The sequence below is a fragment of the Chelmon rostratus genome, chromosome 1, assembly GCF_017976325.1.
Source record: "Chelmon rostratus isolate fCheRos1 chromosome 1, fCheRos1.pri, whole genome shotgun sequence".
NCBI classification, from domain to species: domain Eukaryota; kingdom Metazoa; phylum Chordata; class Actinopteri; order Chaetodontiformes; family Chaetodontidae; genus Chelmon; species Chelmon rostratus.
The window spans coordinates 14,877,355-15,019,718 of record NC_055658.1 but is presented as its reverse complement, the minus strand read 5'-3'; the positions used below and the strand labels follow the sequence as shown (position 1 = coordinate 15,019,718).

Here is a 142,364-nt window from a genome sequence, read left to right as displayed (position 1 = left end):
TTCCTTCCTGTCCGTCCAAATCTCACTCGGTGCCTCTCCGTTCAATCTATCTCTCGTTATCTCTTGTGCAGCATCACCTACAGCAGCATTGAGTGCGAAGCCTTAAGCAAAAGAGGTTATAGAGATTCCCCTTTGTCTTGCCTCTTTGATGTTCCCCCTATGCTATCTCTGCACAGTACCACCCCCCTCTCCATGCACACTCTCTCTCTCTTTCTGACACACTCTCTGTGTCTTTCTTGCCTGTGTTGCATGAGGCATGTAAAGCAGGGACTCAGATGTGTTTTCTGGACCATAATTTATTTATTCTCTCAGAGTAAAAGGCATTAGCATATGACTGTGCAGACTAGTGTTAACAGCCTTTAATTCAACACTCTCTACAGCCAGACAAAGGCACCCTGTGATAGTGCCACAGCTCTGGACCTCTCTCACACACATCTGCTTCCGCCCTCCGTCTGCCGCCCCTCACTGTCACCACACAAACACACATCACTCACTGTGCTCCCAGGGTTATTCAGGAGTCCATCTATACACCGCTAAACCAAGCAGCCTCCTTCCAACAAAACTTCTTTACAAGGAGCCGATTCATGTCAACTCCATCAACACGCAAACGTCCCCAGTTTTAAGTGTGTGATCCATGCTGATTTTACGAGAGTGAAATCATCTGAAACAATCCTGAGAATGATTTGGGAGGAGAATCTATTGCTTGTGGGTACAGATGAAAGCGTCTTGCCATCTACTGACTCAAACAGCCTCTGGCAAAATTGTATTTGCTGTATTTCATCATCCGCGTGTCGCAACAATTCCTATTATATATTCACATGGATTTAGGACAGTCAATGCACCAAACCTTTCCAAAATACACAGATGCGTTCCAGTGCATGTGCGCACGTCCGCACGCACACACACACACTCACACACACACACATTTATTATTGCTGGGGCATCTGTGATGTGTTGAAGCTTGCATTAGACTTGCATTTTCCCAAGGTCAAAACTCATATCATTTGCAGATCAGATTAGACACACTGGGTTGCATGGGAAAGCTGTAAAATAGAATTCAGGGTTGTGCACAGTGTTATTTAAGCAAAGACAAGTCAAACAGTGGAGTCACTATTAAGTTCATTCAAGCATCTTCCCTCAATTATTTATTGCATGCCTAAAGAAAAGCATCACTGATAGTTTAGTGCAGGCTGCCAAAGTAAACCAGGAAGAAAATGAAAAGGCAGTGAAAGCCAAAAGAGAAACAGGACATTTCTGTTTCAGTTATATGAAGTCAAAGCCTAAAACATGTTTTAAATTAAAGCCTGACGTGTTAAAGAAACTAAGCCAAAGATAACACAATTTACTGCACGATAAATAACAACTAATGACTTAATATCCTTGTTACTAAAATATAAATTCTGATTACACACTTGTTAAACACTATTTTTTAAGATTTTTCTATATCTTATCTCAAGTTCTTAGTTTATTACCAAAAATATAAAATAGTAGCAAAATCCCAAGTTAACAAGTCGAAGAAGACAAAATACTTAGATTTCACTTATTCATTTGACTTCACATCACATCACAATAGAAAAACACTGCGGCACACAGCCCTTATCACAGCACTCAGTACAGCTTTCTTACTTTATAACACTCTGTAGTCCTGCTGCGGTGTTGCACCATACAAAGCAAAAAGGTCTTGTGTGCTGAACTCTAGAGATTTTCATTTATTTTAATCTATAGCTTTTCAATATGAGACTTTTAAATTGCTTTCCACAAACATTGACAGTATATGCTGTAAGCACACTGACGATTAGCCTGAAATGGAAATAACCAAACAATCACAAACCTTTTCCTCAGGTGAACTGGACAATGCACTAGTGAGCCCACCAAAAAACACATATAGAAACAAGAAATACGGCCCAGAACTTGATTTCATTCTCCTCTAGAACCAACGGCCATCTGCAACTGCTTCGCTGAAAATATAATGAAACATTGATTGCATTCTCCAATGGCATGGCCTTTCAAAAATGTCAAGTCACAAAGGTGCTTCATTTTGACTCAAACAGTAAGAAAGTGTGGACAGAACGGACAACAATAAAATAAATCTGCTTTCATAAAATCCCAAACAGATCGATCCCTCCCGCGGTGTTTCTTTCACCATAATGCAGACCACCAGTGATGTTTAAAAAAAAAGTGGGGCTGGGGAGTCAAGTGGGTCACATTTTGTTTACAATATATTCCTTATATATTCATTTCTGTAGTGAATCTGGGTCCTGCACTGGTAATCTATGTAATAAAGAAGCTTATTGTTCTCTGCAAAAAGGGTCAAATATTAAGTTACCCAGAAGCATGCTGATAGCAGTTTGTATTTCACTGAAGTGGGCAGTAAATTCAGATGTCCCTCCTACACAGCTCTGCTGCCGTTTCTTCTGTAAATTACAAAATCGTAATTCCACGACACCAGAAAAACCCTGGTCTTCTCCCACCAAACTCAGAGGCACTAAAAGAGAGAAATTATTTGTGTCGCAACCCAGGAGACCCATGTTCTTCTTGGGTTTTATAATTTATCCTATAATGCAATTATTGTGATGAGTAGCATTAAAAGTTTGGTGAGGAAAAACAACGTGCATCATCAATCCTCATAGGTGCAATTATCGTCGTATTCGAGAGGCAGGAAGGCACAGTAATTAGGCAGACATCTTGTCTAACTGAGGTTGGGGCTTAAAGCCCCAATGTCAACAAGCATCGGTTCTGCCCGTGCCCTCGAGCAAGGCTCTCATTCCCTCCTCCCTCTTACCACCATATGAACCCGGGGGGCAAAAGAGAACATATTTCCATCCAGAGATTCATTAAGTATGACTATTACAAACGAAGTTACTGAGAACTGGTAGTGAGATGAATGTAGATGACTGTCAATAAACGTAACCGACTGTCAAAGAGCCCCTGTGGTTAATGGTGTGTACCCTGTATATCAGCGGGTGTGATGAAAGTGGAAGTAAATGGAACAAGCCACTCCACTGAGGAACAGGTGTAAGCACAGCATCCTGCTTAATATTTGATGCTGAAGGGAGGACTTTGAAGTTCAGCTTTGGTCATGAGAGAGTTGGAAATGGGAGGGAGGCAGAGTTTCATACAATTTCAGGATAACAAATGGATATCCTCCTTCCTTCTAGACTTAGTGAACAGAGTGCTTTGTTTCTCTTCTCTCCCTCTGGCCTAACAGCCATTATAGCATTAAACAACATATGATAAGATCCCCTCCACAAATTTGATTTTTCAAGTCCAGAATTTGTACAGAGTTTTCCCAGAGGCATTTTATTGTTGGTAACAGGAGGCCAGCAGTATCAGTAATTATAATAATGGTCCTGGCACAGAAGGCACACACTGATGTGAAAATGGATCTCTGGCTTGTGTCCGCATGTCTTAGTCAGACTGGCTGAAACACAGCTGCAGAGCACACAGCCTTAATAATACAGCAGCCTGATCAGGCATGCAGGACATGTGTCTACTGATGAGGGACATCTACTGTGCTGTATTTTTTCTCACAAACAAATCAACAAAAAAAAAAAAAAAACACATTGTTGCACAGAAGCCACAACTCCAGAAACCTTTCCTAAAAATCCTGATTGAGCCGGAAAAACCAAACTCTCTGTCTGTGTTTTCCTAATGTTCCAGCACAAGCATACGGTATATTACTTGTGTTTTATAGCAGGCACGACATAAGAGCGGCTTAATCTTTTTCCAGCTGATGTTCCCCCACTTCAGCGATTCCCCCACCTCTGATTCACTGGTTTCGCAGCAACTATGTGCTGCCATGCATCCCAATTCAGGGGCTCTGCCTTCGAAGGAATAGGCCTGTGAAGTTGGAGACTTTGGCGAATTGAAGGGTTGCTCCTCCTCCTCAAGTGCCTCCTTCTAAATTGCCATTTCCCAGCCCTGGATAACACCCTCACACAGTAAAACTAATGGTACTTGGGCAGTTCTCCTCAACATGTAAAGCTGGCGTTTACCCCGAAGAAGCTGCACAACATGAGAACAAATAAGATGGTAAATTGTCGTGGTAAAGTTTCAGGAAATCTCAGTTTATTATAAAAGTTGTCACAGTGCACATAATGGACATTTGGAAAACACACACTGATGGCAAATGTATGCATGTTTCACTGGTCACAGCGTGGGAAGGAATATTACACTCTGTAGAGTAACATTATCTATGTAGTGAGCAACAGAAAACCAAGGATGCTAACAAGAACAGGGGAGTTTATACCTGGCTTTCATTATTTCCACCTCGCAGTGGCTGTTTCTTCGTCCACTTAGTGTGATGTGTTATTTATCTGGTGTTTATGATTCATCACAAAAACCGAAACTAGAACAGAAATACAATGTGACCAGGTGACATTTCCCAAGAACTGCCGGAACACACCGGTAACAACGACCACCGTGCATCTGAGCTGCGACGAACAAACCGGCTGTGTTCTCCACATTCAAGAGAAAGCTGCATTTGGAGAAGCCTTGTAACAGGACTGCCTCATCTAACGCATATGACATGTTCAGCCTTGAAATGCAGGATGTCGTAGGAGGCAATTAGGACAAAAGGAGTGAGTCACTGACTGGATCCACATTACGTCACATCAGGGTGCTGCACTTCAGAGATGCTGGCGACGAGCCAAGGGATCCTGTCGACAGTAAGTTGGTGTAAGCCAAAAAAGCCCTGTCTGCATCAGGATTAAGAGGCTGATGGTGTTTAACAATGCTCACCTGTTAAATTATGCATATCAGAGGAATGAATGGGCAAGGGTTGGTGATGCTCAGATGGTGCAACATGATGTTGGACAGAAATAAAGGATTTCTCAAGATCAAACGTGCATGCACCTCTTAATTACTGAAAAACCCTTCTTTGAGAACAATAGGAAACTGATGCATTTACATACGAGGGCCTGATCATGATGGGAAAACAGCACTAAACTAAAAATGCACTTGAAAAGGCAAGCAAGCTACTGTTCCCTTCTCTCGTGGCCAGAAACACACACTGAACTGCACATCGCTGTTAAAAATGCCTTCAAGCCTTTTCAAAACTGTGATTACATTGCATATTCAAACTTCTTCTGACAGCCTACTTGAGAGACCGTGTTCAAATCTCACTCATAATCAGATAACATTTGATTGTTCAGTTCATAATGAAGTGCCAGGCTGCAGCACTGCTTCAGAATTTGACAAAAAAAAAGCCACAGAATTAACACTGTAAGATATAATGTAATATAGGCAAAGCTGATTACACATATGGACTGACTGATTAAAAGCCAGACGCAGCCCGCTGATGCCCTCTATGAATCAGCAGCAGTCTGACGTTCCAGCCATAATTCAGCGGATGATATCATCATTCATAGTTGGGGACCTCGAAAAATGCCTTTGTGCAAATGCTCAAAGACAGCCATTCAACAGCGATGGTAGGTGGCTTAAACCAAAAAGCCGGCCTTTGAAGGTTGCTGTGAGGCATAAACAGTGGCATCTTTATTTTAAGGGGAGTTGTAAATCTTAGAATGAGAGAGCGAGAGAAACAGAGAGACTGTGTTTGTGAGCGTGAGTGAAAAGTAAATCTCACAGCCTCAGAGACAGAGAGCGAGAGACTGTGTGTGAGCTTATGCATGAAAAGAATGAAAAGTGAACAAGCATATTGGCTTGTGGCGTCTATTGATTCCCCTTTAATGTCAGCAACGTGGTCTTTGCTGGGAACAACAAATTGTGGAACATTTTGATTCATAATTCCGCTACATTAGCAGGCACCGCTGCTTTTGTAATAGCATCACATCAGACCAGGTGCACCTGAGACTGCGCACATGTGGGAAACTATGCTAAAGAATCAGCAGGTGGGTGACTGACACACATACACAGTCCTTGTATCAACAAAAATCCCTGTATCTCATCTCTCTGTGCCCCAACAGAGGCCATGCATAAAACATGATTTGGATTAGAAAATGTCACGCTGGATGAAACAGTGTCCCAGTGTCCCAGTGAGGCAACCAGATGGACTGCTTCGATACACCGAAGTTCCTTTGCATCCTCCTTTCCATAGCACAGCTTTATCTGTGTGTGTGTGTGTGTGTGTGTGTGTGTGTGTGTGTGTGTGTGTGTGTGTGTGTGTGTGTGTACAGTACAGCCTACATTGCTGCCACCTGTAAACAACTCGGGAGCAACAACACATTTGCATTTGTTCTGATGGAATTTTAGTTATCTTATACAGTAGCATAATCTGATCTAAGGTCTAAAGATAACACTGAAATCTGCAGAACTAATTCATCGTCCCTTACACAGTTTCAAAGATGTGTTGGAGTACTGACTGATTACTGTATGTAAATCATCTGCAGCTTGGAATACACAACCATAAATCTAGACTGGATGATACAGATTCTACTAATGTTTCATTAAACAAGCAAAAATGCCTTGAAATCTGTGACTAATACCAAAAACTGCAGTGACAAATAAAAGACAGCTACAAACTGAAGCTCTCTAACAGGAACAGCCTCACATGTAATCAGATATTTGCTAAACATTACAAACACACGGCTGTAATAACACACAGGGATCTGAATCAATCCCTCAACGTGACAACCTGAGTGACGGCTATACATCCTGAGCTTTGCTAAATTGGTCTTCATGTCCGAGTTTCCATTTGGAAAGCAGTTGTATCCACGGGCAACAGACAAAGATGCGCAGCTTAGTATAATAAGAGGCACAATCCCGAAGCGGACTGGTGAGTCATCTACCGCATTTCCCTCTGTATATACAGATGTGTTTACATTTCTAGACAGGCAAACAATGCCCTAAATTTGCAATGTAATTTCCCAGCTGTTAAAAGTGCACTGCCTGGTCTTGTTATAGAGTCACAACATCCTCAAGCCTTCCTCAGCTGTGGACTGTGAAATGTAGAATTCTGCTACATTAAAATCAGAAAGTGAATCTTTTCAGTCATCAAATCAGCCAACAACAGGCAGGACTGAGGCTTCTCTAGGTCTAGGTCTATTTTAGGTCTTGATCTAACATGCCATCTTATATTATGTATATTTTTTCAGATTAAAGGATGTACTACATTCATGAGACTGTATTTCAAACTCAATTTTACACCTTGACTCACAATACACGCTGATAAATTTATATCATATTGCAAAACTCCTTATTCATGCAATTCATGTCCACCACATTGTGTGGACATTAACATACCAAGAACAATAAAAGAATCAAAAGCATAATTCATCCTTTTCAGATGTCAGTGACCCGTGTTTGGTTCAAAGAGGGGATAAGAACTATCATCCCACACAGACTGACGCACACTCGTTGTACCTCACACCCTGCTGACAGAAAGACAGCAGAGAGGCAGAGATGCTAAATGAGAGTGTCATCTTGTCAGGTGCTGTACAGTGTGTGAGTCCTGTATCTATCTTTGGAGGTTTATATGCACTTGTTTCTAAGCTGTCTCTGCAACACTTATCTTTCTTTTTTATGTGTTATCTATAGCTCTCAGATGGGTTTCTCCCAGTGCCACACACCCATGGCCATCGTGTCTGGTTTGGAAACCTCCCAGTAGTTACACACAATGAATCAGATGAGCAAATTACTGTAGATAAAAGCAGGTATTTGTGAACACAGGGTGCCGAAAATCTAATGAAAAAGGAGTGTAGCCTTCACTGTTGCACAGTGTGACAAGGCACATCTGCAGTTCATCAGCTTGTTCACTATCGAGTTAAGTGAAACACCTTTTGGTGAAAAATGAAGCTTCCCATGTCATTCTGACTCTCAGATCATTTCATGGATGGGAGAGCAGTGCTAATGAATGTTTTTAATTCCAGGGATATACGCAGAGAGATGGTGGGGAGTGCTGTGGCGCAAACATGTGCAACCCTTGCATCCTAACTCAGCATCTTTGCGAGGAGGCGGTGGTCACGCCGCCTCCTCTGACATGCTCTCCTCTGCCCGTGACCATGGCAACAGCAGAGACTAATTATCATTTAAAAGCTCACCGGTAGGCTATTTAACAGTGATATCTGTTTCAAGGAAAGACACACATGTACAAACACAAGCACATTCCCACCTTGCCAGTTGCCATAGCTGTGATTAATTAGCATCGTGCAGTTACCTGCAGTGTACAGTAACATCACTGTGTTGCTGCAGTAAGTGGCAGTGTTTATTCTTCTTGCCCGACAGGGGGACTCACTGAACAGCGACAGAGATGTGTAGTGATCACTCACGGACACATGGAGGTGCTGTGCAATAGCACAAGCTTTGCATTCCAGGCTTCACAATCCCAACAGTGACTGCTTCACACTTCCTGTGAGGATGGCGAATTCGCAGTCACTGCAAATGCACATATTCTACAAGAGCTTAGAGAGCCAGCTTGTATTGAAAATTAGCTGCTGAACACTGCCTGCCAGCCTGCTAGTGTTGTAAATGATGTGTATCTTTAAGTGATAATTTATTCACACTTAAAATACACACAATACAATTCATGAGGTACTATCATGTCCGTCACCTTAACAATTATTGGATCTTCCCTACTCTTGGCCATTCACAGCACAAACAAAGAGGACATTATCACAGCCATAAAAAACACTTTTTTTTTTTTACTTTATTGCCTGAATGCAAAAAACAGGCAATAAACATCATGAAAACAAAATTTATTGGGCTTCATTTGTCATATAAAAATAACAATACAGAAAGAGCACACATTTAGTTATTTCAATACATATCTACAGAGACAACAGTTACATTACAAAAATGGTACAAAAAAATAAAATAAATAAATGACAAAAAAACAAATATTGGTATGGGTGTCCTATAACCAAGATAGTCAAAGACTGGTGTTCATCTTCGTAAAAAAGTAGGCATTTTTAACTGTAACTGGGCAGTCATAGACTCCATCATGTAGACATGCCTTACTTTTTGTAGCCATTGTGAAATCATGGCAGGGCTTGCTTTCATCCAATTGATAGTAATCATTTTTCTTGCAATCATCAACAAAATATGCAATATGTAACATTGTTCGATAGTGAAAAAGTGGTTAGAAAATACATCCAATAAAAATATAAGTGGGTCCAGGAGGAAATCCATTTCCAGAATCTTCTTCAGTTCTCCTTTGATGTTTTTCCAAAATGTCTGTATTTTTGGGCAGTCCCAAAATATATGAGTGTGGTTGCCAACCATACCACAGTTCCTCCAGCATTTATTGCTGGTATTGGTTTTGGAGACAAAAGTTTTTAATGGTGTCCTGAAGAATCTTGTTTTGACCTTCCAGTCAAATTTTTTCCAAAGTTGACTTCCAATCCCCTTGTGACATCTCGAGCATATGTTTTCCCAAGATTCATCATCTAATGCTGTATTTAGTTCCAATTCCCATTGCTGTTTAATATGCAGTGTGTTATCTGACATATCTGACATTAACATTTTGTACATATGACATATTTGTTTCTTTGTTGATACAAGGTGCTCAAATAAATGTATAAAATGGGTTTCTATATTTATAGGTTCTCTTTTGATATTTTACAAATCTGTATTTTTTTTTATAATATAATGTCAAATTTGTAAATACCTATATAGGTCACTTGAAGGTAAAGCAAAGTTTTAAACACCTGCCCATCAAGTAATTGATCTATCATGATCAAACCACTCTCCGCCCATCTTTTGAAAGCCCTGTCAGACATGGATGGGAGAAATTCGATGTTCCCTACTATGGGCATAGCCCGTGATAACGCTATAACTCCTTTTAGTTGCTTTTGTACTGAAGTCTAAACCTTCAATGTGTGTTTGATCCATAAATTGTTAATTTTAATTTTTTTCTGAGACTGCTGACTAAAAAATGGAAGAGTGCACAGTTGAAGCCCTGGTAGGGAGTACTGTTCAATAGAGACCCATTGAGTGTCCAGGTCCCTGACAATCCAACTCACCACTGCTCGCAGTTGGGCTAAAAAACACTTCCGATAGACTGAAGAGTAAGAAACGTGTTGTAGATATATAGTAGAATATTTCCAGGCGTACATGTTTTTGTTTTTGCTACCCTAGTCCAGCTGTGACCAAAATCTTTCATTTACTGAATCATTACCAAACAGTGTGTTCAGTATTTTTGGACTTTGTATTATCAATTCATACAGCGAGAAACTCATTAAATGTTCAGAAAGCAGAGCCAGCAGAGGACATACTGAAAGAGAAACAGAGACAGACGAGAAACACTCTGCACCCTGGCTCTGCACCACACACTGTGTTTATCTGCATTTTGTTTCTTTAAATGTGTTTGTTTTGAAGACATAATTTTAATCATTAAAATGTGTTTTAGTTGCACAGCTGGGATATCAGTGAGCAGGTCACTAGAACCAAATTACCGGATGCTAAATTATATAACTGACTATCACACCTGAAGTACAGATCGGTCATCTGGTCAAATGCTGCTAAAAAAAACATCTACAAAACAGAGCAGCCAGATTAGCTCTTCATTGTTCTTTCCCTGCTAGTGTGTGAGATGCATAAATGACTATCCTGGCAAACTGTGGAGTCTTAATTAAAAACTAGACTTCTGTTATTCATGCAAACTGTAATCTGGAATAAACTATACTTCTTTAGTGAAAAACTAGAATATATACACTGGTAGTCCTTCTGCCTGGAAGATGCTGCCCTCCATCAGACAAATCAATCCACAGATATTCTTTCAAAAGTCAATAACACAAAAAGTGATCAGTCTCACACAGATGTTATTTTGTTATTGCTGTTTTGGAACCATTTCGGTGCTTTGTGTTTGTGAGCGTTATTTTTATTTCACGTATTTTCTGATCTTAATATTTGCTTATATTGTATTTTCCTTATTTATTGCCACCATATGATTAGACTCTATTGTCTTTTTTATTTTTGTTGTTTTTTTGTGGACCCCAGGAAGACAAGTGACCACTGTGTGGAAGCTAATGGGGATGCAAATAAAGAATAAAGTCCAGGAGGGGCAAACATCTGGGATCTGCACACTGTAGTTTTTCTAAGAAAGAGGGGCCATGTTTCAATCTCATATCCATCTTCACAAGGCCTTGGCAGGATCTCGATAAACAGCGGACACAGTGGGTGCATTCAAATGAATATATATATTTAATAATCTTGTTGCAGGGCTACGTAAACTATTTCTAATAAGCCATATGGTTCATGCTCCCACCAGGTCATCAGTACAAACTGGGAGGCAGCCCAGTGTGAATTAACACACCAGTCAAATCACATGCAAACTCAGGGTTAGGTATTTACAGTTTGTGAATATTTCCAGTTATAGAAGTGATAATATTATTATACTTTAAGCAAGACTGACTGCTTAAAGTATAATAATCTCTGACAGTTTTCAGAAATGATAATCACATGTGTGGTGTATGGAGACAAAGTGTTAGAGTTTTAAATAATCTAATAGAAGCTAAATAATCAGAAGAGATCAAACAGAGCCAGTTATCTAATTGGCTGTTGCACTGGTCTATCTCAACAAACAGCCAATCACATAACTGGCTCTCGCCTGTTTGTCTTGAACTTAATTTAAAAGTGTAATAAAATAAAAACTGTGTTGTGAAACAGAAATTGTAAAAAGGATGTTTTGAAATCCTGCTGAATGGAAAATTACATTACAAAAAATAACATTTTGTAATATGTAATATCAATCAATCAATGTGTTCAATATAGAGCAGCATAAACCACTAGAATCCTGCAGCACCATCTCTCAAACCCAGCAGGACAGCAGCATGACACTCATTTTCCTCCGTGTGATGAAGGCACGGAGGGAGATAAGACAGTCGCTCATGGGAGATACATAATTACATACGCCACACACATGCATGCACACGTACATGCACACACACTTATTTCTCAAAAACTTAATGCCACTTCTCAGTTTTACACCATGATATTTCACCATAGCAACCAGCTCTAGAGGCATATCCCACACACATCCACCAGGGGCACAGAGCTATGGAGGAGAGAATAGAGAGGGACAAAAGAATAGCAAAATGGAACATAATTAACATGTTTAATATATTTTAGATGTATCTTTTGAAAACAGTACGCACAAAATCCAATAACAAATATAAAATCCATAAATTAAAAAAGGGTAAAATCCACAGAAAAAAAGATGAAATGCACTTTATGTGAGCCAATAAAAACTAATCTCAGTGACTTGAAATAAGATCCAAATCTCCTGCCAGCCCTGTGAGCAGCCGTACGTTTCAGCTGAGATTTCACCTGACAGACTGAGGCTATTTGCTCACAGGAGGTCAAATAATTATCTGTCATGTATAATGTATAGTCCAGGGTCACAGGAATATCCTGTGCTGGCTGAAGGCTAGAGAAAAAAAATCATGTAATAAAGGACAATGAAAGGGAAGTGAAAAGAAGAGTTCAAGAGAGAGTAAGATGTGTTCATTAACTGCGTGTGGAATAAATGAGGAAAGAAGAATGGTCTCTTTATAATTATTATTATAATTTCATCACATTTCTTGGTAGAAGGACTTCACAGTGTCACACCTGGTGTTCTCCTGCAGTGCTTTCTCCTCATACTGACCAATATTTAGATCACATTTCAAAATCTACTCATTTACTGTGAAGTCTTTGTTTACACAGTGAAGAATCTCGACTATAATTACAGTAATAATCTTGAATGCAGTTAGTTAATTGGCCAAATACAGAGATCAGTTAGGAGCATAAATGCTGGCCAGCATCAAATTCAGTTGAATTAAATGTAGATTGTAAAATGATAATGTATATATTTTTAGGTTCTAAAACAGCTTTACAAGAAATTAAAAAAGATGACACAATGCAGAAAATAAGATCCCTAAATTTTGGGGCACTTTTAAGCAGCTGAACAAGCTGTGATGTTACAGCCTATTATCAGCTTATAAAGTTGTTATGGTAAACATATTATCGAACATATAGTAGACATGGAGAAACATTAGCATTCATTTGAAGTCACGTTTCTGAACTTAAGTCCAATATTCACTCTCCTTTTAGCTCTGTTTTGGTCTCCACCAGCTCCTGAGAGAAATATTGCTCTGTGGCTGCAAAGTTCACCACAACACTCACCAATTAGTCACAGACTTAATCCGTCTGCCTTTAGCCACAGACATTACTGAGCTTATCAGAGCTTTTTCAATGAGAACGGGTGTGCTGACAGCAGGCTGATGAGAGCAGTGAGAATGAGTCAAAACAGTAAAGCTGTGGGATGCAAAACCAAAACAAAGATAAAACGCTTAGCAGAGCAACGAGCAACCCCTTTTACATTACCGTTCGACCCATTGGTAGCACAAAAAAAAATCACTGCAATGCTTTGCTTTTGTGTTTGCAAGTATGTGTGTTCATGTATGCCCCTTGGCAGACAAATGTGTATATGCACAAGGACATACACATGTATGTATCAGCATCAAAATGACTCTGTGCTTACATGTGTATGTCAGCACCTGCATAAATGTGTGACTTTCACTTTTGCAGATATGTCCATGACACAACAGATCGCTACATGTAGCCTCAGCACAGACTGCAGGAGGCTGCCGTTCATACCCAGCATACAGCTTTTTACGTAGGAGACAAATGATCTCACAAAGGAGCGTAAGGATGAATTGTTCCTGGTAAAAACATGTTGAGAATGAACTGCCAATAAATCGCAAATGTCTGAATAAGGAAATAATAGAATTGCTGATGGAGCGCTATGCATACACACAGAAAATGAACATTCACTTGCCCAATGATTGCTCTCCTATCACACAATGGATTCATAATATGGAATTAAATCTGGCCAGCTATGTTCATCTTGCTAAATGCCGGGGAGAGGAAAAGGGTTCTCATTTACTCAAGGTCATATAAAGAGGAAGAACTCTGCTGTACAGTATTTGTCATCACTTCTTAATGTTTTTCTTTCTTGGAGTAGTCATCTGTAAGGAACAAGGGCACAGCTGGGTTGCCACGCTGCTCCAGACTCTGGAGCAGGCACACCTGCTGCTGAAAGGGTAATTCAACTCAAATCCACTTTGATGTGAAGGAGAATAAACAACATGCAACAAAGCGAGGAGGCTACAAGCAACGTCACGCAACTCGTACTTGCAGTGATTATGATTTATGAATGGGGGTGATGCAGGTCCTCTCAGGGAACTGCCTTCACAAGTCTGAAAGTAGAGGATTTGATCAGAAATGCCAAGCTGACAAGAAAATCACCGTTAGTGATGGCATTCTGTGGTATTCAAAGAAAAACCTGATGCAGGGGTCCCCACTGACTGACATTTAATGTATTTAATGATTTTCATCAGCAGGCTTTTTTCTTTCTATACACATCACAGCACTTTGAGGCATGCGTGTGGGGCTATTGTGTGCAGACGTTTCTGCTTCTCTTCAAAAGACATGAACTTTGTCTCTACAAAGCCCATTCAAAACTCAAGGCTGCTTGTAAGTCGAGGCTGCCAACGAGCTGGGAACACATTCAATGCTAAGAAATTGGGAATAAGGCACTATTATCCATTTCTTGTCACACTTGATATGCAATACTGAGAAACTCTTGGAAGATTGTCCCACACTAACACCTCCACACCTCTAAACTGCATCTCTCAGCACTTCAACGTCATCTCATAATCATCCAGTGTCACTGGAAGACATTAAGAGGCTCTGTCCTCGACTGCGGGGCTGATTGTCCTGATTCACATTTGCATCTAAAATGTAAAGAGAACGACAAAACCAAAAAGTCTTTATTGCAATTATAACAACGCTTTTGTGTCACCTTCAGTCAATGGCATCAATAACCAACTAAGTGCAATTAAATAAGACGGTAAGTTGGAAAATCTGCCAGGCAGTCTGCTGGGTTTGAAGCTATAAAAGTGAATCCATTAAACGTCAATTTGGTTAACAGATATTTTAATAATATATAAACAGAATGGATACATATGTTGGACTGTCATATTTTGCCCTTGTTAAAAATCAATCATGAATTTCAACAGGACCATTCATTTCTGCACAAGGGAAGGATTGCTTCAAGAGCATTAAAGCTAAGGGCTGTTCTCTGGTCAGAGCTTGCTAACTGTTCCTTTCCCAAAGACATCTTTATTTTAGAACAATTACAGGGGCTTTGTCAGCAAAACACCTATAAAACACACAAGCATTAATCATATGAGTTATTTTAAGGAATATATAAGTAACAATGTTTTATAATGATGTTTTGTTCGAATAAAAATGGTCACATTACCACCTTTGCCGTTGATGGCCGGCACAACTCTAGCAGACTCAGAACTGACAGAACTGTCTGTGTGTGTATGAGTGCTAGCACATGGAATGAGCATCTCTTCTAGAAATCACCTTAACTCCGAAACCGTCAGCTTTCCTCCGTTTCACATCAGATGTCTTTGTTTTCGAAGCTCGTAGCCTGACAGCATCGCCGCCACAGCAGACAGCGATGGCTCCCTCGCAGAGGGAGATGTCAGAGAGGAAGCTTCTCTACCTCTCCACCTGATGTCAGCTCCTGCTTGTCAGCAACATTAGAAGAGGTGTAGCTTCAAACCACAGAGGCAGGTCAGCAGGCTGACCGGGGGCTGCCTTTCCGCCATGACACCCTCACAAGCTCCCTCTGATCTCCACCTGAAAAATCTTTGCGCTTCGCCTCAGTGCATCCTGAAGCACCCACACCCTTTCCCTCCTTACCTCACATCTGCTCACTAAACTCACCTCTATCAGTTCACTACTGCATTGTCTGGTTTTATTGTTAACTGATGTCCCCAATACAAGCGACATCTTCAAAACAGCTATGTGTCCAAAATGTAGACACATGCTAAGAGGCTGTGCAATGATTTGATAAAATAAAGCATTATTATATAAAAATAACTATATTATATCAGATATAAACATGTTATTGTGTGCTATGATAAAAATATATGCATATGTTATTCATTCATTATCTAAAAATAAATATAAAATCTGGCATTGGGTATAAACCATTATTCACATCATGTTTTCTGCTCTCTTCTATACAACACTGCTTTACTACAAAATCTGCATTCAGTTGCAGGTTAGTTGTCATCTCTGTTGCTCATGTTTTAGATAAAGAGGCAGATTTGTCCAGTTTGCAGGCTAGCCTGATAATGCTAAAGGAGCTTAGCATTATCAGGCTAGCCTGCAAACTGGACAAATCTGTGAGCTCATGTTTTATTTGTGAATTGGTCTGGCGATGCCAAGCTATTATCAGGCAGAGCATTTAAAAACTGTGTTTTTGATTGTTTTGCATTAAATACATTTTTGTTACAGATGTATGTGTATCTGACAGATGAAACCATGTCTATGGGTCATTTCCACTTGGTTTTTGCATTTACTTTACCTAATAGCCTGATGGAAGACACACAGAGAGGTGTAAGGCAATTGAAATATAGCAACCTGACAAAGGTTGCTGCAGCTACAAATCATCTCAGGCATTTGCTAACTGCTGCAAGCAAAAACAAGAGGTGTAGCAGCAAAGACAAAAGCCTGAAGGCTTTGTTTGGTACAATGCTTTTTCCATCTATGGTTACTACAGAAACAGGTAGACAGGGACTAAGATATGAAATGCATAATAACAGCAGTGCAGGAGGAAGGTTGTTGAGAGCTAGGGTTGTCACCAGAAACACTTGAGGCTGGTCACTTGAGGCCTGCTCCAAAAGCAAGTCAGTCCCATAAACCTCCATATTACTATTTACATCCTTGTGCAAAAAAAGGGGGGGGCTCTATAGTAATATCGTATAGGAAAATAATTTCCCCGTTCATGACAACTGTATGGGGGGTGAAGTTTTATATAACTCACTTGTTTAATATATATTAGGCTTAAACTTGTGCATAACTGTGGGCATGGCCGCAACCAGGCTTTATTGGGCCCACCTCAGCTGCACCCATGCTCCACCTCTGTGCCCACTGTTGGATTGGCCTGGAGTTTGGCAGACTGAGGCACTGCCAAGAGCAGCCGGATCCACTGTCACTGAGCTTCACAACGGTGAAATCACAAAGACTATGGGGTGTATTTTTGGCTGCACAAACACTACTAAAAGACCACAGAAATAATGGGAATATTACAGTAATACTACAGGTGGCACTGTGTCTGTATGATCCTCTCGCTGTTCCGCAACTACATGATGCTAGTTCTCACTTTGATCATGAAGGGGACAGTCCTCCATAGAGTATAGTGAGCAGGTTCGCGTCAGGCTTCTATGTCATCCTTCCATTTTAATTCTCCCTAGGAATGACATAAAAGCCTGACGCGAAGCAGAGCGGAGGGCTTCTATTCATCCTGAAGCAATTTATTTCTCCATAGGAACCTGCTCACTATACATTATCCTGCTTAGAACATGGCTCACTACATTCAATAATGTGACACATATGGTGATTAAAACATATTTTATTGATTTAAAATGAGCCTACTCTCGTCTGTCACTGCTCTCACTGCACAGCGGCTCTGAAAGTAAACACGTACGTTGCCTAGCAACCGCCTCTAACTGTGCACAGGCCAGCAGGCTTATTTCTTTACAGTAAATCAGCGAAATCATGTCAAATTTGGAGAAGTGACAGGATATCCCAGACCTGAGAGAGACATAGCTGACGACAGTTTGGTTAAGCGCTATTATTTTGTACTGATGGATAAAAGTCCCACAACAGCTGATTTCGGCGTTCAGCATCATACATTAAAAAATCTGTCTCCAGTTTTGTCTCCACTAAGCAGTATTTTAGCATGTTGATCGCCCATGCTGTGTTTTCCTTGGTGTTTTTTTTTGTCTGTCCGTTTCATTCTGGTCAATCTCTGTGTCCTCAAGTCGCTTGTGCATTAATATTGCTGCTCCTGTCGGTCCAGCGTGGTTCTTTACTTTTCCTTTCTTTTTTTGCTGGGGACATGTCATTCTCAGCCACACGTCAAGTGTTTTGTCCTCTCCAAACAAATTAAAAGTAATGTCCGGAAAATGCTCCATATTTTGCCACTCAAATCAGCTGGCGATTTGTTATTGAGCTTGGTACATTAAGGGATTGCCCCTTTAGTCTGTGACTGTTAGGAATTCCTGAGCAGGTGGTCGTTTGTCGAGAAATAAACACCACTGAATTTTGGCAACTGGCCAATCAGAATTGAGGATTTAAAAGTGCCGTTTTGTAAAATATGATACAGAATTGAGTATTTATAGGATATAGTCTGTCCAATACAAAAGTGACAGAAGGGTCAGACTGAGAGATTGAAATGCAATTATCTGTCTGCTACTTCACTGCCATGGATTAATCAATACACAGACAGCTTAATACACACTGATTATGAATAATTGACAAAGGTTTATGGAAGTACCTTGTCAGATAGTGAAGGGCAAAGGCTCTGTTTACTAAAACTGTTTGGAAGAGAAATCGTAACCTTAATCTTAATAATTTGCCAATTATAACTTTTGAGACATTGGCTGAAGAATAGCAAACTTTGGTTGGAAAACATACATTTATACACAGCAATTTCTGTTGCTGAGTCAATCCATCAGTTTATCTACTTTCTACTTTAATTCAGAGCAAAATATCTCTACAAACTTGGATCAGTTCAGACTGTCATGACAACCACATTCAGCTTTTTCTTTCCACTCTACATCTGGCCCACTCTCATCTCTGATGTTTGTATTTTTTTGACCAGGAAAATTTAGTTTCTTATATACTGGAAGTAAACAGTTTCCTTGGATGGAGACTGATGAATCAGACTCAGACCTTTTGGTTGGTTTTGTGCAATCTCCAGCTAAGGTACATGTTTTTTTTGTTACTCATTTTAATGCCACCCACAATGGCCCCAGACACACAATGGATTCCCACTTCAGGAGTTTGTTATGTAGCTGACGACCAGTGTTAGAAATACAGCTGTCTCATAAATCTGCTGCTTGGGACTGGGTTTAAATCTTTTGCATTATTCTACATGTACTACAAATTAATGACAACATACTCTCTAGCAGGTTACATCTTAGGTAAGGCAATAGAGTGTATACACATACACACACTGTCAGCTTGCTGTGGCCAATTCACACCTGCATCACAAGCTGAACAGACATAAGCACACCTCAGATGAACCCAATGATCCGAAACCAGAGTCACACATAGTTGGTATCTAGACGTGTAAAACAATATTCTATGAAAGCGCCTCACGGCCACAATCTGTTGAAGCTTCTTGCTGCATGTCTAAATCTGCTGTTAAAAGTATTATTGTGATAATTCAAGTGTCCTCAGAAAGCTGCACAGATTCCAGACGAGCACAGCTAAGATTCAAAGACAATAATACAGGCGACATGGCCACTGAGCAAACAATGCAAAGACCAACAAACACAGACTGAGACTACTTCCACACCAAGCCAGAAAAATCTAGAAGCGCTGTTTACATGTGAATGCATCGCAACATCGCAACAGTAGGAAAACTGTAAAATCTCTTTGTTGTCTCCTTTGCAAAAAAAAAAAAAAAAAAAAAAAAGGAGAGGGGCAGTCACAGGAGAGGACAGCGTATCACTGAAAAGTACAGGTGTGAATGAAGGTGCAGTGCTAACAGGAGGTGATAATGATGAGGACTTTCACACAGGAGGCCAGGATTCGATTCCCACGTGAAACCTGACCAAGTGTGACTGCCACCTAAACTGTTTCTCAGCCAGCTTTATTCTGAAAGTCTAACCAGGCGTTGCATTTTTACTATTGCTAACTTGAGAAGATGAGAACGTGTTCTTTTCACACCTCGGCGACGTGGGTCACCTGCTTGCTTTGGCGTGTTAGCGGTTTGGTCACAGCCCCATTATTCTGCTGAATCTCAGCAGGTTAAACCTCCTGAGCCTCATATTCACCTACACTGCTTTAATACAGCTGAAATCACAGTTTTGCACTTCCAATTGTTGTCTCATTGTTCTGTTGTGAAACAACTGAACCGGTATAAAACAGTGCTTTGGTTGCTGCTCATAAAGCACACCTGTTAACCACACTTTCCTACACTGAGACGTGGATCGCTGATTTCTGACTATGAATGTCACTTGTGCGGTATGATCAGCGTTTTCAGATGAGTGTTCGCAGACGGAAAGTTTAACTTTACTGCTGCACAGCCCTCCATGGTGTCTTAGGTCATAGTTTTTCGGAAGCTCAGTTTTTTCCATCCTTCCTAAAATGCCAGATCAGTGTTTTCAGTTTCATCCACTTAAGAGAGTGGAAAGCTAAGGTTTTTGGGCATGAAAAATGCCAGCGTAATGAAAATAGATGGCCAAAGCTGAGTGACACAGATACTCTGAGAGGAGACGTTCTCTTACATTTATGCAGATAAAATAGGCCACCCTGTCTGCGCCCAGCTGTCTGTCACATAAATCACTGGCCAGAGTGGCATCAATACAAGCCTGCAGCTTTTGTGTGAAACCAAAACTAGAGAGAAGATTTTTGCTCTTTTCTTCTCCATTTGAAACTCATTCACAAGCTCCAACCAACTCCAACTAAAGAGTAACTCCACATCCTGATGGAGACATGGCGGGAAGGAAAGAAACTAGACTCAGTAGAGAGGAGTTTGATTTGATTTCCATGCAGTCGAGCAGAGATGTTTTTAATTAATGGATGGTTTGTGACTCATCACTTTTTATAATATCCACAGTTAGTCTTCAGGTGTCTTTTTAAATAAGCATCAGGTCCCATGAGAAAACATGAGAAATTAAGAAGAAACTTGCTATGCACAAGTTCCACAGCTTCCTCTCTTTTTACCCGTTTATGCTGTGCAGTTTGATGAGGGGAACACGATGTACACAAGGAAATTAAAGCTAACATTTGTCTTTGATTAGAAACAGAGAATCTGGCCCGAGCTCCACAGGCTCTCAATTGTATCTTGTCAGCCCACCTTGGCCCTCCATCTCTAGGATACAGTGTTTACTGAGTGGGTGCCAGGAGGACACAGTGTGATGGTACATATATTGCAGGTGCAAGTACAAACAGGCTGTACCATGAATTACAATGCCTACAAAGACACTCACTCAGACATTGCTATACTCGAAACTGTCGGAGAGCCTTTGAGTGTGAACAGGCTTATTCACGTTAGGTCATTTTCTGCAGATCATCCAGCATCAAAAGAAAGCAAGATTTTCCTTTTGCTACATGGGCTCGAGTAGCGCCAGGACAAATCACTCACTCATTAAAAATTCAAGCTTTACTTTGAAACGAATTTCACTATGACCTACAGCTTTGTTCTCCCTATGGTCAACATTTGTTTATGAAAGTTCAACATGGGGGTTGTTTTTCCCACTTAGCTGGCGACTATCAGCAGAAATAACACACTTTACTGGCAGCCTTCATCAGCTGTCGTTAATTCCATGAGCTGGCCAAACTGATAAATAAAACTAAAAAATAAACTCACTGTGTTTGGCAGTGCTCGTAACGCTATGCTCAGTTAGCAGATAGCTCCTGTTCTGGGGCTGTCTCATCTACTGTGTGACATCTCAAACAGGCCGTGGTTGAAATCCACTAATTTGGCCTTTATCAATTTAATATCTCTGACACATTCAGGGCTGAGCAGCAGACGTGTACACTGACAGTTATAAACATCAGCAGCCTTCAGACATCTTCAACTTTATTACTGTCAGACATGACTCAGTTATAAGTCTTTCCCATTGCTGTCATAAGAGAACAACCACTTTTGAATATCAGGACAACCATTAAGTACACCACTACTGTAGTACCTGATTTCAAGGCCCTGAACACCCACAGGCGTTCTCACTTATTCTAGCTAATCTGCTCAGGTGGATGTCAGGTGAAGATGTGCTGGAATTACAGCATGTGAGGCCACCAATGTTCAAGCAATAACAAACATAAAGCTAACTGGTGCTATGAAACCAGAGAGAGGGTCAGACAAGCGCAGCCTGTACACCCACACAGTCCTTAGATGGAGTTTAATCAGGCAAAACAAGTGAAGACAGCTGTGTGGGTGGACCATAGGTGTGCAAAGCCCTTCATGTGGCAGGGGTACGAGTAATCGTGGATATTGCTTTGGGGCCCTGTAGGGACAAATACAGTGTGTGTGTGTGTGTGTGTGTGTGTGTGTGTGTGTGTGTGTGTGTGTGTGTGTGTTTGCATTTCAGCATGTATGTACTCACCCTCCAATATAAGTTCACTCCTGCTCCTTAGAGAGTCTGCGCACGTCATTGGACACCTAAATGCTCTTTGTCAAGAATCGACATCTGCACATCTCTCTTTTATGTTCCTGCAGACTGGCTGCAAAAGGCTGGAGACAAGTAAAAATGGCTGATCCTCTAGCCTGACTTGAAATTAGACTGGTTTTCTCGTGTCACATTGTATTTTGTGTGTGTGAGTTCATAGTAGAGGCCTAAATTTGACCGCTGAAGCTAATTCCATGTGCTTACAACAAAGTGTCACATTAACATCACAGTTTAGTCTTGGTTGGATTGATTTTGGCCATGAGAAAGAGTTATCTCTTTGACTGGTCAGTTCTAACTTAATCTCCTGTACGACTGTCAGTGTGTTGAAGCGGGACATTAGCAGAGAGGACGCTTGTGTCACCCCCAAAACAACGCACTCACTTGTAAGGGGAAAGAACTGGGAAGTGAATCCTTAAAACTGAAGTTAATGGTTTTCTGGAGGAAAAATATTATATGATATTGCTGTAAAAGCAAACAGCACTTCTCATTTAATGCACAGACCCTGGAAACTCTTAATGGTCTTTAAGTGGTTGCACACAATAAACATTATTTAGCACTGTGAGAAATCTTAGGAGTCTAAGAGACCACTGGCTCTGGCGGCAGTCTCTAGGGAAGTCCAAGCACAGATTCAGAATACCAATTATTCTGTGTGAGCCAACATATACAGTGTTGTCAGGGTAAAACCTCCTCTCCTGATACAGCAACAGCATCTCCAACCATCCATTGTATTCCAAATTGTTGGCTGAGTATGACTAAGGAGGAACTGGTTGGCTAATGAAAAAACGTGTAGTTTGACATGTGTTAGATATACAGAATTCTTCATTTTTTGGCTGTATTTGTTCTATTAATATGATTTTACCTGCTTGAACATACTTACAATACAGTTCCTCCATGTTGGAGTCATTTTCTTTAATCATGGCCATTCAAACACACTGACTCATTCACACTTATGTCTGACATTGTGTGGATGACATCACACACACTCGCGAAATGGACATTTTGTTCATTGACGTTGCTTATTCATGAAATGCAAATGTGCCACAAATCACGCCTCGCAAAACAATCCTCCGCTTGCTCATGTTTTAAAGCCTTTTCCAAAAAAAAAAAGAGAAAATTTGCATTCAGAGCGACAGCTGCTGTCAAGCTGAGGACCACCATGGCAGGGCCGGTTTTATCATCCATGCTCTGTGTGTGTTCATGCCCGTTTCAATTTGTACCAAAATGTGAGGTTTTGATCACAGCCAGCACTGCCAGGACAACTTCCTGGCTAATGAGTCCGGCTCTGTGATTGAAGCAGCGTTCAGGGTGTACACAGATATTCTCACCACTGTGCTGATGACTTTAAGCCTATACAAATAAATGCTGTCACTTCTCCAGCACGCAAAACTTTTAGTCATCAACAGATAAGGCGGATTAACCTATTGAGTTTGATGGTACCGACTGAAAACAATACCAGGAGTAACATAAACACTCAAACTGTTATTATGGGAATGTTTTGGTGATGGTGGGCTGTCTAGAAGGAGATCTTTGAACGCACCATGGACATAGACACATAGTGAAACCCATACATCTGCCAGCAGACACAATATGATGCTTAAGCTTCTTAATACACTCTCTCATTTCCAAATCCGCTGCACCTGTCAACTAATTGCGCAGGGGAGGGGGGCTCCCACCAAGCTGCCGCCTCAAGCTCTACAACATCGGCCTAGCATGACAACACAAGCGAAGACTGAGAAGAAAACAAGCGCTTCACGCGCACACTTGCCGTTATGGCAAATCCGGCTTACCTGTCATAACTCCATCTACTGTAAGACATGCTCCTGTTGCTGCTGACTCCCTCCATGTCTCCGGCGGACTGGGAGGACTGGACTGGGGGGGGCGGTGGGTGATGGCGAGACGGCAGAAATCAAGTCGTAAACGCGCCTCTGCCCGTCTCCTCTTCCTCACTAACGCAAACGCGAACTAAAGGAATCGCCGTGAAGTGAGTGAGCGGAGGGGCTGCGCGGAGCCAGACGCTCTCCTGTGGGCTATACCACCACAGAGAGGGGAGCGCGAGCCCTCAGCCCGCGGTGCGCGGTGCGCGCGCGGATGCTGATTTATTGCAATCGCGCGGACACGCAACGCAATTAATTTTGCTGACCAAGTCCTCACTGTCACTGTGTCAATAAGCTCGGACAGGCTGATTAAACAGGCCGAATCGATGGATGAAACTGTCATTTGTTTATTTTCATTATTGGCATGTGCCTCAGAGCCAATAGCAAACAGCGAACCCTCTCAATCATTTGCTGATCAATGCATGAAGGTAGATAGTAGCTGTACTATAGCTCACGCACACAGTTCAGTTCTTCGATTTTTGAACCGCTGAATGAAATTGAATGAGGATGTGTGCACTCTAAGGAAGTCATTTGCCATGGATGTCATTTAATGCAAATTACAGTTGGCCACATTTTCTTGTTTTTCACTGGATCAGGCTCACACACAGCTCATGCATGCAAGTTAAGACTGCTGCTTCTTTAAGGTCACGAATTGGATGTCTGCACAGCTGTAATTTTGTGCAAACATGGAGATGCTTTAGTACAAGCTATCATCAGGCGAACCAATCCAGAGGGAAAAGGTGGAAATGAGGGGAAAGGGCATACAGTAAATCCCTTTGTGCTGCCATTTCAATGCTGGGAACCCCACATCTGCAATCTAATGTCTTTCACTGAAGCCACTAAGTGAACATAAAGGATGCTGGAGCTGTGGAGGTGCTTTAACCTTACCGCACCTACCTCATTTTCTCTTCTATATTGTGTTATGTCTTTAACACAGTCACAGCTTTTGAAAATCTTGAAATGAAGTCCAATTATGATACATCACCACAAGATCTGTATGCTTGTGAAATACACTAACAGTTGCATATATACCATTGATAAAACGCTATAAATCTTATTGGTTGACATGCTGATAATGATGAGTGCGCAGGGATTGTTGATATTTCCTAAACACTTACTCATCATCACCTTTTAACACTACAGGCCAGATGATTTCATCATACCCGCAAGATCAAACTCACAAAAACAGGAGTCTGATGCATATACAGCAGGATTAAGAAAATTCTGTAACTGTCTGCAACCTTTGCAGTGCAGGTGATGTTTAAATATAAAAAAAATGCAAATGCAACTTTTCTAAATGCGAAATCAGTCACGTATGATTGGATGCATAGCACAGCTGTAGAGAGGACTGAACTGCTCTGTCAGAAAAAGACAGGTGAATCAGTGAAGCCATGCTGAAGGAGAATGGCTGTCAAAATTGCACACATTGTAAGGGATAACTGGGACATTACTCAGCACGATGTTGGCCTTTGTGATTATTACTTGTGTTTACTGAACCATCTGAGTGAGTTTTAGGCATTCACCACAATAAAAGATAAAGTAGTCAGGGTTTGCTATTAATGGTTTGATTAAAAGTATGTGAACTTTATACTACAGATTCCATAATCACCAGATCTCAAACTCTTTACTCTCTGAATTTACAGGAAGTGCTGGACTGACGTGTTCAACACTGCTCTCCACCACCACTGTGAAAACTTTCCCTTCAGTAGAGGCTTGCAGAAACACCTTATGTATGTTACATTCTCTTCTTTTCATTTGTCAACCATGTGTATGTGGCCATGTTATGTGTTCTGTCTTTCAGCCCCTAGTGGTTCCAGCATTGAATGATGGTTCCTTAGTCAAAACATCCCCCTTGTGGTCAAATGTGTGCATGCATGTATTGGCTTCAGCTTTATGCAGGTATGTATGTGTGAATTAGACGGCTTATTGGTTTGGGTTCATTGTAAGTCACTTGAGAGCGTGAAATTTGTTTATTTTTTCTCTGTATGAACACTCATAGTAATATTGGGCTGATGTAATGCAACAAAAACATTTTTTAAAGCATTTTGATATCATTTTTTATCAAACTCTGTAGAGTCTGTTAATCAGACTGCATATGTATTTTCAGCTTGTACGGAGGCTGTAACTTGGGAGAAGACTGAAGGTAGGTACTGTAGCATATATATATATATATTCTTGCCTGCTCAAAAGTCTACTTTTCCTGTACGGTAGACCAATGTTGTGGCAGCAATATTCAACAATAAAGTCAAAAGTCTTCCAGATTCAGTCCAATTCAGAAATTTCAATAAACGTGGTCCCAAAATAACAATAAAATAGAACTCAGAGAAACATGCAGTTTATGTGCAATTTAAATCAATGCAGATCCGGACTAAACAACAAGACTATAGAGAGATGTTTCAAAAATCTGATCAAATCCAGTATTTCAAAAAAGTCCTGATTAGATCCAGTTGGAGTCATGCTGTGAACAACGATGGGATCCTGCATCACAGACAGACTTCAAGGCTCAGTATGTCTTACTCAGGTCTGTGCAGCTTTTTGAAGCTAAAAGAAAGATTCTCTACCCCATCTGGCTCAATGACAGATTTTATTTTAGCACCAAAAGCTACACACAGGGCAAAAGACACGGATATGGAAGAAAAAGAAACAAAAACAGGATGATTTGGATGTACACTAGGATTTGCAAGAAGATGGGAAGTGGGTATTTCAAATCTCAATGATTATAATATTCATTTGTGTGGTTTAAAGCTCCCAGAATCATCTCTAAGACTCTCTCCCACCTGACCTGGCACGTCACACTCTGAGCTGGGTGGTGGACACCTCAAGATAAATATTTTCTCGGTTACTAAGCCACAATAAGAAAAAAAAAACATTCTTGGTCACATCTGGGTGAAGAGTCCAATTTTGAAAATTTGGGCCAACAGTCATCTTAAGTTTTTAAGATCATCAAGAGAATTAAATACTCCTCTTTACATGTACACACAGCCGTGCTGTGAATGTGTATTCACTTATAAACATATAAAAATACTTGTCAACTAGTTTGATAAGAAAATAATGTATAAAAGTAGAGTAGAAACATTTAATCAAGTCCATTACTTCCATCATCTGATTTTCTTGTTGCTTATATTACAAGATGATGATATGAAAAGCAAACTGCGGTACTTCATTTGTATGCCTGAACAGAAGTACAGAAGTGGAGAGGGAAGGCAGAAGAGTATTCTGTATGTGTGGTGATGATAGCTCCACAGGTGGCAGGTCCGCTGAGTTCATGTCCCATTGGAGAACGGCTGTTTTACGCTGTGCACCTCAACGCTTCCACTTGTCCTAGTTTTCCAGCTGACAGATCATTGGGGGGGGGGGGTATTTTTGAACAGAATAATTCAAGGACACGAAACAAATACATTGCCACTGTGTTACTGGAATGGTATAACAGTTATTTGATCTATATTGCAGACGAGGTGTTTGACAGAGAAGATGCTTTACACTGGAATGATCTGAACTGAACGGAGCTCTGAAAGCTTCTGGATTTGCAACAAGCGCATTAGTTAACATCACTTATGGAAAGCTGAATAGAAAGGATACAGTGTTCAGTGTTCTGAGCTGAAATTCTTTAAGTCGTCAAAGATACACAATGCGCTACCGATAAATTTATCTACCGCCTTAGAAATCTGAAACAATCCAATTTTGACTGAATCGCCACCTTTGAGGAAAGAAATTCAGACAATGCTGCTACTTTCGGTACACTGAGGAGATGGCGCAGGATAAGAATCCTTCGATCTATAAGACTTTTAAAACATCTATTACAGCAGACTCTTCATATTTGGCAATTGAGATGAAAGCAGAAACCACAGACAAAGTAAAGAATCCACTGCAGAATGGCAAAGAGTTCTATCATTGTAGCTTTAAGGGCTGTCTAGGCATTATATTTATATACATACTTATATATTCACTTTCATATATGTAAAACCAAACTCAACCTCACACACTGTACTGTGGTGATTTAATGGGTCATTAGAAATACACTTTGAAAATCACAACAAATGTCACATATGTACAGCAGATTAGCACATGGGAGTAAAGGTGGATATGGCACAACATACACAAAGCTTCATAAGATAATCTCTGCTCTGGTCAGACACTGGAAACTATAGAAACTCATTAACATTCTGGATATATAGTTTTCATTCAATCTCGGTAGCAAGTACAAATGTCACTACAAGGCAAGAGAAGTCCTTCAGAGTACAAAACATTAATTTGTCAGGCTGATTTAGAAGGCAATGTTTAGTGTTGGGACTCTCTCGTGTGAATTAGATTACGGCTGAAGGTAGAGTGGTGTTAAAATTTGGCATTGTCAGTTGTCCATAGTGATGTCCTGGGGACAGCAGTTCCTGGTCAAAGTATCTCAGAAAAGGCTGTCTGAAGTCATGCACGTGGAGAAGGCAGCGGTCAGTCATCCACTTAGGATGTGATGTCAGGCAGAGTGGGTGGGGTGGTCGAGAGTAGCTGCATGAGTTACAGTGATAAGGCCGACTCAGACGATCACACAATGGCAGCCGCTCTTGTCTTTCTCTTTTCTTGTAGGTTCTGGCGACGGTGGACATTCCTGTTCTTGGAATTTCCTGGGAGTCGGGAGAAACTATCATGAGACACTGGGCAGTGGACTGCGTCTTATTCTTTTCCAAAAACAGACCCCAAATTTTAGAATAGTTTTGGTTATTTCTCTGAGACTTCTCTGAGTCTGTGCTGAGTGGGCGGGGCACAGGTGGAAAACAATGATGTCACATGCTTCCATGCACCAATCACAATTTAGCGATGATTTAATCAAACTGTGATGACAGTTGTGGGTCTGTCTGCTCGTACTGCCGAGCGACTGTCAATCAAATCTGATCAAAACACGCCCACACAGTTTTTGAGTGTTAACCTCTTAATAAATAATTCTTAATGATGTCCTTTATTCCAAATATCAAGTTTTAATGTTGTTTAATGAGTCAGAGAGAAACGGGGACTGACATAAAACAAAGGTCCTTGGCTGCATGCGAGAGTTACAGTTCATGGTCAATGACTTAATCCTTATGTACAAAACTCCACTGTAATAAGTCTGTATTTTACCTGCATTATGTACAGCTATTATAGGAGTGCCTGAATGTTAATGTTTTTAGCCACTGTAAGATCCAATGAGGACAATATGTAAAAGATGCCTTTATAAATCACCTACCTGATTACTCTAACCAGCTCATGGAAAGCCTGGTCTACGTTCATACGGATTTTGGCCGAAGCCTCCATATATGTGACCTTCAGTTGTCTGGCCAGCTGTTGGCCCTCTTCCTGGGTTACCTGAGGCAAAAGGAAGAGGAGAATAATGACGGGCTGACACTTGAATGTAAATTGAGGTCCAGCACTTGTAGAAACATTTTCCACAATCCCTCTAAACAAAGCGTGTGTTTATGAAGTGCTGATATCATCTCCTGACAGGAAGAGATGAAGCAGTTAAGTGGAAACAGATGCCATATTTATGTAAAATGTGAGGTTGTGAGGTGACGTACGCTGTTTGTGCGTGTACTCGTCTTTAACGTAGGATACAAACAGTGGCTGAACTGCGTCTGGACTAAAATGTTCCGGGGAGAGTCAAAGTGGCCCTGTGACTAACTGAGGGTCCATGCATTAACCCCTTGACGCCTGAATTTATTTAGAAATATAATAAAAAATTTAATCTTTGTGTTTTTGCTTTCAAATTGATCCTAAAGTAAGTTAATTTTTCTGTAGCACATACAATAGGTATAAATTTAGGTAGGTTCACCAACTTGAATAGGGTTCAAACAAACAGTATATGTCCACTTTTTTCAATGCTTAAATGCAGTAAAAATTCATTTATTTCATCAAAACAGCCACAAAATTGGCTTACAACCATTATATTGTAACAACAATTAGAACAGGGGTTCTTTCACTTTGACCGGTCCGACGAAAAACCAGTGCATGCAAAAGACTCCTAGGTGTGTGTTGAATATGCACAAACCGGCATTAGAGGAATGCATGCATTCGGCTGCAATTTGGATGAAAGTGGTATGATGCGAATTCGCGACAATCGGCGTTAAGGGGTTAAGTCTGATCATTGAAGGCTTCCTGCTGCAACTTAAGTGACAATAAAAAGAAAAAAGCTGAGTTCACAAAGCTTTAGTAGCTCCTGTCACACTGGTGTAGTACTAAATGATTTCAACACCATTAGTGCACTGCACACCACACATGTTCACACTTCACAGTATCAAATATGAGGATTTACTCTAATTTTCCTTCAATTGTTCAGAAAATGTCCTCTGACCATACTCTCCCCTGAGCCTCCATTTTTTTCAACCCTGTGAGGCTTCTTCCTTTCCATTACACAGCGCACTGCAGGCAAAAAAATGTTCATCAACGCCAACAATGGAGCATTTTTTGTACGCTTGCTCTGTTTTCAATGGTATTTCATTTTGTAATGTCTCAAGTGTACAACTTACTACACACTTAAATTAGTCTGTGTGCATCTGGGACACAGCTGGAATCTGCCTCCACACTCTTTTTGAATCAGCTGTGCAAAATATCTGGACCCGAAAAATTCAATCCAAAGCTAAACTATATTCCTCTTATAGCAATAGACCAGCTAACAATAAAATGTGAAATAGTGAGCAACTTTTGAAGAAGTTAGTCTACTGTGTTTGATGGCTATTATTGATATGAGGAAGATGTACTAATGTGTCTGTTAAAAAGATTAAAGTTAAAAAAAAGTTGAAACTTGAAAGTCTATTCAGGGTTAATAAACCATTACTTTCACTTAAAGTGTTATTATGTTATTAGGCTTCTGTCACAGAGCTACCATCAAGATAAGCAGGTCACATGTATTAGGTTATTATCTATAATGCTGTCTCTAGCATCTACATGTCTCATATCAAGAGAATAAATAAGAAGTAATAGAGCAACACAGGCTCATATCACGAGGCCTTATATGCTGGTTTCAGTGAATAAAGCCCATTGATTGGCTACATGTGCCTGTAAGGCTCCTTCTCACCACAAGGGGGCAGTGTGGCTTCACTGCAGGAAGTGACGACTGCCACTGCAAACCAACAGCCAGAAAATTCATCACTTCATCACACTCCCTTTTCTCTCCATCCATCCTCCCCTCCTGACACCACCATCTCTGCAGCCGCTCTTTTATTCTTTCGCTCACATCCTGTTGTATCTTAGCAGCTAGCTGCAGCTGCAACGCTTGCTTCCACTTTCAAATATGCAAATGTGACTCCTCCAGATCGGGGTTGATTTTATGTCTTCAGATGATCAGACAGGGTGCGTGTTTGTCTGCAGGTTCAGATCTCTGCCATCGGTTGGACTTACTTGTCTCTGTAGTTCCAGGTCTGCTTTATTTCCTACAAGGATCATCGGGAATTCATCTCTGTCTTTCACTCGGAGAATTTGTCTTTGGAATTTGTAGATTTCTTCAAAGCTGAAAAACATATCACACTGTGTTATGTGGTGTTTTCTGCGCAGACAGGTTATGTCATGTTTTTACCATACGTTCATCTAAAATTACTCATGCACCCGACACAGCAAACGACCCCCACCCACGCAAGCAAACCCATCACCCAGAAGCCGGGGTCATCAGCGCTGTGTATGAGACTGAAGGGTTGAACATGTCAGCAGATGGAAGAGAAAGTCAGCCACAATTATTACAAAAGCATAAAAATGTGTTTGGTGTTTTTGAGACTACAAATGCCATGTGCACTTTTTCAACCAAACAGTAAATAGAAATGTCAATCTTGGGGGGGGGCTGGTGGAGGCGTAATGCAACCACAAACCCAGGACAGCATTCGAGCCACGGGCCCACAGACAGCTCGGTGAGCACATAGTAAATCTGGAAAGACTTGACTAATATAAATGGAGGAAGGAAAGACTGTTTACAATATAAACATTGGGAGGGGGCTGTGGGTGGGGGCAGGGGAATGCAGCTGACTGCACTGCTGGGCAGGGACACAAAGACAGGGAGGATGGGGTGTGACAGGCTGACTACATGAAGAATACTATACAGTGTAATGTGAAACATACTTAAAAGGTGACATAAGTTATGATAAATCAGACAGAAGAAAATTTTAACCCCTTATAATCAAGCTTTTCACCATTTTAGTGAACCTAATTTTTGGTACTATTTATGGTTGGCATTTGCACTGCAGAAACCTTTTGCTGTATTTAGAGTCAGTAAATATCTCTCTCTAATGGTTACTGGTTGTGGCATCGTTCCTGTGCTGCCTACCTACGCACAAGAGATCATAAGAAAATGCATGCATGTAATCCAGCGCTATTTGATCTCATTGATAACAGCCTCACTGCTTTCTGTCCACTCTCTTTACTTAATTAAAACAACCTGAGTTTGTTTGGTCATGCCGTAAACAGACACACCAGTTGCTTTTCTGTTGTATCTCTGACAAAGTAGCCGCTGGAGGAGCTTAGCAGCTTAAGGATCCACACTGTTTGACAGGAGCATATACTGTACTGCATATTCTGCATTGCTTTTTCCACCTTTTCATGGAAGCAAGTTGATGTTTGTCCTGAGTGAAATACTCAAACACAAGTTTTATGTGATTGCTCCATCACATCGAGTGGAAACATTCTAGATATCGGCTTTAAATAGAAACAAAGGTGCACAAAGAAGTGAATTCAAGAGAACAGGATGAGAGAGGAAGCGTTGAGAACAAAAGAAAATGACAAGAACAACAGCGAGGGTCCGGAAGTAGCCTACGAGCGGCAACAAGTGAGAGTATCGCTGCAAGATTTATGGTTTTAGCAGAGCGAGAAGCAGAGGAGGGGAGGAAGAGCGTGTGTAATTGTGAACAGTAAACAGAGGCGTGCAAACAGAAAGAAAGACGCGAGGAGAAGCAAGCGTGTGAGTTTGCACATGACGAGAACTGTCACTCACCTTCCTCTGTCAGTGACTGAGAAGACGAGCAGGAAGCCCTCCCCTGTCCTCATGTATTGTTCTCTCATGGCTCCAAACTCTTCCTGCCCAGCCGTGTCGAGGACTGGAGAGAGTGCGCACACACACACACAAATCACACACACACAATAACTGGCAAAACAGACCTTTGCAATCAATTCCTCGAGTACAATGCAACGCGACAGAAACACGCCAACAGCATTCATGTGTGTGTCTTTGTGCGTGTGCATTTACGGTTTGTTCAGCAGAGCGCACTTACTGTCGAGCCTGGCCGCCCTTTCGTCAATCACACACTGCTTGGTATAGGAGTCTTCAATTGTGGGGTCATAGTCGGTGACAAAGTACGACTGCAGGACAAAAGAGAGGGGAGAAACTGTGAATACGTCTGGAGTCTACACATGATGTCAGGTTACTGTTTTGTACTAACAGGAAGCGATGCTTGCAAAGGCAATTTAGCTGTGAGTCTTTGTGTGGAGTGACAATGCCGATGACACTTAAAAAAAGAGAGACGGCAATATGTTTTTCCAAAAGTTTATTCGTTTTTCTTTCCTGAGGTGTTCCTGGAGCTGTTTCACCACCATCCATTATTAATTTTTTTGCAGCTGTGTGCAGCTCTTCCATTTCCTTTGTGCATTGCATGCTGTGTGAATGGTGTCCATCCACAGCTGACTCAAAAAAGTTTTTAGTCTGCTATACCATACACTAACCTATACATTCAACATAGCATTCTTTATTTTTCAATGCACTACTGTACGTCCTGGACTCTTGCTTAGAGTGAGCGTGCACTGTGAGAACAAACAGCCACTCTGTCCTTGTGTTTTTGGTTGAAACAGCCTTGCCGACCTCTGCCTTTACTACCATACTGCAGACAGGAGGTAAACACGCCGTCTGCAGACACAAAAATGCCCTCACACAACAGCCACTGCTTGGGTTTAGGCAGCAGGCTGCGCTTTCATGCTAATAACACATTTACAAGAAGTTACAGACACACCACTCACTCCTGAAGGCTTTGATTCTTTCACTCCGGGCCTAATATCTGGTCTCCTAGTAACCCAAACTGGAAGGGTGGGGCCGGGGGGCAGGGAGCCAGGAGGAGGAGGAGTCATGCATTTTTTACATTTTTCCCATGTTTTGTAGTTCTCGCTCTCCTCGGGGACTAGTTAAGTGGTGACAGCTGAGGGGAGTGCTCCGGGGCTGTCAAACCAACACCCTAAAACACAGAGCGATCACGAGAACTCAAATCCAGACAAGACTCCCTGTCGCTCTAACAACAAGCTAAATTAAACTTTTACATTTACGGCCGTGTTGTTGGTGCATGGGGCTGTGTTGTTTCACGCTGTAACGCAGGCCTTACGCCGCTCATTCGCTGCTCTTTGCCTGCCAGGGACACAATAGAGCGCTTGCATTATGTGTAATGACTGTCAGATCTCATCTGACTGAGTCAAATACAAACAGCAGATGCAGCTCAGAAAAAAAAAAGGAACAAGCCAATTGCTTCCTTAATTCAAACTCTGGCCTGACTGATAGATCTGCATGATCAATATTATCCACCGATTTTAGCTTATGACGAAGATATCAGTTTGGATTTACGTGTTGGCTGATAAGTGACAAGTAATTGAGTTAATTTAGAAACTGTGTCACCATTCCTGGCTGCAAGTAACAATTCATTATCTTCATTATTGATTCATTTTCTCGATTAGTTGTTTTCTTGATAAAATGTCAGAAAAAAATAGATAAATAGAAAAGCTATATATAAACGTTTGTTAAATGTGAATCTGTGGTTTTGGGTGTTTTATTTGCTCTCTACTCTGTTGTGAAATTGCTTTCATGATCGGCTTGTTATGACGTTGTTGGTGTGAAGCACTTTGTAACGTGGGTTTGGAAAAGTGCTCCATAAATAAAGATTATTATTATTATAATTTTCACACAGCCCGAGGTGATGGATTTAAATTGCTTCCATTATTTAACTTACAGTGCAAAATCCAGAACTATTTACTATCATATATTACAAAGAGAGGCATCAATTTCCAGAGGCATCAGATTTGAGAGCGTTTACCATATTTGGTTGAAAAGTGAATAAACTGATAAAACGTTTTCAAAATACTTCTCTGATTGACTCATCATCTAATTGTAGCAGCTATAATCCACAAAAATATTTGTGTCAAGTGTGAATATATGTGAATACATGTGAAAATATATCCTTTATCCTCTGCTTCTGTCTTCTCACCTGCAGCTCTCCGTTGCTGCAGGTAGTCCCTCCCTTTCGCTCTCCTGTCGTTCTGCAGCATGCAAGTATGCCGGCCTGTGTCACATCCACTCGCCACTGTTCAATAATTCATCAGTATTACTGTGTATCCTAGAACGTGCTTCACTGCACTGCACTGCCAGTGTGCCTTCAGACGACCAGACAGAGACAGAAAGAGAGGGGGGAAAAAAGCTGCTTGCGTTTCTTGTCCCTCCCACCACCACCACCACTCTCCCAGCCATAGCTTCAGCACGTGACCCCGGCTTCCCGTCAACCTCTTATTCCTATTCTGTCAACCTCGGGCAGCCGCATTGAGCGCCGCACTCCTCCGGCTATTCCTCCCCTCCCTCCACATGCATGGGCAGCGTAGCTGCTGAGCTCCGTTCTGCCTGAGCTGATTCTCTCAGAGCCGTTCCCCGTGATAGATGAGGCTGTTTTGCAGTGCCAGCAGCGCCAGAGCCAGCACTAACAGGGCTGCAGCTCGGCCCGGCTTCAGCCGGGCGGCGACAGAGCGATGGGCTAGGTGAGGGAGTGCAACATGACTCAGGAGAACCACCAATCACTGTGTGACATAAGCCAGTCTGAGTCATGTCCAGTAATATGACCTATAAATCCTTACATTAGTCCATGACTTCATCAGATGTAACAGGCTCATCAAGTAGAATGAATCAGGCTGTTTGAGTCAAGAAGAGTTGCCTCTGACCCACAAGGTACTACTACATCCAACTAGGGTTTCACCCACCAGTATGTGTCAAGTATCAAAAACAGCTCTTACATAAAATTTCATCAGGTATTTCCTGATTGAAGTCAAAACGTTGCCCTTCTATCACTTCTATCAGAAGTAGCCAGTATTTATATCAAATAGAATTTAAGAAAACTGACAAACAATTAATGAATTTGGTCTTGAACTGAAGGTTGCTACAGAGTTCTTGGCAGTGATCGTAATGCTTCACATACTCACATAAGCAGGGCCTTCATAAATCAAAGGTTTGTTACTACTAACTACAAACTCAATAACTACTAACGACACACAACTAATAACCACTAAACATACAAATAAATGAATGAATGAGTTGTGGCGATCAATAGAATAAATGCAAACAAGTAGTGAATAAATGATTGAATAACTGAAGTCATGAATGCAGCTACGTGGAAAAGAGGACCAATTCATACAATTAACTGATTAATTGCTAGGTTTACAGGAAGTCAGCCCACAGTGACATCTTCAGTGGTCTTGTTCTGTGTGACCAGAAGTCCAAAACCCAAAGATGTATTAAGTTTATAATGATGAGAAAGCTTTGAGAAGCTGGAACCAGAGAGTTGCTGAATTACTCATCACATAGCCATAAGTTAGGGAAAACTTTTGAATGATATCCATCATGTTTTCACGATGAGCTGTGACGTCAGCGCTCTTACTGTTATCTGTACACAGGTATGTACGGAGGGGGCAGACGGATTCCAGGACAGATTTCCATGAAAACACTGGACAGCTGTCACAAGGAGACAGCTGACACTCACAGTGGGTGAGTGCAGTTTGGACTGTACACACAAACACACACACACGCCACAACACACACACAGATGGTCCACAGTGGGCCCGTGCGCACGAGATCTTTAAACATTCACTGCTAAGTGTCCTCCTCTCAGATAAATTATCTAAATGCAACACAAGCTACTGAGGTCTGCAACAGCTTTGAAAAGCTGAGGTAAATTACTATTTAAACAGAGCCAACTTGCTGTATAACACTTTGTACTTTGCATGGAGCATGGAATGATGCTAAAAAAAAAAACCTGAGACCAAACTCAAGCTCCACTTAGGCAATCATTAGGCCAGTGATGGCATGACCACCATCGAGGGCGTGTGTATTTGTGAGCTGTAAAACTAGGATTATTAACGTCCTTGGATTTTCTGCTCGGCAGCAAAGTCAAGCTGATTTAAAGTGGACTATCAAAGCAAGATGTCCCAACTTCACAGTGCGCAAAGGAAATCAGCACACCGGACAAAGAAGCAAAACTGATCGATCATTAGACACGAAGAAAACACAACAAAACAAGAGCCTGCAGAACCGAGCTGAGTCTGGATGTTGGTGGCAAGGTGGGTCAGGCGGCGCTCAGCCCCGGTCAGCTCAGCAGGAAGGAAACTCCACCTCTGCAGCAGGCAGCTGGCCGGGGCCGAGCCTTCGGGCGGTGGTGATGTCACAGACGACATGTTCCCCGCCCGCCTGACCTGAGTCCAATCCTGTCACTCAGCTCCCCTCCAGCATTCTAGCCATACATCCCGGCCGTCCAGCCACACACAACACACGCACGCTCGTACCAGGAAGATGTTACAGGCCTGTGGAGGAGTCTCAGCTGCAGCTTTTTGTGCCCGGCTGGTCTGATTCTGGAAGCTTTGTGAAACACCGATGGATGAAAAAGCACAAACTAGAGTATTTTCATTATCGATTACTATCCTGACTATTATTTTAGATTAATCTGCTACCCATTTAGTCAATAAAATGCCTTTAAAAAGCATAAAATGCAAATACATTCCCAAAGTCTTCAAATGGATGATTTCGTCCAAGCAACAGTCAGTAGCCAAAACTATTTAAGTATTTAGCATCTCTGCTTGAGAGATGACTTAAATGAGTAAACGATGGTCAAATTTGTTGTCACAAACGCCCCATGGAAGAGAAGAACACTTTCAGGAAGATCAGCCATGCCTTGTACAATAAAATAACAATCATCAGTGATGAAGAATTGGGCAAATTGTGATTGTTTCAAATCACTGTGGAGGTGTATTTGTATTCTAAACAATATACAAATGCTGTATGTAGTCCATCTTGTCCTGTTTCATCATTTGAATATATAAATCCATTTATTTCGAGCACCTGGTCAGGCTCCTTTTTAGCCGACTGCTCCTCAGTCGAGACATAAAGCAATAAATCCTGTCTCTTGCCTCAAGGAAAGCAAGAATGGCTGATATGTGTAGGCGTGTAATGAACATCATGCTTGCACTATGCACCCACTTCCTCTCCACACAAACAGCTTTACTAACACTAAATATAGATCGTGTTCCATCTCCTGTCAGTTATCCTACTTGTTTGGTTCGAGCCACCTCTTTACCTGTTAACCAGTACAGCGTCATTAACTGCACAGAGCGCAAAAACCTCAGGCGATTAATTAACAAAAACACGCTGCACCTACACAGATGAGGGGAAATGGTGCCGGCCTGCTAGACTGTCATAATGAGAGGGAATGCTGAGCTAAAACAAATAGTCATCAACACGGTTAGGAGTTAATTACCTTCTGCATATGGCCCAGTGCCCTATGAGAATTCACAGACCTTGACTTGAAAATCATCAGCCGTAGTTACTCTTTAATTAAAGGAAAATGTAGATTGGACGCCATTAAATTGTGTTATTCTAGGAAAAATTCTGTATGCATGTGCAGATTTATAATATTCCCCGACCTCCTCGTTCCCCGCACCAACACACCACAGCCTACCACTTCATGAACCATTCACTTACACTCGCTTGTTTTGTGCACCGTGTGGACTAACACAAATAAGCTGTAAGAACAGCTCTGGATGGAGGAGTGGGTGTGAAAATGAGATGAGCGTGGTTTCGTGCATTCTGCAAAAAGGAAGCGATGGTAAGCAACAATATTCTCAGGACTTGTGCTGTTGTTTGGGCAAGTTTAATCCATAAGATTTGTTCATGAAGAACTGAGGAGGGGTCTATGTTGTTGTATAATTGTGTCATTGCAGTGCAGTAGCGGACTCCGCTCTCATTCTCAACACATGATTCGTCAAGTAAAGTGTCGTATGTACATCTTAAAATGTGTCTAGATCTTTAAGCGTCACCGAACGGGTCCTGGTGTTGAGTTCTGCTGACAGAGTAACACAAAACTGCTATGTAGACTGAGACATCAGCACCAGGAGGCTGGACTGGATTGGCCAAAACACAGGGTTGGGGACGGGTAGGGGGAGGTCCAGCTGACAGGTGAAACATGCCATTTGTAAGACTTGTTCAGTTGGCCAGAGCCAAGTGCAGCAATTTCAATTAAGGACACAAACTTCATGCCAGACAGCCTGGAGCCTGCCAAGTTGCACACTCAGCTACAGACAGCAGCAGCAGAATGTGACAGCTTGTGATGATCCACTTCTGATAACACACCATCACACGACGAAACAAACTCACACTGTGCATGCTTCTAAAACTGTTTAATGGTAATACTTATCCTGCCTGATTTGAAGGTTCGCTCATGTAACCATTGCACCCTCATACTTGGAACCTTTCGAGATAAATCTCCTTGATTACCTAAACGCCACCCACCAAAGCAGAGCAGCATGGGGCGCTGATCTCAGAAAAAAGAAATTTGACTGGGGGCATCTGTGTATCACTTCCTGTCCCCACACAAGCGCACGTTTAACCTCTGCCGAACCTCTGGGGCTGGACTCTGAGCAGCTGTCGGTAATCAAATAGCCACCATAAGGATTTAATGTTAAACAGATGGAAGTGAGGACCGATTCCTTTGCATTTTTGCACTGTCCGCCCTCCAACATCATCGCCTTTCTTCTCATGCTTCACAGGGTTTCACACAAGTGACACAGGAATGTGTGCGAGGAGCACTGTTTTGTTGAGTGCTTAAGAGTGCTTGAAGTGAGAAATAGTGGAAAAAATAAGGCAGAATGAAAGGTTTGAGGGGGAGGGAGACTGTATGCTACATGGAGAGGGAGAGCGAGAGAAAAAGAGGGGGAGGGAAAGGCATTAACTTCCTGTGGAAACACCCACTTTTCCCATGAGCTCATACAAACCAGAAAGGTCACTTATTCAATACCTAATACACAAGGAGAGAAAGAGAGCACACAATGTGTCCGCTGCCTTAAAGGGCCACTGGGGAGCATTGTGTTAAAGCTTTAAGATGCAACATATCGCTGCGGAGAATTACTTGAAAATAACACAAAGTTTTGATTGACAACTCTTTGAAAACTCTTAAAGCACCGCTGCAAAGCCAAATCCACAGTAATAACACTTTCATCGAATGTTTACAGTTAGAGAACGCTGGCTGGAGGGTAGCACTGAACCTTGGCTCCGCGCCGAATTAAATGAACCCATGCACATCACTCCGACAAGCTCTCTTCCTCCTAATGCGCAGCAGATCAATAGCCTGTCCCTTTAATCATTGCCTTGTCCTTAAATGCCGGCACACCAGTGAAACTCTGCCCCGCAAGATAAACCCTTGGCACAACGCTCACATCCATTCTGGACCGTGATCTCACTGGAAATGCAGATCCTGCCCCTCTAAAGTTTAAGAATTATTCTGTTTTTATTGTAAGCAACAAACATGATGGCCAGAACTATGAAAATAACGAACAATCCTTTCAATGGATTCTATACAGTCTTGTTAATCAGTGAAGGAGAATTCTGTAATCTTTGGACTTTTTGAGCAGTCAGGAGGCTCACCAATAATCCATACACTTTTTGCAGGTGTTGGGTAACAACAAGCTGCACGATCAAAACACTACAAGTACCTTCACGCTGCTGTCTTGTTCCCAGCTTTGCTTTAATTCTGCATGGACACAAAAGGTCTTCCACACGTCTCAGCTTTGTCCATCATTTTATTTGGTTATGACAATATTTTATTCAGTCCCTTCATTGTGGGGGTATGGGGGCGCAGCCACATCACTCCAACGATAAGTCCAGTAGGACTCCAGTGATCTGGTGATCAAACAGGCTGTGAGCAATCCCCAGCTTTGACATTTATTTAAAAGTGCAAACAAAGGTTAAAGTTAAGGCTATTGCCTAAACTGTCCATTGTAAATGTTAGAGCTGAAATAATGATTATATTCATTATCCATATCAATCTGACGATTTTATCTATAAAATGCCACAAAATGTCAAGAAATAGTGATGCATGCCCATTATTATAATTTCTCATGTGGGGTCTTAAGATTCCTTGTTTTAGCAGATATTCAGCTTCGTGTCATATGTCACAAAGATAACCAGCAAATCTTTACATTTGAGAACCTAAAAAAAAGAGTGTTGACAGTTTTGCTTGAAATGTTGAAAATGACTGATCAATAATCAAAATCATTACAGATTACTGTTAGGGCAATAGGCTAATTGATTGATCGACTAATTGCTTTAGCTGTAGTAGATGTCATTATAAATTAGATTTGCCATGTTGCTCCCTGGTTTAGCTGACTGTACTCGTAGTGACATTGCATGTATGCAGTTTTTCAGTACAATCAAAAATTGAAATGAACATTTCTGCTGTGTTCACCATCAATTTTCACTCCCAAATATTTAATGTTCATGATTTGGGTTAAACTGGTTGTATTGTAGCTATTTACATTTATATACCTATATTTATAGTCTATTTTCATTCAAATTGCCATGATTTGTATAACACTATTCTGGACTGGTGTTTTACCAGTTACATAGAGTACGTGCTGAACGATGCAGCCAGCACTCGAGGCTGCAGAGTCGGGGATAGCACTCATGCAGAGAATAAAGCAGAGGATAAATGTCCCACCAAGTAGGCCAGCTCCTGGCACAGTCAACCCCCTGCTCTCCTCTAACCTCTCTGGCATTAAGACTTCAATCGGCGTGCTAAATATCAATGTGTGGTGGACTCTGAACACTTTTGAACCCGCTCAAAGACGCAGAATCAAAGAGGTGCCATTTAAAGGCATTTTTCCACCCGATCACTGGGCTGAAAGCCGCCTCTTTGCTCTGTAGTGGTCACACTATAAACTATTTCTTTGTGTCCATTTCATAACTACATTTTGTTGAATTCTAAGTGGAGACCTGTGTAAATACTTCAGAAGCCCACAAACTGATTAAACAGAACAACACAAAGACGGAGAACTGTGTGAACCGCCCTTATTGTTCTAGCTGATCATGTGACATCACTAATGTTCCCCTTCCCTGCATTAAGCCTCCCCTAAGCCGAGCCATTGATGGGTTATCGATGCAGTTTTCTCTACGGCCCTTCCTTGTTTTTCTTGGAGGGACAGAAAATACAGACTTATTGTGACGAGAGTTAGCTCTCTAAAACGACACAATGAGTTTTGCTCTGGTGAATCTTCATCAATGCCTGCTTTTGTGGAAGTGGGAAAACCTTGGGCCATGAGACCTCTTATCAAAATCTACAATCTAAGTGGAACAGATGTAGCAAGGCGTTGACAGAACAGTGAGTAATGTAGCTGTGAAGTGAGGGAGGGTTACAAGATAAACAGATACAATGAAAGACAAAAAGCAATACCTGCAGCCTCTGAAGTCGACCCAGAAACCTCATTGTCTCGCTAACTCTTAAAACATGGGGTGATATACTGAGTCTCTCTCCATTGTCTCAGACATGCAGTGCCTGCATATGCTTTTGTGTCATTCCAGGCCTTAATTCTGCTTCCTCTGCTTGTCTTAGTGCAGAAGTGGTACCGCACACACTGACGTCAACAGAGCATTACTGTGACGGCTCAGTGAGAGGACACCAGCTACTGCAGTGGCTGCGTGGACAGAGAAACTACTGTGTGACTTTCAAAAACCCATACAAAGTCACTCAATGGAGTGTAGCTCACTGTGTATAGTCTGTGGTTTTCGGGAAAACCGTATGACCGACCAAGTAATGAGAAACTGACAATAAACAACAGTCAGATGATCCAAAGAGCTGGTTCACCAGTTAGGATGAGAGAGGACTTATCATTTATAATTAAACAAATTTAACTGTTAATGGCCTTAACTGACTGACTAAAATGATCAGTTCTCTCCGAAAACACAGACTTAACTGTGCAGCACCTGCAGGGATGTCATCTTCTTCACCATCTCCCCTCTCTCCTCTGGTACAACTGCTGAGTGTGTACTTCTGCACCAGTGTACTTTTGCTGCTGCAGACTATAATTCTTAGCATGGGGTGATATGTCAAAGGAAATGGGGCCACTTCACCGGCATCATGTCAGATACACAGTGTCGTTACCGTTGTGTGCTTCTAGGCCAGCAGTCCTAGGACACAGGCAGCAGAAATGCTATTACTTGAGTAGGCAACTCCTCATAAATAAGACCTAATGGACACATGTTCTGCTCTATCTCTGATGGTTCCTCCCTGCCTGCCCAGTCGCCACATTAAGTCCTTTTACTCGGGTAGAGAAAATTTTTGCAAGAAGGCAAACACAGATGGTTGAAAAATCAGAAGAAATGATTGGAGAAACTTGCAGAAGCAAGGCACGATGGGTCACCAGTCAGTTTGATGAGTATAAATATGACATAATTCATATGCTTGGCCTTCAAAGTCACCAGATCTGGACCCTGTCGAAGTGGACTGACGTGTGAAGGCCAGTAAAATCAAACAGCAAAATCAATTTATCCCAAATCACGTGGTGAAAGCTGACGTGCAAATTTGTGCTCCTGACCAGTAGTGAGCTGCTATCTGACGGTTAGCAAGCTTGTAAACTCGGACAGCTTTTTTTTTTAAGTAAATTTCTCCATTGTGAGATTAATAAAGTCTTATCTATTTTCTCCGAACTCAATAACTCTTTGAATTACATGATGCATAATCAGCCAGCAGTCGCTATGTCACCAAGTTCCTGGGAACAAACACTATGCAAAACACAAGGGTGAACTTTGCGACGCCACTTTTCTGGTGTGACTGTGGCTATAGAGGCAAAGATGATGTTAACTCCTCCAGCAGAGATTTGTAAAACCTGTACATCTGTACATTGAAGCTGTTCTGGAGGCTTCCTACTAGCTTGTCAGCAAGCTTAATGTCTTTTGTGTGTGCGGGGGCCTGAGCTCCACGTGCTTTAAGTAGCATCTAGAGAGGCCTCGCTGTGAGAGGACGCTGGTTTGGTTTGACAAATGCACTTTTAAGGCAGCTGTTGACTTGGCGTGCACTGGCGAGTGCCAATTTCAAATTCTGCATTGGGTTTGCCGACACCAACTGGTGCCGAAGACACAGTCACATTTGCTGTGTGTGTATTAGATCACTATAGCAGCCACACGACAGCTGTGCCAGTGACTCAACCAGACTCAAATATCTGTAAATGTTGCTCCATATGTACCTGACGCTGACAGAACAGTCTTTCCGATTATGATCTGGTGTCTTATCAGTGGGAGAGAGACTCAGAAGCTCATTTGTTGAAGTCACATTTGGCCATTGTTGTCAGCACATTTGGACACCGAGTCGTGCTGCACTGTCACCTGTTGAGGGGTTGTCTCATTCCATGCCTCACCTCCCCCTGATGGACAGCAGGTGCCCCGCAGGCCTCTGGACAGTGTCTGCATGAGACATGCCAAATGTCCACCAGCTGCCTGGCAGGCAGCTCGGGCCCCAGCATCAGCGACAAGCACAGACGTGTAAAAAGCACTTTCAACTAAGTTGCATGAAAACTTTAATTAAGAGCGTACATGACATGCTCGGTGTTGGTGAGAAGGTGGTGGGAATGGGTTACTAAAATAAGCAGCATGTCAGTTTCCCATAGCCAGAGTTGTTGTTACATGACTCTGAGATGCGAGACCTGATACTGTGGCCAGTTATTCTGAAACAGACAGATGTGTGAATACAGAACAATAGCGAAAAAACAACAAAGAGGAACCCGCTGCCCCCTCCGTCTGTCTGACTATCTGAGAGGCAGTGACCGGAAAACAAGGGGGGATATCGCAGGTGAATATAGGTTTGTTTGGGTTTTTTTTTTGCATCTTCTGTCTTTGCACAGGTATGTAATATTACATATAAAATTGAAAAGCAGCATGTGAAAATCTGTTGAGATCAGCTTCTAAGCTAGAAGGTTATTTCTGGAAAACAGCAACAGAATCATTTACTTATCATCAGAATTCTGTTTCCTATTAACATAAACAAAAAGATGCACATGACAACAAGTATAGACTTTTTTGTATATTAGAAGGATAAAACAAATCTTCATTTTCTTCATTATCTTCAATAATGAAACTAAGAACTAAAAACAGTACCACCAACTCACTACAGACAAACACTAACTTCATTGAACAGCAGAAAAGGTTCAGTTGGTCTTGACAGCGATGGTACTTCCCCTTACAAACCTCTGGCAACGAACCAAAACCTCTGTAACGTATAGTCCACCTGTTCTACAGAATGACAATACTCTCCATCTCCATCCTCTCTACTACGTGGGCCCCCCATCAAATCTCTCAGCTCCCAGGAGGACATTCCCTGGAGCCGACAGCAGCACACTGACTACTGGTTCTGGAGTCGTCGAAGAGTCTCTAAGCTTGTCTAGTAGACGAAAGAGGTTTGGGTTTATTTTCGTTGCCCAACTGTTGTATTGAGTCCCAAACTGAGAATTGTCCTGTGCTTCCCGGGCCTGAAGAGGAGTTTTCTGTTGGGATAAGGACTCATTCACTGGTCGCTGAACTCTGGATTTGCTGGCATTTTCCTTATCTTATAATCTTTTTATAGATCTTATTATCTTTATAGATTTTCCATGTTTCATGGGAGACTGGTCACGATGATGTAGGCGCATAACAATGACATTAGTTTTGTAAGGAAGTGAGGTGTAAATTTTCTGTTGATAAGTAAATTGTTAATGACATTAAACATTCAGTGTAGCTGGAGATCATTCACAGCGATCTTGTCTCCAGATGAATGTCATGTGAATGTAGTATCGTTGACATCGTTGTCATGGCAACTGCTGGAGAGAGTCTTGTGTGTTTTTGCTGCCGACTTCACGCATTAACGTTACGCTGGAGAATTTGCCATCAGCTCACAAAATCGCAGATTTTTCTCTAGTATGCGATTTCTACAACTCGTGCAAATGTAGTTGTAAGAATATATCTGAGTCATGAATAAATATGGACAAACTGTCTGAGCCTCAGTTTAGTTCTGGCCCAATAATAAAAGGTGTGATGTTAATCCATTGATTAATTATTATTTTGTTATTGCCAGTTGTTCCAGCCTCTGTCTTTGAATAAAAACAAGATGTGGACCTTTGACTAATAAGCTTGAGAACCCCTGCTGTATATGAATGATTAAGCAGAAATGCTCAACACACACACACTCACACACACACACACACACAAACACACACACACACACACACACACACACACACACACACACACACACACACACACACACACACACAGATGCTCTGTTGCTGTCCCTGCTGCAGGTGGAGACTTGCTGGACCTCTTCGGACAGATCCTCCCATGTTTTCTATGTAAACAACATACATGTATATAGAGGAAACGTAGCTTTGAGGGGAAATTTTAGACAAAACACATAAACAGCATCTATCAAACAGTTAAACAACAAACAAGTGTGGCTCTATTGAAACATGACACTGTCTTACTTTCTCATTATTTTCAGGTGGACGTGGCTGCCAACGCGCCAATATCCACTGGTTTCATTCGGCTTTCGCGTTGAGAATTCATGTTATTCCTGCTGGTGATGTTTGAATGATAAATTAATGATTGTAAATGTGATGCATATTGCATCGCCATCATGTTCTAGTTTGATAATTAGGTTTAAAAAAAAAGCTCAGGTCACTGGCCCGACCTGCAGGTTGTGATGACATGACAATACTAAGGTATAAGTAGTAAAAGAAACCATAGTTCTCAAGATGTTGTCTAAACACATTGACCTCTCGTCAACAACAGTTCAGTTGTGGAACTATCAGGTCAACGAATAAGCGAACAAGATCATAAACACGACGAGACATTAGAGGCCAGCTTTCAGTGCAGTTTTCGGTGCCATCTTCAAAATTCAAAGACACATTCTGCAGATTATTGTGCTAATCTCTGTGGCATCAACAGCAGTTTTGGAGTCATTTTTGTACACAGGAAGTACTTCATCAATCTAACCATGAGTAATAATATGCATGAAGGATGTACCTGTAGTCCTGATTCAACTTGTTCATATCCTGCTGCAGATTTTTGAGCAGACTTTAGTTTCTTTAGAATCTGCATATTACTGCAATGTGTCATTCTGGGCAGCCTCTACAGCCTGTTACATAGTAATCTGTCAGATAGTTGCTGCCTCCCTCCTGTTATTAGTCATAAGAAGTTAAGTTGAGTCCTAACTTCCTTGTAATTTATGAAGATTATGGTATAAGACAAGTTAGGCCAATTCAATAGGCTACAAATGGAAATGTTGCAAAACAAATGAATGAAAACATTTTAAAGCATATTAAGTAAAATATGCATGAATTAACTGAACCAAGTTAATCCTTTACTGAGATGCAATACCTTTTAAACAATTGATTACTTACTGTAATGTATGCATATAGGCCTAAAGAAACTGCATGGTTTTATAACCCACTAAAACACAATTAGTCAACTCTACCATGAGTACACACCAGAATTTTTTAGTCTATGATTATGAAAGATAGAAGTCTTTCCTCTTTTGTTAGTTTCTTACTTACTGACTTGTACACACACGCTACAGTATTCATTAGAATGACTCTTCTTGTGGCTGTGGCAGAGAGACAGAGAGAGACAGAGAGAGATAGGAGTGGCTGAAATAATCATCTGATCTCAGCTCTGTCTGGTAGGCAACATGCTGGATCACACCCTCGCCTCCAGCTAACAACTCTTGCTTGACACGGCAGAGGAGATGCTTCAGGAAAGATGACGGGGAACGGGTTCGGAGAGCATCTAATCACTCACAACACACAGCTTACAACAATTTTTCATTCTCATCACCTTGAAAGGATGCATTATTTTGATATGAGCGAGTACATGATAACAGTTCACCGAGCTCCTCTTGCTGTTGCATTCAAGGAGTCAGGCTGTGAGTGGATGAGCTGGATGGATGATTTCTGATAATCACTGGAATTTCTCTCGACTTGAGAGGGCGTCATATGTTCACCCCTGTCACATAACAAATATGGTACAGCCCCAAGTAAAGTTCTTCTTTCTTTGAACAAGGAAATGATTGTGTTAACAGTAATGTAACCTAATTCTCAAAAAATTGCCAACTCACTAACACCAGACATGTATGAAAACCAATACAGAGAAGAACCACGCAGAGTACAGAAGCACAATTACAAAGGAAGGTGAGCGATATCCAGTGTTTTTTCAGGTTTAAGTATTGGTGTGTGTGTGTGTGTGTTTGTGCCAGGTGCCAACAGGTATAAACAGGTAAAGGCTGTTGAGAGTAACACAAGAAACAGAAGTAAAGGAGAGAGAAAAGGTAATGAAATACCTGTAAAACAGTAAATCTACTCTATTAATTCCTCCAACTGACAACAGATCCTCTCCACTGTTGCTATGACTCTAAAACACTGCCGCACCATGTATAATCAGAAAGGAATCAACTCCAAAAACATACAGTAATCCAGTTGTGCCTCACGTTGTAATAACGTCGTCATTGCACCTTTAGCTGTTGCTGATGAAGAGCAGTCTTCCTCCCTGGGCAGTCATTAGTTTCTCGTTAGCCTGGAGTGAAAGGGATGACCTGCAAGTCTTCTGAGCATTCCCAGATGGGTGGGAGTGTCTTTACCGAACCCAAACTCCCTTTTACATGGACATTCCTGCGGTGTGCTGCTCGGCATTTCGCCAGATTCAAGTAAATTACCTAAGCAACCAGATTGTGTTTACCCATGTGTTTAAACAAGACTACAAACATAAAGCCTCACTTGTAGCGCTCGATGCTGTGGTGTTCATCACATCCCACAACACAAAAGTGTTTGTGGAAGGCACAAACATTGTGCTGATTAGACATCTGACTATAACTAATTAGCACCTAGCTATTTGTAGATGCTTAGAACTTCTGAGTGAAAAACAATCAAATTTGTCCTAGAGCTGAGGATTTACCTCCATGGAAGCACAAATGTAGGGTGGCACAAGAGAAAAGGAGTTCAAAGCGAAATGGTTCATCCTCTGGGAGACAAGAATGTTCTCAGATTCTATCATGGATACGACAGACTAAAGACTTTCAGGCCGTGGATATGATAGATTTAGATAATACTTATGCATAAATATACATTTTGATGGAGGTGATACAGGAAACAAAAAACATTAGGATCCAACTTCTGGGAACAATGAATAATCATGGCAGATTGTGCAATCGAATTAAAAACAAATAGAATCCAAATATGCCAACTTCCACACACTTAGGAGGAATAGAGGTGATTAACAAAGGAAAAATAAGCCTGTGCAGATGTGCTTTAGACACTACAACATATGCTGCTTCAGTGTTGCACAGGCACCAACCACAAGGCCTGCTGAATTCATACCTGACTGGTCGCACAAAGCTATATATATATTTATGATGAGACTATATCTGGCGAGAGCATGTATGATTAAGAATGTACGCTTGCATGTTGACATGTGAAAAAGAGAAGAGATGCACATAGAAGTACAAAACGGTCAGTTAAGGCCAGTCGGTTTCTCTTGAAATGTTTTCTTATCACAGCAGAGCTGTAGCGCTTTCCAAACAACACAGGGATAAACTTGCATTTGGGGTCGATGCTCTGATCCAATGCTCTGCTCATAAACTGGGCACATCTGATGATATTCTGGTATAACTTTCTATAATAGCAGTTGGGCAAATATGAAGTTACTTTAGAATTACATTAAAATCAACGTTAACATGAACTTTTTATAAGGAAAAGAAAAACTGAGTAACACAGACCTCATGGTAATGTGCTCAACGCATGCAAGCTATTGTTTTAAATACCACTGCAGAAGGTCCAGTGAGAAGGATTTATGGGGATCTACTAGCAGAATGTGAAATATAATATTCATAATTATGTTTTCATTTGTGTATAATCACTTGACTCATTATGTTTCTCTTTATATCTACAGAGGAAGCTGGTCCTCCTTCATGAAGTCATGTCATGTTGCACCGCCATGTTTCTACAGTAGCCCACATTCTGGGTCACATTCTGCAACCTCACCACAGTGTGTCACTAAATCCTGCAACTGGTCCTTTCAGTTATTCCTGGAGTACACTAACATGAGGCAGAAATATATAAGGGTTGCACTGGCCCCTTCTACTAAACTGAATCCGAAGAACTCAGAAAAACAACAACTTACTATCAAGAGAGTTTTACTTTTCTGCTCTGGCGTACACACACAGAAGCTGTTAATAGAAGCGTGCAGGACACAGTGTCTTTCAAATTTTTGTGCACGCTGTTATCAACCGGATGGATGATTCACAGCCAAAGAGACTGTGACACCATTCACAAAACCAGCAGGTCTATGCAAAGTGTTTGCAGTTGAAATTTTGTGCAATAATAACCCCCCCCCCCCCTTTTTTTTTTTCTCTAGGCGACAAGGTGCTGATAGGTGACAACCAATGACGGCTTATTTGGTCTAATTGTGGTTCAGCTCTGTGAGAAATCGACAGGTGACCCTCCTACAGAGCTAAACAAACAACGTTCTCTCATCACCTGCCCTCACACACACACCTGCCACAGCTGCAAACCCTCCTCTAAGATAGACCTGACTATCATATGGTTCTGCCTTCCGTTTCAAAGAAAAGACCCCTTAAAGGAGATGAAGAAACGGAATATGAATGGAATAGTTTGGACTCAGCAGTATGGAACGTGACACATCACTGAGCCAGACAAAAACTCACAAAAGTGTCCAAAAATGGGCTGAGTGTGAGTATGCCATGTGCAGTGTTACATGCGTCAAAAACTTCTAAACTAAAAGGCCAATGCACGAAAGCGCCGCTGCAAACGCTTTGTCTAACCACCTGTGGCTGTTTCTGAGAAATGCACATGAAATGGCGCCCACCACATTCAGCTCCAACACTACTATCATTACCACACCTTGCCTCCACATGCCCGAGGAGGGCTGCCCTTATGATCCATGTTTATTCTATCGAATTTCTTCTTATGGCAACATTCCTCCAAAATGACCTCATATCTAAGTAATCAAAGCAATGCTAGAAAAATATGTGAGATATGTGAAGAGGGAGTAGGAGTGAAAGAGCGAAAGAGAGAGGTCACATATGCACTTTAGCTGTAAATCCAGCTGAGGTCTCCAGAAATCTTCGACTAATCTGTCTGGACTTGATCAGTCAGGATGTTTTGCTCTCGTGCAAGAACCTCCACCGCCGAGGGCGGCCACCGCACTAATATTAGCAAGCATGTGAGCAAGCAACACCATGCTTTTCAGCCAGCAAGCTGATCCCACAACATCTCATCATTCCAGTAGCTTCTTTGGTTGCTCTGTGAAAATCACGTGTGAGTTTTTTTTTTTATGTGTCATTATTTCAGGGATAAGAACAAATCTACAGACACACACACACACACACACACACACGCAGCTTCACATGGCCAGTGTGAGTCATGTTTTCCCTTACTTGGGACGCCTCGTCCCTCACACACGTCACATTAAACAACGCACAGCGCTCCGCAACTTTTGTCAGATGACTCAATGTTATGTCATCCCGATGCTATTTCAGCCTGAGTCAACTGCATTAGGGTGGCCAGCAGCTCGGGGACCTGCCACTCTGTTATTGCTGGCGACATCATCTTTTATCCTACGACTCCTAGAAATCCCTGCTTCAGCACAGTCGTCCCTTTCTTTTTTGTCTTAGACTCTGCCCGGCGCCCTCGAGAAGATCAGGCAGCAGGTATCGGGCCTCGCTGCTTTGGAGAAATGACTGAAATGTGCTCATGGAATGGAGTATTGAAAACTGCCATCACATGATTCATAGTCTTGTTCACTCAGCAGTTCACATACTTCCTGATCGAAATCTTTTTTGTGCAGTTGGTTGCGTTAAGGCAACTTTTAACAAGACAGTACTGAAGAGTTTGGCATAGTTTAAAACTGAATACATTTTAAAAAAAGGTTTCTTTAGAGCGTGTTTATATTTGTCAAAATAAGGCATTTAAACCATTATTTTGGTGGCAGTGCAAAAACTCAAACTTTCAAATGAGATTTGAAGGTGCTTCTTATTATGGTTAATGTTTCATGATGACCCGCAGCCAGCCCCAACACACACACACACATACACACATACACACACATTCCTGCACACAAAAACTAATAACACACGATGCTACAAAAAGACGCCCATGGATATAAAGTGTGGGGACACCTCTCCTCAATGAGTGTCTCACCAGCAGCTTAGTACAGAATATCAAATCAGTTTTTTTAATTATCCATGAGAATTGGAAGCAGGGTTTATCAGCTAATCGCTCAAAGAAAAGTTTCTGGGTTAGACGAGTACCTAGAGGACGTTTAAACTGTCAAACGTTTTCATATTTTGTGACATGTGCAATAAAAGTAATTCTGGAGTAAATCTTGATGAAAAACACAACAAGCGCTTAATATTTTTGGCAAAACACGTAACACTGAATCAAATGTTCTGTCAAGATACACACACCCAACCACACACACACACACACACACACACACACACACACGCATAGCTCCAGTGATTCAGGAAGCAGGTCATGTTTTTCCATACAAAACTAGAAGGCCCAAAGAGCAGCAGTAGAGGGACTTCCTCTGCTGAAGGGCCAAATTCCACATGGTCCATGACCATTAACCCACCCAGGCTGACTCAGACCACCCCCGCCCACCCATCCATCCACCCACCAACCCACCCACCTCCCCACGCTCAACAAATTCTGGGGAAAGCCTCGACCTCACAACCAGCTGTTAGGTCTTTTCCCTTGGCAGGCGACTTGTAGAAACTTCTGAGGAGGATATGGGTCCTCCTCCTGCTGTCAACATCTCAATCTCTCTCACTTTCACGCCACCAGATATGCCAGCGAGAACAGCACAAGAGGAAATCAACCATGGGTCACGCTGAGTAGAAAATATGTACAAATGCTCGAGCAAAATCCCACATCAACGGCTGAAGAAAATGACGGAATACACTCACACTCTGTTTACTTCCCAGATTAAATTTATGGCAGGAGCTCGACGCGGGCAGCTCGATAATACCTTCTAAGAAAGCGTAACAGGTAGTGTTGAACTCGCTCACCTAAGAGAAATAATACGCTTCAGGTAAGAATGAGCTTTGAATTCGTCGATCACTGGCACGGCTGTCCATTATTCTGGCAGGAGACTTCTACACACTCTCCTGCAGCTTTATTGCTACGTCTCCGTTTTGGAATGCAATTCCACCTTAATGCAACGATGAAACGAGCTTCACAAGATCTATAAAGGGTTCCTCTAAGAGCAGACGCTCAAGTGTGATCTTTTATCTACAAACGCTGACATTTTTTAGATAATTCTGCTGTTATCAGCAACAGCGCGTGGTGATTTTACACTTCAAATGAGAAACCTCACGACGACAATGATGTGTTGCCACAAACACTATAAATCAAGCCAAATGTCCTGTGTGTGTTTTCATATTCAGCTTTAAAGGCTTCCTTACGGCAGGTCAGCGGGGTCAGTAGGCTATGGCAAAAAAAAAAAAATCTGTGCCACAGCTATCTGATCCCTTTTTCTTGGTATGCAGTTAATGAGCTTTTTGAACCCTCATTAGACACAACTCCCCCCAACACACACACACACACACACACACACACACACACACAAGCTTTTAACCCCCACTCTGAAACGTGTGCCAGCCCACTATTGTCTGACAGTGTGGAGACATGCAGCTGCCTGCAGTCTGGTCAGTAACACACTGACACGAGGGGGGGAACACACAAGGCAAAGGGCAAAGTTTGTCATCTCTTTCATACTGAGTGTGTGTGTGTGTGTGTGTGTGTGTGTGTGCGGGCTTTCCAGAAAAGCAGCCCCTGCCTAAATGACCACTATGAAGGCCTGGAAGGTCAAAGCAAGGCAGGCTATGTCTGCAGCAAGCTGGAATGCAACCCGGGATAGACTGCAGGCAAACTGTTTACATGTCTTTTATATGTGACGAGTGTTCAAGCCGGCTGCTGTAAAAACAAGACATTGTCTCTCAGGGGGAGGAAGTAAAGTTTTATTTCTAAGAGGACTCACATTAGTGCAGCTGTCCGCCTTCGGTTACTGGAAGCGCTTTGAATGAGGCTACCCAGCAGCTTGCCCTCTGAACACAAAACTCAATCATCTTTCAGTGGACATTTTTGTGCTGCTCCGATTTTCTCTCAAGCTCACACATTTGTACGAGATCTCAAACAGTCTGGAAGCTCCCAGAGGTGAATTTAAAAGCACTCTGAGGGGATCCTGCCACCCTCGCAGGGGGACTCATGTGATTTTTGTGCGCCGTCGTCTCCTGTGTGAAGTTTCTGGCTCAGTAGGCCGTTGCGGGCCAAATCTTAAAGCCGTGGCAACTCTAAATCCGCTGCTTTTCTTTCTGACAAAATAGGACAACTCAGGAGCTCCGCAGACCCACTTTCCTTTCTCTTAAGACCAGCGGCTATAAACTGCAAAGTGGAAGTGGATCTCTCGGAAATCGCCGTGTTAAAGTGACAGCGGTCCTTCCTCGTTTGATCCGCAGATCGAGGCTCCCACACCTCACCCTAACATCCACCAACAAGCCCTCGGTAAGTAGTTGTAGGCCTCGGCAAAGTCTCGGAGAAGAAAACAGACCCCGGTATCCGCTTGCGGGGTTCCCGTGTCGCCCCCCCCCCCCCCAACCTCCCCTCTCCCTCGCTCTTTCGCCGTGTTTTCGGACAAGCAGGGAAATCAAAGCAAGGGCTGAATTCACGGGAAGGCTGGACGCGTACTGACCTGGATAAACTGGATGGTCAGGGCTGATTTCCCGACACCTCCGCCTCCGACCACAACCAGCCGATACTTCTCCTGCACCGAGCCGTCCTTCCAGCCTGCCATCGAGGACACTTCGCTGCGCTCGCCGCCGCCGCCGCCGCTGCCGGAACACCAGTGAGCAGCAAACACCCACTTTTTTTCCTGTAAACTGACGAGGCCCTGCAGTGGAGAGGAGAGACCGCAGGAAAGAGCGCAGATGGGTGCCACAAAAAAAAAAAAAAAAAAAACACTCGTAGTCCGTGTAGTGCGCGGAGAGATAGGAGAGAGGTCCCGGAGCTACGCGCGCCTCTCCATACGCCTGACCGTGTTCCAGCCTCGACAACACTGCGATGTTCGAGCTGTGGAGCCGATAGTAGGAGTAATCAGCCAGGCCAGTACTAATGTCTGGCGCTAGGGGCTCTTCTACAGGCTGTGTGTGTGTGTGACTGCCTCAACCACCCCCCCGACTGCACACACACACATGCTCAAACACACACAGTCCTAACCCACCCTGCAGCCCTGTCCTGAGACTAATATCGCACACCCCTGCAGACACATTCCTGTCCTCAAACACAGCCTGCACACACGCACACACACACACACACACACACACACACACACACACACACACACGCTTATTGCACAGCGATAATAACGGTGCCCTGCAGCTCCCATCATAATGCAAACTGTTAGTCTTTATTCACATATCTTATAGGCCAGTTTTCACAACTCCTACTCCTGCCTCTCACTCTCTCACACACATGTACAAACCAAGCAAAAAATAAACTCCCAGTATTGAAATATCACATCTCATATCACTATTTCCACCGTATTGGCAAATAATGATGAGGATATTTGTCCCATTCAGCTGTGAGGCCCTTTTTGAGGATGCAGATGTCTAAAAGTGGCTGCCTCATTGTTCTGCGCCCTGATTTATCACACCACATCGTGTCCAAGCATCTGAATTGCTCGGTGGGAAGAGCAAAAATTGATGCAACACACTTTAAAAACATCTCACTACATCAGGTGCTTCCCAGTAAAGGCCAGGAATTACTGTTGCCATCGAAAAGGGTAAATCTCACAAACACACAAAAACCCCTCATATAATTAATCAATAAAATAAGGGTTAAACAAATAAAGGCAAATAAAGCAATACAAAGGGCCTAATAAAAAGGTTAATAAAAACATGACTGCACAAAAGATCGTATAAAAACATGCTGTATAGACTTTTAGTAAACTCACTTTTGTTGGTCTCATTTTTTGTGTGAGTCATTACAGTGATTTGTAATTCACAAGACCCTTACAAAGGCTTTGACATCCTGATCATCTGCATCATAAAGAAGGTGATGGTGATGTTTATCTTCTGCTTCGAAGAGGTTTTGTGAAAACCCATCACTGACACCACAAAAAGTGACGAACTCTGATTTTTCTGGCAGATTAAAACATTTTTTTATGAAATGACAGACTTTATTTCAGAGACTTGTGTTATGTCAACATGTCAATTATACTATAAGTCATGCCATGACAAATCTCATTACAGGACTATATGCAGAATATCACCACTCTGTCTACTTTGACGCCTGTGGCGCCATCTAGTGTCAACAGAAACAGGCTGGCCCTGAAACTGTGCCCATCAATGTTGGTCAAAGTCTTGATAAGAGCGTTTAAGTAAATAAAAATGGTTTCAGACATTCATATTAATAGTTAATACAAATATACAGTGTTGATAATATTGTTTTAGGCTTCAGTGTCCCGTATGTGGGTTTAAAGCACAGAAGACAAGCTTCCAAACAATTACATTATTACACAGAGGATAAAAAGCAGAAGTCACTTTGACACTTGATGCAAAACATAATAAAGCCTCTATAAAGTCACTGTTCCACAGACACAGTACGGATCCCCTCAAAAATATGAGGAATTAAAGAATGTGATCGCTTGCTGAAGAGGATTTTCTGCCTATATGATAGTTTGCCAAAAGAGAAAATAACTACTTAAAAACATGTGGTGCAAATTCCCAGATCTCAGGTTATGGAGTTTAGCTGTGATTGTAGTAATTATATCTACTCTAAATCCAAAGAGGCTGCACAGTGCACCCAATAGCTTGGCTGTGACAGTGCTGCCAGATAGCCAACTGTTTACTTTCACAGCTGAAGCTCTGACCTCAAAGCCACCTTCCAGCCTTTATCTCACCCCCCGGAGAGACAGATTTCACTGATATTGCAAATGTGTGACCGGAGGTTGTGACCCTTTAATCTGGCATATTCCCAAAAACGTCCCTTTACTCATAAATTATAAACAGGAGGGCAAGTGGAATATGTAGGTCTGTGCCAGCACTAATCCATCTCCATCTCATTATCACAGTGACAGTAAAAACTTGCAGACTGCTTTTAGAGTACCTTTGAAATCACTGCAATATATCATTCGAGGTTAAAAGAAATCACATCCCAGTCTGGTATATGTATGTATCTTAGAGTCTTCATGTCATTTTCAATTTGGGGTGCTGACAGAACAAGATCCAATCATTTTCACACTGTGCAAGATATCACAAGGGCCATCTAAGGAATTCTAATTAGAGCCTAAGGCGAGAAGGCCAGACAGACCAGGAGCTCCAGGCAGGAGTCCCTTTACTTTGGGACACAGCAACAATTCTCTTTGAAATCACTCACTGAACATCTATCATGTCACATGTCCAGTGCAAATTTCCAGGAGACAGCAGTTCAGTCATTTGATGAGTGGTAAATGACGCATTTTGCTTGGGGATATTTTTACATGTAGAAAGTGGCTGGAAACACCTGCATTTCCCTCCTCTCCCCCTCCCTTATTGAAAGTGTCTTTTGAGATGTCACAAAATGTACAGTGACATGATTAATTCAAGTTCAGTTATATCATCAAAACTAAATGTCAGGCTACATATAAATCAATTCAAAGATTTAAAAAGGAACTTGGGTACAAAGTACTAGAAATTAAATAACTATGAACAAAGCCTTGTCCAGAGCTACTGTAGATTTTCATCTACAACTTCACAATTTACTTAGAAAAGGAAGAAACCAGTGATGTTAAAAAAAGACAACACTCCACATTAATGTCTTTATTTCAAAAATCAAATCATGTGACCTGTAATGAATGAAATAAGTGGATAAAGTGGAAAGTGTCAAAACTAGAACAGCATATGACTCAATGAATACAGCAAAGTTGGAGCGAAGTTTTCTCATTCTTTTAATACATATGTTTATTGAAAATTAAACAGGACAAGGAAAGAACATTACTGAGATGTAGTTTTCAGACAGATGAGATGTAAAAAAAAAAAAAAGGAAGAAGAAGAAGCAACTGACCATATAGAGATATAGAGTTCTTAATTTGCTGTGATGAAAAGGCTGTAAGATGATCGGCGATACAAGAGAACAGCAGGTGACTTTTACAAAGTCAGAGGGATCAGCTGGATGAGTCGTCTCAGACATTTGTCTTTTTTTGAGAGAGGTTGATCTTGTCACCGAGGCTCAAGGCCATCCCCTGTGAAATGAAAGAGGGAGGATTCATTGTAAAAGACTCCATATATTAACAGACTTGATACATACTGATAAGAGCATTGAGCTTCAGTGCAACATCGCCTATAATGGGTTAATTCATGTATTCACTTTCCGATCCATTCACCAAGGTATTAAATTAAATGTTATCCTTCCAAAAGATTCATTCATTCATTGCCTTAGAGCAAACAAATTCAACCAAGCTTTTACTTCTCAGATGCGTAGGGGTTCATGGTGCAGCAGCTGTGACCCACCTGACTTTTGGCTCTAATGCGTATGTGTCCGTTGACAGGTGCCTCAGGCCCCAGGTGGATGGGCTTCTCGATGCTGACATTAGCCAGGGCGTCTTCTCCAAAGATAGAACGAGCATAAAGGTTGGCAGCCATGAAGCCACAGAAGCCAGACAGAGCCTGGTTTGTAAGACAAAAAGAAAAGAGTTGAGAATATTGCACGCCAACAACACAGTGTGACACACTTCATCCAACAGGATGGGTTTGGTGATGGCATTTCTTGTGATAGTTTTTTCCTGACATGCATCAGTTCCAAAAGTTTTAACCTCAATGACATTATTAGACATCTCATACCAACCTTCTCAGGAGTCAGACACTTCATATTGGTGGATTTGAGGATATGCTGGAGGTAATCGTTCAGATCAGTGATGTTGGTGTTTACTGTCACCTACAACAAAGACAGGACCATGTTCAATATTCACATTTTCCTAAATATTCTTATTGATTAGTCTAAGTTGAGACAACAACAAACCTTACAAACATGTCTGACTCACTGCGCTCAACAAAGCAGAACTGCAAATCTTACCTTGTTTTCCCACTCAAACTCTGCCCACATCTGTCTGAATTCTGCATCGGTGCAGGATGCTGGCTGGATGTAGTCCATGATGTCGATGTGGATGTCGCTGAGGACGACGCAGTTTCTGTCACTAGCAGCTCCCGACACATCGTAGACTGGGAAGAAAGAATCGAACATCCCCACAAATGAGAAACACGCTCAAAACAAACAAAAACATAAACTGAATGACAATGGTCAACGGATGCAAAAATATTTGTCTCACCAATGTTGCCAAATATAATGCCATTCTCAGTAGAGGCCACCTTGACATTGGCCTTGATGTTAGCAAAATCGTGAGGAGCCAGAGTTAGAGGCGAAGGCTTCTCAACCAACTTGAGATCACCTGTAAGATGGATATATTTATTTAAATGTGTACGTAGAACAATATAGGAACACAAATGTGATGCATGAATTAGAACCACTTGGGAAGAAAACACATTTTGTTAAGTGAGGTGGAAAATAAACTAACCTAAAGTGGCCAGCTCAAGGGTGCAGTTCTGGAGAGTATCACTGGTCTGGTTGACCACCAGCACGTCCAACACAATGTCATACTGGTTGACATGAACGTAGGCTTCAGCGTACACTGGGTCTGAGAAGCCTGTCAGCTGGGTCACCTACATTGGACAAAATTAAGTTCACATTAAACATTTTAATTTGTCTGATTCTTAATGTAATTTCCAGTTCTTGTATGGTAAGATTTCTGCAGGGCTTGTGGTGTACCTTGTTGAGTTTTGACGCCAAGGGATCAGCAGCCTCCTTCCTCTGAGTGTTTCCCATAGCGGCCAGCAGACTGAGCTGGAACTGGTCCTCCTTAGAAGTCATTTCATTTTTGGCGGTCAGCTGCATGAAGGAGATTGGGTCGTCCGCCTGCACCGTTACGTTACGTTTCTCAGACTCTTTCTGCGGAAAGAATAAGAAATGTTGGTTAGGTGGATAACCTGGCCCCCAACAGAATCCACAAACCAAAAATACAGATGGCAGTAAGTCAAGATGGAAAAACAAAAGGGGATCAGAAAGAAATTCAATTAAATCAAGTAAAGATTTAAAGAGCAACTTGAACCCTCACACATCAATGTTGCATAAGATCATAAATTCTTACAAAAAAAACTTATTGGGATTTGAACAGTTATCACGTGTTCTACAAATATAAATGTGCACTTGCGATATTGATAAATGAGGGCTGGGTCCACAAATAAGTGATTAGACCAAAAATGTGTCCACTTCCTCTGCTTGTCATGATGCTTCAGCTGTGCCCAGCTGTCAGGAGGTTAAGTACTGAGTTCAGCCCTCTGAGTCAACGGCTGTTACCTTCTGTGACAGCTTCTCTTCCTCCAGTCTGACGGTCAGCATATGTGACAGGGATTTGCGGCACTCCTTGTTGAAAATGTCATTCATAAGTGGTGAGCACTCTGACAGGACCTTGAGGCACAGCGAGATGCGGTCCACATCATCGTCTGTAATTGGCTTCTTGGGCAAAGAGGACTTGCCCAGGTGCAGCACAGTCACCATGATCAGCATGGCCTCTGCAACAAACGACTGGAAGGGACAGCGGCACAGCAGGGATTAGAGGGACAGGCAGCTGGTTTGATGGTTTGCACAAAGGTGTTGCCTTTCAGTGAACTGAGGTCAACTTACATTTTGTTTCTTTTTGTCTTGAACAATAGCAACATAGCGCAAGGCGACTTTGGTCAGTGTGGTGGCCAAGGAAGCTGCCACATAGAAGTCTCCATCCATCAGGAAGCCTCTGAGCGGAGGCCTGGAGCAACAAAGTCAGTGATGGTTGAGTGGCAAGATAAGATAAAACTTTATTGATCCCAACAGGGAAATGTACTTGCTACAACTCCATAAAATCAACGGAATATTACAGGATAATTGCGATATCCCCCCCCAACAACGTGTAATCTTGTTTACCTATCCTCCTCTTTCTTCGAAGGCCTGGAGGAACTGAGGGCACTCTGTGTCACATAGGTGCCCATCTCTGTCACCAGCTTCTGGGCTGGAGCTGCACTCACTTCATCCTCTGGTTTCACCTCTCCCGTCTCTTTCTTTATCTCATTTTCTACGATTGGGATCTGTCAGAGCAAGAAACTGTTGTCAGAGATTTGCGACAACTTCGGTGAAGTTGGGACTGACAGGTGAGCTTGTGTTACAATAATTTTTCACAGTGATGGACAAACGCACCTCTCCCAATGACCTGCGCACTTCTGTCATCACACTCTGGATGTCTTCCTTGGTGCTGCAGTATTCTCCCAAGATCCACAACGCTCCCCTGTAGATCCTAAAACATGACAACGATGACAAAAAACATGAACATTCAGAGCTACATTCTCTCGTACTGATATATTATCCAGCCCTAATGATAAAACTCAGTCAAGTCTGACTTTTCAGGCTTTTGTCAACTGTTTATCAAAGCAGTTGACAAACGTGACTACAGAGAGAAACTTGACATGACTCAAAGTTGCATCGGGCAGAGAAACTGATCAAAATCAGACCAATTTCATGCAAGATAACCAGCTTCTATAGTGTAAAAGTTGCACTGTTCTGTACATTTTCTTTTTTCTATCTTCTTCTTTCCATATTTGCCTAAATCAAGTAGGCCAACCCAAATTTGAGACGAGACAAAAACCAAGTCACTACATAATATCCAGAAGGGCAATATCGCTCCTGCTATAGTATTGTTTTTATAGCTTATTGTATCTGATCATATTGTTTTATATCTTACTGTTTTATAGCCTACAGCAAATCTTAATGTTTCATTCATATAAACTGCACCATGAGTTAGTCTAGTTTGAACTTTTTTTCTCTAATTGCTGTTTGATATGTGTGAATACTCGTCAGGATTGCTACGCTGTTTCATTGTACTCAATCAAAATAAAGGAATTATTTTCTAGTTTACACTATAGTCCTCTTCAATGCGTTATAAAGCCTTACTTGACAGTTTTGATGGCGTGAAAGACTTCCAGCATCTTCTCGATGACGAGGGGTCTCAAGTTGTCAAACCTCTGAATAGCCTCCCGTACAAACTCCAGCACATCCGCAGCAGCTGCCTCATTAGTGTCACTTAGGAACTCCATCAGCTGTAAATCATATCAAACAGAAATGCCTTGATATATTTCATTCTCTCTCTCTATATATATATATATATCTATATCTATATCTACACACACACACACACACACACACACACAGTATAAACCACCATTTAGGTCTCCTTCTTTTTGATGTTCTGAACTAATTAGAAACTCACCACAGGTATGACATTGGCCGCCATGTCAGGGAAGCGCACGCTGCAAGAATGGAGAGTGCGCACCAACAGCTGCCTGTACTTATCAGTGTCTTCATGTTCTGTTACATTGTTTGTCTTGATCACCTCTTTCTTCAAAACAATCACCAACTGGAAAACAAATACATGTCACTATGTTTGCTGTACATTCCATTGTTTTTCTCTGCTTCCATGCATGGACATGGAAACAACAACAAAAGCGCGGATGTGCTCAGCGCGCCGCTGACCTCTTCTACATTGCGAGATGAGACGAGGTCCAGTGCCAGCTGCAGGGTCTTCTTTCTCACTTCCAGGTCAGGAGTGCTGAGAACACGCAGGATGTCCATGACAAGGTCCTGGATAAACAAACATCCAAATTAAGCCTGAGCAAAGTTGATACACTGCAGGTGTACTGTCTGATAATAAAACTACATTTGTCAGACTCACACATCTTCCTGACTTTTTCTGCTGCTTTTGACTTATAAACTGGACTAAATAAAACTTAATTCTGTCAAAAATACTTCTACTAACAAGTTCAACAAAAACTGATCACAGCCACAATTCAACATACCTGGAGTACACGCTCATGAGTGGGGTGCTCCTTCAGTTCAATCAGACGATCAAGAACAATCAGCTTCACATTGTTGTCGCTCTCCTTGATGATCAAATCGATGTAGCACTGGGCAGCAGCCTGGAGTCCAACAAAGCACACAATGCATAAGAGACTGTACTAGACCAATGACATCACTGCTGAATTAATTGTAGTACAATACCAGTACAGAACAAACAGTATGAGACACACACAAGATCACTGACAAGACCTTGGCGATGTACCTTAATGGCTGTGGGAGCACTGGAGAGGGTTACAAGAGTGCCAGCAGCCTCATACTTAACAGCTGGACTGGAGGACTGCAGCAGGTTGTAGATGCAGCGGATAAACCGGGCACGCTCAGAGGGGTTAGCGTGGCAAACCTAAAAGGCAGAGAACACGAACAGCAAGCCCTCAGACATTAAAGCAGCTCTTCTGGTTGCAGGCTGTTGTGCTACGAAGCTTACATCTGGCTAAAAAAAGCTTTGACTCACTTTGTAAATCAGCTCCACAATGACCAGTTGGAGAATATCGCCAAAAGTGTGAACTTGGTCAATACAAGTGCTGAGGTAATCCAGAGCTCGATCCTGCAAGACGTGAATATGTGAATGACATACTTGTAAGTCTAACGGCACACAAAAGTAGGAAAAGTAAGACAAGGACAAAATGCTACAGACCTGATCTGCATGAATCAGCATCATGAAAGCATTTCTCTTACAGCTGGCATCTTTCTCATTGACAAGAAAATCATGGATCAATTCTGGAGCATCTGGGATGAGATGTTCAAAGTTCCTGAAACAAATAAAAGCAAATACAACAAATAAAATCAGCTGCTTGCTCTTTACTAAGGACTGGAGTACAAAATCTTTTGAAAGGCAGCTGAACATAAACTGTTTAAGTTTGTACCGATAGATGGTGTAAATGGCCAGGACAGCATTGCGGCGCACATAGCTGTGACGGTGCTCCAGGCAAGCCCGGATCGCTGGCATGAGAGGCTCAAGCAGCTCGGACTCCTTCAGCTTGCACAGGAAACGCAGAGTGGAGCCACGGATGAACTCATTGGGATGCTGCAGGTCCTGAAATTGAAAGAAAGTTCACATGGGGATTTTAACACAACATATTCTAGCCAAGTTACTATTTTGATAATTGTATTATTATTGTGTTATATATATATATATATATATATATATGTAAGGACAAAATTCAGCTGTAGGACCAGGAATTAGTGGAGGTTTACTGGACATGATGTTGATTCAGCAGTCACACCACGCTGCCAAACTGGCATTCAGCCACCTCTTCAGATGTGTACATCTCATTTGACCACTTCAGTGTATATCAAAAATAAGTCTATTTGCTGATTTTGTTGTCACAGTTTTAACAATTCTTTGCCCTGTTGTTACACTGTGTGTTGCAATGAGGAGGACACCTTATTTTACCTTTCTGTAGGCGTCACAGACCAGGATCATCTCCTGAAGCAGCTTGCCATCTGGGGTTGTTTTGGGAACAATCTCCCAGAACACCAGCAGCAGCTTTTTGATGGTGTGGTCTTGAAGAGGCAGGACAAAGCGAATGATAGTCATCAGCAGTCCTGGCAACTTCTCACCATTCAGGATCATGATGATGACCTTCTTCAGGGCCTCGGTCTTTGCCTTAATCTCCCCCTTTTCTGTAGAAAAATGATTATCATTATTACTACTATGTAATTATAATGGCCTTATATGTACTATAACATATAACATACATTATGATTAGCATTTTGATAAGAAACTGATCATCTTGATCATTTGTCAAGTAAAGCAAACATTGGTTACAGTCAATAACTCACAGACCTCACTGGCAGTAGTTTTTCAGTAGAACTACTTTTTACTGAAGAAATAAACCCTATGAAAATGTCTGACAGTGAGGTGTGTGGATTATCCAGAGGAACCAGGGCAGTGTTTCAGAAAAGAGGCGCTTTGCTTTTGATTCTTTTTGTATTTTTGATGCTGTGATCACCGCAAATTAAAACACCTCCAATGTAGTGAGGTGGAGAGTTTGAGAAATGAACGCCTCCCCTCTGTACAGTTTATTAAGGTGAAGAAATCTGTTTAGGAACATCTTTGCAAGTTAACATTAAGAATAGTTACCTAGATCAGTTTTTAGGCTGACTTCAGAAGGGGGCTCTGAGTCTGATGTAACATTGATCAGAGTGTAACAAACATTCTCTGCAGCTGTCATTTTGCTGCTGGACTTGTATCCGCTTGGCAGAAACCCAATGAATGTCACTCACTGGATGATATCTATGAGAAACAGAAAAACAATAGACTTAGTAGATGTAGAAAACATTTAGACAAACACATTAAAATAACTGCAGCAAACGTGAGGTATAACTACAAATCTAGACTGAACAATGTCTGCTTTGACTGCGGAAACAAAATAAATCTACTGTGCAGCATCATGTGCATACAACAGGATACAGCACCGCAGGGTCATATTTCATTTCCTTTGCAGCGGCCGAAGAAGGCATGGATACCCATTCCAGCCATCAAACTGCTTATGAGCTTTTTAAAACCCAGAACAGTCATTCAGGTATCAATCACAGAGCTCACATCTACTGGAAAATTGCCAATAATGGAGCTAATGCAGTCTACAAAGCAAGATTTCCCAAATATATAGGGATGGCACCGAATATTTTACTATTCAGATATTTGTTCGTTGGGTAGGTGTTTTGTACTCAAATCTGGGATTCGTTTTTGCTAAATGTAGGCAGTAAAGGCAAACTGCAAAACACATTTTGTCAGCACATTCTTGTACAATATAAACCTTATAAACATAAATCTCACATCTTGAATTTGTTGGAGGTAGTATGCCGTTTCTGTGTTTCTGTGCCACAGCACTTTGTGTTATTGTGTGACTTTGGTGTTTTAACACATAAATTTGAATCCAAACTAAACAGTATAACAAAAACAAACTAACCGACTGAGGTAGCGGTAGGCTAGCAACGTATGTGTCCTGTGAGGTAAAATTACTGTTTTTGTCACATGACTCTGGTGGCTTTGGAGAGTGTGATATAATGACAATCTCCCAGCTGTCTGACACAAGGGAAAGCAGTGAAAATATTCTAAATATAGCATGCACTTTACTGATATTGATTTTTTTAAGGTTTGTCTAAAGATCCATTTTAACCTGCTTCCAGTGGAAGTAATTGGGAACAAAATGTACAATTGTGTTCAAGAATATATCTATATAAGTTTATCTGAAGCTAATTTGAGGTATCAGTAGACTGAGTTACTCAATTAAATGGGTCTCTTTCAAAGTTACAGTAGTAGCAGTAGCAGTTGAAGTAGCAGTATAAAAGTTTTCTCAGATTGTGTTTCCATGTGGCAGAATAACATAAAGAGATCATTTTGTATTTAAAAAGTGGGTAACTCTGACAGATACTCGCTTGATTTGCCTAACTCAGACTCCTGAAACCTCATATTAACCTCAGGTAAATTCTGGAGCATAGTTTTACACTGATCAAGGCCTGTGAACCCTCATCACTGACATCAGAAGGACATTAGGAAGGGATCTATAAATGGCCAGTATGAGAAGGAGGAATGATCACACCAAGCACCTTTTTCAATGTACATGTGGGAAACGATTATTGTTTTAAACATGTGTGAACCTATCCGTTAATGGACCAGTGTGTAGGATCTAGTGGCATATAGTGGTGAGGTTGTAGATTGACAGCCGCTGAATACCCCTCACCTCACCCCCCCCCCCTTCTAATTTTGTAGGAGAACCTAAGGCGGCCACTGAAATTGCAAAAAATGTGAAAGACCCTCTCTAGAGCCAGTGTTTGGTTTGTCCATTCTGGGCTACAGTAGAAACATGGCAGTGCAACATGGTGGACTCTATGGAACGTAATGAAAACAATTCTTATTGTAAGGTGATTATACACCAATGAAAACACAATTATGAATATTATATTCATTTTCTGCCAATAGATCCCTCCAAATCCTACACACTGCACCTTTAAACTAAAAAGCTTGCTTAGGCTTATGCACACCAAACCATAAACAGACATTGTAAGCAATCTTACACCCTAAGCTAATAAGGCTTTTAGTAATGCAGAACACACTGCTTTAAAGCCACTGGGTCAGCCATTTTTAAACAAATTATTTCATATTATGAACAATTGTTAATAAAAGCATGGCAAGTAAGCAACTGAAATGGCTTGTATATTTGATTTATACTCTATTACGTTTCTCGTTTTGCTCACAAAAACCAATGTATGCCACAGGTACCTGTGAACCTAAAAATTACAGACAGGTCTGTGTGATGCCTGGAGTGTGTGTGTGTGTTTTGTTCTGTTTTTTAGTTCTAGTTATAACAAAAGGAGGAGCTGTGTTCTTGCTGAGCTGTCTGAATAGATCCTAAGCTGCATATCAAGAGGTCACATTTACTTGGCTCGGGTATCTTCATGACATTTTCTGCTGCTTTAGACTGTAAAAACTAGACTGTTGTCATCACAGCAAGACAGGCAAGACGTGCCTTCGTGACAGCAAAACGTTAAGAAGCTAACGTTACGGTGGGTTATTAACGTAAAAGCAAGTCAAGAAAGTGTGACACGCAGCGATAAGACTACAGCTAACTGCTGTTATAGTGTTAATGGCGGTACCTGTGTTAGCACCAACAGCTGTGCACAAAAACCTCAACAAAACGCAAACATCAGTTAGTTAGTCGCCTATTCAATTGGTTTGACTAAGTTAAGATAGATAAACAATTACCAACTAGTGACCGTTAGCTAACGCTAGCTTAGCTTCTGCCCAGGCTAGCAATGAAATGGAGGACAGTAATGTTAGCTAGCTGACTTCACGCTTACCACGGATCATACGAGACAAGACCTCTCTGAAGTTGGTTAAAACTACATTACAACACGTACCCAATTGCACGAGTATAACCCTCCAAAGTGGCCTTGGGTATCCAGGTTTGGATATTTACATCTGTAAAAATTGTCAGAGGCTCCCTTCAGCGAGCTGTCTCTTCGGCTCTCCACCACTTCCTAGTGACGTGGAAGATCACTTTCTGAGCCACATCACTGCTACCGTGCGCCGGAAGGGTCAAACATGAGCGCAACAACACCAACGCGTAATATCCAAGATAATCCTGAATCGCTCCCGACATATCACTTCCACAGTTTGACGATTTTTCTCAATAAAACGGCTTAGGGTCAACTAAATCTTACAAGGTGTTTGGAAGTGATCGTTAAATACCACTTATGACTTCGCTCCCTTTTCATATAAAAACTAATGAATTATGGTTATTTACGATGGATAATGATTACTGATCATTTCAGTAGTTGTGAAAAAGACAAAATATGCACTCAAAAGACTGTACAGCTAGAAAAAAAGGAAAAAATTGTTCACATTTTAATGTTGATGCAGCACCCTCCAGTGGACGCGTGTCCTCAGTGACATAGTGCAAAAGGAAACAGAACAAATACCACTGGAATATTTTGCTTTTTCAATACATAGCTTGCAAAACTGTAACACTACCTGTTGTAATATATTGTGTGGCTGCAAACACCGCAATAAACTACAGTCATTCTTAGACTGACTAACTCCCACTTCCATGCAAGTCTTTACACAGGCATGCATATTCAAATTGATAATGATAAGGGGTTTATGGTTTAACTCAAGGGCAAAATATTTATTCCAGTCACAGAGCAACAATGGCTTCACACGTCCTTCTTTCTACTCTATGCGCTTACTATGAAAATTAGTAGTAGTATTAGTATTAGTATAGCCGTAGTGTTTTTCATGACCTCAGACAACTGTGCCCAATTTGAAAACTGAAAAACGTAATGTTTTCTCAGGCCTGACAGATTATCAGGCCATCATAAGTAACTGTGTGTTTGTGTATGTATGTCTGTTTGTGGTTAGTGTCTCTAGGGTGCATTCGGGGGTTGTCAGTTTCTTGTAGAGGACAGTGTTCTCTTTTCCTTTCTTGTAGTTTGGTAAATCTGCCAAGCCTTTCCATGGACTGTTTTCACAGCACACAGTTTGACTTGTCATAGCAGCCGAGACACAGGTGTAATAAATTACATTAAAGATGGCTCTATTGTATTTAAGGGTTCCAGTAAGCGGCATGCACAATGCAAGTGCTCTGGAATTGGCAAAACTAAATGCTCCGCAGCCATCGTTAATATTATTAATTGCACCTGTTCTTTTTCTACTGTGACATGTCAAAATTACGGCTGTGAAAAAAGTTCTCTGTGGCAGCTCAAAGATTAGTCTGTAATGACATCACCACACAATTTGTCTGTCTGCTGTTGTGACTTGTTTAAGTTGATATGACTGGACAGTGTAAAAATAACAGGACATTATGTGAATTATGGAAGGGTTTTTGTTTAAGGTTAAGAACTTATTTGCTCAAGGAAGCAATATGTAGGAATTTTAGTTTACAGGATTCAAAAATTAAAAAAATTATCAACAGATTGTCAAGAAATAACAGCACTGCCCCGCCCCGGTGCTCCAAGCTCCCTGTCCAGCCAGAGTCAGCTAATAGGACCACTAGCTGCACGTCAGACGTTAACTGAGCTAACCAGCTAACAGCAGCTACAATTATCAGCAGTTAGCAGTTACTGTGTGTGAGTACTTTGCACCTTTATGCTGGCAGTCCTCATGTATCAATGCTTCAATTCAAAGTGTTTCACAATTTGTTGGTGTGACCTGCTAACACAATGTTCTCCTTATGTCCAGATGGCAACAAGGTAGCTTATGTTTGAGGAGAGCCTAAATGCATTTAGCTAGCTAGCCAGAGCATCCAATGGGGCTTGTTTTGTTACTGCCAGTCATGAACAATGGTTTAGACTGCATATTTTTATCTCACCAAAAGTTGTTAAAGTTGTTATTATATATATTTTTAGGTATCTTACCACTAGTCAGCAGTTAAAACTGATCAGTTTAAGGAACAATCATCCACTTTAACAAGTTCAAGGTTCAAATCAAACGATCCCAGAGCAACCTGATGCAGCGACATGCGGTGGCAAAGCTAATTTAGACTTTATGCATAGGTGAGAAACTGAGTCATGAGAGGTATTCAAAATTGTAACAATTAATTCCTTAATTTATTTCAATTTCAAACAAACAGATACAGATCAAAACAAACTAAAAACACATAAAATATTCCAAATTAATAATGACAAAGGCTATTCTACAAATAGGGAATGCACCTGAAGCAAGGAAACCTACAGGAAAACGTTTTGGAAATTAACCATTCAGTTGTAGTGATATTTTCTTTATTAAATGGGGACTTTTTAAAAGTTCCCTCATTAAGTGCAGCCTCGGAGTAAATTGATTATGTTAAAATACGGGCTCAGGTCAGGATTGGCTCAGCGCTCCACATAACAAAGCCCTGAGGTGTGAGTTGTGGCCTGTAGGCGGCGACAGAGAGCCCCGTTTCTGTAAAAACAACATCTCACCTTCTTTCTTTAGTCCAAGTGCTGGAGCACGTTTGAGTGACCATGGAGTGCGTTTGCTGTCATGTAGTTCAGCGTTAATACGGCGTGAATATCAGGAGAGGGGGGACTTTTCGCGTGGATACGGGGAGCCACAGTCGAGCCATGGCTGCACGGGAGGAAGGAGAGGTTTTGCACAGTAAAATAAGGCACCACGACGGGGCTGGAAGTGTAAACAGCTCAGAGGGCTTCAGGAACGGCTATGTGAAGAGCTGCGTCACCCCTCTCAAACAGGACCATCAGAGGGGATTTCTGTTCAATGTGTGCAGGTTTTGCAACGAAGACATTCTGAATTCAAAATTGCTGAAGGTCCCTGCCCTGTACGTCGGCGCGTTCGTGATCTTCGCGGTTTCTTTTCTCATTTCTAGGAGCTTGCAAAGTGACTCGCTTTGGGATTTGCGGACTTTTTTGTCGGGCTTCTCCCAGTCCGTCAGCCCTTTATTCAGCATAGGATGTGCTTTCTTCTTTCTGACGTTTTACCTGAGGAGGAAAAAGAAGGAGGGCAGCAAATGCTGGCTCGTGTCGCTGCCAGCATCGTGTTACCTCGGGGATTTTTTGGTTTTGCGGTTTTTGCAATGGGGAGAGGACCAGCACCAGATGCAAATGGTGGGCAGGTTGTTGTTCGTGCTGGGATGTGTGGGTCTGCTCACGCTGATCCCCACTCTGAAACTCAAACACAGTGTCCTCATACTGGTTTTTGCCAGCGTTGTGTGGCTGGTTTCTTTCACAAGTTTGAGCGGTCTGCCCGCTCTGCTCAGACCGCTCTTCGCCTGCTTTGCGGGGGTTTCGGGCTCCCTGCTGGGGCTCTGTTTTGACCGTTACTACCCGTCGAGGGAAGCACCGAGTGGGATTTCCACCACGGAGGAGAAGGTCCCCGTGATCAGACCCAGGAGACGGTCCAGCTGTGTTTCACTCGGGGAAACGTCGACCAGCTATTATGGCAGTTGTAAAATGCCTCGCAGACCCTCGTTGCCCTGTATATCCAGAGAACAGGTAAGTCTTCCCTCCCCTGCAGGACCACGTCTGTTGTTGTGGTTCAAAAGAAGGCCCGCTGATCATCCACAGCTCCCCCGAGTGCACATGTGCACAAGGAGAAGAAAACACAGAAAAAATCCCACACGAAGCAAATCAAACTACACAAAAGCATTCCCACACAGAGCAAAACTAGCCTGACATTTCATATTTAAGAAATAAATTACTGCTTAATGAGGAAAACACACAAAAGAGGATATTGTATTATGAACGACTTAAAAAGATTATTATAGACTATTACAGGTAGAAGGCAATCTGAAATTAATTTTTGCAGTGTCTTATATATGTGAAGAAAGGGCTTTGTCAAAATAAAATTCTAGCATTTCAGCCAATTATCAAAACAGCCTTTAAATACTTCTAATTAAAGATAATTCAACATGCATCATGTGCAGTTTACTGGCCTACAGCACTTCCTGCCATCATTAATGCTGATCAACATGTAAAAGTTCCTACACCAGATTATCAGTGAAATGTGAATGTCCATCCACATCCTGCTACACCAGGAGCAGCAGCAGAGCTAGTGATGAAGCCTTTACGGTCCCATCTGACTGTAGCAGTCAGCCACACAGACTGATGGTGAGCACGCGCAGGGATTATTCAGTGTCCACGGGCCACATTCAGCTTGTGGTTCTTTTTGTTTGCTTGTGCACGCGAGCCCCTGCAAACAGTGTAAAACCAGTCTGTGTACATGCAGCAGCTAACATGTCCAGTGCAAAGTGATGCTCCTTTCTACTCTGCTTCAGTTTTGTAAACCAATACACCGATATCGAATGATAAACACTCAGGATGAAGACTATCGTGTTGCACGCGATATGCTGTGGGCAAAAAAGCTGATGCAAGCTTTTGCTTTAATTTGTGTGTAGACAATGTGGACAAACGTCAGCATCGTTGTTAGTATTATTTTTGAACAGTGTATTGAGCAAAACATGCAGTTCAGTAGTGGATGCCAGGCCATCAGCTCACACACATTGTTTCTGTGTCCTTCGAGCTTTGTTAGAAATGATAAGAGAACTAAAAATGTAAGTCCAGTTTGTCTCAGTTGTGCAATTTCCAGCAGTTGTTTTTCACTTCATTGTGTTTTTAGGCTATTAGCAGATTAGCAGTCACATTGAATTAGGCAGTAACAGTGCATGAATCGAAAAACAGGTTGAATCATTCAGGACCGTGTATGAATATGAGCGCAGGCTTTAAACCCAGATTTCACTACTGCGCCATTTCACCTGTCACTTTATTCTGCGAGATGCAGAAACATCTGGACTCAGAATGCACTTCATGTGTACCTGAAAATTAGGGAGAAGTAAACAATTTGTGGAGGCTGTTCAGTATCTATTTGTAAGTTTTGTGACGGAGGCCAGCCTTTTCATTTGGAAGAGAAAGATACTGACTTGAATCTAAGATGAAGTGTTTTTGAAACCCAAGGCTTGATTTTTACCTGAAACATGTTGGTCCAACATTATTTGCTAAATCCAAATTGATTCATTTAAAAAAAAAAGCAACCAAAAACAAGACAAAAAAGTACATATTAGTACTATTCCTTATAAGCACATTCCCATACCACATTTGTGTTTGGCTTAATTGACTCTGTTGTAGTTAGATACTTGACTTGCAACCTAAAATGTACGTCAGTGTTGACATAATCAGGGTCTCCAAGACATGAAACTGACTGCTGTCTTGAGTACAGCTGAATTGCTCCACCTTTATACACCACAGTTAGTCATCTGACCTCTTTGTAGTTACTTATATATACTAAAGGAACTACACCTTTTCATTTTCAGTTGGAAAGTTGAGACAGGACATTGTTTTTGATTGACAAACCTTGTGTATTTTAAATGGTAATGATGTCTTTAATCGTTACGTTCATTATCGGGTGCTTTGCCTGCCCCGCATCCCCGAACAGACTTTGTCGAACCTCTTTTATTCTCTGGAAAATTGCGTGAGCATGACATGTAGACAACTTTAGAGAATGTGTGAACAGAACAAGAAAAAGTTGTGCAAAAGTGGTGGATAAGATGTTGTGTGTACTCGTGCCATCTTATCAGGGAATATCTGACACCCATCGTAATCTATATTGAGTAAAAAGATAACCAAAATTGCAGCCTGCGCGCTGTCCCTCTGTCCTTAAAGACGTATTTGGCAAGCCTCTCTGCAAGGAGATGCTTATGTCAAAGTCAAGTTTTTCTTACTGACTAAAGGGGATGAACATCATGAATGCCTGGGAAATGCCAGTCAGGTGCGTTCGAGGCTGAATTGCCCGTTAGTTGTGAATGTTGGGGTGAGCGTCTGTCTGCGGGTGTCAAACCTATGATGCAGCTTGCTGCCAATCCGCCTGGGGTGCTGTGCCCACTGCATGCTGGGCTAGATCTTACGTACCGGGATAGTATAATGGCCTACAATATAAATTGTGTTGCCCATAATGTCAATAAGAGCTGCTGTAGATGTTCCTGTATCTTAAAAAGTTGTTTTTACTCAAGATGTTGGAAACATTTGTCTCTTGATGCCACAGAGTTTTTCCTTTGATAATCAGAAAATGTTGTCAGTGAATAAGAACTTTTACGTGAGAGTAAGAGTATGAGTCTTTTTTGAGTATCGGTCTGATACTGATACATTTTCATTTACATTTAAAACTGCAAACTTAACAAACTACTCAGTACAACACTAGGCATTATGGGAAATGAGGGCCGTTGCTAATAATGCAACAACGAGCGCAACAACATCGCACCACTATGCTAACAGCAAGGTGGCAGTGGCGCTGGTAGCTGAGGAAATATAGATACCTCAATGGCTGCTGGATCGCACGTCAACGTCGCCGCCATTTCGGTGCGGTCGAGACTGGCCTGTAAACAGATAGGATTAAACGGCAAGTATTATCACAGTTGCAGGCTGGACCGTTTGATCAGTGTGTGGACATTCCCATCGGAAGGAAAAACATCTTGGATTTGTGCTACAGTAACATTACTGCTTCCTTTCCTGCCTATTCATAGCCACCGCTGACTTTTTTCCCATTTTAAACTTTATTAACAACACTGTAATAGTCGAACAGGAACTTCAGCGCCCCATAATGGTCAGAGGACGCCATCGCACGACTCCAAGGCTCCACGACATGCTTATATTTTGTTCTTATTATATATTATTATACGTATTGTTTTACACCGGAATTGTGATTCCTGAACAGTTTGTTGTCTCATTTAAAGGGTTTAAATTTTAATTTTAATTCCTGTTTATTTAGATGAAGGCAAGCACATGTTCTTCCATCTTGACACATTTTACACACAAACAGTCAAACCCACTGTCTGCTGTCTGAGAGCACCGCTGGTCTTCTGTCTGTCGGTTGCATAGAGGACAGTTGCCTTTTATTCGCAGCAACACATGGTTTTATATATGGCAAATTCATCATCCCCACAGAAAAAATGGTTGTAAACTTGAGTCTTGAACTAAAGATATTTAGAAAATGTTGCTTTCAAAACAGTTTAAGCAAAGCGTGAAAGCATTGTCACAGTTGCTCCACACTGTATCAGTAACAGATAAGTCTCACTGTTTACCAGGAGCTAAGCTAATGACCACCAAACTTTAAAAAAAAAAGGATAATGATGGAAATAACCATGATATAACCATGTCAGTACACGCTGATGTGTCTAAATACAGAAAATAACGGTGCTGGCAGAGGAGATGCCAGTTGATGCTTTATGTTGTGAAGACACTGCAGGTGAAAACACTTCCATGTCAGACAAGTGGGGGTTCAGATTTGAATTTAGTGCATATTTAATTAGTAATGGCTCATTTGCATATTTAAAAGTAAAATTTCATAAAACTTGTAATACAAAAAAAATAATTGTTTTAATGTTAATAACCATCTGGGGAAGTTTCATGGTGATATCTGTGCGTGTCCTGTAGTGTCTTCACTTAGCTCAGCTTTGTACTGTGTCGAGTTTAAGGCCTTTGTCAGCTGTTAGAGCTAAATTAGGAAGATGCAGAATTTTTCTGTAATTCATATTTTTACCCATCACAATTTATGGTACATTCACGTTTGAACCATCTGTGTTCTTCATAACAAACCCATTAATGTGGGTGTGGGCTTTTGGCAAGTCCACACCACCATGAATATTCAAACAAAGAGCGCAGTAATGGACGATGGGCCCCGTGGCCTGAGAGGCACCAGGTCCACAGTTATATGTCCAGGGTTTGTGTGAATGTTGCCCCATTAAGAGAGTTTGCTTGTTTTTGTTTATTAGGTTTGAGATTTGTAATGTACAGGAGGGAATTAAAGAGCTGCAGCAGTACACACAAGCAGCTGAGTGATACACAGGTATTAATATGTTTTTTAAACATTCTGGGTTTCAGATGTTTTGTCATACCTATTTCTTCACCCACTGAAAGTATCAGCTCACAGAACCTTAAAGATATGATTTGGTGTTAGCTGCAGAAGGTAATTAACAATTGTTAAATGTGTGTTACTACAGGGTGCACACTGTAGACGAAGCAGAGTGAAACATGGTGTATGGATCTCTTGCATGTTTAGAGGCTACTGTATTTTTGTTAAAGTTACACTGAGGAGTTATTGGCCACTAGAGGTGCTGTAGAGCAACACTGACGAGAAGGTTTTCTCTTTTTTATCATGCGCACAAGGCTGCACAGGAATGTGTGTTAGAACAGATACCAACACGCTGTGCGACTTCATTGATCACATACAGATTTAGACCGCTTAATGCAAGTTTCAGCTGTCTGATGGCGCACGTTTCACCAGATACTGCTCTGTATACGGTTTCAACACTGTGACTCTTTAAGTACCTTTTTTAGCCCCAGAGTGAGTACGAGTTTGATGAGATGTGCACGTACCAATAGAGCAAATGTTGTTTAAATGCTGATTTTCTAGCGTTTAAAATAATTAAAACCAGCAATGTCTAACAGTGGGTCATAAAATAATATTTTCCAAAAAAAAAGGTGCTCACAGTTTTCTCAATTTTCATTTCACATTATGAGTCAAAAGATTGCTTTATTTTTATTATGTCAATTTCTCAGTTTTCTTTTCTCACACGTCAAGTCGTTAGTGTACGGTGACAGTCTCAATAGCACATCTTTTTATTGTAGGCGTCACCCTTGAATGTGCCAGACTGAGTGGGAAGGAAAACCCTTCATGGTTGCTGCCGTCATAGAGTCTTCACCATTAAACACGATGTATTGAAGTGCTGAGACTGCTCATTTAGAAATGATGGAGCAGGACAAAGGTTTCTGTCTCTGTAAACATGCAAACATGACAGCATTTTCACATGAAAAACACTATAAATACCACCTTTTATGCAGCCTCGGGGAAAGAATCGTCTCATCTAGCCTGATCCGGTTTCAGTTAAAGTTAATCTTTGCTCAGACAATTTCAAGTGTCAGTTTTGTGTTTTGCCACAGTAACTCAAACCCTCTTGCACAACCAAAGCTTTATGGATTGACTGCAAGTGCCAGGGGTCAGGCTCACCGAATCCTAGATTTATTGCATTAACAGTGTCTCTGTATTGTGCTAAATTCTTCTTCAATAGGATCCCTAAATAGGTCAGTGAATTGTGTAATTGTGACACGGTGGAGGAGCCCAGTAAAACTGTATTTGCTAATTTTATTAGGAGATTAGTCAGAAGGGTCACAAATTTAGACCCAGAATTTGGTTAACAATACCTGCAGGTGAGAAGTATATAAACACACTGCGTGTTGGATATTTGGGTCCTTGGAATAATTTATTTCAAATTACTGTTTTCCAAAACAAGGATTTTGTTGTTCAACCTGAATGGCAACCTGTTCTTCCCCAAAATTATGTCAGCATGTGTCTCTGAGACCCAGTTAGGTTTTTTTTGTGATGAAGAGAATAAAGTGGAGATAATATTTTTTAAGTAGGATTATTGCATTTGGGCTTTCATGGCAGATATCTAAAAGCTCTACTTCATGAGTAAGACCTTGGAGGCAGAGCTGGCAGGGCAGTGTTGAATTCAGGGAGAAGGCCTTCTTTTTGTGTGGTTACCACTCCATGGGGGCAGGCAGGGGTAAATAATACACTTAACTAACCCCCCATTCAGACGAGAGCAGAGAAGCAGGCTGCAGAGAGAAAGGTTGGAAGGGAGAGCAGTGAAAACGCAGAGCAGCTCTCAGCTGTCACGTTCGCTTGCTGTAAAGCCATGTGGAATGATATAACATTGACGTCACAACCCAGTGACGTAGCACAGGGTGATTGCAAAGGAGGAAAAAAAATGCCAAGTCTCATTAATCGCCCTGTAGAGTATAGTGTCTGCCTCCAGCAGTGATGAGAAAGGGAGAAATTGTCCGTCGTCAGGCGATGTGCAGTAGAAGGTGGAGAAAGTTGCCACATAGAATTGTACTACAGACCACTTAGCTTATTAGAATCAGACCAAGCTAGAGGCTTTTTGGGTTTAGGTCTCTTCTTTTCTCAAAATAATATATTTTCCTGTTGTGTAATTAGATTTTTTTTTTTTTTTTGCTGAAGATAAGCAGCATTTTAAGGCTGACAGCAGTAAGTGTATTGAAGTAGTTATACCTCGTCAGTATTTTAGTGGTACAGGGAGAAAGTAATAGGTGTAAAATCTAACAATACATTTGTAGTTTAGTAAAATAACTTGTATGTGTTGTAGGATCAATACTTATAGTCAGCTTTAGCCTAAATGTAAATATATACACACACACACACACACACAGCAAGCCAATTATATATATATATATATAAAATGTGGCTGTTTTTTGACAGTGATCTAATGAGATGCAATCTTAAAATTATAATAATATCTTAATGTACTTTTTATTCTGTTTGCATCCTCAGCTTCTTTATCTGAATTGTCTGTGGAGATAAAAGCCTCCATGCACTTAGTGAAACTGTCTGCACGCTCTTTTTACCTTTGATTGGCTGCTATCAAAACTAAACCGCTGTCAGAATGTGTGTTAAATTCAAGACCAGCTTGCGTTGTGTGTGTGTATGTGTGTGTGTGTGTGTGTGTGTACGCATGCACGCAGTCATACAGTTCCATTTTATTTTCCACTGTACAGTAAATCCTCCACGTGCTGGCGTCTTTTTCAGTCAGATATAAACACAAATAAGTCCCCCGTACATGATTAAATGTATGAAGGGTAATCAGGTTTAATCTTATTGTGCATGCTGTGCCACTCGGGATCTCCTGCATGCTCAAGATGCGTCCTGAAACCTTAAGGGAACACCACAGTTTAATTTTGCACTGTTGCTCATATTCTTTTTTGGCTTATTAAAATAATAATAATAATAATAGTTAAGATTATTTAGAATAACTAACCTTTTGAGCTCAACCTGATTTTTTAGTTGGAATAGATTGTTGCTTCTGAAGGCTGTGCTGACTGAGAAAAAGTGCATTATCTGAAAATAAAGGCCATTAAATGACTGTTATCTGCTGTTAAAGGTTATGTGTGTGTGTTTTTATTTTATGGACACTTTAATCTTAATATTATCAATGCTGTGGACAATTTCTCTCAGTCAAAGAGCTTAAGTATTAAGTCTTAGATTTAATTTATAATACAGGTATTGATTTATTTGGACTTAATTAATTTTCAGATGATACATTTAAAAATGGAAATGTGGCCATCTTTAGTGAAATTGTCTTTAATGTGACTTTGCACTGATGGACAGAATATAATTGTATTTGATCAAATGTGAGCTGAGCTGTTGTTTAACTGAAGGAGAATGACGCGTGAAGTTAACCTCCGTGTTCAGGAGCTTGTGTAACAGTCGCTATATGAAGACCAAGATGTCCTCATTCATTGCTGAGCAAGTCTTCCTCCACAGGTAGCTTTGATAGCAGGTCAGCTTTTTCTGCCAAATCAAGAGCTGAATCCTCATTTATGAATGGTGACTATATTTGTAATCGAGCTTTTTCAGGTGTTTCTAATGTGCATGATGATTTTCTTACTTTGGGGTTTGTGATCAGGATTTGGCTTGCTGTGCCTGCATCCGGATGGGCTGATGCGGCAGTGTGTGTGAGCCTTATTCCCGTCTCGCTCTCTTTAACGTCTGGACTAGTTTGCATAGCTGCTGTGAATTTTTCATCGGCAGCAGCAGGGCCGGTAGAAAGGGTTAAACTGAGCGAGGTGCTGTGTGTTTGGCTGACTGCAGAGTGAAACAGGATGCAGCGACTGCATTGTCAGCCTGCTGGTGTGAGTGCAAACAGATGAGGAAATGCTGGAGCGGGTACTCCAAAACTCGGGTTACCCTGGAAACGGTTTGCGTCATGATCACCAGCAATTAGCTTGCAGCTCTTTAGTTTTCATGATAGGTCTACCAGAGCTTAGCCTAATGACTCTGGTGTCTGAAGAGACACCATCAAAAGAGGGCTCACAAATATTCACAGATGGTTTTGTTTTGCTTCTTCCTTAAACATTTTGTTTATGAACTAGCCTGTAAATGACAATTATTTGAGCAAATAGTTAGGGTTATGGCTTTTTTTTTGATGCTCTGTTTTCAGCTGCCTGTAAAGAGCTGTGCAGCGCGTTCCCTCTTTCTTATTTTTCTCTAATGAGCCTTGATGTGATGTCCTGACCTCGTCTATCTGCTCATATTATTATCTGTACAAAGCTTATTTTGTGACTGAGTTTGTGTATTGTTGAGGCCCAGAATGTTGGACTGGGGAGGGAGGGTGCCAAGCCACTGCCATCAACTAAGTTTGGGCTAATTAGATCTTTTTCCCTCTTCGCAACTGTTGTATCAGCCTCCCGAACTTTGCCTGTTTCCACTACATGAAAAATTGCCAAACACGAAATGGCTAGATAAGATAAGTAATGACAAAATGTTCCCCAAGCTGCTGCAACACAATCGGGCTTTTTCGGCTTGGGAGTTTTAGGAGACCTGGACATTTTTCTGCACAAGCTCGTCTCAAATGATTTTGATTGCAGCACAAGGCTGCGAACAATGCAAACATTTCAGGTGGCTGAGCTTTTAAGTTCAGGATGAGGTTGTTGAACTCTCCATGTGCTGACTGTTTGCTCAGTCCTGTGAAAGGCTGAGGACAGAGGGAGCGAGAGCATGGCTAGGTCTGGTGAAATTAGTGCTGTGACATAGATGGTGTGCGCCCATGCTTAAATTGTTGCTGTGGGAATTTAAGCATGGATAAATAGAGGTGAGGGATGTAGTAAATTTAAGTTGTATTTTAATGAGCACCTACCATAGGTTTTACTGCCTGTTAATAGTCTCCAGACGACTTTATTGATATAACATCATCTTTTCCTTCAATAATCTGAGAGCTTCACGTGCTCCTTTGAAGGAACAGCCAGACAAGGGTGATTTCAGCTTTTTGTTGCACTGGAAATTCTTCCAATGATCATTTTTGCATTGAAACATTACGCAGCAATCGCTCTAAAATTTGACTCACTTTCTGCCTCTACGTGTCTCTCCCTCGCTTCATTCTCTCTATCTCTGTTTCTCATTCTGAATTTCTTTCTGTCTCTCTCTGTGCGCCTCTTTTGAAAACGGTGTCAGCACTGCTGCTTTTACACCAAAAGGCTGTTGCTAAGTGACGGTTGACGTCAGCCGCAGCTACAGAGGAGGGCTTGTGTGTGTTTAGCAGCTGAGGGCAGATCCCACTGAAAAGGGCAAAACTGAGAAGCACTATTAGTCACTGCAATGAAAACCCTAACTTCAACCAACGGGATCGCCATTTCCAATAACTGTGCAAAATTTTTCTGAGTGACTTATGGTAAAAGTAAATCTTTCAAAGTGGAATGATGAGGTTTGGGCAAAAAAAAAAACAACATTTTTTTTTTTGAGAAACTGCTCCCAGCCAATCCCCACCCCCTTTTCTTCACTTTTTCTTTAGTCTGTCGCTGTCTCCTTTTCTTTCTCACTTTAACCCCCATCCGCCCCTCCCCCAACACACAAGCACACACACACACACACACACACACAGGCTCAAATGCCAGACACCCCCCTCCCCTCCCTCCCCTTCCCCTCACATAATGTAAGTGAGATTTTGTAGATAGATTTTATGTCTGACGAAAGTCCCTGACTCTGAGCTTCAGTGTGATATCTCCCCCATCCGGCCGAGGTTGCTCTTGATCTGCTCGCCATTGTTCAGCGTAATCAATTCCCGGGGACCTGTATCATCCTCTCCCTCCCCACCCCTACACCCCCTCCTCCTGCCTTTCTCTCTGCTGTGACAGCACACGAAATTTGACCTGTTAGAGTGGACCGAACAAAAAGCTTATCTACATTTCAGGTTCAAATAATACTGTGCTGGAAACGGCTCATGAGCAGTTTCGTTGCTGTTAGTTATTACTTTGCGAGAATTTAGCTTGTTATGTCTGCGTCAAAGCTGTGAGACTGAGACAAAATAATTTGCTTCAGCTCACAAGAGGTGTCCCTGTTTTTTTTGTGTGAAAAGTTTGAGCGCAATGACGCAGTAAGTTACCAGCCTGTAGACAGCAGTAGACATGTCATGTCTGCTGCATCTGTGCCCTGAAGACTGTGATGTAAGTTATTATGGCTGATGCAGGCTGCTGCTGCAGATAAACCAGCACTAGCAGAGACTGGGGGTCTATGGGCAGAGATAGGCGTTTGCAGCGGTCGTATGGAGCTCACTGATGGCACAGCGGGTGGGCAGAGGCCGCAGGGTTTTAATCGCACACCCCCTCTGCAGCGAATGCACGCTGTGCTGTTCAGATACAGTCAGGGCTGTGGCCTGCCCTAAACTGTTATTGCTCCCTGCGAAGGCCTTGAAGTGATGTGCTCATGAGAATGAGAGTGGTGTTCAGGGTTCAAGGCCTGATGGGTACTGGTTTAGTGGCCTAAGAGACTTTTCTTTACGCAGAAGACCAGTTCACACTAGTGAAACTGTATGCCTCATAATAATTCTGCAATGCATTGAATTGCCCACTGCAGTGTGACCCTCCTTTGTCCTCATCTGTCCTGACCCTGTATCAAAGGATCAACTGGATCAGCAGTGGAGTTGATGCCACATATCAACAGCAGCACCCTGGCATGGCACCATAGACACGGGGCATTAGGCACAGGGTGCTCAGCTGCAGACGGCAGTAGTTGGCTGGGGGTAGCTATGGATTAAAGATTCAGCATTTGCGTCATAAGGTGAACTCTACCGGGCAAAGTGATCATAAAGAAAGTTTTGTGTTCAAAACAACTCAGGCACATCAGCTGCAAGTAGAAAAAACCACAGGCTTATAACAAAGTGAGAATAGAAGATGAACATTTGGTATATTTCTAGATAGCTTTTAGCCCCAACAGTTGTTTCCTTTCTCCTTTCCTTTATGCCTTTATCAGTGGCAACAGCTACAAGCCATGTGCTGACAAGAGGTGCAGAACCGGTGTTATTGTTCACAATATGAGACTCTAGACTATAGGTACACTAAAGGCTAGCTAAGCCACCATCATTATGCTCAATATTAAGGTAATTTCATAATCCCGTTTTTTTTTTTCAAGATGCATGCTTGTATGCAATTATAGTTATATTGCATGATTTGAACTGAAAGAAAACAACATTGTCCTTAATATACTTGTAAACACAACTTAACACAAATGTGCAAATTTCTCTGTACATGAAGTCTGCAAACGTTAAGAATAAAGTGATCTTTAATAATTTATTCTTGCATAGAAAGTGCCGCATTAATCACAGTCCACCTGTTAATAAGAAGTGCATGGGGTGAAGCATCAATATGGTCGCTAATCAGCTTTAATTGTTTGTCGAAGCAAAGATTGCTAAAAGTGTGCCGCCCCACCGGAGGCTAAAAGTACCACGGAGGCAGTCTGTTAAGCTGTGTATACAGTGAAGATCATTCGTCATGTTTTGGACACGTTAATAGGCAGTCCATGCAGATATTGCATGGAGCTAAGTGTTAGCTTGTCATGGAGCAACAGAGCAGTGAGAGAGACAAGTTAAAGGTCACATTCAGGAGGACATTCTACTGTCCAGAACAGACCTCGAAGTAACAACTGCAGTGAGTGTGTGTGTGTGTGTGTGTGTGTGTGTGTGTGTGTGTGTGTGTGTGTGTGTGTGTGTGTGTGTGTGTGTGTGTGTGTGTGCACAATAATTGATCAGTCTATCCAGGATCCAGTGTGTCAAATGTTTCATCAGTATAAACACAGTAATGTAAACACTGCTAAAAGAATAGTAGCATGTCATTTAAGAAGGAGAATTTAAAAGGATTGTGTAGATCGTTGCTTCACAGCAAGCGGATTGAGGATCAAATCTAAATGTTATAGCTCTCCCTTTCATTCTTGCACTTGGCAATACCTATTTTGCACTATTGCTCATATTCCTATGGAAGTCTTGCCCTTTTTTCAACTTTATGTACTTCATTTATGAACTTCTTCAGCATTGCCACAACATGTTGATACCTAGAAATTCAAAGTTCTGCCCAAAAAAGGATTGTATACTACACACATCTTGGTAAACTGGGTACATGTAGGCCTCACCTTTGCTCTCCTTTACTCTGTTTAGTAAACCTATCTCAGGTTTGTTTGTGTGACTCTGACTCATCTGACTGTCAGCCAGTGGTCCAGTATTTATGCCGTGCGGCACCTGTCTCAGGTGATGTAGGCAGCGCTCGCCGGCCTCCAAGTTTATACTTACAGATGTAAAATGCTGATCTCCGGTGGTTCGAGCATTTTGTTCTGACCCGCACTCTGTCACCGCTGCCTGCTGAGTCTGCTCATTCCTAAGACGGGATATTGAGGCGAAAGCAGCTGAGGACCCCAGTCACTCTGAAAGCCACCTCTCCTGCCTGGTGACACAGGGTTTAAACTGCATGATGTAAGGAAGTGTAGGTTTGACACTTAAAAAAAAAAAAGAAGCAACTATATCCAGGGTCAGTTGCAACTGCAGTTACACATTAGTCAACTTTATTACAACATTCTTCTTCCTTCATTTGTCACATTAGTTTTTAACAGTCATTTAGGATGCATCTTGTTCACTTGGTTTAATGGGCAGAGCTGGCTCAGTGATTTGTGTTGGTTGAATGCATCAGTAGCAAAAGATAAGCATCTACAAGTAAATTAGATATCCTGTGCTCAGTTGTTGAAATAGGCATCATGTGACCGCTGCATCCTGTGATGAAGGCCACCCCCAAATAGCCTCCCTGAAATGCTTTTGTGCTAATATCTATTATATTTAAATTCAGATATCATTGATGCAGTGTTTTTTAAAGTTAGTAAGGAAAGTGTTTTTTTCTGTGGCGGAGCAGTAGTGAATTTATTGTTCAGTGTTTTTTTGTGGCAGTGGTTAAAACATATTGATGTGTGTCTGTTTTTCCTTATCTGATGTAATGGAGAGTGTTGCACAGATTTTTTTTTGTAGAGTCCTTTTTGAACTCAGCTGGTCCGTCTTACTTTTCTCCTTTGATTCATAAAACTTGGTCTCACTCTCTTAGGCTTAGGCTTTTTCGCAGGTTCTCCATGTTTGCCTCCGAGAGCTCATGGCAGGATGACAGTCTCACTTCATTATGTGTGCACTAAACACCGGGGACTCCACAATGTGAAATACCGAAGCACCCCACCCCTGTCCCAAGCCAGGGTGGATTATTCTCATGAAACATCAAATTATTGCTTTTGGAAGTTGCAGCAAAAGACATATTTCGGCCTCTCGCTCTGCTGTAGGATGTAGTCCCTGACCTGTTATAGTGCTGCAAACTATCAGCAGGCTTGCTGTAGAAATATGCCCACACACTGTAGTGTGTTGGCCATTGTCTGGCCTACCAAGGGAAGCGGTTTGTTGCACACTCGTGGGTAATTGCTTCACACTGAAGAAGGGCGTTTTGCCTGAAACATCTGTGCTGAATAAAATGACTGAACTGGAGTACAGTCTTGGACATTTTATCATTCAGAAATGTCCAGAATATCCAGGAATGTATAATTGTTTTAACATTCATACTGATTTGAACAGAAAACTGTGACAAAAGACAAAAATGGCGTTCAAACTCAGACCAAATGTTTTTATACATTGACCTTAAACCTGCATTGTTAGATTTTTGGCCACTGCAGGACAGAAGAACTGCAAAACCAGCGCACAGACCCGCAGCTTTGACATATTATGGCCTTATAAAGTTAGGGTGGTAAATATGTTAGCAAACAGTGACCCACCTACACATCCAGCAGACATAAGGAAACAGTCATTTTTGTGGCCATGAGATAAGTGTAACTTCACTTCACCTTTAACCCCTGGTTTGGTCTCCACCAGCTCCAGAGAAAGTATCTCTGCATTTCAGTTCCTACATGTTTCGTACAGACCACTTTAGCCATCATAGTGTGAAATACAGTTTCTTTGCTGCAGTTACTTTTTAATTCTCTATATCTCGATGTGGAGTCCATAGACGAGGCAGACGAGACAGATACGACAGATACGAATGATTTAGTAGCTGTCACTTTTTCCTCTACTGAATGAAATCCCGTAGGTTATGAGTTCGGGCATTTTCACTGGTGTAAACTGAGCATGCTCACCATCCCAGAAATAAATCATAGAATCGTGATGTTTATGGCTACTTTGGTAAGACCTGCTGCCTTCCTTCCCGTCGACAGCCCACTCTCCAGAGCAACTCCAGTCCTTTTGCCGTCAGTGTTGATACGCTGTTAGTTGTGACACGGAACGAATCAGATAGTGCTGTGGGCTGGACATTGAGCAAGACTTCAGAGTGATGACTACAGACAGAGAGAAGAGGACACATCAGAGCCAAAATAACCCATTTTTAAATACAGAGTGATCTAATCAACTCAAAAGCACATTGCACCGCTTATATCCAGCTACAGTCGGCAGGCAAAAAACCTGGAAGCTGTCGGGCATCTTGAGAAGTACATGTAGGAGCCCCGTATGAAGCTGACCTTTACCTCTGTGATCCAACGCAGGCCTTCACACCACCATCAGCAGAGCAGGAAAGGATAGGCTGCAACATGCCCTTTGTTGCCATGGAGCTCACAAACAGACTCTCACTGTGAATTTGCCTTGAAGAGTGTATTGAATTTGGTTAAATGACTCTCATCCTGTGTAAGCATAAGTTATTTAAACGTGCGCCCAAATATCTTGAGCAGCAGCGAGACTGACGGATGTTGAGGCGCTTCAGAGTGGCCTGTTATGTATTGACTCTGACCTTTAACTTGACAAGTGTACAAACTGTTAGCTTCTTAAGCTGTTCTTGATTTAACCCACCTGTCACCTCAGCTTTAATTGCAATGTTGTGAATGTGATACGTAATGTAGAAATGAGAAGCTGCCCACAGCCAGCGTTCGTCGCTTGCTTGTAAATGATTTACTTAACTCACAATTTCTGTTGTGGTGTTTTCTCACTGTTCTTTGTGTCTGTCTCTACTTCCCTCTTAACTCCTCCTCCCACCGCTCGGCTCTGATGGATGGCGTTTGTGTTCACATGCTTGTTATTGGCCAGAGCTCCAGGGCTCAGGCGTTAGGTTGTGTTTATGAGAGGAGCCTGCTCTGATTCCATGATAAAACCAGATGTTCCCTTACAAGGCTTCGAGCCTCCCTCATCCAGCTCTCATGTCCATATCAGGTATAACCTTCCTGTTGTACTCAGGCCTCCCAGCCTCCAAACTATAGCCTGGTGTTGGGCTCCACAGTGGTCAAAAAAGGTTGCGTGTGAAGGACATACATCACATGTTTGCACTTTGATAGTAAGAAGCAGTTAGAATATGCAGGAAATACAGATTGTTTTCAGAATGCCATAATTTCTGCCAGGCAAGAAGAATGACACACCTGAGCTCAAAAAGACAGCAAAAACAGAACAGTTTCTGTGTTTTTCTGTGACATAGCGTGGTCTTTTAATTTACATACGTTGATATTTAAAAAAGGAAAGTGTAGCTTTCTCTCACACAGAAGTCTGCATGTTTGCTTGATAAATGACTTCAATGTCAACAGTTCAGTTCAATCAACAGTTAATTGATTTTCAAAATTTTGCCCATTAACTTTCTGTTAATCAGCTAATCACTCCAGCACTGACTTCTACATAAATTAACAGCCTGGCGTGCAGCCTATCAGCACGTCCAACATGTTCCTGCCCGTCTTTTTCAATGAAGGCTCTGCAGAGAAACGTGGTGCAGCTGCCATCATCAGTTAAATACTTAAGGTTTATAAGAATTGGAATGTGAAGTGAAATGTCACACCAAATCGCCGTCCCATTCATCTAACAGATTGTAGCCTCGCCGTTATCAGATTGGCTCCATGTTAACATACTGAAGGCCTATCAGATGCCAAAACACCAGGCGGCAGGTGATAAGACTATGATATGATAGGCCATTGTGACGTACGCACCAGAACTTTGTTGTTCACATTGCAAAGTAATCTACCTGGAATGTGCACTTGCACATGTTTGATTCAAGAAGTCGGTGTGTTGCTGTATGACGTCGTAGCGCATTGTTGTAAAAGTCGAGCCAGTTTCAGCGTTTTCACCGGGCTGCCCTGTCTTGTTTGTGTCAGACCCACTGAAATGAATGAGGAGGTCACAGTTTTTGACACAGTGTTTTTGTTGGTCTAAACATGGCGTTAGAGTTTCAAGCATGTAGGGAGAAAAATGACAATCAATAAGTGTGTTCCATTTTCATCCTTATCTTATTTTTGCTGTTATTATCTTATTCCATGTTTTTTGTTTTATCCCCGCTTTTATGCATCTTTGTCTTATGTTTAGCATTATTATAAAGTGGGATTTTTTCATTTCATTTAATTTCCTATCCCTGGTTTTATGTTCATTCTATCTTTTTTTTAATGGGAAGCACTTGGTGTATGTCATTGCTTTGCTGTAAAGCACTTTGAGCTGCAGTTCTTGTATGAATGTGGATGGTTTTAAAGAAACAAATGCATGCACTCAACCAAAGACTTGCATGACACCTCCATGTGTGCAGGATGTAAGGTTCTTGCCTCGGAGGGTAAAGCCGGCTGGTTTCGGGCTGCACGGGCACAGTTTCAACAGGAAACATTGGCACTGAGCTCACCTTTGTCCCCTTGCATATATTGAGTCTTTGATGATACTAACTTTAAATGCAACGCAACCTTTTTGCTTATATAGGTAGAGGGAAATACAGCTGCAAGAAAAGGAAAACAAAACGGAGAGAGCAGATCTGGTTACTTACTGTGACTTCATGAACAGTTGCTTAAATGTTTTTGATGACATATGAAGCCCTTGTCAGGCTGTGATTGTACATTCTGTGCGTCACAAGGTCGATGGTGCTTTTAATAATTACTGGGTAAACCTGGGATATTTATATGAACCTGTAGATCGGCAAATCAATGTCAGCAGAAAGGACTTTGAGAAGTACTATTCAGAGTATTTACACTTGGGCTCTCTGCCACCACTCTCCAAAGGTCATACGTGCCTATATTCTTGCCAGTCTCTTGTGATAGCGATGAATTGCTGCGTTCCAGGTCAACAGAAAATTTAAGCTCAGATAAAATGGAACCTGCATACATAGCTTGCACTGCAGACTGCCTGCAACTATTTATAGGGGCATGATTTACTGAATGGTTTCCAGTAAGCAAGCATGGATTAAATCCCTTTGTGTGGTTTTGTTGTGTAAAATTGTCATCCTGCGAGTTGTAAAAAGGGCAAATTCTTATCTCATTTTACTTGATTTGAAGCTCATCTCGAGGACGGTCTGTTTGCACTCACCAGCTAGAATGTAGTTTATGGCTTAAATCACTTATAACAGGCTGAACTCTCTTAATAAATATGTATTTTAAATACTTGTGTCCTGCATTAACACTTCAGACCTGCAGTATACCTAAAGTATATGTATCTGAATGTAGGGGACACTGTTTCAAACACCATGTCCAAACAAATCCTCAGTAAATGAGAGCTACCTTTTAGCAGTTTGTGCAATTACATTTTTTCCATATTTTTTCTGCATTTGTGATTAACTGCGGAGAGCACAGTGGAATCAAAAGAAAGGGGGGACAGAAAGATGCTCGTTGTGAGTCACATTCAAATGCAGTTTCACCTGTTTTGCTTTTCATGGTTTTGTAGGTCTTAGAAACACTACAAGTGGTGTGCAGGCTGTGTTTTGCCTGCATTGGTAGCTGCCTACTGAGTTTTGGTGTTGAGTACAATCAAAAAGTTACAGGCCGTTTGAGCATGAAACACTCCATTGTGGGAAAAAGTTCATCATTGACGTACGAGGGTTGACCTTACTCAGATTGACTCACTTAATCTGTGTGAGTCAATGCTGACAGTTAAACTGAGATTTTTTTTAACTTGTTCTGATACAAGTTTCTTGTCAATACAAAACACCTTGTCAGTCACCTCTTTCTCTTCACTTCTCCAAAGTCACAGAGGTGTAATGGCAGATGTGTCTTTGTTGTGGTTGCTTTGGGTTTTTTTAGCCTATGAGAGGACTGAGGTAATGATCGACAATCAGTATCACAATAACTTCACATATTTAACTTGATAGCAACAAACAGAAAGAGAAAAATTGATTATCATTTGAGCAGCAAATATAATTCTGCCTGATTTGACTGGCTGAAGTCACGCTTTAAAATGCTGCTGTATAATTCTATCAATTGCAGTTAAGATCATTTGATCATTTTATAAATCCAAAGTACATCAAAGTTTCTCACATTGTACATTTTTAATTAGAATTTGATGAATATTTATACAGTAAAAACAGTGGCATATCTTAATTCAGTAATACAGAAAAAAATTAAAGTTGTATGATTGAACAGAACTAGAGAACATCTCTTTTAAATCAATATTGTCTTGATGGAAAATGAGTAAGTCTATGCTGCATGCTTTTGTATTTTCATGCTGCACAGACGCGTGCAACTTTTCTCTGGCGTTTTTGCTACTTCTCCTCAACATCTAGCTCGGCAGACGCCAAGTAGCTGCTGCCCCATTTCTTTAGAAAAGGCTCCATCATGACCTCTTTGGCTTTCCTCCCACTGGTGTTCATGTATGAGGCTCTGCGCTCTCTGCTGTAATTTTTTTTTTTTTTTTTTTTTTGGGCACTGTGGCTGATTCCGTTTCTGTTTTCATTGTTCACTTTATGGCTGGGACGTGGTGTGAAGCAATGCAAATCTCCTGGGAGTGTGCTGTGACTCCTCTGTGATGCAGTCTGAGAACTTCTTAAAGTGCGATTTTCTTTCCTCTTTTTAACCCGAGGTGATAGAGCTGGGTGATCAAGCATTATTATATAAAAATCAAAACTGATGCTCTAAGCTTTGCAAAAAGATTTTTCTTGCATATTTTCTTGCCAGTGTCACTGTTAGTGTGTGGCTTGGAGCTAGGGCTGGGCGATATGGCCCTAAAATAATATCATGATATTTCAGGGTATTTGTGCGCCAACGATATGACAAAATATGGAGTACAGCTTGCCGGAGGTTCGGAGATGCTATGTTGCGTTTGTGTGCTTGGTTTAGAACTCACAATAGCTGTTGAGCTGTCCTCGGGTGATTTTAGGCTCTCCTGGCACTCAACTGGGTGCTTCTGCTAGAGATGGTGAACTAAATTTGTTGTATCACTCCCTTTTTTTGCAACCATAACCAAACCACTTCCACTGAGCTGTCGTCGCGCCCCTGTCTGGAACTAACTCCTCCACCATGGTGCCTGGGGCGATGTTACTTTTGCTTTCAGTCATGCTTGTTGCAGACATGAAGTCAGAATACTGAATAAATTTGTTTTTTTTTTTATCATATTAAAAATTCTACCGATATTATCTTGGGCAGTCTGATATGGCACACCCCACTTAGAGCGTCTTATGTCAAAAACTCTGAACTGTCCCTGCAAATCAGCCTATTAGAGGGACAGCGGCAGCATCAGAACAGCAATATACAGCACAAAGTAGCGTAACTGTTAAACAAGTAGCCATAACATCAGCTGACTCAGTGATTTCTGTTGCACAACAAAATCTATCTAAGGTGTGCTAACATTAGCTAACTACTGGTCATACCAGAACCGTAGCCTGGAAGCTTGTAGCTTGTGACTGTTTTGAATTAAAGGGTGTGTTTTGTTGCCTCTAATTTTAACTCTTCATTTGCAAGGGACTGTTTCTTCTTTCAAATGTTAATTTTAATTTTTTTTTTATTTTATTCACTTTACTGATCCCAAACTGGGAAATTGCATGTCACCCATCCCGTAAACACACACATGCACATGCAACATGCAGTGAACACACAAGAGCAGTGGGCTGCCGCATATCTTATGCAGCTGTGTGCTGGCCAACTCTTTGTCATCCACAACCAGCACACCTGAATTGATTTTGTGCAGAAAGTTTTTTTTTTTTGTTTAACAATGTGTCGGTGATGAATTCCTCTTGTGAGCTCACTTGTTGTAGGAAAGCTTTGCTGACAGACTTCCAGGTCAGTCCGGAACGGGCTCAAGAATCCTTTTCGTCATCATCGGCACTGATAACCATCTTGCAGCGCGTGACGTCTCAAACTTTTGTTACAATGCTTTCCTTTCTAACAGCTATAACAGAAGGTGCTGACAATCATATTGCTCAATCTTTGCTGCTTGTTCCATGTGTTGATCTTTTAAAGAATTTTCTGCAACACAATGCACCCAAACACAGATAAAGTACTTTATCATGGTAACGGTCTATTCATGCCCAGAACTGCAAGTGACCTCAGTAGGTTAAGTAAAATGAATAGATGAGTATAAATGGCTCGTTTCTTGTGCGTCACACTGACTGTTAAATATGTGTGCAAAATGCTAAACTTTCCTGTGAACAAACACGATCCGACTCTGTAGGGTGTGAAAAACACACAAAAAACGAAGTGACGCAAATCCATTTCTCATTATAGTAGCTGGTTTGACTTACAATGAAAACAGCTTACATCTTTCAAAAGGTGTGACAATAATAAAAGAAAATCAAATTGTCAAAAGCTAAAGTAAAAAAGTGATCATCATTATCACAGCTCGTCCTGATCTAATCATCCATCTATATTCTTGGCCTTGTTGCATCTCTTTCTGCATGATGCTGAAGTGATCCTAGGTCAGCAGAGAGATACAGTAGATACGACAGTGTGGTCGATCTGCCACATCTTCCTCGCTTTCTCTTGAAACGAGGACACACCTGCCGCCTCAGAGCAGCCCGAGGATGCTTTTCCCTCCCTGAGCCTCCAAGTGTTTTCACCCCTGATTTTGCTTCTGCGACTATGGCGGGTGCAGCCTTTTGGGCCTCTGTGCTTTTTAAAATCCTTTTTTGGTCCCCCTCCCAGCGTTGGGAGCTGAAATCAGACTTTCTGCACACCCTCACCTCTCGGCTACATGTCCGTTAGACTTGTCCAGTCTCTCGGCCTTGACGCCATAATCATATTGGGAAGGGGCACCATCGAACCTGCTTTAGCACAAAGGATGTTCTTGCTGCTTACCAAAAAGGCTCATGGTGTGCAGTTGTAACTCTTCCACTCCGTTTTTTTGTCAGCTTTGTTCTGGTCCACCTGCTTTTTTCTGAGGACACAGCTGGCCGACAAATTCACGGCAGTCAGGAAGCAGACAGCGACTGCTATCGTCCACGCTTGAAGGATTTAGTGGGTGTGTCTATAGGCTGTGTGCTGTACGTCTCCTGACTCATGTAAACAAAACGCCATAGTAGAACCACACGCTATGCCCCTGAGATACAAGATGAGAGAGAGCTGTGTAGGCTTCTCGTTCTGCTGCAACCTTTGCTGACTTAAATCAGGCATGCTTGGATGTTAAATCAGTGTTTTAGCTGATTAATCGTTTGTTTTTTTCCAAAATCGTGCTGCTATTTTTAGATTTAGTCTTGAGGTCAAATGGTCTTTTGTCAGATTTAGTTAACTTCATTAACACTGGCCTTATCTTGTTGCATTTCTCCAGATCTTATCCAAAAAAGTCTGATTATGCTGCTTTGTCTTGCATGTGATTTAACTTCATTCTGTTAACTCTTCATGTAAACTGTATAAGAAGGTACATTCACATCACGTCTGGAACTCACTGCAAAAAACTGAGGACTAGTTGGTTATATTTAAATGTTCTTTACTGTCTGGCAGCTATCTGCCAACCCTGAACACTGACTGTAGCTCAACACAGAAACTGTATGAATGTGGCATAATCCTCAAAGAGCAACAACTGCTGCTGCCTAGAGAGAGACAAAGGCTAGGCGGGATTAGGAAAGCTGTTGCTCTGCATCTTGCATTGTGACAAAGGTCAGTCTTATGACCTTGAGCTGGGTGTGTCTTATTTTGTGGATGAAGGCATGAACCTGCAAGAAGCTGTTTTCATAGCTTATTGCATTACAAGATGGCAATCATCCATTATTTATTTACTTCACGGGCTGGCGATAAGCATACTGTCCTCATGTAATGTGACATGATGCTGGGATGTACACTGTGTAACAGCGGCTCTGAGCGTTCATCTAATGAAGATGAAAATTCACCAGCAAATTATGTTAAATAGTTTTATGTATGCAACTTTATGGGTGGTTTAATGAAACATTTAAATGGCACATGTGTGTGCCGCTTACGTAGATCAGCTGTCAGCAATACACTACGAAGAGCAAAATACCAAAGGTTGTGCTCATGTGTCCTCTTAGTTCTTCTAGTTTCATCTTATTTAAAAGTATCATGTGGCATAGGATTAGCAAATGATTTTACAACACCTGTTTGGATCATTCCACAGGTAAACAGGTTGATTGGTAACAGGTGACAGCATCATGATTGGGTATGAAAGGAGCATCCTGGAAAGGCTCAGCCGTTCACAAGCGAGGATGGAGCGAGATTCACCTCTTTGTGAACACATGATTGTATAAAGGAGATTACTACATGGACTCAGGAACAATGATTGCTTTCTGTTTTTATTTATGTTTTACACAGCTTCCTAACTATGTAGTTGGCCAGCTAACGATATCTCATATGGGTTGATCTTTGGAATGGATCTTTAAAGCCTACCAAGGTGGTTCAGTGTCACTTGATAAAATGGGAGTTACATTAACAGGAGGCCAGATTTCTGGAGGGAAAGGCATGATTAAATATTCAATGACAACCCCTAGCCTCAATTGAGTGATCGGCTACATTGAAATACATGTTAGGTGGTCTCAGAGAGTGCTGCAGGGAAAAGTTGGCTTTTACTTGCTAAGATAAAGGAGAAATGCACCTGTCGTGTTTGTAAAAGCGGTGTTGTTGAAGTCTGATGGAAGTCAAGTGTAACTGGGAAAGGCCCCAACGTGCCTTTCCTCAAACAGGCAGGAAGTTACAAAACTCCCTTTAAAAATCCGCCAGTTTGAATTTTGCCTCACTGAGGATAAACATCACACAGCATGTAACACACAGTGTGCAAACTTTTATTAAATCTTAGTGTATTCTGTTAAATGTGGTGTTACTTGAATCCTAAAATGATTTTCCTTCTCCCCATATGTAAACAAACATTAACTGCTGACGGGTACGGCAGATCAACCGTGTGACGGGATCCCAGAGCTTATTCCATGCTCTTCACCCATAAAGTTTTCCACCATGAAAATCTTGGGTGCCATTTAAAAAGCGCTACTTCATTGGCTGGAAATGTGTGGTGTAGTTTCTCCTGCTCCACCCCCTTGGATCGAGATAAGACGTTTAAAGCTGCGAGGGCAGTTGTTCACTGTGTATCTGACAGCAGCAGACACTGTGACACATGCTGTAGGAAAAGACTGCGGCAGCTCAGGGTTATTGTTGTGAGACATGCGTACAGATGACACTGAAAAACTGTGAGTTTAACAGTTGTAGCAGCAGCCAACAGTGTGTGTTGGGAACACAGTGTTGGGAACTATTTTTGCAACCAGACTAACGAGATATGAAACTGTTGGCTTGTCCGTGCCTTGGATGGTTGGAATTCTTAACATTTTTTGGTTGCGTTTGTTTTGTTTGTTTGTTTTTTTTTATTCAGTGGATTGGTGTCAAATAGGTCAAACGCCACCGAGCGCACAAAGAAGCAGGTCTTGTCATAGAAGCACTTAAAAGTCCTCCAGATGCTGGCTTTCGCAGGGCAGACGCTGAACAACACCAGTCCAGTGAAGTGGTAGATGAGTGTGAAAGAGAGGGATGACATTTTGCACGAGCTCCTTTCCCTAGTCAAAGAATTTTCCATGGTCCTGCCAGGTTGCCCTGACAACACTGGTGACAGCCATTGGCGGGCCAGCCATCTGGAGTACCGTGAGTTTTCCTGTTGGGCCTGCTGACCTGCGGGCTGGTGGTGAGCCAAGCAACACAGATGCAAAAAGATTTTTACAAGTCTTTGGTCCTGTAGATTGTCTGGCTGGTTGCACGGGGAGGAAGTGCTGTATCTCTTCCCAACTTTCACCGCCCGCTGCCTAGTCACCTCATACTTTTGTCATCTACCAACTTCAGTTTGCTCTTTGAACCATCCCAAGGAGTGACAGATGGCGTTGTGCTGTCATTAGGATTTTTTTTGGTCACATATAGAGCAATTAATGATGTTTCAATTAGAAAATCTATCAGCATGATGGTGTACCTCATGCAGTGTTGCTGTTATGCAAGCTACGTGTTAACTGCGGCGATCTCGTTCATATTCCAATATTTTGTTATGATATGATGGCGCTATTCCCCTCTGAGCCCGTGGTGGCATGTTATCAACATCTTGCGTCATTTCCGAACGCCGGGCACTGCGAGCAACCAGCCACAACACGGCTAACTCTGCAGACCGCCGCGAGTTTCGAGTTGCTGCAGATTATGCGTTATATAGAGGCTGCGCATTGATGCCCCGAGTACTCGCATTATATGGATATACGTGCCGCTCCTCTGGGGCTAATTTCTTCAAAACGACTCCAAATGCCACCAAAGTTGTCTGGGTGAGTAAATGGTCGTATTAAATGCTACAAATAAGGTCCAGGTTGTAAAAAACGAAAGTTATCCTTTAAGTATTTCTCTGATATGAAACAGAAGTTTGCAAAAAAACAAAAAAACTGTCAATGTGGCTGCAAGATGTAGACAAAGAATACAACAACAACAAACTGATCAATTTAAATTTGCAATGTAAGATAGATATTTTCATATTGTAACCCTGAGTCCTTAAAAGTTGGGATGCTGTATGTAAATAAAAGCAGATTAGCAAACGATCACATTCTGTCTTATTTATGTTTTCCACAACATCCCAAATCTTTTTGAACCAGGGTTGTATTTAAATCTTAAAATCTTGAGAAACTCTGAAAACTTAACAAATTAAAAATGTCTTCCTGGGAGTCTAGCACTGTAATAGTTCTTCTGGGTCCATTTTGCTCAGTGATATCATGCCAAAAATGTGGCTAGAAATAAGTCGTCACATGTCCTTGTTGCGTATTAAGCTTTATTTCATAGTGGGTATTGGCCATAAACACGGGACACAGTTTTGTGTTGCTATTGCTGAGCTCCAGTAATGCTGCCGAATGTTAAAGCAGCACAGCTTTTAGCATGCTGCTCACTGCTTTCGTGCTTCCAAACAAACGCTGGCCCAGGATGTCACACTCTCTGTCCGTCACTGATGTCGCACCTTTTAGTTTTGTTTTCAGTTGGTCTGTTTTGCAGAGCGTCTCAGTGAAAGTCGTCTTGTCACTATAAAGATACCTTAACCACTTCCGTGTAATTTAAGTTGTTTGACCTTGGCTGTCAGTAACTTCCTCATCTGTGATATGGGTTTAATGTAAGTTCACTGTCGCACTTGTTTTCTTTCTTCATAACCATTGTATGTTTATCTGAGGCAACCTGCTAGGTAAATGTATTAATCGTCGTACCAAACATGATGTTATCACCAGTGATAAGTTCTGAAATGTGCAACCCTGGAAAGAGTTTAGCATAAACAGTTGTGCAACGTTTAATGATTTCTGTTTGAGTCCAGATCCTTAAAACAGTTTAGATTGTTACATATACCTATAAAATATAAATATTAACAAAAAATGCGTGTTGTCGGTAAAAGAAAATGTCTAGTATATTTGATAATGTGGGTCTGTTTTATGTGCGTTTGGGTGTAGGATTCATTTTGGTAGTGAGTCAGTGCGGGTCAAAAGTTCAGAGACGTTTTTTTAATCCCAGTCTGCTCCTTCCTTCAGTCGCCTCAGCTGCTGGCCTCCCATCAGCTCACACTGCCCGAGTTTTGGCACTGTGCTGCAGCCCCAGCCATACCCTCACACTTCAAGCTATGTGCCACCAGTAGGACACATACACTCCCTCTCTCTCTCTCTCTCTCTCTCTCTCTCTCTCTCTCTCTCTCTCTCTCTCTCTCTCTCTCTCTCTCTCTCTCACACACACACTCTACAGGCCTCTCATCGGGTTCCCTCTCTTTCCTGAACAGGCTTAAAAGATTCGAGCCAGCCCATACTTTCTCTTCCTCTCTCTGTATCATCTTTTCTTCCTGTGCGTGTCTTGACAGCCAGAGCCCTGTCCTCATTATCAGCGTGTGCATGTGCAGAGGGCTGCTGACGCTGTGTGTGTGTGTGTGTGTGTGCGCGCGCGCGGACTGACGTCAGCAGTTCACTGCTCCTCTCCATACAAATGCCCTGCCTGCCTGCCATTGATACCTTTTCTCTGTCCCCTCACACTCTTATTAGCATGTTTTTATCAGTTCTAGCACCTCATAGCCGAGCTAATATGACACGCAGGTGTAACAAACCGGCCATCTAATAGCTCGCACGGGTTTATTGAGTCCTGTTAGGAAATATTTACGACTTGTCTCATGTTAAATAACTGTGTGTGTGTGAAGTGTTATTTTTATGTGTACTATATTTTCCTTGTGCCTTTAACTGCACGTTGCATTGTGTCTGTTTTCTTCCTGTTTGTTTTGTATCTCCGTGATCTTGCAGCTGTGCATAAATATAGCACAGCTATTTACATTTTGGAAATACCTGCACCATAAATTACCGTCATACACATGCACATGTAGGTGCGCGCACAGTGTTGCACAGAATGGCCAGACGCACTGGATGTGGCCAGTTGTACAAGACAAGCAAGTTTGATCTGTGCCTGTGTGTATTCAGAGCAAGCCTCGATGAAAAGGAGTAAAATAATATGAGTAGTAGTGAAAGTATTTAACAGGTTGCAATGCAAATTTCATTGACATGCCATGCTCAATGACAATAAAGGAATCTTGAATCTTGAAGGTGAGCAATCTGACGTTGTTGCCGACATGTCCCCATATTCTCTATGTAAATTAGCTGTTTCAAAAATGTCCCCACATTTTCAGGCTATTTACAGTCCTCATTTTAAATAGCAGTTTGGGTTTATAGTGTGATTTACATTTCCATCATATCATGTATATTTTCTGCCTGTGTCAGCATCCCTTACCTTAAAGAAAATGGTGAAAGTAAAAGTAGCATATGAATACACCATTACAAGTAAAAGTCATGCATTCAGTATTTTATTAAAGTAAAATTAGGATCAAGAAGAATTATTTATTATGATGAGATTAAGTAGCAATTTAATGATATTTTAACTACTTTATATACTGTTGGGTCGTTATGAATTTAAGACACATGACTCATATGTCAAATCTCAGCGACTAAAGCTATCACACATACATTTAATGGATTAGAAACGACAGTAGTTTTCAGTATAGTTGAGTAGAAGCGTAAATATGTGTACATATTTAAATACCGAAAGTGCAAAGTACTTGTACCTCAGCGTACTTTGTTTCGAAATAACACCTAAAAGTCTCAGAGGTGAGAAACAATGCAAAGTGTTTCGCGGTGTGTCCGCATCTGCGTGCATGTGTGCGTGTGTGTCTGCATGTGCACAGGTGTCTTTCAGTATCAGCAGCCGAGTTGTGTGTCTCTGCGTCTGCCCTCATGCGCACATGTTTTCATAACATCACCAAACAAAATATCTCCTGCTCATTGAAAGATTTTAATCTCATCACTTGCAGAAGGCCCTCGCTGTAAATACGTTGTCGCCTGGCACGTGCTTCAATGGCGGTGGTAGCGGCCATTTAGCCAGCTTTTCCTTTTTCTGTACCCTGTGAGAGTCGGAGGGGACGTCCATGTTTTAGTGCGTTTGGTGCCCAGATCACACGGAGGTTAAGAGCATAATGTAATGTTATACTGTGTGACACACTTAAGACTTTTGAATGTGTCTCTGGGTGCGTGCTGCATGTGTGATCGAGCAGGTCAGTAAAAAATGGAATTGTCAACAAAACACGATGCTTAGGGTGAGTTTAATGAAGGCCTCGTGCACATTGTATGCTGTGTTTTTATCTCTGCCTGTAGTTCTCTGTCCTTTACTCTCCACCTTCTCCTTAATGGCATCCTCCCCTTCAGCTTTTACCCGTCTCCCTCTCCGTTTCAGCCCGTCTGTGTCTCTCCGTAAACAAGCAGAAGGCCAACAACTCTGTCCTCCTGCCGTCTCCCGCCATCCCGTTGCCATGGTGTATGGAGCATTGTTTGCTGGCCTCTATGTCGGGTTGCCATGGCAGGGCTTATTTGCCATATTAAATGTTTGGCAGCATTGTACAGATGCTGATGACAAACACCCAACATCCCACTTTGATCAATGAAACGCTTACTGATTAGAGGAGCTGGGATGGAGCCACTGATCTATTAAACAACCTGTAGTTATAGCTTTCCTGTACTGTATGTATTACATGCAGAAGCATGTACGTATAGAATCAAACAGTACTGTTACAGGAAGATGGGAAATAAACAGCGTAAAAGAATAGTTTTTCCATTTTAATGTGTTGCTGTAATATTTTTCTTTTTAGATTAACAACCTGACCTTCAAGCTCTTGAAAATTGCCATTGAAATTGTAAATGTAAATTCTAATTTAAAGTGAGTTTATTTTACTAAATAAATGATATCGTATTGTCTTTTTGAAGTTGTCGACATTGGTGAATGTGACCAAATGATTAATGCAGTGTGAAATCTTTCCACATTTTGGAACGTGGTCTTTGATTATTCCCGAAAATGTGACGACAATCCGTGGCTGAAAAAGAAGGACACACAGTATGAGGGTGTGTGTTTTCATGTTCGGTTGAGGTTGTGGACGAGCTTCTCAAACGGGCCTTTATCCTCTGTGTCTCTCCCCCTTGTGGTGTGGGGTGACACAGCATGGTAGCTTTTTAAACTGCTGTATTTCTCCCCATTACAACCTGAATGTACACTGAAAATCAATGTTACTTTGTAAAGTTTATCAGAAATAAGAATAAAATTATAATCATAAAAAATAATGATAGGCTTTATGTTTTTCGCAGTCTAAAGTTATAGATTTCAGTGCTTCAGTGTGCACTGAAAAATGTAAATATTATTTTGAGAAAATCAGTGCAAAATAGTAAGTGATTAATTTTTGTTTTGTATTCACACTCGAGCTCGAGGATTAGGTTATTTCAGGTCCAGCAACTTAGCGTTACACAACCTAAAGCAACTTTGACTCCGCACTGCTGCAACGTGTGAGAGCTCCTGTTTGGTTACCAACAGATAGCGTAGAAATGCTGCCGATTGACGTAGTTGGAGCCAGATAAGATCTCACAGCTCCATTGTAGACGCGCCGTGGTGGTTTTAGTGGTTTGCTTTTCTTCTTTTGCTTTCAGTGACGGGCCTCGGTCTGCTGTTGCAGGGGCAGCGTGTGTGCGCATACCTGGAGTAGAAAGTGCATCATGCGGTGCAGGAAATCCTTAATGTAAACTGTTACTACACCGTGTGTTTAGATAACAGGCAGAATAGACTAGCAGTAAGCAGCTAGTTGCTGACCTGCCAGTACCCTCATTGAAAGGTCATAAGACAGTGGGCTGAAAGTGGAGCATAGGTCATAGCCCGTGCTCTCTCCATGTAAAATGCATTTCATATCCTCCGTTATGCACAGACACGCATGCAGTGATGAGGTCTGGCTGACAGCTGATGTGTCTCTCTTCTGTTTTTCAGATGATCTTGTGGGACTGGGATCTGAAACACTGGTACAAACCACAGTATCAGGTCAGTACTGTGTTTCTTTCAGCTCACATGCGTTTGGAGTTTAAAGTCTGTACATGGTTCTTTCATTCATTCAGGTAACACACAGATAATGCAGGTCTTTGCAGATAGAGTGGTCTCCAGCAGACGCTGCCAAAAAGCCACCTTTGGTGATATTTTTGCTTAGGTAAAATACGCATTGTGTAAAAGCTGGCCTACAGTGACCTTGAAATCATTGTCATGCCACATTTTATCTTACTCAGACATTCTTTGTCTTGTTTGAACAATTTGTGTAATCTGTCAAAGAATTTAGCTCCCACTGACCAAAAACCACTATTTGTTCCTGTTAGATGGGGTCAAGCCAGCCAGAACATTCCCCTCATGAACCTGCCCTCAAAGAAGCAAGAAGCACACCTATTCTGTGCTACACTTCTCGTACAATTTATTGGATCTCACTTTAGACAGTAGCTTTATCCTGTTTCTGTTGCGAAAGAGGCTCGAGGGATGAGGTGTGAGAGGAAGTTAGGGTTCCACTTTATATGAAGGTTCACATATTCACCATTAACTAGCTCCTTAAGAGCATGCTAACCCTTAATAACCCTAACCCCTAAAATAATGCAGTAATAAGGGCTTTATAATGACTAATAAGGAGCCAATATGCTACTAATATGCATATAATGGCATTCCCAAAAGAAATGATGATAAACACAAGAGAGAGCTGGGGGATCTTCGTCAGCACTGTGTACCTGGTGTTCCTGTAATAATACCACTAGCCCAAACAGCCTCTTAAGTTCGTGGCTGTCGTCCATATAACAGCAGTCAGACTGAAGCAGCGCTCTGACAGTGCCTTTGTGTGCACATGGCAGGGTGCGGTGAGCGGCAACGGCGTGGATCTTTCGGTCATCAACGAGGCCAGGAACCTGGTGTCGGACCTGCTGATGGACTCGTCTCTTTCGCCGCACACCATCTCAGCTCTGCGCAGCATCTCCAGCCTCATGGGCACATTTTCAGGCTCGTGCCGGCCCAAGGTCAACCCCTTCACCCCCTTCCCAGGGTTCTACCCCTGCGACGAGGTGGAGGACTGCACGGAGAGGAGCGACAGGAAAACCATTAAGGTGGGCACAAGCTGCAGTAGTGTGGTATCCCAGAGCGACACCATTCACACGTTTGATTGGATGGATGATATGTTGTCTTTCAACATGACGTTTCATCATGCTCAGTTGAGTAACTTTAAACGTTCTGACCATGTGACCCTGTGTCTTAGTGGAGGAGCCTTCTGGCCTCGTTGAAGTGAATGAGTGAGGCTGCGTTTGTATGACGCTGTGCTGTTGCCAGTCTGAACGCGGCCTTACATCACAGCTGCTCGTAGCTTTTTTGTATTTGTGGAACACAACCAGCATATTCACTTTGTGTATAAAACATTCATCTTTACTGGAAAGACTTCCTCTCTCCATCAGGGTTTGAGCAGCAGAAACAGCCTCCCCACCCCTCAGCCCAGGCGGAGCTCCACCTCCTCTTCGTGCTCCGCTCTCCCTCCTCTCGACTCCGCCTCTTCCCGCTGGGAACGCAACAATGGCAAGAGACCCCACCCTGACCTCAACTTGACCAGGTGCGAACACAAGCTGTACACTTCACCACTTTCCAGAAACACACACACACAGGCACATGCCACACTTTACCCTGAATCTGCCCGGTTTTGATTCAGATTAATGGCTGTTCTTGCAGGATCTGAATAATGTGACTGTACTCCAGCTATGGGCTTCCTCAGGGGGCCCAGCAGCACCTGCACAGTCATGGTTTTTTTGGTTAGTCTGAAAAAAGGTATGAATGGGCCTTAGTGAGTTCTAAAAAAGCAAAGAATCGTCTTCATTATGAAAATAGTAATAGAAATAGTACACTGCACAGGAAACCAGGTCAACTGTGTATAATACAGTTTTATTGAGAAGACCAGGTGTGAAACGTGGATCACACTTGGTTTTGAATGGAGATTTGTTTATATAATAATATTGTTCCCTCCAGTTTACCTTTGCTTCTATTCTTTTACATCCCTCCTCGTCTCACCACACACCCACATCACGCTGCAGTATATCACAGCCATGGCGTCTTATCACCAAGTCTAAACAAAGATTTTCTACTCATCAAGTCGCCTCATGTGTCCTCTGTTTCGGTGCTACTTTTATAGCCAGAGCGGAAAACATTGTCTGTCTGATTTGATACAATAAATGATCATAAAAAGCAAAGTTATTCTACCCTTTTGTAAACATGCCACTCTCTTATCTTTAGTACTTTAGTCACTGTCCGCACTGTGAGGAGGTAACTTTCATATTTAAAAATCGTGAACAAAAACAGCAGCTTGCAGGTTTGGTCTGCTGCCTTTGTTGATTTGATGCCGTTTGGGTGAGACTGGAAAGCACAAAGTTGCTGTAGCTGATGCACAAATCCTGCATTCGTATCATCCACAAACTGGGCAAAGGTCGGGAGAAGTTGTGTCGCTCCATCACTTCCTTTCGTTGTGTTTATGCAGACATCGGAATGTACCTGTGAGTCCTGTGTGAGTTTCAGCTTGTGCACAGAAACCAAAAGCAGAAGGAGTTGTTAACGTGTCATAGAGTCATCTCTTCTCTGGGTAAAAACAAAGCAACTGGTCTGCATTTCGATCAAAGAGTTTTAATGGATTATAATAGCATTCATTAATCCATTATAATCCATTTACATGCATCGAAAAGAAATCAGCTTACAGAGCGCTCAATTTACTTTAGCAGCAAACTTGCTGAGGATGCTGGGGTGTAGTTTCTATATGTGTCCACAGGATGGCAGTAGGTGATTAGCTCTGTTGGCTGATGAGCCTCTTTGTTAGAGATCATCTGTGTTATTGACGTGTGTGATGACTGACTTGTCAGGGATTGTGTGGCCTTGTACTGTAGAGCTCTGCACAAGATGAGGCAAATCATGTGATAGTGAGACAGCTTAAGAGTATTCCTTATACAACCGTGACTCCAACAAAGTTAATAAATAAAACAGATTGTGATCATCTGCTAATCGCTTTTGACATATACCCAATTAAAGACAACTCAGAATCAATATATTTAATGTTTCACCACATCAGCTTCATTGATTTTGGTAAATATCTTCTTAATCTAAATTTGATGTTGGAACAGGAGCAACAACAGACTGGGAAAGTTGTGGAACGCTCCAAAAACACCTGTTTGGATCATTCCACAGATAAACAGGCTGATTGGTAACAGGTGATAGCATCATGATTGGGTATGAAAGGAGCATCCTGGAAAGGCTCAGTCGTTCACAAGTGAGGATGGAACGAGGGTCACCACTTTGTGAACACATGATTGTATAAAGGATGTTACTACGTGGGCCCGAGAACACTTGTTTGAACACAGTTTGTATGCAAATAATTGCATCCTGTGTTTATTCATGTTTTACACAGTATCCCAACTTTTCTGGAATTGTTGCATCTGTACAAAAAGTATTCTAAGAAAGATCTGTTTGGGGCCGGTGTTGAATTTCTGTGTTTTGTGCTCCAGCCCAGGTCTGTCTAATGGGCCCAATGCAAATCTGCTCACCATTCCCAAGCAGAGGTCTTCCTCTGTTACCCTCACCTACCATGCAGGACCCAGGAGAGCAGGTGAGACTTATCTGTAAGATTTCCCAAAAACACTACATTATGATTAATTGCTCATGATTTGACTGAGTCTCATGCCTCTCTCTGCTCCCATACTCCCTTTATCCTCTTAGGCACATCTCCGAGCCTGAGCCCAGTCACCTCACCAAGCCACGGTCCTCTCGCGGTAGGCACAGGGTCTTCATCGTCCCTCGTCACTCGACCACCTGTGGAGTTCCCAGACACAGCTGACTTCCTGACAAAGCCGAGTGTGAATCTGAACCTGCACAAGCCCTTGGGCTATGCCCTCAGCTCACCTGATTTCCAGCAGGCCTTCCGTAGCTCCAACTTCCCTGTGTGCACCAGGTGAGACCTGCAGTACTGAAGTGGCTACTGTGTCTTTTATGTTAGCAGTTATAACAACACTGCAACTGGTCTTATCTATGATTGTTGTGTCTGTCTGTTGTAGCTGTGGTCGTCAGATGCTCAAGGGAGTTTCCAGTGGCGAGACAGGGGAGTCTCACCAACCATTTAGCAGTGAGGCTCAACGCAGGCGCTCAGGTACATACACTTACCTTTAATGCACAGTTCAGAGTGTCATGGAAAAGTGGTGACAGTCAATCTTGATCAGTGCTATTGTGCTGGGGATTGAAAGAGAAACAGCTGTTTGGGGGTTGATGCTGCCCTCTGCTGGACTCCAACAAAAATGCAGGTTGATGCACACACGCACACCCTTGCCTCGTTGGCTGTTATATTCCAAATAAGGACTGTATTAATAAACTTAAAATTAAATGTATTTTTGTTGAATAGCTGGCCTTTTACATTGAAAATTTGCTTCGATTTCTCTGTTGTTATCTACAATCAATATGCACCATATTAGACAGCAATTTTACATGCAGGTGTACATGTATCCATAAATACCCCTGACTGTCCAGTCACTGTGTTCTTCTGCGTGCAGCAGGTGAAGGGCTGGACTACACAGGAGAGCCTCTGATCAGGGAGGAAAGCGTGGAGGTGGATGTGTCCGGCGACGGGAGGCTGGACGTTGCAGGAAACCAGGGGCAGGACGAGGAGGAGAAGGAGAAGAGCCCGAGCGCAGACCAGCAGACTCAGGAATCAGAGGTGCATTTCAGACATTTAGTTCATATTTTTATCTCGACTGGCTTCCAATGATTACGCATGTAGGGATTCCATTCCATCCACCACCTGGACATGGGGTTACTTTGCACCATCTTACGGATATTCTTTGTTTAGTGTAGTCTATGTGTCAGAACTCATTGTTCTCCATGTTGTGATCGTCTCCAGGGTGAGCAGGAGTTCAAACTAGATCCTATGCTGGAGGAGCATGAGGCTGTCATGGAGAGGATGAACACCTGGAACTTCCAGATCTTTGACCTGGTGGACAAAACAGGAGGGAAGACCGGAAGGATACTCAGCTATGTTAGTACAATCAGCAACCAATCATCTTCTGTAACTGCAGCAGTGTGTGTTGGTCTGTCCACTCCGGATAAATCTCTTAAGAGAAGCAAACAGTTGTATTAAGTGGGATATGATGATCAGTACAGCCTTTAATATGCCCATGTCTGGCTATGTGAAAACTTTAAAGGATCTGGAAAAATCTACTGTCAGTAGAATGAAAACAGCCCACAGGTGGAGACTTAGATAATGGCCAATCAAATCAGCTCCTTAGCAGCTTTACAGTTTCCTAGATGCCCCCACAACAGACCTGTTCTAGATAAGCGTCAAGCCACCGATGTACAGCAATGCAAATGTAAATATATTTCTTGTTGATGCATAATGATGAAGCCATTTTAATGCTCCGCTCGACATCAGTGACGGTGCTGCTTGTCTCGTGTTGTGCTCGGTGTTTCAGTAAAGCTGGCTTGTGTTTCCACAGGTGACATACACCCTTTTCCAGGATACGTGTCTGTTTGAAATTTTCAAGATCCCTGTGAGAGAGTTCATGACATACTTCTGTGCTCTGGAAAATGGCTACAGGGACATTCCCTGTGAGTGTTACGCTGTGCAGTATTCAGGTTTTTTGTTTTTTTTTCCCCAGGATGTTCATGTGTATTATTGGATGAGTTCAGTAGCTGCTGGGTAGCTCAGCAAAGATGCAGTTTTACTTTGCCACAAATGATCTAATATTTCAAATTATTGCTGGCGTACATGGTGACTAATTCCACTGTTATGTTTACAAACACGCAGATCATAACCGGGTCCACGCTACTGATGTGCTCCATGCTGTCTGGTACCTGACCACTCGACCAATCCCCGGGTTCCAGCAGATTCACAGTGAGCATGTGACAGGAAGTGATACAGGTGGGCTTATAAACTCATTAGTCGTAGGTGGTCGTCACAGTTTGCAGAACACAGGTTATAATCCGCACACACGGCCGTCACTTTAGGCTTAAAGCATGATTGCATCATTTAATCTGTGGTGTTAATAGCCGGTGTTACACAGTTTGAGCAGTCTGAGGCACTTTTACCATTCAGCCTTAGCTCACATTTAAGCATGAGAGCCCACACACAGTAACTGAATGGACTTCTCTGATCATCCATAATTTATAAAGAATAAATATGAAAAGTGTCAAAATGTGGATTGCATGGAAAGTATAGTCTTCATAGTTAAAGACGTTTTGGTTTGCAATCGTATTGATCATTTTATGGGAGGAGGTGGATTATGAGACGAGTGAGTGTGTGTTGATAAGGAATTATATCTGCAATCTATTTTACACAATCTTTCACAAAATAATCTCATAAATAAAGTTTTTGATTAGCTGAACTTGATTCATGTATTTATTGGTTGTTGGTGAGTTTTGTCCAGATTAATGCCCGGACACTTGTCATTATATACTCATCTACTTTAGTTGTGATCTATTGATTTGTAGCCCCACCCCTATTTAAGTGTGTTTAAATGGCAATAAAAAAATTGATCACAAAAAAAAGATTAGGAGAGACTTCTGAAAGTGTATTTTAAAGTGTGCACAGAGACTCTGATGGAGCACTGCTTGTTTCACAAACCTTGAACCATCCTCTGATGTCACAAGTACACCGACATCAAAAACTTTCGACTGATTTTGTTTGTGGCTTCCAGTAGTTCCTTCTTTTATTAGATTTGGCTTTTACTCGACAGAACACAGATGGTTTGGTTTAAAATGCAGAGATTCCCAGGCTCGTCTCTGCTGATGATACTTTAACGTCATTAAAAATTACCTGAGGCTTATTCAGTGACGTCTTCCCACTGAGGCTGCAGAACAGCTGTCATTTGATAAGAGGGGACAGAGAGACAGGGGTGTGTGTGTGTGTGTGTGTGTGTGTGTGTGTGGCCATATTCATTTTGCGTTCAACCCAATTTCTGCCTAAACTGCTCAAGCGTTAAGGTTGATTGTGGAAACGCTACAATTCTAACCTGATCTTGCAATGACAGCGTAGGTCTAGACCTGATTTCTCATCACCGTGACATTCACTGACATCCATCTCACTTGTCGTCATGTTCCAGATTCAGACAGTGGGATCTCTCCAGGCAGGATATCCTACGCCTCCTCCAAAAGCTCCTCTATTTCAGATGACAGCTACGGCTGCCTGGCCTGGAACATACCCGCCCTGGAGCTCATGGCCCTTTATGTAGCAGCTGCGATGCACGACTATGACCACCCCGGTCGCACAAATGCCTTTCTAGTAGCCACTAATGCACCTCAGGTAACCTGCAGCATTTATTGCTATTTAAAAGTGTTGTAGATTGAATGCTCAAGCATATTTTGGCTCACCGGGACACACAAACACACTCATGTTTATAGAAACAACGGACCGGATGTTCAAAATATGGGTTTGTGCAAAGTGACATTTCACCACAAATGTTGAAAGCTGTGTCAGAAGATATGTAGTATAAATATAAACAGTGCATACGTGACTGAAGGCGTGAGCGTCACCTCCCCCCTCACAATCGCACACTGTGTAGATGGCCCCTAACAGTAACCCAGTCAGCACACATGCTCAGTAAGCTGATGACACCACGAACGTTGGTCCCGGACTTTGTGTGCACATGAACAATCCTGGACTTGATGTCTCAGTGTTGGATGTCAAGTTTGCTTTTCAAGATGGCCACCTCCATGCTAAACTGAACTACATGAGTTTTCATGAGTAATATTTAAAACCGTCCACCAGTTTGAACACAAGCACGTTTCTCGTATACCTATGCGTTACACACACACGTGTGCTTGCCCTAGTGTTGCCCAAGCTTTCCACAGAACAGTAAGAATGGAACAAACAGCGTCCTCTATGGATGATAATGAAATAATCGAACATTTTGGATTCTGCAGTATCAGCAGTATTCAGCCCTTTGTGTGTACTTTCATAAGTTATCCACTCCACGGTGAGGGTCAGTGTTTGCAACGTGCCACCTAACAGGAATATTTGTCCTCTCAAGACCAACAGACCAAGTGCAAATATCACGAGTGACGTCTTGGCCCCGAGACGAGCCCTGTGTACAAACACAAAACTGCATGGCTGTGTCTCCGCAGTAGTGACAGTCTGAGTGGCCCCTGCTGGGTTCTGAATTTCCACAGAAACCAGCACAAACAGTCATCAGTGATCATGCAATCATCGGCAGTTGCACAGAACCGGCCGCCTGCATGTTCTATGCTTTTTCTTTGAATCATTTCGCATTTTTTCACCTCGGTCTGACTTCAGGTGGCTCACGTTGCATTTGTGGAACTAAAACCAGTTCACTGGAAGTGCTGCTTTGTCCTCATGTGTTAGTATCCTACAGAAACACTGAGTCTCCGGTTTTACAGTTAATCTTTAACTTCACAGTCAACATTTTCATTTTCCTTACATGACTTTTCCTTAACGTGCTTCAAAGCCTCATAATGCTAAGCCAAGCTTTGCTCAGTGTCACTCAAAAACGCCAGCAGCCTTTTAGGTTTCATGATTCATACAAACAAGAAAGTAAAGTTCTCTCGACAAACTCAATCAAGTGATATTCTGTATAAGATTTACGCCACACCACATGGTCACTTAAGCCAATTGTGCTCTCTCATTGTGGTCAGTTATGTAAATGAGGGGTGAAGAGGTTAACCGCATGCCCCAGTTTAAATATTGTATTGTTACAACATGTCCAGTGATAGCACTCACACTGTCTGGGTTTCGTCTGAGTCTCAGGAGGGTGGGTTAAAAGAATTGAGAGGGAACCCTGAACCTATTGATTACTAATGATTTGGACAACCACCACATCTGTTAAAAGGATCTTTTAAGCCTTTCGTGGTATCTAATGTCCCTGTCACTGCTTTTAACCCGCTTCTCCCTTCAGCTATACTTGAGCCTGAGCCTGTTACATTTCTACTTTCATAACCAAATACCCTCATGTCCTTTTTATCTCACTTATTGAGTGCTTGCTATTTTTGAACCCATTACAAATTGTGTAACACATATGCAGACATATTATGTAAGCACATTTATTCCTGACATTTGTAGGAATCTTCTTAGCGTGCCATCTTTAGCCTCTCTCACCACTTGGCTTTTCCCTCCTGTGCGGTGCAGGCGGTGCTGTACAATGACAGGTCAGTGCTGGAGAACCACCATGCTGCGTCTGCCTGGAGCCTCTACCTGTCCCGGCCAGAGTTCAACTTCCTGGTCAACCTGGATCACGTGGAGTTCAAGCGTTTTCGCTTCCTTGTCATCGAGGCTATACTGGCCACAGACCTCAAGAAGCACTTTGACTTCCTGGCTGAGTTCAATGCTAAGGTCTGAGATGAAGAAATCTTAACAGATTGCTGAGTTACATGATAGATGAATAATTATTGATCCTTCAATGTCTGTCAAAATATTGATTTAATCATTAGGAAGATGCTGTGTTACGATTTAGTTGAGCAGTATTCAACGTAAGTCTGTTGACCAGTTTTAATAAGATCTATCCATCTTTGTTTGTTAACAGGTGAATGATGTGAACAGTCCAGGTATTGATTGGACCAATGAGAATGACAGACTGCTGGTGTGCCAAGTGTGTATCAAGCTGGCAGATATCAATGGACCGGCCAAAGTCCGTGACCTGCACCTCAAGTGGACAGAGGGCATCGTTAATGAGTTTTATGAGCAGGTACAGGCTGCATGCTAATGCTGCAGAGGGCATTCAATTAACACAGACCATTTAATTCTATCTTTATGTGGCATTTTCTAAAATGGACTTAAACGCACAATAACTAACATTTCCACGCCTGTAAACAACTAGACTTGAGCCCAAATGTTTTCAACAATGTTCAAACCAGGAGAAATCTCTGATTTTATTTTAAGCTAATGGTCATTTGGTCGCCTCCACTGGCGACACAGAAAACACCAGATTCAGAGTCCGAGTGAGGAAGGAAGACCGCAAATGTGACGAAACATAACATGAAAAAAAGCTTTAATACATCACCTCATCCATCAACATTCCTGCCTCAGCCACATCACATAGATTTTCATCCGCAGCGGTGGTTGTTTAACAATGAAGACAACAACTCCCATGAGCCCACGCTACTTCATGTGGTCATCAAACTGCATCTTTTGTTTTCATTGTTTTGACTGAGAGACCTTGAGTGGCAGAAGTTACAGACTGTGCGTTTATGTTAATGGAATGACCGTTAAATTATGTTTCTTGTTTCCTCTTGTCAAAAACAGGTAGAAAGTAGCAGCAATAGTTCTGCCTCCCCGTCACTGTCTTGTAGTTCAACTCCTGTGTCAAGGCTTATCAAGACATTTTTAAGTGTTATCTTTGTTCTTCATCTGCAGGGAGATGAGGAGGCGAGGCTGGGATTACCCATCAGCCCCTTCATGGACCGCTCCTCCCCACAGCTGGCAAAGCTACAGGAGTCCTTCATCACTCATATTGTGGGACCACTTTGTAGCTCGTACGATGCTGCCGGCCTTCTGCCCGGCCACTGGATTAACGAAGAAGGATCAGATGAAGACGACGAGGAGGGTCAGGTGGACACAGACACAGATGAAGATGAGGATGAGGATGATGAGCTAGACGACGAGCTGGCACCAAGTAAGGCACCGGCGGCTCCTGAGCGCTCAGGATTTACAGTTAGCCAGTGCAGATTTTCTGAAAGGTGTCTTTGTGCTTTCTTCATTGCAGAAAGGAGGAAGAGCCGCCGCAGGTTGTTCTGCAGCATCATGCAGCACCTGACGGAGAACCACAAGGTGTGGAAGAAGACCATCGAGGAGGAGGAGAAGAGCAAAGAGCTCGGCAAACAGCAGCAGCCCGACAGCCTGCCGGCCAGCCTGCCCACCTCCCCGTCGGACGACATCCAGGTCATCCAGGAGGAGGAGGAGGGAGAGGAGCGTCAGTAGCAGGAGGATGGAGGAAAGGACAGAGCTGCGTTAGAAAAGAAGAGGAGAGGCAGTATAAGGACATGAGTCCCTCGACCACCTGCCTTTCAGCAACATAAACACAGACATGAGAAACACACACACAGACACACAGACAGTTGACAAATGCACATAAAACACACTTCGCTCCCTCTCTCTCTCTCTTTCACATACACACACACACACACACACACACACACACACACACATTGGAAGATTCACTGTGCAGACACTCAGATGCTTAAGCAGTCACATTGTTTTTGGAGAAACAAAAAGGCCTTACTACTGTGAGCGGATCCTTGCTGCAACGGTGGGAGCCCAACTCCTATGCACTTTTTCACCCCATGGAGAGTCGAGTGCACCCAGAAAAAAAAGGAAAAAGCACCAGAACTGAGGAGGAGGGTGCAGAAGAAGAGTGTGGACGGGGGGTGCGGCATTAAGTTGCCCCTCCATGGTGACGTGGCTGTGATGCTGCCTTGAATGCAAAGCGCTTACACCTCCTTTAGGTACAAAACAATTTCCTGTCTATTTAAAAAATGAAAGGTAGAGGACAAATAATGAAGCAAGCAACACCATGAAGAGATTGATACCCTTTACCAAAGTGAACAGTTCGAACACGGAAAGACAAGAGACTGAGACTGTTTCAGCCTCAACGTCAGGTATATTTTTGAATTATATATACACATATATATATCAAATGTGCCTGTCTGAACCTTTACTGAGTCCATATTGGCCCAGAGCCTAGGCTTGTGTAGTTCTCTCTCCTTGCTGGCGACACGAAACACTGTATCAGACTCAGTCACAGAGACATTATTGAAATGTTGACTGATTAATAGCATTATATCTGCATCATTTTTGATGCTTTTACTCATGTGTACCACCCGTCTAGTTTTTTGTTTTTTTTTCTTTGGGATTTAACTCTCCTTGCTTCAATTTTGTTTGAGTGTGTGAATATTTTTTTTTGGCAGGAATGTGATGGAGAGAATGAGTAGGGAGAAGGAGAGCACATTTTTAATTATTTTAGTATGTACTTTGTGTGTATGTTTGTGTGTCCTTTCAGTAATGGTTGGTTTCTAATCAGTGAAATGTCCTCTGGTGTTTTAACATGTTGCATTCAGATCAGGAGTGCTGTTTCAATGAATGGATTCTTCATTTTCATTTTTGATTCTAAGTATTTTTTTAAAGGTTACTCAGGATTCACGCAAAGTTGAATAATTATTTTGCAAGAATTTATGTCATTAACATGAAATACACTTTAAAGACTAAGAAAATTCAAATCTGAAGTGACTGAAGTAGTTTGTAATCTCTTAATGAACAACTTGACTACAAACAAATTCAAGCAATTGAAATCCTCTGTGACAGAGGAGCATACAGTATGTGCTGTCTCTTGGCCATCCGTACACTGTTTGCATAACCTTTTTACAACCTCACTGGAGAAAAGCTTATCGTGATTGTCGGCAGACTGCAAGTGTCTCTCCTGCAGCAACACAACTCATTGTACAATTTTGCAGTTCTATAACAGTATGTTAGGTAATGGTTTTATAACTTTAACAAAAGTTCTTTGCATTATTTTTAAACAAACAGTACAATGTCTGCTTATCCGTGTCTCAGTCAGCAGGCAAACACTGATGTTTTAGACACATTAAAAACTCATCCAACTCTCTTTTTCCTCATTTTTTTTTTGTTTGTTTTAGCCAAACCCATAACTTGGCCAGTGTGTGAAGAAGGGATCCAGGGTTTCATTTCACTTTATTTCGTGCCACGAGGCAGGTTAAAAAACTAATAGTTCTCTATTTTTGTCTCTAAGAACTCTTGGCATTCCACTAGAATAAGACATTTTACGAAAAGGGAAGGCAGAAGTGTTGCCTAGCTCCTTTATCACCTTATTAAATCAGAAATCTCTGAAGAAAATGTTAAGTAAACAGTGTAAATCAAGATAGTAATATTTAAAGACAAAAAAGTAGATACAGGTGTGCACATTTTAATACCAAACAAGTGTTTAGCCGCTGTACAAAAGAGTATGTGCATATAAATATATATTTTTTAAATAATCAAATGAATGCATCTGTTTTCTACACGCAGCTGACATATTGTACATTGAGATCCTGTAATTACCATTGTGTTTCCAGAGTTTTTATCGACTTCTATTTACAGGTGTGGAACTGTGGGGTTTGGTGTTTTGATTTTGGTTTGTCACTTGGTTTCAGCCTCTCCCTGTTCTGTATCATAACCACTCTCGTATTCTTCATTATCTCTCTCTCTTATCACTGTTGTCTCAGTCGACCCAACTAGTGCCAAACTTTACCTACATTCAGTAGTTTGTGGGCTGTGATAGGCTGATTGGCAAACTCTCTCTGGGCTCCAGTACTGTTCGTGCAAAAGACGTGCACCTCGAGTCAAATGTTCCACCGGGCTCAAGGTGACAGTGACAGCGGTAAGAGTCAAGAGTTGGACTCAGGTCAGAGCCATATACATTCTGGCAACTCTGTCATCGTTTTTTTCACATGGACCCACGCTGGATCATAAAGCCTTGGTAGCTCCCTACCCGACATATTCTGGCTCATTAAGTTGTAAAAGTTTGTTGGCTTATCACTGTGCAGTCTTTCGAACCACAGTGTCCTCTGATGATTGTGCCATAAATACATCTACGAATGGTTGTTACCCTTATGTAGCATCAATATACGTACGTTTGTCTAATGTAACCATTCACCCTTATCTACATTGTGGGGGCAACTGATTTTTGTTGTTATTTATAGCTGTCATAAAACACCATCCCTAAAGTATCACAAGCTCTCATTGATTTTTATTGGTGTGTGTGTGTTTGTGTGTGTTAACAGGCAATATATTATATTTGTTGTCCAGCCTTGAAGACCCAAAACACATGCTGCGCTCGTTATGGTGGGACAACTTAGACCCTTATCATTTATATTAGGGTTTGATACCCTGTGTGACTAATCAGCCAAAGTAACTGGTAACAGCTGTGTGAGCTTGCAGACCCTCTAAAGCTGCTATTCCAAATATTTGTGACATTAGCAAAGGATCAAATTGCTGTGTGTGATTTTTAACCCGTCCCGCCCGAGTGTCTTTCAGCTCTTTGTTTTGCTTTTACGGCCTTTAACTTCACTGTTTTGATTCACTCGCATCACAGTCATCAGTGTGACTGAAGCCAGAACCTGATATTGACAGAAAACTTTCCTAATAAGAGACAGGCAAGAGTTAGTGACCATCTGGTCAACATAGTGGAGCATTAAGCGAGATATTTCACTTTGTGGTGGAGAACAGAGCTAAAAGGCGAGTGAACATTCACCAGGTCACATCAAAACAAATTTGATGCTAATGTTTTCTGTGTCTGCTCAATCTTGAATAAGCCTTTTCATTAAGGCTTCAGCCACATCAAGGTGATTCTATAGCTGCGTTTCCATTACAGTTGTTCGCAAAATAAAAGCGATATTTCTGAAATTTCGGCAAAGTTCGAATGTGACTTGCAGGTGTTTCCATTGAACAGTGTTTTGCGAACCAGCCGAAATTCTCGTAAGTTCTCGGACGTCCCACGAGATGTGTGTGCGTGCTGTGCGTCGGTAACACTTAACACAAAGCCTTATAATTAAAAAGCACACGCATGCTCCTGGCCTTGTAGGATTGCGCATACTCTATTGCACAAAAGCATCACATCATCACTTTGTTATTACGCAAGGCTCGCACTGACAGCGTCAGCTCGCGCCGGAGGAGCAGCAGCAGAATACAGGACTGTGAATTACTGAAGTGTCCTTTGAACATATTTCCTATCAGCAATTGTGTGTAAATATTAAAGCTAATGGCGTGCACGCGTGTCTCCCACACAGCTGAGGTGCACACACGCATCACAAGTTCAGATTTTGCAAAGTGCGCACAGGACGAGATCACAGCTGTCGGATTGTCTTTAACAGATCAGCCAACGTGACAGCTGGAACAGCTGGAGTGTTTTTGTCTGCTACTTATTGAGATCCAGAAAACATACAAACACTACAAAACTGACAAGACGTTATATCTGACTGCATGCGGCCGTCCCGAAACGGGGAGTCCGCTGACCTCGGAGACGTGTAAATGCGAAAAAAGTGTTTCCATTACACTTTTGCGATACACCTAAATATCGACACGTCGTAAAAATGTTTTTGCGATATTTGAGAGGATTTTCGAAATTTAGGTGTTGCCATTACCGTTTTTTAATTGCGATATTTAGGATTTGCGCATTTCTAGGGGCAATGGAAACGCAGCTATTGTCTGTGTGTGTACAGCTTGTTGTGCACTGCACCCTTTTTACTGCTGAAGCATTGCAGTGCAAAGGGGGGAGAGCCACACTCAGAACTTCGGTGATACATGGCTGCTTTTCACCTTCACGAACACACAGTTTACAGACACACAATCAATATTTTGTTTCCTATTGCAATGATCCTGCAGGTACTGAATGAAATAATTTGGGGTCTTAAAATGTGGATAACACATAAGTAATAAATATAGACATTTCAACACAACAATACACATTTAGCAATTTTTCAGAAGCTAAAATAAAACAGGCTTAGTTTTTACAAAGAATTTTATGAACACACAAAAAACCTCATAGCACAAGTATGGCAAAAAAAAAAAGACAAACAAACATTAGGCTCAAACATAAATGTAGTACTTTGTTAGTACTGATAAGCACCATTTAGCAGAAACTGGTCTTGCAATCAGTTTCTAGAATTCCACCAGGGTTGCATTTGCTTTCTGAGAGACAGATTTTCCACAGAGCGCTGTCCCTGCAGAAGGGAGTCACAGCCAGCCCTGATGACGTAAATCTTGGCCCGAGTCCAGTTCCAACATACAGTGATCAGAACTTTCTTGGAAAGTCCATTTTCGACCCACACATATGATTCGTCTGACCTGAAGTTTTCCTGAGAAGGTAGGGCTATGAACCATCATAGGTGTATTTACTGTCAATCATTGACATATACCTAACCCACTGCTACTGCATCAAGGCTCATAGACATTGTCTGAGCTCAGAGCAGCTCTGAGCTACAGAGAACTAAATCAATAGCACACGCATGTACCCAGGATCCCCCTTCAGCACAGAGTCTTTCACCTCCCCAGCTACATCAAGGGATTGTGCAAATATGCATATTGCTCAGTACAAGATTTGATTGTAACTGTATTAACTGGACCACATATCCATCTGCAAAGAGCCACTGAAAGTCCTTTGGAAAAACTGAAATGCACCAGAACTGGACATGACAGTCCAGAATGTTACAGTTCCATGCACCTGTGTCACGTGGTTGCATTGCTGTGCAAAATAGTTGAACAACAGTTGAACAAGCTATATTAAATGCCTGCTTGCCTACTTGTAATAAGCGGCTCCAGAGCAGGGAGTTTTCTGCTGCCTGCGGACAGCGCAGATGGAGTAAGGTTTGGGCTGCAGGGTCATGCCCAGTTTGGGAGTGACAGTGGGAATGGTTCCTAGAGGGAACTGAAGATGAAACCTCTGCAACAAAGTGGTGAAAAAGAGGAACATCTCCATCCTGGCCAGCTGTTCACCCAGGCAGTGACGCCTCCCTGAAAAAAGAAGATTCTTTGGTTTAGACTCACTGTCATACACACAGGCACTACACATGGCGGATTTTTGAAGTCCTAAGAAATACAAGCAAAGACAGTAGGGGAGACAAACACTACAGATGAATAAAATGTGGTTGATGAGGATGCTGCATCCTGGAGATGTACAAACTCAACTCCAAAAAAGTTGGGATGCTGTGTAGAACGTAAATGAAAGCATAATGCAATAATTTGTAAACAAACTGTGTTTACCAACCACAGTTTTACAGCATGTTCCTGAGCCCATGTAGTAACATCCTTTCTACAATCATTTGTCCACAAAGTGGTGAGCCTCACTCCATCCTCGCTTGTGAACAACTGAGCCTTTCCAGGATGCCAGGAGGCGAGGTTGTTAAAAAATACACATGGAGCTCCTCTTCATGCTCTATGGGATTAAGACTACATGAGAACAGGAACTTCTTATTATATAATGCACACTGCACAAGAACTTGACCAAAAGAAATGTATGCTACAGCGAAGCATATACCTTTTCATTTACAATCACATTTGTGTTAAATTTAGGAACTTTATGCTATCACTGATATGACCAGTGAAGTGTGATAAAAAAAATTAATGAAATGAAATGAAAATGTTTTATTGAAGAGAGAAAACTTTCTATTCTCAACATCCTACCCTCTTATAATACAGAGTTCATGTAAGTGCCAGGTTGGTGTGTATATGTGATAGACGTTGTTTTATTTTTCTATTTAAAAAATACCCACTGACTGGTGACTGTCACCATAATTTGGATTGGCACTGTTGTAATTTAAGAGAAACAAAAAGAAACTAACCCAAGGAGAATGGCAGGAAGGCCTCTCGCCTAACAAAGTTGCCATTGCTGTCCAGGAACCTCTCTGGTGAGAAAACACCTGGATCGTTCCAGTACTTCTCATCAAAGTGCACAGAGTAGAGGTTGGTGATCACCATGGTGCCTTTGGGAATGATGTAGCCGTTGACATTTGCATCCTGGGAGGTGGCACGGAAAATACCAAGTGGAACAATGGTGCAGAAGCGAAGGATCTCGTGCAGAACAGCCTCCACATAGGGCATCTTCTGTTTGTCCTCCAAAGTGGGCGGCCTCCCATTGGCCAGCACGCTGTCAATCTCCCTGTGCACCCTCTCTTTGCATGGAAAAACAGACACCATCAGGCATTTATTCATGCGTAACATTACATAACTATCAAAGTTGTAAGTTGGAGAAAAACACTCAAAACAGAAGCTCTCCTTGTGGTCACACTTGAAGTAAACTGTTCTATGACTGACCTTGTATGTTGGGGTAGAGAGCCATGTACAGTATGGCCCAGCGCAGGGTGTTAGTCGTGGTCTCTGTGCCGGCAATAATGAGCTCACCCACTGAATAGATGAGGTTCTCGTAGGAAAAAGAGGAAGTGGGGTCTCCTGCGTTCTGCTCCAACTCGTCCAAATAGGCATCAACATAGTGGCGAGGTACATGTGGCACCCTGCCCTGTGAAAAACCTTTTATGACCTGCAGTAAGAAGTCATACACCTCGGCAGCATTGCGGAACAGCTTCTGGTGTTTTCCAAAGGGCACATACTCGATCCAAGGGAAGGCATTATAGAGGAGGGCCCAGCCGCTCACCGCCAGCTCCACGTTCTCACTGAAAATCTCAATCATGTGCTGGAAGTTGCGGTCGTCGTAGGTGAACCGCTGTCCAAAAATGATCAGGTTGGTGATGTTGGACACAGCGTTTGTCACGAGGTGTTTAGGGTTGAAGGGTTTTCCCTTGTGCTTGTCAATGGCATCAACAAAGAACATGCACTCCTCTGAGATCTTCCTCTCAAACAGCCTCTGGCCACTTCCGAAATAACGGAAAGAGTTGCAAGCCAGTTTACGGTGTTCAATCCAGCCTTTGCCATATTTACAATTGAGAAGCCCTTTGGGTGGTGGAGAAAAGAGAAAAGCAGAAGAGTTTAATCAGTTATCATTTCGACAGCATGTCAGGTTTACTTCAAAAGTGGACCAAAGTGCAGAACACAGATTAGGAGGCACATGAAGCACATTTATCGATAAGTTCTCAGATGAGATGGGATGGCTGGTGACGGCACAGGGAAAAGGACAAGTGGCCGGCGGAGGAAGCCAAGGAGAGTGGGTTAGTAAAGCAGGCAGACAGGCCGGGATCCTGAAGCACAGGAGACAAACAAGCTTTAATTTAAGTAGCAGGAACACAGGAAAAACCATCACAATCATTCCAAAAACCAACTGAGCCTGAGAGTAGCTACCACGGTGGCAGATGGCGACGAGTGGGAGGGATTCATAAGCTGCAAGCTGATTGTAGACAGGTGTGCAGGTAGGCAGGATCCACATGATGAACCACACACAAACACAGATAGACAGGGACATGGCAGACACAGGAGGAGTGAGGAACACAAGGGAGAGACAGAGGCAAGGCCGTGTCCATGTTACTGCAGCTCTACTCTGATGCATGAGAAATAGTGTGTGTTGCAATCTTATCACTGCATCTTACCACCCATTTTGGTCATTTTCTTGAATAAAGGCAGCGATGGGCGATCAGCAAACACCTCGCTCTGATTGTAAAGGCACTCCCTGACACAGTCATATCCATTTAACACCACGGTCAAGATGCCTCCCAGGTCAATACTGAAAATCTGAAAGGCACACAATGCAACGTGAGCACTGCTGTACTGCTTTAGTCCTCGGCACACATTTTTATGTGAATGAATGCTTTCGTCAAGGAATGTGCGACTTGCACCACAGTCGCAGGCACGTTGCAGCACTTTGCTTGCGTGTCAACTCCGAGCCAGAAGACAGAGGATGAGTTCAGCTTCCCTGATACTGAACAGGACGGATTAAACAGCCTCTGAAGCACTGCAGATTTATCCAACTCTGCACCTAAATTATGTTTAACTTTAAAGAACTCAATGTGTCACAAAAAGGAAGGCTGTGTCCTTATATGTACTTCTTGGGAGGAGGCTATGCTTCTTGGGAGCCCCTGATTTGTCAGTAATTCTCCTCCAAGCAAATTCTATTGTGCAGACCGCCAAATGTTAGGGCGAGTCTCTTTTGTCCGTTTTTCTAATGTGTGTGTGTGTGTGTGTGTCTGAAGCCCTTTTTTGCAGGGTTATGCACCGCGCAGCCTGCAGAGCACTCCGTTAAAAAGCATTGCACGCGTAAAATGCGCTGTAGTCCGAGTCATTACCTGTCCATGAACTTCGCTCTGCTTCTTGAGAAAGACGTGCGGCTCGGTGGCCAGAGACAGAATGTTCCCTATCACAGGGATGGGAGATGGACCAGGAGGAAAGCCCGGGGGTCGTCTCTGCTTGACGAGCTGGCGAACCAGCAGGAAAGCCAGGAAGGCGACGGCCAAGCAGCTCACGCCGAGCAGAGCCTGCGCGCGGGACACCGGCACGAGAGACGGCGACTTAATAGAAACCATCTTTTCCAAAAAGTCTCTTTCCTGCTAGTCCTCCTCTGCCGACTTCGCCTTCTTCTCACAGCCACTGAAGCACATATGTATCATCTTGCACATTTTCTATCCCCCGCCTCTAAGGCTAAGATTGGCCAGAAAGTCAGTCAACTGTTGCTGAACTTTGTTCTGCTCCTGATCAATAATCCGGATCATTTTGGGGTGTATTCCGCTTGGTTTCTGTCTGATTTCAGTCAGCCTGCAGACGAGGCAGCATGCTATAAAACTCTCGCGGCAGTCATTAAAGTTGTAAAAAAAATACCGAGACATTAAGTTTAAGAGTTTTACACTTTTAAATGGCTCAAACAAACGAGCAGGCTGGAGCTTTGAGGCACGAATAACACTCGCACAAACAGTAATCGGCATCAGAGAGTGAAGTATGATGTGAAAATATCAAATTACAGAAGGACAGACTGAGGTGGATTGAACGGAGCCACACATTGTTCCAAGGAAAGCACAATTGCGCACAGAGTTTGGAAACGTCTTTCCGAGTAGGAAGCTACACGGAATATGCTGTGGCACTCACGTGCGATGAAAATGTAAAAACTGATGCTTAGACAAAAATAGGTATCATTCATTTGATGTAAGCAGTCAAAGCATTTTGGTCAATGTTTTACCGAATGAAATTAAGGCGAAGCGGGTTGTGTGCACAATACCTGTGATTCATTTATCGGACAGTCTTAGTGACAGCTGACAATGCTACAAATAAGCAGGAAAACTCAGTATTTTTATGTAAATGTGTTTATGCAGCCAAACAATTGCAGGCTGGCTCCAATAGTTCAGTTATTTGGGGAGCTGACTGAAGAGCTTGAGGATCGCTCTTTACATTGCTTTATGCAGAATATATTATAGTATTAGTGTTGCTCATTATGTAAGTATTGCTCATCATGGCAAATCAGGATCATGGGTGCAGGCCACTTTACCAAAATGTTCAGTATGCACTTTTTTTGCTCAATTAAATGTCCAGTAAATTAGTTTTGAATGAAAAAAACGGGACACAGATTGAAATATATTGGGAAACAAAAAGGGAGAAAAATCAACCGTAATGACTTCTTGGAAGGTCAGTGGGATGGCTAATTAGGTACAGGTATTAGATCAGCATGCGAGGTAACTAGTAACATGCATGGCAGGACTTGACCCCAAACAGCCCTATTAATCTAAAACTATTAAAATAATGAATTTCTAACATTAGGTATGGTGTCTCTTATGTTTTCCCTACTTCAGATGTAATTTGTGTCGACTGTGTTTCATCTGCGTTGTGGTCAAAGTAGCTATTGCTTTGTCTGAAGCTGATATATGTACTGGTATGTATATGCATATATTGTGCGAAGTAGCTTATATTCAAAAGAGGCTCATTTTGTGTCATGGAAAAAGAAAATAAGACAAGAAAACAAAAAAGAAAAGAAAAAAAATTTGGCATGGAATCCAGGCTTCTGAGAGGGAGACTGCCACCAGGTAATAGAGTCATGAGTGGCAGGTGACCAGGTGAGCGTGATTACCTGACTTCAGCCACATGCTCCTGAATGGAGAGGCAAGAGAACGGTCAAAAGGACTGTCACACTACACCTAATGTAGGCTCTATAACGTCTGTATACACAGAGATGTTACTGCCTTCTTGATCTTAAAGGATCTGACAACACTGAACGGGACACAATGGACCAGTATTTTGCATAGCAGTTTTCAGGACATGCATGTGATGAATTAATGGCTACAGGCGGAGGAACTACTGATACAGCAACTTAACAAACTTGATTCTCACTGTATTAAATGTACTTATGTTTTCTACATGTTCAACTAGCTTCTTTTTTACACATTGGTTTTACATTTTATTTTTATTTTAAATGATATATTGTATTGTTTAAATCTACTATCTATTTATCACTTGGGATGATGGTAATCTAGATAGAAATATTTGAAAGGGAAACATTAAATGTAATAAAATGGATTAAAAAAAACAAACAATCGCAGAGCCTCTTTTGTGGGTCAAAGTTGAATTCAGGGAGGTCATTGAAAAGTCCTGGTGAAGCACATTTTCATGTTACCCTGTTTTGCTTTTAAGCAAATAAACTTTGCCCCACTGAGCCGCTGTAGGTTCCTTCACCTCCACATGTTAAAGGTTAGGCCATGCTCGACATTTAGAGGTTAAAGGTTAAGGCAGGCACTGCATTCCAAACTTGCATAGCTGTGTGAGATTTTTCAAACTTGTTGGCTAATACCTGAACGCGTTGAGACAGTGCAAGGGTGTGCATGGATGTTCTAGTGTAGTGATTTTTAACAAATAAATCAGACAGATCATTAACACACAGTTGACAAAATACTTGAAAAATACTCGTAGTCAATACAATTATTTATTCATTCATATATTTTTGCCTACAGTTTTCCTGTGGTCTGTACATGGAAGTGGTGATTGGATGGAGCTTGCAGAGATTAATCCAGGTGAATATGATCATCTCATTAATGGGGTTTTAAACTATAAAGATTTTCCATTTTTGTGAAACAGCGCTCTCCACTTTGCTGTGTGATCAGTTCATCAGGGCTGGCTCCTTATTAGAAGTTGTTTATCCAGCCGTTCCTTCCTGCTGAGGCAGCTGGTAAGCAGCTTTTTTCCCCTTAGATTCCTCAAATGGCCTGTACAGATCTCTCCCAATCATTCAGATTTGTTAGGGCTACCTAATGAGGACATTCTTGCAAATTACTTCTTTGCTTCCTGCTAGCTCCCCAGACTCAAAAGCTATTCTGGAAGCGTTAAACACATCTGTCAAATTTAATCAAATAAAGATGTTCGCACTATTGCATTATCTTGTTAGTGGCTGGGTTAATCAAAACACCAGCATCAAGTGTGTCCAGGTGGTTAATGTCAACCGTATATATCAGAACCAGAGATATTTGAAAAATATTTGACATAATCAAGAGTGCTATTACAAGCCAATTAAAAAAAGAGTTAAAAAAAGATGTTAACCAACAGAGAATGTTGTCGGAAGGATATGGAGGAGTAACATGAGGAGTGACAAGGCCGTAAACGCTTAATCTGGAAGGAATATACCACAAAAATGTTATGAAGGAGAATATTTGTCTGACTTGAAACAGCCTTATAATAGTAGTAGTTTTCTCTGGATGGCACAAATATTATCAGGTTAGGTCTAGTGAGAGAGTTAAGTTTTATTTCTAGACCCCCAAGTGTTCTTACGATCGAGGGTAGGAGTTGGCAATGTAGATTCATATTTACATAATGTTGATTTATAATAATTGATATTCAATACATTATATATTAGATGTTCCTCAAGGAACACTTCACCAATTTTACACATGAAATTCAGTTTACTTGAGGAGTTCAGCCTGTGAAAACAGCTGTATAATGTCCTCTGTGGTTCTAGAGGGAGCTTGTTTTGCAGCATTGTCTACAATGACCTGATACTATATTAAAGCAGTGGCTGCCACCATATAAATAGGTTGGAAAAATACTAATTTCATCTTATAGTACACACTATATTGTGATATAGGCCAACCCTACCCTGGGGTAATGTATTCCTGTCCTGATCAGTGTATAGGATTTGATGCAGTTAGTGGATGTGTGGTAGAGCAGCATCAGTCTTTACATTATCTGGCCATTTGAAGAGTATTCTTCCTGTTTTGCTATGCTGTGGGCCATGTGTGATGTGTTCAGCTGGGCGCGTCCCTTGACTACAGTGATTCTACAGAAAATTATTTACCATCCGGATGACTGGAATTATCAAGTGCATGTGGAAAATCTAATTACTGACCTTCCCTGGTAATACTAATGCTGTCCAGAACCTCTTTTTCCTAACAACGTAATGACAGGGCCAGGAACATGAAGAGGTCGCGTAATCCCTCTGCAACTACTGGCCAGGTGTTTAAATGTTAGGTAAGGTTTGGTTCGCTTTCTAATGGAGAGCAGCAGGTCAAACTCCCTTTCCTAATGGATACTTCACTTCATGTTTATTATTTCACGGGCCTCAGTGGTAATTTTATGGTCTTTTTGAAGGCAGAAACCGGTCTGTAAACGGTTTTCAGGCACTTCACATCCATTAGGGATTTTCCACATGGTTGCTCTACATTGCTTTGTCAGTTGCACAGTATTGTTTTTAACTCTGTGTGGTGAAGCCAAAGACCATTTTCCACAATGGTACTTCTGCTCATTAACTACCTAATTTCACTATTGTCACTTCTCTGCTTTCTCCTTTCTTTCTCCACCCAATTCCAACATAGGCTCATAGGCCATCTATCCAACAACACATGTGACATGACAAATGTTTTATTTTCACACTTACAACTCTTAAAAGCTTTCTCCTTCAAGACTGGGCTGAATTACTCATCCACAAACTGCTATTCTGCTGTTCGTGTCTGTGACCATACAGATCTCTGTGAGGTGGCACCTCATGTACCTTACAATGTCCTGCTGCATGGTTTGCTGTTTTCAACTAAAAATGTGTTTTGGATGCAGATCTTTAACTGTGTTTGATGGTGAAAACCAAAGAGAAGATTCAGATGACATGGCCTGGCCAAATGCCTGAACCCCTCAAACCTGGCCTAGATTTCAACTGAGGACTTTGTAGGTACATGGTATCCGCTCTTGCCAAATGAAAAACCAGAGATCCCTCTATGACTGACTGCTGGCTTGCATTCAGGGAAACTAAAGGGCAGCTATGAACCGCTACCTCTGCTAGGTCAGGAGTGAACGATTTGTGAAATCGTGTCCTGTTAAAGTGAAAAAGTTTTCACTGAAACTCTGGGAAGTGATTTCATATCAAAAGCTGACAGCAGTGCAAATGGAGTCACACTGGCACTTCTTTTTGTATTTCCAAATGAATCTGTCTGTGCTGTGGTGAGTTGAGTGGTTAGACTGTGGTATTCATGCAGATCAGGTAGCACAGTGTTATTTTGGTCCTCAGCTTTGCTTATGCCTCTGCCTGCTTAGACCACTTCTTTCCCCAAACACAACTTTAAACTTTGTAAAAAGTTTCTGTCCTAACACAAATTCTCTGGGTTTCTCTTCCTCTCTAACATTTTTTAATGTCCAGCTGACCCAGTAATTGCTTGTAATTTTTAAGTCACATACAAGATCCCTTCTGCAGGTGCCAATGACCTCCGTTCAGCTTGCATTTTTAGATTGAACATGAGCCTGGTGGCTCAAAAGGGGAAAAAACCTTGAAAAAAACCCCTGTGCACTGATGCGAATTATGATCCATTTAGCAGATTTCTCAAAATTCCACAATACTCATATGCTAAGTTTGATATTTCTGCACAGTGGGTTCATTCAAGCTGATTATCAACTCCTTGCTGCCTGTTCGAATAAAGCAAAGTGTTGATATGAAAGAGCTTTGAAGGAAATTCTCTTTGGGGTTTTTTAGCTGAGTCCCAGCCAAGACTGGTGCTGGCTCTCTTTGGAAGAAGACACATTCACACTGACTCAGCTGAGACCGTCACTGATGAGCACTGCAGTGAGCATAACGCTGCCCTCTCTGTCATGAATGCTCTCCTGTGTTGTAATTAATTTTCCAGGCCAATTCATGCCTAACATTAGGGGATGTGAACAGTGTGAGCTAATTGCATTCTTGACAATACACTTTTCCCCTTGGAATGTAATTTCTCTGCCTCAACTGATGTCCCTGGTCAGAGCAGACAGTGGTGAATCAAGGCCTGGGAGCAGCTTGAGTACAAAACAGTGTGGAGAGATCTTACTTTTACATAGACTAGTACGTATAAGGTGGGTTTTGACTTGTGGCAAAAGTCACGGAGGAAGAGACATCCTTCTTATCTAGGTTAGAGAGATTGTAAGATTGTTGACACATCCAAAAGCTCTGTAATATGCACATGATTTCTTTCTTAAAGTTCTTCAAGAGGTGAGATCAAGACAATTAAAGTGAATCATTGTGTGTACATAGTTGGAATCTCTTGCTCCAAAGTCTTTAGTCCTCCATGGACAGTTTCCAATATCATGTGGAGCTTTTGGAGACTAATTTAGTGCCTCTGGTGTAGAGCCTGCAGGTCTGCTCAGTAGCACTAAAGGGTTCATCCACACTAATGAGTTTCCTTCTGACGCAAGAAATAACTGGGAGGCAGCATGCTTTATGATACATCATTCAATATTGTTACATAAGGGTAATGAGAAGATGGCCAGAGACCAACAGCCCAGTAATTAGCTCAGAGAAACCGGATGGACACCACTGAATTCTGCGAGAAGGTTTACTTTAGCTCACTGTGATGCTATTCCCATAGAAGAAAGGCACTGTTTTATCCAGCTGTGTATAGATTATCAAAACGAGCAGAATCTCTAGGTTAAGTCTGATGCAGAACTTGTTGCAGAAATACAAAAGGTGCTGTGTGCTGCACCTTGCCACCAAGTTTCAATGATGTTTAGAGCTAATGACTAAATGTACTATGGATTTTACTGACACACTTTAATTTTTTTTGCAGTGGCTAATGGGACAATATAATCCTGAAACATGTGAGGGAGCAGCAGATTGCAACTGGACCTGAATGTATTATGTTTACATTGCGTCACAGTATTGTTGATTTAGTTCTGGATTTTTTGAGGTTCTAGTTCAGCAGCTTTCTGCAAAGTGTCTCTTGGAGAACAGCTGTTTCCTTGGAGATAACTTTGTCTTCGCTCAGCTTTTGACCCTTTTCCCCTTGCCATCCTGTTCAACATATTGCCAGCTGGTAATATGTAGCCTAATGAAATATGACTCACTTGTGAACATTCGCTGTCTCTGTGAATGTGGTGAAGTTTTGTGGTAGTATTTCCAATTTCTTTGTCCACTATATACAGTATGCAAATAAAAGTAGGTACTAAAGATTGACTTACAACAAATAATGCTACCAACGGATTCAAATACATGGCAGCTTTTTGTGAATTAAACATTTTTGTGACCATACATTCATGTAATTTACATACAAGCTCCTTGACTGGCTTGCTGTAAGTGACGCACGACTTCTGATTGGCTGGCAATTTGAGGTAAAACATTTGACTGGCCAATAGAGTATGATCAAGCCCTCACTCAGTTCATACAGACACCCATGGGGTACATATATAAAACCCTGTACTGTGGGGAGTGTTCATCAGATTCACAAGTGAGTCTATAATTTCATTCTTCACTACCAGAAGATCTATTATCTTACGGTGAGTACAGACAACAGACTGCTTTTTGATTTGCTGCTTGATTTTGATTTGTGCAAATTAGGCTGTGACTGATAAATATTAGATATGATGATATGGATTTTGGAGAAGATGGCGAATGTGTGTACTGGTGGACAACAGTTTGCCGGATTAGTGACGTTACACAAGCTACAACAGGCTGCAGCTAATTCTGCTCCTGCACAGAGCTGCTGTGTCAGTATATCACCAATAACTCTGCTATCTGCCTCTGCCACTTTAGCGACTCTAACAGCGAGAGAGAGAGAGGATTCATAAAGCTGTGAATGCATGAAGTAGATGAAGTCCATTAAAAAACAAACATGTTTAATGGAATAAAATGTTGTGGATGCAGTCAATACAAAAAGCATTTAAAAACTTGTCCTCACAACAACGTGTACTACCTTGTTTGATACTGTATGTGTTTTCCACAGGGAAGCATAATAATGCTGAAACTCTGGACTCTCCTTCTTGCCTACACGCTGATCATTTGTCAGATGTACGTCTCACAGGCAGCTCCATCAAGGTGAGAGTTGTGGCACTATTCCTAAAAGTATAAAACACATTGAACTTTTAAAAAAATATGACTGTGTCCGTCATGTTCTGCTGGACAGGTTTTATTGTTTTGTTTTCCAGAACTAATTAAACTTAAAACATTATTTTAAATCAGATTGTGTTAAGTTTGGCTTGTATCCTTTACAGTTATATTTATCTGGACAAGTTACACTGTTTTTAAACCAATGTTGTGGTAGAACCGGAGATCAATCTAACTGAATGTGTATTTTTAGAACTAGTAAGGAGTCGATGTCAGATGGAGTCACGCTCTCGAATGATGATGCACAAAACTTACTCAGAGCTATCAAGGAGTTCATGCAGATAACTTCAGATGATGTGCAGGACCACCAAACAGCTGATGGAAACAGGTATGGCTTTTAATAATTTTAGGCATAATGAACCCTAATACTGAGCATTTTAAAGTACTGTACAGGGTGTGGGATTTATCTATCTATCTATCTATCTATCTATCTATCTATCTATCTATCTATCTATCTATCTATCTATCTATCTATCTATCTATCTATCTCAGTAAAGCAAGATATAACACACCTTTGTTTATAAGCCCCACAGCTCCAACTTTGCTGTTTATTAATGATCAAGGTATATCATGAAATTCATGTAGATCTACTCTCTGTCATAATCCCTTAATGCATGGACTCCAGTTATTCATTCGTCCATCCATCCATCCATTCTGTATTGAATGATGTGCCTGCAAGAGAGTGTCCTTGGTCAGAAAATTGAAGAGAGCACGATATCAAAGAAAATGAGAGAACATGCATGATAGACATTATTACAGCAAATGAAATGTGAACAATAGCATGACAACTCAACTACAATATTTTGGTTAACTCCATATGCCTGTTGGATCTGTCAGCATGCATTTGAAATATTAGTTTAGCACAGACTATCTGTGAACGCATGACATTTTAGAAGAACATCATGCATGCAATTATTGATGTCTGCATGCCACGGTTACTGTAAGCCTGTTTCTGCATGTTTGTCTCTGTCTCTAACAGCCTGGATAGACCCATGTCTAAGCGCTGCACCGGCTTAAGCACGTGTGTGCTGGGCAAACTCTCCCAGGATATTCACAAACTACAAACCTATCCCCGCACCGACGTGGGAGCAGGGACGCCTGGCAAGAAGCGAAGTCTATCCGAGCAATATGAAAACTACGGCAACTCATTCAATTGAAACTCACAGTTTTTAGTCCATCTAGTCGTCTGTCTGAGTTAATGTTTGTTTGTCATCTCTATTCATTCATAAGACTGCTGATGCATGTGGATCCTACTTGTCTAACTAAAGTCAAAGGAACATCCTTGCTTTAATTTTCAACTGGTGGACATTAGATTTATGACAGAGACCTGAAAACTTGGAACAGCAACAAAAAACTAGAAAATTCCCCCTGGGAAATTTTGAAAGGGACACGGGGTGTGTTTGAGCCGACAAAATTATCTACGTTTTAAAGTTTGAATGAAGTCTCTAGGACAAAGTATGGCCGAGCAGCGGACAATTGAAAAAGGCTGAAATTTGAGGAAATTTCCCCATTCATTTCTTATGGGAAATTTATCGCAGTTGTTTGCGTCTTACGTCGGCCTTCGATGGTCATAGCTCGAAAACCGTAAGAGATATCAAAATGTGCCGAGGGTCATTTTGAGCCGACAAAATTATCTACGTTTTAAAGTTTGAATGAAGTCTCTAGGAGAAACTATGGCGAAGCAGCGGACAATTGAAAAAGGCTGCAATTTGAGAAAACAGCAGATATCAGAGGTGGTCAGTCCCTGATTAATGAACTGGTCCCAGCTGTGTTTCTGTGGCTTTCTCCTTGTCTGTCTCTGTTGATCACCTCAGCTGTCTGTGTCTGCTTCTCTCCTCTGCTTCATGTCTCTGTTAACATGAATTAATGAACTGAATCAATAAACATGAATGGAGCTAATGCTAACGGAGCTAACAGAGCTAACACTAACGGAGCTAACAGCGCGAATACAGCTAACAGCTCTAACGCTAACAGAGCTAACTGTGCTAACAGAGCTAATAGAGCTAACGGCGTTAACAAGGGGGCGGGGGGATGGGGTTTTCATTATGCATTTGTCTGTGTGTGTGTGTTTATGTATCTGTCATTGTGTGTGACTGCGTATGTGTGTGTCTTCGTCTGTTTGTGTGTGTGTGTCTGCTTGAACTACACAAGCAGCCCAACCAGCTCCTACATGGAGATGTGTCTGGTATATGTGTGTCTGAATGTGTGTGTGTGTGTGTGTTTGTTTGTGTGCGTGTGTAACTTCTGCCCCACCTGCTGATAATTACCTCTCTACCTCTCCCACTTTTTACCTGTTCCTGTTCAGTTTTGACGTGCTTGTTTTTAATCACTTTTTAGCTGTTGGTTAGCCCTGCTTGTGTGTGCGTTTGTGTGACTACTGTCTCAACCTTTTTGGCAAAGCGCTTGGTGAAGCTGAGTTTAACTGTTTGTTGGACGGAGATTGTTTTCAAACAATGCCCTTGTTTTGACTGAGCTTGTTAAGATAATCATTCTCAGGCTGGTTGTCCTGCAGATGTGTGTGCGTGGGTTATTGACCGGTGTGTGTGTAAATGACAGTTACACCTGTTAACTGAAAAGCGGCTTTTTCGCTGTCGGTTTCTTCCGAACAACTTGCGATTGTGTCAAAACCGTAGCTGCTATCAAAAAAAACGATTACACTGTGAGATGCGGACAAGTCTGGGCCAGATGTACGTGTGTTTTATGTCCAGATATTCTTTAGAAAAATGACAAAATGGTCGACTTAAAAAGACTCTGCGACTCAGAGAACAGGAGTTTGTATTGTATGCAGTGAGATTTGGGTTCGGCGAACCTCCTGAACTAAATCCTCTGGTGAGAGAACCGTACCTCGTATCAGAGTGTACTATAGATCATCGGACTCCCGAGAACTTCCTGAGTCCGACCATCTCCTCGTTTTATTCCTGACACAACAACTTTTCGTTTTATGGCGATCTAAAGACAGGAGGCATTTCTGCTTTGCTCACAAAACAGCTCTGAATTTTAACATGGGACTTAATGGGAGAACAGGAGGGCGCTGGCTGCACAAAACGTCTCACTATTTAAATTCAGTAAGTCTCTCGGCTTTTTCGAGGACATCACACGAAAGAGGACAAGTTTGTCTACAAAAGATCCCAAAATTATGCGTGTAGAGTGTAATTTGTGGCCGTAGCGACGAGAAAAAGAGAAGATTTTCAGATCGTTTTTAGACTCTGTGCCACTCTAGCACGCACTCTAGCACGAACATTCCGCGCAATACACACCCATTATAATCTCAAAATTTCCCGCCAAACGATCACTGTCATTGAACAGTGACTGATCAAAAACTATAGGACCAATCAAAATGTGGATGAACACACCAATAGACCAGACTTGGGTCTACATTTTAAAGTTGAAATGAAGTCTCTCGGTGAATGTATGCCTGAGCTACAGATGTTTGAAAAACTCCAATTTCAATCTTGTTTTTTTCGCCCGTCCCATTCATTTCTTATGGGAAATTTATCGCAGTTTTTCGCGTCTTACGACGCGAAAAACTGCGATAAATTTGAGAAAAGTAATAGCACACCGATCCCGAACAATACGCACGTTTTGATATATAATTTGCGAGGGTTTTCTCAAAGCTGCGGGGCGAGTTTGAGGACGAAAACTTGGAGGAAGATGAAAAATAACTAGAAAATTCCCCCTGGGAAATTTTGAAAGGGACACGGGGTGTGTTCGAGCCGACAAAATTATCTACGTTTTAAAGTTTGAATGAAGTCTCTAGGACAAAGTATGGCCGAGCAGCGGACAATTGAAAAAGGCTGAAATTTGAGGAAATTTCCCCATTCATTTCTTATGGGAAATTTATCGCAGCTGTTCGCGTCTTACGTCGGCCTTCGATGGTCATAGCTCGAAAACCGTAAGAGATATCAAAATGTGCCGAGGGTCATTTGGAGCCGACAAAATTATCTACGTTTTAAAGTTTGAATGAAGTCTCTAGGAGAAACTATGGCGAAGCAGCGGACAATTGAAAAAGGCTGCAATGTGAGAAAACGGCAGATATCAGAGGCAGTCAGTCCCTGATTAATGAATTGCTCTCAGCTGTGTTTCTGTGGCTTTCTCCTTGTCTGTCTCTGTTGATCACCTCAGCTGTCTGTGTCTGCTTCTCTCCTCTGCTTCATGTCTCTGTTAACATGAATTAATGAACTGAATCAATAAACATGAATGGAGCTAATGCTAACGGAGCTAACAGAGCTAACACTAATGGAGCGAACAGCTAACGGTGCGAATAGAGCTAACGGCGCTAACGCAAACAGAGCTAACTGTGCTAACAGAGCTAATAGAGCTAGCGGCGTTAACAAGGGGGCGGGGGGATGGGGTTTTCATTATGCATTTGTCTGTGTGTGTGTGTTTATGTATCTGTCGTTGTGTGTGACTGCGTATGTGTGTGTCTTCGTCTGTTTCTGTGGCTTTCTCCTTGTCTGTCTCTGTTGATCACCTCAGCTGTCTGTGTCTGCTTCTCTCCTCTGCTTCATGTCTCTGTTAACATGAATTAATGAACTGAATCAATAAGCATGAATGGAGTTAATGCTAACAGAGCTAACAGAGCTAACACTAACGGAGCTAACACTAACGGAGCTAACAGCTAACGGCGCGAATAGAGCTAACGGCGCTAACGCTAACAGAGCTAACTGTGCTAACAGAGCTAATAGAGCTAACGGTGTTAACAAGGGGGCGGGGGGATGGGGTTTTCATTATGCATTTGTCTGTGTATGTGTGTTTATGTATCTGTCATTGTGTGTGACTGCGTATGTGTGTGTCTTCGTCTGTTTGTGTGTGTGTGTCTGCTTGAACTACACAAGCAGCCCAACCAGCTCCTACATGGAGATGTGTATAGTATATATGTGTCTGAATGTGTGTGTGTGTGCGTGTGTGCCTGTGTAACTTCTGCCCCACCTGCTGATAATTACCTCTCTACCTCTCCCACTTTTTACCTGTTCCTGTTCAGTTTTGACGTGCTGTTTTTAATCACTTTTTAGCTGTTGGTTAGCCCTGCTTGTGTGTGTGTTTGTGTGACTACTGTCTCAACCTTTTTGGCAAAGCGCTTGGTGAAGCTGAGTTTAACTGTTTGTTGGACGGAGATTGTTTTCAAACAATGCCCTTGTTTTGACTGAGCTCGTTAAGATAATCATTCTCAGGCTTGTTGTCCTGCAGATGTGTGTGCGTGGGTTATTGACCGGTGTGTGTGTAAATGACAGTTGCACCTGTTAAACTCCTCCCTTGAAAAGCGGCTTTTTCGCTGTCGGTTTCTTCCGAACAACTTGCGATTGTGTCAAAACCGTAGCTGCTATCAAAAAACCGATTACACTGTGAGATGCGGACAAGTCTGGGCCAGATGTACGTGTGTTTTATGTCCAGATATTCTTTAGAAAAATGACAAAATGGTCGACTTAAAAAGACTCTGCGACTCAGAGAACAGGAGTTTGTATTGTATGCAGTGAGATTTGGGTTCGGCGAACCTCCTGAACTAAATCCTCTGGTGAGAGAACCGTACCTCGTATCAGAGTGTACTATAGATCATCGGACTCCCGAGAACTTCCTGAGTCCGGCCATCTCCTCGTTTTATTCCTGACACAACAACTTTTCGTTTTATGGCGATCTAAAGACAGGAGGCATTTCTGCTTTGCTCACAAAACAGCTCTGAATTTTAACATGGGACTTAATGGGAGAACAGGAGGGCGCTGGCTGCACAAAACGTCTCACTATTTAAATTCAGTAAGTCTCTCGGCTTTTTCGAGGACATCACACGAAAGAGGACAAGTTTGTCTACAAAATGAGCCCAAAATTATGCGTGTAGAGTGTAATTTGTGGCCGTAGCGACGAGAAAAAGAGAAGATTTTCAGATCGTTTTTAGACTCTGTGCCACTCTAGCACGCACTCTAGCACGAACATTCCGCGCAATACACACCCATTATAATCTCAAAATTTCCCGCCAAACGATCACTGTCATTGAACAGTGACTGATCAAAAACTATAGGACCAATCAAAATGTGGATGAACACACCAATAGACCAGACTTGGGTCTACATTTTAAAGTTGAAATGAAGTCTCTCGGTGAATGTATGCCTGAGCTACAGATGTTTGAAAAACTCCAATTTCAATCTTGTTTTTTTCGGCCGTCCCATTCATTTCTTATGGGAAATTTATCGCAGTTTTTCGCGTCTTACGACGCGAAAAACTGCGATAAATTTGAGAAAAGTAATAGCACACCGATCCCGAACAATACGCACGTTTTGATATATAATTTGCGAGGGTTTTCTCAAAGCTGCGGGGCGAGTTTGAGGACGAAAACTTGGAGGAAGATGAAAAATAATAATAATAATAAGAAGAAGAAGAAGAAGAAACGCGCGGGATAGTAATAAGTGACTCGGGGCTACGCCCCGAGTCACTGGCTCCTGCAGCAGAGCTGCAGGAGCCAGTGCCTCGGAGCGTGCCCTGTGTCCCTAACTAGAAAATTCCCCCTGGGAAATTTTGAAAGGGACACGGGGTGCGTTTGAGCCGACAAAATTATCTACGTTTTAAAGTTTGAATGAAGTCTCTAGGAGAAACTATGGCGAAGCAGCGGACAATTGAAAAAGGCTGCAATGTGAGAAAACGGCAGATATCAGAGGTAGTCAGTCCCTGATTAATGAATTGCTCTCAGCTGTGTTTCTGTGGCTTTCTCCTTGTCTGTCTCTGTTGATCACCTCAGCTGTCTGTGTCTGCTTCTCTCCTCTGCTTCATGTCTCTGTTAACATGAATTAATGAACTGAATCAATAAACATGAATGGAGCTAATGCTAACGGAGCTAACAGAGCTAACACTAACGGAGCGAACAGCTAACGGTGCGAATAGAGCTAACAGCTCTAACGCTAACAGAGCTAACTGTGCTAACAGAGCTAACAGAGCTAACGGCGTTAACAAGGGGGCGGGGGGATGGGGTTTTCATTATGCATTTGTCTGTGTGTGTGTGTTTATGTATCTGTCGTTGTGTGTGACTGCGTATGTGTGTGTCTTCGTCTGTTTCTGTGGCTTTCTCCTTGTCTGTCTCTGTTGATCACCTCAGCTGTCTGTGTCTGCTTCTCTCCTCTGCTTCATGTCTCTGTTAACATGAATTAATGAACTGAATCAATAAGCATGAATGGAGTTAATGCTAACAGAGCTAACAGAGCTAACACTAACAGAGCTAACACTAACGGAGCTAATAGCTAACGGTGCGAATAGAGCTAACGGCGCTAACGCTAACAGAGCTAACTGTGCTAACAGAGCTAACAGAGCTAACGGCGTTAACAAGGGGGCGGGGGGATGGGGTTTTCATTATGCATTTGTCTGTGTGTGTGTGTTTATGTATCTGTCATTGTGTGTGACTGCGTATGTGTGTGTCTTCGTCTGTTTGTGTGTGTGTGTCTGCTTGAACTACACAAGCAGCCCAACCAGCTCCAACATGGAGATGTGTATAGTATATATGTGTCTGAATGTGTGTGTGTGCGTGTGTGCCTGTGTAACTTCTGCCCCACCTGCTGATAATTACCTCTCTACCTCTCCCACTTTTTACCTGTTCCTGTTCAGTTTTGACGTGCTTGTTTTTAATCACTTTTTAGCTGTTGGTTAGCCCTGCTTGTGTGTGCGTTTGTGTGACTACTGTCTCAACCTTTTTGGCAAAGCGCTTGGTGAAGCTGAGTTTAACTGTTTGTTGGACGGAGATTGTTTTCAAACAATGCCCTTGTTTTGACTGAGCTCGTTAAGATAATCATTCTCAGGCTTGTTGTCCTGCAGATGTGTGTGCGTGGGTTATTGACCGGTGTGTGTGTAAATGACAGTTACACCTGTTAACTGAAAAGCGGCTTTTTCGCTGTCGGTTTCTTCCGAACAACTTGCGATTGTGTCAAAACCGTAGCTGCTATCAAAAAAACGATTACACTGTGAGATGCGGACAAGTCTGGGCCAGATGTACGTGTGTTTTATGTCCAGATATTCTTTAGAAAAATGACAAAATGGTCGACTTAAAAAGACTCTGCGACTCAGAGAACAGGAGTTTGTATTGTATGCAGTGAGATTTGGGTTCGGCGAACCTCCTGAACTAAATCCTCTGGTGAGAGAACCGTACCTCGTATCAGAGTGTACTATAGATCATCGGACTCCCGAGAACTTCCTGAGTCCGGCCATCTCCTCGTTTTATTCCTGACACAACAACTTTTCGTTTTATGGCGATCTAAAGACAGGAGGCATTTCTGCTTTGCTCACAAAACAGCTCTGAATTTTAACATGGGACTTAATGGGAGAACAGGAGGGCGCTGGCTGCACAAAACGTCTCACTATTTAAATTCAGTAAGTCTCTCGGCTTTTTCGAGGACATCACACGAAAGAGGACAAGTTTGTCTACAAAATGAGCCCAAAATTATGCGTGTAGAGTGTAATTTGTGGCCGTAGCGACGAGAAAAAGAGAAGATTTTCAGATCGTTTTTAGACTCTGTGCCACTCTAGCACGCACTCTAGCACGAACATTCCGCGCAATACACACCCATTATAATCTCAAAATTTCCCGCCAAACGATCACTGTCATTGAACAGTGACTGATCAAAAACTATAGGACCAATCAAAATGTGGATGAACACACCAATAGACCAGACTTGGGTCTACATTTTAAAGTTGAAATGAAGTCTCTCGGTGAATGTATGCCTGAGCTACAGATGTTTGAAAAACTCCAATTTCAATCTTGTTTTTTTCGCCCGTCCCATTCATTTCTTATGGGAAATTTATCGCAGTTTTTCGCGTCTTACGACGCGAAAAACTGCGATAAATTTGAGAAAAGTAATAGCACACCGATCCCGAACAATACGCACGTTTTGATATATAATTTGCGAGGGTTTTCTCAAAGCTGTGGGACGAGTTTGAGGACGAAAACTTGGAGGAAGATGAAAAATAATAATAATAAGAAGAAGAAGAAACGCGCGGGATAGTAATAAGTGACTCGGGGCTACGCCCCGAGTCACTGGCTCCTGCAGCTATTTCATAGCTGTAGGAGCCAGTGACTCGGGACGTTGCCCCGTGTCCCTAATAAGAAGAAGAAGAAGAAGAAGAAGAAGAAACGCGCGGGATAGTAATAAGTGACTCGGGGCTACGCCCCGAGTCACTGGCTCCTGCAGCTATGAAATAGCTGTAGGAGCCAGTGACTCGGGACGTTGCCCCGTGTCCCTAATAATCAGGCAGTTGTCTATAATGAAATAAAACGAAAGAACAGCTTAAAACCTTTCTAATGTTAAATTTGTTTTTCCTTTAATAAATTCATCTTTTACATGGAAGCTGTTTTTAATTTTTCAAGATTAAAAATGCATAATTCAATGAAAAAATGAAAAAAAAGGGTAAGCATGGCTGTCTATAATGCACACACAATTATGGGAATATTTCCCTCTACGTATTTCCATTGTGAATTCATTGCATTTGTTTCTGATGCTAGACAATATTGTTCAAAGACTGTCATGTGGATGTCTGATCTGATCGTGAGCGTCATGATAAATTGTGTTCACTATCTTTTCCATTCTTACAAGTAATGCAACAGCACAGAAGCGGGCATGCAACACAGCCACCTGTGTAACCCACCGCTTGGCTGACTTCCTGAGTCGGTCAGGAGGACTGGGACACAGCAACTTTGTTCCCACCAATGTGGGTGCCCAGGCGTTCGGCAGGCGGAAGCGGGGCGGCCCTGTGTGAGCGCAAGAGCAGGTCCAAGGTAAGTCAGCGTTCTGCACTTTCACATCGGTGTTGCTGCTCGATTCATTGAATAAAAACATGCCATGTGTGGAAACTGGTGGATTTCTGGTGCAATGTGAATGAATGTCAATCAGTTGAGTGTCAACCAAAGAACCCTTAAAGTGTTGTTGGATTTCAGCTCTACAGATTTGTGTTCTATTTTGTGTACAAAAATAATTGTTGAATTCCTGTTGTTTATTACTTTGGCACCCCTACATTTGAAACTTACTGATATACGATATAATGTGACTTATTGTAGTCATATATACACCACATGCTAACCAAACATTATGGGCTTAAAGAGACAAAAATGTAGCCTTACCGACAGTTGGTGAAACTATAAGTCAAAAAAAGTGTTGATTGTGAGCCACGATGGCTCAGCAGGTCTACACTGATCCCCATGTCCCTGTCTAACCATATTTCTTGTTGCTCTCTACTGTCAATCTATGATATAAAGCCAAATGCCCCACAAAAATAATTTCTGAATATGAACCTTTTCAGGATTTCTTGTGGCTCACAAAAGAAAGCTTATTTTTTGGTTCTCTCTCCTGTCTTTTGGCACTCTAGGACCAAGTGCCTCCTTTGCGTGGAAAAACTGCATCATCATCTACCTACAAACACTTGGAAACGAGAGCATGTATTCTTCACAAATATTGACTGATCTCTTGCTTTCAGAGTACCCCCAGGGTGCTGTCAGTAGTCATTGTTAGTCTGCGCTTAAAAACAGAGAAACATTGTTGTCATCGTCATGGTGGAATGATAACTGGGAAGATATCTTCTTTTGCTAAGAGGGATGAGAATGGATTCTTTCTCTGTCTTGGCCTGTGACTCATCTGCACTTCTGACCTGTGTGTGCAGTACTGTGTGTCAAACTGTACATCTGCACTACCAACAAAACCTTCAACAACTGTGGCTGTCTTGTGCCTTGATGTAAAACACTTCAGTACATTTTATTGTAGTGCTCAATGCAAGTGTGAAAAACGTACTTATGATTCTAAATATTGTTATAACTGTGAACAGAAAGCAGGAATAAATTGTATTTTAGCTACATTAGGCTCCTATGTATGTCTTCCTGTTTTTTGTTTGATTGGGTGATGTAAGCTGTAAACCATACTGAGCTTTAAAGCAGCACTTTTGAGTCATTCTGAAAAGGTGGACATTTATATATGATGATCACTTTTCCATTTTCATGGAAATAGAGGGGGACACGTTGCAATGCATATATATAATTGGACCTTCCTCAAACTTGATCAAATAATATTTCTTTAATGAAACACTTTTATGAATTGTAAACTGGTATTTGATATTATTTTGTTGTGAGGGAGCATGTAACTAACATTTGAACACATTTGTTTTATCTGTCAATACCATGATGCCCTCCAGTGGTTATGACGACTTACTGCTTTTTCATTGGATATAGAGCCTCTCTCAAGAACAAGTTTTTTATTAAATGAGGAATAAGTTTAGTTTCTCCTGTAGCATCACATCATTAGTTGGTTTCTAGCAAAGCTTTTATGTTTTTAAAACATGGCAATGATCCTTCTAGTGCTTTATTCTTCCCTATAAGTATAAAGGCTGTTCTGAGTGTTATTTTATCTAAGTTCCTTAGTAAAAGCTATATATGTCAACCATGCATTGTAGGTTTTGCCAACAAGAAACAAGCAACAAACAAACCCAGTAAACCTAAACCACCAAACAATTCAATCAAAACAACAACAAAAGTGCTACTTGGTAACCAAAGTGCTATTGTTTTCTTGAGCTAAACCACACAATAAACATCTATTCTTATTTTTTTTTAATTATATTTACTGTGATGACCACAATCTTTCCGTAACTTTAACCAAGCAGAACTGTTTTCCTAATCTTACCCACACTATCTCTAGGCATCTTGGCTGTAACTTACCTTAGTTGCTTACTTTGGACAATGCAGATGAAATTCTCTAACAATGTAAACTGTATACAATGATATCAACATAAATATTATGACTGAGTAATTTTTTATGGAAAATCTGTTGAGGAACTGTTTATGGTAAACTATCAAGACTGACAGGTGTGTTTTTGGCTAATCCACCAAACTGACTGCCTGACAAATCATTTTTACAAAAATAAAATAAAATATAAAATGCAGGAAAAAATCTAATTTTAACCATAAAGCAGGCCTACCCAATGATTTGTAGCATTGTTAACAATACCCCAATACAGTAAGAGAGATGGTATGTCAAAATCTCTGATGGTTGACACATTTATCATTTCACTGTATTCATGGCTCAACCAAGTATGTGCAGAAATTCTGTGGTAATAAAATAGTTAATAATACATATTCCTGTCCAGTACAGCAGTAGATACCTATTTAGGCTAGAATATGGACAGAAAACTCCAGGAACACATTTCAGCATGGCAAAAAGCCAGGTGCCTGAGCCTCTATGGGAAGGCTGACTCAAAGTCAGTCAGTACTAGACCTAGTTAGTGTTCCTCCTAATGCTGTTTGATTCACAGTGTTGAATCAGTTTAAAAACGGGTGACAACTGATGCAGCAGAACCAGATGTATCATCTTTTTTATTCCATGCATTCTTCCTTTTCGTGAAAACCTGGTGCCTACATCAGCCACAAGCAACTCGACTACAGATTTGAGTGCCTTATGCTACTACCTCGAGCAGAGATGACTCTTCAGAACCAACTTACGCTGACTCATTGATGTCACTTGAGGCAATTTACCCGACTTTGCACAGCTAACTCTGGAGCCACAAAAGGTCACCAAATCCGTTCAATTTGGTGTTACTCAGTTAAGCTTCAACTTCAACGTGGTCTCTAAACACTGGTATAGAGGGCCGCAAACAAAAAAACTAAAAAATTTGATCATCATCATGATGAGTGGCCAAGAGTGCAGGACCTTAAGACAGACAGAGTAAATGTATGACTAAAATGTAAACATTTTCTCACTTTAAGATGGATGGGGAGGTATGACAGGTACATTGTTAAAATTAGACATTTTACTAGTTATGTAGGCTATAATATGTTATGCATGACACAGTGAGAGAGTACACAGAACTAGAAAATTCCCCCTGGGAAATTTTGAAAGGGACACGGGGTGTGTTTGAGCCGACAAAATTATCTACGTTTTAAAGTTTGAATGAAGTCTCTAGGACAAAGTATGGCCGAGCAGCGGACAATTGAAAAAGGCTGAAATTTGAGGAAATTTCCCCATTCATTTCTTATGGGAAATTTATCGCAGTTGTTTGCGTCTTACGTCGGCCTTCGATGGTCATAGCTCGAAAACCGTAAGAGATATCAAAATGTGCCGAGGGTCATTTTGAGCCGACAAAATTATCTACGTTTTAAAGTTTGAATGAAGTCTCTAGGAGAAACTATGGCGAAGCAGCGGACAATTGAAAAAGGCTGCAATTTGAGAAAACAGCAGATATCAGAGGTGGTCAGTCCCTGATTAATGAACTGGTCCCAGCTGTGTTTCTGTGGCTTTCTCCTTGTCTG

At 41.8% G+C, this 142,364-nt stretch overlaps 5 protein-coding genes across 6 annotated transcripts; 2 read left to right on the top strand and 3 right to left on the bottom strand.

Annotated features, from left to right (window-relative positions):
• Positions 1–26,587: 26,587 nt before the first annotated feature.
• Positions 26,588–55,252, bottom strand: rras2 (RAS related 2). The gene is made up of 6 exons (XM_041953310.1): positions 54,801–55,252; positions 33,229–33,316; positions 32,952–33,054; positions 31,376–31,484; positions 29,229–29,347; positions 26,588–28,632 (listed from the first exon to the last, which is right to left on the bottom strand). The coding sequence occupies exons 1-6, from the start codon at positions 54,900–54,902 to the stop codon at positions 28,545–28,547; spliced, it is 609 nt and encodes a 202-aa protein (XP_041809244.1). The 5' UTR covers positions 54,903–55,252; the 3' UTR covers positions 26,588–28,544.
• Positions 55,253–57,891: 2,639 nt separating this feature from the next.
• copb1 (COPI coat complex subunit beta 1) lies at positions 57,892–68,080 on the bottom strand. Its single transcript, XM_041933233.1, has 22 exons — positions 67,946–68,080; positions 65,166–65,318; positions 64,476–64,705; positions 63,946–64,115; positions 63,717–63,831; positions 63,534–63,626; positions 63,285–63,422; positions 63,022–63,141; positions 62,699–62,806; positions 62,436–62,582; positions 62,120–62,265; positions 61,370–61,466; positions 61,100–61,260; positions 60,824–60,944; positions 60,497–60,724; positions 59,909–60,088; positions 59,658–59,802; positions 59,412–59,531; positions 59,159–59,304; positions 58,931–59,020; positions 58,597–58,752; positions 57,892–58,328 (listed from the first exon to the last, which is right to left on the bottom strand). The coding sequence occupies exons 2-22, from the start codon at positions 65,254–65,256 to the stop codon at positions 58,269–58,271; spliced, it is 2,862 nt and encodes a 953-aa protein (XP_041789167.1). The 5' UTR covers positions 65,257–65,318; positions 67,946–68,080; the 3' UTR covers positions 57,892–58,268.
• A 2,434-nt stretch (positions 68,081–70,514) lies between these two features.
• On the top strand, positions 70,515–115,100 carry pde3b (phosphodiesterase 3B). 2 transcript variants are annotated; one of them, XM_041936821.1, is made up of 16 exons: positions 70,515–71,515; positions 101,328–101,378; positions 102,221–102,469; positions 102,812–102,963; positions 104,894–104,994; positions 105,105–105,336; positions 105,440–105,531; positions 105,932–106,092; positions 106,276–106,410; positions 106,868–106,979; positions 107,179–107,292; positions 108,473–108,672; positions 110,512–110,715; positions 110,906–111,067; positions 111,736–111,994; positions 112,085–115,100. In XM_041936821.1, the coding sequence occupies exons 1-16, from the start codon at positions 70,628–70,630 to the stop codon at positions 112,297–112,299; spliced, it is 3,327 nt and encodes a 1,108-aa protein (XP_041792755.1). In that variant the 5' UTR covers positions 70,515–70,627; the 3' UTR covers positions 112,300–115,100. The 2 variants fall into 2 exon arrangements, with proteins under 2 accessions (XP_041792755.1, XP_041792747.1); XM_041936813.1 differs by having other exon boundaries at positions 105,929–106,092.
• Positions 115,101–116,963: 1,863 nt separating this feature from the next.
• On the bottom strand, positions 116,964–121,678 carry LOC121604786 (vitamin D 25-hydroxylase). The gene is made up of 5 exons (XM_041934392.1): positions 121,098–121,678; positions 120,405–120,546; positions 119,182–119,814; positions 118,710–119,039; positions 116,964–117,882 (listed from the first exon to the last, which is right to left on the bottom strand). Exons 1-5 carry the CDS (start codon positions 121,332–121,334, stop codon positions 117,668–117,670), a joined length of 1,557 nt encoding a protein of 518 aa, XP_041790326.1. The 5' UTR covers positions 121,335–121,678; the 3' UTR covers positions 116,964–117,667.
• A 7,258-nt stretch (positions 121,679–128,936) lies between these two features.
• calca (calcitonin/calcitonin-related polypeptide, alpha) lies at positions 128,937–130,269 on the top strand. Its single transcript, XM_041940904.1, has 3 exons — positions 128,937–129,043; positions 129,306–129,440; positions 130,092–130,269. The coding sequence occupies exons 1-3, from the start codon at positions 128,937–128,939 to the stop codon at positions 130,267–130,269; spliced, it is 420 nt and encodes a 139-aa protein (XP_041796838.1).
• The last annotated feature ends 12,095 nt before the right edge of the window (positions 130,270–142,364 follow it).

Coding starts and splice junctions, on each gene's coding strand:
- rras2 (XM_041953310.1), bottom strand. CDS start 54,902: ATGGCAGGCTGGAAGGACGGCTCGGTGCAGGAGAAGTATCGGCTGGTT. Junction 31,485..32,951: donor TCAGTCACTGACAGAGGAAG/GTGAGTGACAGT, acceptor TATGTTTTTCAG/CTTTGAAGAAATCTACAAAT. Junction 29,348..31,375: donor ACCTGGAACTACAGAGACAA/GTAAGTCCAACC, acceptor CTTTTGCCTCAG/GTAACCCAGGAAGAGGGCCA.
- copb1 (XM_041933233.1), bottom strand. CDS start 65,256: ATGACAGCTGCAGAGAATGTTTGTTACACTCTGATCAATGTTACATCA. Junction 64,706..65,165: donor CAGCCTAAAAACTGATCTAG/GTAACTATTCTT, acceptor ATTTTTCTACAG/AAAAGGGGGAGATTAAGGCA. Junction 58,329..58,596: donor GCATTAGAGCCAAAAGTCAG/GTGGGTCACAGC, acceptor TTCATTTCACAG/GGGATGGCCTTGAGCCTCGG.
- pde3b (XM_041936813.1), top strand. CDS start 70,628: ATGGCTGCACGGGAGGAAGGAGAGGTTTTGCACAGTAAAATAAGGCAC. Junction 105,532..105,928: donor GGCTCAACGCAGGCGCTCAG/GTACATACACTT, acceptor TTCTGCGTGCAG/CAGGTGAAGGGCTGGACTAC. Junction 106,093..106,275: donor AGCAGACTCAGGAATCAGAG/GTGCATTTCAGA, acceptor GATCGTCTCCAG/GGTGAGCAGGAGTTCAAACT.
- LOC121604786 (XM_041934392.1), bottom strand. CDS start 121,334: ATGGTTTCTATTAAGTCGCCGTCTCTCGTGCCGGTGTCCCGCGCGCAG. Junction 119,815..120,404: donor GAAAATGACCAAAATGGGTG/GTAAGATGCAGT, acceptor CACCACCCAAAG/GGCTTCTCAATTGTAAATAT. Junction 119,040..119,181: donor TCTCTACCCCAACATACAAG/GTCAGTCATAGA, acceptor TTCCATGCAAAG/AGAGGGTGCACAGGGAGATT.
- calca (XM_041940904.1), top strand. CDS start 128,937: ATGTGTTTTCCACAGGGAAGCATAATAATGCTGAAACTCTGGACTCTC. Junction 129,044..129,305: donor TCACAGGCAGCTCCATCAAG/GTGAGAGTTGTG, acceptor GTGTATTTTTAG/AACTAGTAAGGAGTCGATGT. Junction 129,441..130,091: donor CAAACAGCTGATGGAAACAG/GTATGGCTTTTA, acceptor TGTCTCTAACAG/CCTGGATAGACCCATGTCTA.